Consider the following 144179-nt stretch of genomic DNA (forward strand, 5'->3'; position numbering starts at 1 on the left):
GCACAGGATAACAATACTATGCAACAATAAAACATTTGATAGCAAAAAGATTAATAATACACTGACATCGCCAATTTGTGAAAGAAGTGTGTATTATTTTTTAGTTGTACTATTACTACTACAGCTACTGCTGCTGTTGGCACTCTTGTTGCTGGAAACACCACTACAGTTATTGTTGAATTAATAACTGCTCCCAAACAAATGTTGACAAGACAATATAGGCTAAAGAACATTTATAAATGTGTGAGGGCTTCTGAAGCCCTGCTTATGCATTCACAGTGTATGGGCAAACGTATTGAATTATACAAAAAACTTGAAAAGGTATCTCGTTCAGACTTGATAGGAGGAATGTCACAGTGTTAGTGAAAGAGTACTGAAAAGCATTTTTAAATCAAACAAAACATTACAGAATTTCTTTAAAAATGAAGACATACAAGGGCCTTGGAGGCCCTGTATATGCATCCTAGGATTAAACACATCTAAACAGAATCCCTGATGGAAGGGATAAACTTTTCAAAATTCATCCCTTGATGGACTTGCTGAATAAGAATTTCATGGAATTTCGAGTTTTCCTGGTAGCCCAAGCACTAATGAAGAAAAATTCATTTGCAGCAAACCAGTGACATTCAGATTGAAACAGTGGGCCATGTGCCCAAAGTGGTTCCTATTGTAGTATATTAGTCTATGAAGGACAATGGAAGGATCAAAGTTGTGTTTGTTTCGGGACTTGGTGGATGTGTTGTACTGAATAAAAGTTATGTTCTGCAATTACCTATACTTCACTAAATCTGTCCTGACAATTTTTTACGTTTCCATTTGATAAAAGTGCTCTCAGAAATGAGAGTAAAATTGGGTTCACACATGCAAAGAAAGAGTCGCCACAGCTCTAGTGGCATATTGCTGTTGCAATGCACTTGCATGAGTGAACCCACAGTTTTTTAAGTGGTACAACTTAAGAGAGACACCTTTTGTCTCCCTGAACGCAGTATTTCAAAACATTCTGTCACCTTTATCATGGAGCAATTGCTGCTGTGCTTCATTAAATTTGTGTGTTTTTATTTTATTACCGAAAAAAGTGAAAACAGTGGTCAGCAGGTACACTTTCGTAGCTTCAGGAGCTATTAGAACAGCAACCTAAGTTTGAATTTCAGCAGCAGAGAGTGTGTGTGTGTGTGTGTGTGTGTGTGTGTGTGTGTGTGTGTGTGTGTGTGGGTAAAATCAATACATATCGCACAATCTTCATAGGTTTTTAGATGAATAAATTAATAAACTTAATATATGTAGGCCTAACGAAAAAGGGAGTTCGCCATTTGTGAACCAAGCATTGTACTGTACAAATTATGGATTGTATGCAAAAAATAGTGCCCGTTTGTGACGTATCAGCTGTCAAACTAAAAATTAATTATTTAAAGAGCCTATATCAACGAATACAGTAAAATTCTAAAATCTTGGAAAAGTGACGTGATGTTGGTTAGTTTGTCACTATAGATAGCATTTTTGTCTCCTTGTGTTATTTCTTTTATAAATGTGTTTGTGGCCACTGATTTGTCAACTGTGAGAAATCTATTTTTGGATCCAACATTTGGGTTTCCTCATTCTTGTATTTAGCCCTTGCCACATCTATAATGCCAAATCTGAGATATATAACCTGCACTATAACATTCATTCCCACCCATACGGTTTCCATTGACACTACATTGAAGATTGTGCAACTATGTAGAATTTGTGGCGTTCTGTGTTAACAGTAGCGCACGATTCCATTAGAGAGAGTCACAAGCTATCGCGCAATGTTAGTTGTGTGTGTGAACCCGGCTTAAAGGAAACTGGAACCACTCAAACTTATAACTGGCCCATAGAAAGTGAGGACAGCATGAAAAAGAAAGTGGAACATGTGACTATAGGTTTGACAAAACACAGAGATAATGACAGAAATGTGGAAAAATAGCAATTATCACACCATGAGACAACACATGTAGTAAGCCAAGTAAGGAGATGGCATAAGCTGAGGATCGGGGAGTACATGCTCCACAAAGAGTGATAGCAGAACACACTGAGGTGACAAAGTTCATAAGATACATTGTAATATCATGTTAAATCACCTTTTACCAGGCGTAGTGCAGCAACTTGAGAGCTTGGACTCAACAAGTCGTGGGGCGTCCCCTGCAGAAATATTGAGCCATGCTGCCTCTATAACCATATGTAATTGCCAAAGTGTTGCTGATGCATGATTTTGTTCATGAATGGACCTCTTCATTATGTTCCCTAAATGTTCAGTCATCAGTGATATCGGACGATTTAGGTGGGCACATCATTCGCTCAAATTGTCCAGAATGTTCTTCAGACCAATTCGAAAAAAAATTGTGGGATGGTGAAATGGTGCATTATCATCCATAAAAATTCTGTCGTCATTTAGCAAAGTCCAAGAATGAGTGCAAATGGTCTCCAAGTCGCCAGATATAAGCATTTCCAGTCAATGATCAGTTCAGTTGGACAAGAGGACCCAATCCATTCCATGTAAACACAGCCCACATCATTGCAGAGCCACCACCAGCTTACACAGTGTCTTGTTGACAACCTAAAACCATGGCTTTGTGGGGTCTCAAACCCTACCATCAGCTCTTACCAACTGAAATTGGCACTGATCTAATCAGCTCACTTTTTTCCAGTCATCTAGGGTCCAACTGACATTGTCACAATGCCAGGAGAGGCACTGCAGGCAATGTCATACTTTAAGAAAAGGCACTTGTATCAGTCATCTGCTGCCATAGCCTACTAATGTCAAATTTCACCACACTGTGGTAACAGATACATTCATTATATATCCCACAATGAGTTCTGAGTTATTTCATGTGGTTTTGCTTGTCTGTTAGCAGTGACAACTCTAGACGCCACTGTTCTCTGTCATTAAGTGAAGGCCGTCAGCCACTTTGTTTTCTGGGGTGAAAGGTAATGCCTGAAATTTGGTATTCTGACACCTTGACACTTTGGCTCTCCCAATAACAATTGAATTACCTGACAATTTCTGAAATGGAATGTCCGATGCATCAAGCTCCAGCTATCATGCCACGTTCAAAGTCGGTTAATTCCCACTGTGGGTTCATAATCATGTCAGAAACCTTTACATGAATCACCTGATACAAATAACATCTCTCTTTTCCATGACTTTTGTCACCTCAGTGTACAACAAACGTATGGGAGGCGTCGACAAATTGGGATAGATTGTGGAGAAGTATGGTGCGAGAATTTGTGTTAAGAAAGGGCAATTTCTATTGTTTACGGATGCAATAGATGTAGTGTTGTTCAACGTTCACGTCATATACTGCCTCACGAATGAAAATATTCCACTGCTCGAATTCAGAAGGATGGTGGCAAGGGCTGATCTCGGTCAGTCATCAGATGCTTCTGATCCATAAAGAGCGGGACACCAATCATACCCTACGGCATCCATTTCATATGTTCCTGCAGTTTAATTCCATACTTCTGGAACCAGATGCATGACATGGGGAAACAAAGAAAACATAAATTATACAAGAAAAATGCAAGGAAGCAGTGCTGTGTGTGCAGTGTGGGATTCAATATTGAATGCTTTGTTGTCTGGTACAAAAAATAAAAGAAATGTAAAAAGAGTGGCATGTGCCATGATCCCCATTTGGGACTGGACTAAAATAAAATGCTTATTTTAAGGTTATGTCATTTTTTACATTTTGCATTCATTTTCCCAGTCTCTATGTTGATCAGGCAACCCAGAAATAAATTTAGAGTGATGAAAAAATAGCTGTTAATGGATTAATACAATTACAATGTTTTCACAGGCACAGTTAATGTGGGGGACTTGATGATAGTCAACCTGTACAAAGCATGAGGACGCAACTGACCTTCTCCACCTTGTTCCAACACCCAAGTATCACCACTGCATACTTCAACAGCCACCATATAATCTTGGGTTATCAAAAAGGTGATAAAAATAGACAAAAACTTGTTAACTGGCTAGAAACAGAAAACCTAAAACTTATTTAGAATGTAAAAGACAAGGAAAACCCCATTTTTGGTTGATGGAACTAACATGGCTACACACCTGCCCTATGCTTTATCGCACAGTCTTCAAACATTCCCAATGAGGTGTGCCACAGCGTCCTGATCAGATTTCCCCATCAGCATCATCCAGTAATTCTCCAGACAGGTCTGTTCATAATCATCATCCACTCCTATCCAAAAGCAAGATGGACCTTTAAAATAGCCAACTGGTCTGAATTTCCCAATCAAACATAAGCCAGTATAAGATGGATAAAACCCACCTTCATCAACTACAACAGACTAAGTGGTGTATTGAAAAGTACTGTAGAACAATGCAAACCAAGAGCTTATCACAAAGAATACATTCCTGGTTGTAATGAAAACAGAGAAAGGCTTCTCAAAGAAATCAAAGACAGTGGTGTCCTGCTCCCGCCTCCTATCTTCACAATCACATTATGAGAACAGACAAAACTGGCGGAAAGAAATGGTAGCTTTTTGGATCATACTCCAGCAGGAAGGCTTGGTCCTTAATCAGAAAACTGGATATAGCAAACACCACCAACTGACAAAAACTTTTATATATATATAACTGACTCTTGTTCCACCTTTTCTACCTAGGCCAACCACAACTTGCGCGCGCTACACAGTTCCGTTCCGGAGGGGAACCACTACACCATTTTCATATAGGATGACTAAGAACCCTAAGTCAGGATCAGCAGTTTACATAACAGCAACCAAACACATTAAGTAAAACAGAACATTTGCACATATTAGTGTTTCTACAAAAAATTATTCACCCAAATTCCAAATGTATACAGTAAGTTTTGTCTCCCTTCAATTGAGACAAAGAATTTAAATGACAGATATACTACATTGCATAGAATCAAATCACGACATCAAAAGTTTTTTACAAAGACAGTAGTATACAATTTTGTGTTATCTGTTCAATCAAACAACATTTACAGAATCTCAACAATGTAACATTAAATAAAACAAAACCAAAATAAATCAGTAGAGTATTAGAGATATGGTGTTACATACTGACTACCAGTACTTTGTAATATTCCACCATCATCCATAAAATCACCGTCAATGCTGAACATGTGGACAAGAATACAAGAAAACACCCAGAATTACCAATTCATTCAGCAATTTCATCGTTGGAACCCCAGTGACTGAGGTCTGGAAAACCATCATGGTATACAGCAATCAGCTTGCAGGACACGACCTTCAACATGCAGGAAGCTTGGAACAATCAATGGCAGGAGCAATCTTCCATGAAGCCCCATCTTTTAACTGAAACTCCTTGTGAGTGACCAGAGGTTTTCATATAATCCAGTAACATTGGTGCATATAATGAATTGCATAATAATTGACCAGGGATGGTGTGGAGCATTGCTACATCAATGTGATTGGAGGTATCCCTTATACGTGACTGTGGTGAAGAGCAGCAAACCACATATCACATAAAGTTTAAATGTTCTCTCGTAGCACTCAAAAGGACTATGGAAGACCGTCACAAGCAGGAGCTACTGACTGGATTTCCACCCTCCAGTAAACCTGTGAACTCATTACAACCTTGAGAGTGTGCATATCTGTATAGAAATGTGTGTCTTTGTTGTAAATAGTTGTCCATATTTTCGTCATCATACAATAAATAGATAAAATTACTAAATTTAACTCACAAATGTTATACATACTGCATTAAAGAACAACTTGATCTTAACCCTCACTATATGAAGAGTACAGGGGGAGGAGGGAGCCTTTATGGACACCTTTTGAAAATAACGCAATGTAGTCACTTACATTATATTTTCAAATTCTGAAAAGATATTGGTTTTAATTAATTCCTTTACCAGATTCCATAAATGCTTTTAAATTTTTCAGTTAAACTGAAACCAAAAAATTATATCTAAGTAGTGGATGTCACTTTCCACAGTGAATTGTCATTCCATCTTTTCAGGTTCCAGAACCTTACACATTAAAATCTCTTAAAAAAGTATGTTGTGAGTAAAAGTCTATAAAAATTAATGAATTTTCCTTTCTAAATTTGTTTATGGTGGTCATAAAATATCCCCAGCCTGGTAGTACACATTCTTGAAAAATCATTAACACTTTAAATGTATGTTGTTAATATAAGTCAGCAACAACTGAGAGGCTGCGCCCTGTTGTCTAGTGTAGCACTGACGCCTTTGTTGTACTGCTGAGCTCCGAATGCCTCCACCTCAAAATTCACAGTTATTTATCTTTCTCTGGGGTACATTTGTTGCTCTATTGCCTGGTTCCATCGCATACCTCACAACATAGTTCTAGTCCTGGTGTGGTGACACTGTCTCACCCATTCCAGCTATTACTGCTGCACGAGTCAGATTTCGCATAACATAGCTAGCCCATCTCACAATCCTTTTTTTTACACGTTGCTGTAACCTACGTGTTGCCACACTCTGCGTACCGGTCAGCAGTATCTAACGCAATTCTCCACTGCAGCTTCTAAGAAATTTCACCTAAGGCTAGGTGACAATGCTACATTGCCTCCCCCCCCCCCCCTTCCTTAAAAAGATATTGGGGAAAAATTTTATGTTAATGGCCAACCAGATATGAACAACAGCAACAACAGCAGCAGAAAAGAGTTCATCAACAAGAAGAAGAAAAGGATGGAGAAAATGAAAAGTGAGGTGAACATCCAACAAGAAAGTTAAGTACTGGATTTTTTTGTGTAGTGTTTTGTCACATAATTAATAACAGTGACAGTCAGTCAATCTGGAACAGTAGGGAGTCATACAGAAATGGAAGACTTAAGTATTGTAGTGAAACAAGAGCAGGAAAATTTTTGTGACGAACTTGTAAAACAGGAAAAACTAATAGATGTATTAAAACAATATGACAATAATAACATAAGTACAATGCTGCCATAGTTAAGAAAAAATAGTAATGACCAGTTTGCAAAAATAAATGAGCAACTTAAAAATCACAAACAAGAAAAGAAAAATCAGTTCACAGAAATTGGTCATTCAGTAGTAGCATTATTTGACGGTATGGGTAAAAATAGCTCAATTAAATGATATTAATCAAAAAATTGATGGTTAGATGGTTGAGTAGAGTCTGTGGGGTCCAAAACGAAAGAAATTCAACATCACATTTCATAATGAAATTAAAATTTACAAAGATGAGATCACTGAAGCTAGGGAAAAAAATGCTTTTAAAAAAGTGCATGAGGAAATAAGAACCATTGACAAAAATGTAAATAGTCGAATTTGACTTTGGAAACTAATGTTTACACCTAACTGGCACTTGTTGAAAGCAGTTCTGTTGAACAGGTGAAAACAGTAGACAGGAGATTCACAGAAAATGTAGAATTAAGTAACAACAAAACCAGCACCCTAGAAAGTAGTGTTTCTGAATTGTGTAAAACAGTTGAAGAATTAAACAATTGAAAATCCAGGATGGAATGTAACAATATACTCACCATATAGCGGAGATGCTGAGTCGTGATAGACACAACAAAAAGACTTACACAAGTATAGCTTCCGGCCATTAAGGCCTTTGTTAGCAGTAGACAAACACACACACACACACACACACACACACACACACACACACACACGTGACAAAGACCTTAATGGCCAAAAGCTATAATTGTGTGAATCTTTCTGTTGTTCCTATCGCAACTCAGAATCTCCGCTATATGGTGAGTAGCAACTTTCCCTCTCTGGTGTTATTACAGTTGAAGAATTGTCTACTGATGCAATTAGTGGAAATCTTGTTAACAATGTTAGTACTATGTTTTGCAACATTCCAACGAAAAGCTTTTCAGGTGAAGGTAGTATAACTGATAGCATGAAAATCAAGTTTGTTAAGAAGTTTCTGGAAGGTGAAGCATTAAGCTGGGCAAATAAGTATACTAATTATGACATAACCTTTGTAGATTTTTGGGAAAGGGTTTTTAGATAAATTTTGAAGCTAGAATAAAAAGTGAATTTCTCACAGGACCAAATTACAGGGAAGGGCGTATTAGTATGAAACGGTTTTGCAAAAATCAGCTTAAAAAGTTAACAGTGTTTGAGCAAACCTTTTGATGAACTAAACCCGATTGATGCTTTAAAAAGGAGGTTACTGGCTAAGGTACAGTGGGACCAAAGCTGTATGCCATATGACACAGTAGACCAGTTTTTGAAATATGTAGATAAATTACAAGAGTTTTGGAAACAACAAGGAAATACAACTACAACACACACACTCATTTTTAAAGAGGTAATAATCAAAACTGGCACAGTAATAATCACAACAGTAGAGAACATCGTAATCATAGTGGTGACAATTATCATCAGAAAGAATATAATAGAGCAAATGGTAACAATTTTCATTTTGGAGAGCAACACGGAAATAGTTGTACAGAAATTGAAACAGAGATGATAATAGGAACACAAGGAAGCAGGATGGGGTATTAATTCAGGAAACAAAAAACTAGCTTGGGCCCCACTGTCAGTCTGCAAGTTATGGGCTCATGAAACAAATAACAAATGGACCAGAAATGACACAAATACCATCACATAAGAGTAGGGAATGATGATGTTGACAATTTGTGACACAATATTGATGGTGTTCATGGTATTTTTGAATATGATAAATTCAAGGTAAGTGATGATGAGATCATGGGAAGGCAAGTGCCTTGATGACACCAGCAGCCAAATTTCAGGAGTGTCTGAATCTTTAAGTAAAAAATTAAAACGTAATGAGGAGTATGTAGAATTACCTGTAATTTGAGTACAGATTAAAGGTACAACTGGGAAACACAGTGAAGAAGTTAACAGTCAGGCTTTAATAACTTTCACAATTGAGGGAGTGACTTTTACACATGTATGTTTAATAATTCATGATCTCTGTGAAGCTCATATCCTTGGCATGACATGGATAGTTAGTTTGAATGCAGGTTTAGATTGAGGTGGGCAGATATTGATTATCAATGCACCTGATGGAGATGGTATTTGTACTGATTTTATAAAGTCAACTACACTGAAGCACCACAGAATCTGGTATAGGCAGGCATATTGAAATATAGATATACGTAAACAGGCAGAATACATCGCTGCGGTTGACAATGCCTATATAAGACAATAAGTGTGTGGCACAATTGTTAAATCAGTTACTGCTGTTACAATGGCAGGTTATTAAGATTTAAGTGAGTCTGAATGTGGTGTTATAGCCGGAAAGTGAGTGATGGGACACAGCATCTCTGAGGTAGCGATGAAGTAGGGATTTTCCCATACGACCATTTCTCAAGTGTACCGTGAATATCAGGAATCTGGTAAAACATCAACTCTCCAACATCGCTACGGCCAGAAAAGATTCTGTAAGAATAGGACCAATGACAACTGAAGAGAATTGTTCAGCATGCAGAAGTGCAAATCTACTGCAAATTGCTGCAGATTTCAATGCTGGGCCATCAACAAGTGTCAGCGTGCAAACCATTCGAGGAAACATCAGCAATATGGGTTTTTGGAGCTGAAGGCCCACTCGTTCACCCTTGATGACTGTGTGACACAAAGCTTTACACCTTGCCTGAGCCTCTCAACACCGATATTGGACTGTTGATGACTGGAAACATGTTGCATGATCGAACAAGTCTCATTTCAAATTGTATTGAGTGGATGTACGTGTACAGGTATGGAGACAATCTCATGAATGTATGGAGACCCAGTATGTCAGCAGGGAACCTTTCAAGCTGGTTGAGGATCTGTAGTAGTGTGGGGTGTGGGCAGTTGGAGTGATATGGGACCTCTGATATATCTTGATACGGATCTGACAGGTGACACGGACGTAAGCATCCTGTCTGACCACCTGAATCCATTCATGTCCATTGTGCATTCCGACGGACTTGAGCAATTCCATCAGGACAATGCAACACCCCAGATGTCCAGAATTGCTACAGAGTGGCTCCAGGAACACTCTTCTGAGTTTAAACACTTACACTGGCCACCAGACTCCCCAGACAAAAACATTATTGAGCATATCTGGGATGCCTTGCAACATGCTGTTCAGAAGAGATCTCCACCCCCTCGTACTCTTATGGATTTATGGACAACCCTGCAGGATTCATGGTGCCAGCTCTCTCCAGCACTACTTCGTACATTAGTCAAGTCCATGCCACGTCGTGTTGTGGCACTTCTGCATGCTTGTGGGAGACCTACATGGTATTAGGCAGGTATACCAGTTTCTTTGGCTCTTTAGTGTATGTCTTATGAAGACGATAAAATAAATAGTGTACAATGTTTAAAAGATAGTGTCTTTGTAGTCAAAGATATGCCAGGATTAGGTACAGATGAAGCCAAATTTAAAGACCTTGTAGACACTAAGATTTCAAAAGCAGAAAGATTTAACTGATAATCAAAAATGGGCACTGGAATCTTTCTTATGGGAGTATAGTGATGTGCTGAGTAATATTCCAGGTAGAGTGAGAGGATATCAGTGTACTTGCAGCTGAAACCATATCAACAATTCTTTATAAAGCCTTATTGTGTACAGCTAAGAAAGCTGAAGCTGAGAAAGAGTTGCACAAGATGGAAGTGTGTGATATCATTGAAAGAAGCGTTAGCCCACATAACAAGCCATTAATCATTGTTTCCAAAAGAGATGGAGGAGTGAGATTGGTTCTCGATTCTAGGCATTTGAACAGGGATTTGTACAGAGAAACAGATCTCCCTGGAAAGACTGATGAACTTTTACACAAATTTAAGAATACTGAGTTTATGTCTAGTTTGGATTTAACTTTTAGATTTCATCAGGTACCTTTAGCCTCTGAATCCCATAAATATGCTGCCTTTCTTTACAGAAGCAGATGTTACCAATACTGTGTAGTACATTTTGGTTTGAACTCATCTGTAGCTGAGTTTATAAGAGCATTGGATTATGTACTTGGCCTGGTAGAAAAACTTACTGTTTATGTGGATGACATTTTGGTAACTAGGCTAAGTTGGGAAGAGCATTTGGAGTTGCTGAAGCATGTATGTGAAAAATTTAGATGAGGAGGTATGACTGTGAAACTCAAAAAACGTAAATTTGCTGTCCCAGAACTAAAATTCTGATGTCATGTAATTACTGGGGAAGGAATCTTGGCAGATCCTAATAAAATCAAAGCAGTCTCAAATTTTCCAGCACCACGTATTAAATACAACTGAAGTCTTTTTGTGGTTTACATGGATTTTGTCAAAAATTTGTGAGTGGACAAAGTTTGAATGCATCCTGTTTAAGCAATTTACTTAAAAAGAACACCAACTGGTTTTGGACCCAAGAATGTCAGCAAGCATTCGAAAACATCATGAAAGAAGTAAATAATCAAAATTTGCTACATTTTATTTACACATAGATAGTAGTGTTTGGAGGCAGAACTATTTCAGGAAAAAGAAGTTAATGAGGAAATCATACATGACACAATTACCTTTGCAAATAGAATGCTGTTAAAACACGAGAGAATCTTGCATAGTTATAGAGAAGGAATTATTGGCTGTTTACTGAGCATTTACTAAATTTGAAACCTATTTGCTGGGACATAAAGTAATTGTATATTCAGACCAAAAAGCACTACCCTACAAGAATGTAGACTAAATCACAATAGACTTACCAGATGGGGAATGTATTTGCAACAATTTCATTGTGAAATTAAGTATATTAAAGGTGCAGATAAAATGCCATTGGGTGGAGGTAATCGAAATTTTGATCAAAAGAGTTTAAAATCAGATACATGAAGGGTATACATGATGAGGGAATTATTAGGGCAATGTGTAACAAAATTATAAGGAACCAAAACCATGATTCAAACTGGAGGTTAGTAAAGAGCTGTTTAGGCAAAATAAATTATGGAAAAATTGGACAGGTATTATAAAGTATATAACGGAGCACTTTTCAGGAGAACAGATGTGGATTCTGATGATTGGAAGTTACATAGGCCATAGAAAGAAACTGGAAAGTTGATTAAGTATATACATGAGCGTTATGGACACTATGGCATTCAAAAATGTAGACAAAAGCTACAATCAACTGTTTATTTCTATAATGTGGCTAAAAAGGTTAGGAAAGAACTACCTACTTGTGACAGGTGTCAGAGAATTAAGGTAAGTAGCAGAACTTGTCAAGGTGAGATGCAAAATATAACACCTGAGAAACATATGGATATAGTTGCTGTGGATTTTTATGGAAGTTTACTAAAAAGTAAAAAAAGATTATCGTTATATTTTTGTAATGATTGATGTTTTTTTCCAAACATATAAAATTATATCCAGCCAGAAAAGCTACAAATAAGGAGACAATTGCGAAAATTGAAAAAGATTAAGTTAAAAATGAAGGAAAACATAAATTAATTCTGTCAGACAATGGATGACAGTTTGTAATTAAGTGTTGGGGGTCATTCATAGAAAAATCTGGTATTAGACACATTTTAATTTCAGTTTAGAATCCTTCATCCAATCCAGCAGAGAGATATATGCTGGAATGAATCATCTATATTGCACATACTGTACCCACAAACATCCTAAATCGTATGAATACATCAGTGATTTTGAAGGTGTAATAAACAGCTTGCAACAAAGTTCCACAGGGTTTTCACCTTTTGAAGTTACGTTTAACAATAACCAGCAAATCTTATCTCATGTACTATGTCTGCTCAAAAACGCAAGGCAGTTGTGAGAGAAACCATGAAAAAGCAGGGAGAGATAGGAATAAAAAGACATGACAATAAGGTCAGAATCACATAGATCAACATTGCACACTATGTTTTTGTTAAATCACATAAGAAATCTAAAATGTTAACATCTAAGTTAAAAAAGTTTTTTGATATCTATATTGGCCCATTTAAGGTCACTGAGAACCCGCATCCCAATGCCTAACAATTCAATTATCCTAAATCTAGAAAGCTTCTTGGGTTAAGAAATGTTACCTCACTGAAACCGCATGAAGAAAAAAGTGAAGATAACTAACGAAAAGGATTCTTTCTGGAATGTTGTACAAAAAAAGTATATTCTGCCATATGTAAAGAACTATGTAGTTACAGTACTTCATAATTTTTTTTCCAAACAGTTTAAATGTGGTAACTTCTTATTTTGCATATGCTTTGACTTTTCTACTGGTTGTAAATAAGTTATGATTTGTATTTTATTATGTTCTTTCATGAGAAGTAATTATTTTTTTACAATGTTCTTTGTCACTGTTTAGAGTAATCTTTAAGTACAGGAGTCAATCAATTCCAGAGCATTTATTCAGATTTTAATATAACTTTCTTTGTAACATGTAATGAATTAGTACTTGGGTCATTTCCATGTTATTTTTAGACATGATATTTGTGTAAAAAAAACTCTGGAAGCCGAAAAATAACCATTAGAGCATCTACTTTTGCTGTCTAGAATTATTGGTCGCCCAATGAAACTTTGACATTTCTTCTGTGCTACTTTCGGGAATATGTGTAGAAGGCAGCACACCATTTCTCACAAAATAACTTCAATTCCTTGTACTGTGTATAATTTACTTGTGATTACTATGATAGATGTTTTATATTAATATTATTTTGTATATATTTCAAATTTTCATTATTTCCCCATTTAAACAGGTACTTTATGTAAATGTGAAAAAAGCATTTCAAATGAAACAGTGACAAACAGTTAATGAACAGCACTTCAAAGCAAATTTCAGTGTTGATGACATTTTTGGCATACTTTATGGCCAATATTTGTTTACATAAGTAACTAAATAATTCAGTTTTCCCAAGAAAATGTGTAAGAATGAGCTGTCTGTCTCATCCTGCAGCATAATTTGAAAGAGTTGATAAACAATTTTTCATATGTTATTGTATAATCTATTATGTGATAAGAAAACTATTGTTGTTGTTGTGGTCTTCAGTCCTGAGACTAGTTTGATGCAGCTCTCCATGCTACCCTATCCTGTGCAAGTTTCTTCATCTCCCAGTACCTACTGCAACCTACATCCTTCTGAATCTGCTTAGTGTATTCATCTCTTGGTCTCACTCTACGATTTTTACCCTCCATACTGCCCTCCAATGCTAAATTTGTGATCCCTTGATGCCTCAGAACATGTCCTACCAACCGGTCCCTTCTTCTCGTCAAGTTGTGCCACAAACTCCTCTTGTCCCCAATTCTGTTCAATTCCTCCTCATTAGTTATGTGATCTACCCATCTAATCTTCAGCATTCTTCTGTAGCACCACATTTTGAAAGCTTCTACTCTCTTCCTGTCCAAACTATTTATCGTCCATGTTTCACTTCCATACAAATACTTTCAGAAACGACTTCCTGACACTTAAATCTATACTCGATATTAACAAATTTCTCTTCTTCAGAAACGCTTTCCTTGCCATTGCCAGTCTACATTTTAGATCCTCTCTACTTCGACCATCATCAGTTATTTTGCTCCCCAAATAGCAAAACTCCTTTACTACTTTAAGTGTCTCATTTCCTAATCTAATTCCCTCAGCATCACCCGACTTAATTCAACTACATTCCATTATCCTCGTTTTGCTTTTGTTGATGTTCATGAATGAACTAATGAATGCAAAATGTTTGTAACAATCAGAAACTAAAGGACAAAATAAGTGATAAAATTGATTACTCGCACATGGAATAGGTAAGGGGTCTGCTGACTTTGGTAGGCACACCACATGGCAAGTGGTGCCTTTACTAGCTGGGGGTATCCATTCTTAATTTCTGATGAACTCTATTCTCTTTCCTATATGAGTTCTGTTCCCACTGTGCTCTTTAACTGTTGTTTATTCTTTTCTGTCTGGGATCTATCCTACTTTCTGTCACCACAACTTCTGTGGATGAAGTAAGATGACAGTTCTGCTCTTGTCATACCTGCCATCCCTCCCAGGGGACACTGGCTTATCGTAGGCACCTTCAGTGCCGGGCGGAAGGGTTTGCGTGCTCTGACAAAGTTGAGAGCTGTGCCGGCAATAGCGTAGCTACTGGCAGGGTCACTCAAGCTGGACTGGTCAGTCAGACAAAGTGTGTCCCACAATGTACGGTGGGGGGGGGGGGGGGGGGGCTAAAAACACCCAGGTCCTCCAAGTTGGGAGTTGGGCGTTAGGCTAACAACCCCACCTCAGAAAAAAGTGCTGTTGCGGATACTATACACATGCCTCGGAACAGAAAGGATTGCCTGTTGACGGATAGCCACCTGGAATGTGAGGACACTCAAGAGGCCTGGCAAGCTACAAGAAATTGGGAAAGAACTTGATAAGTATACAATACAGCAATACAAGAAACTAGATGGAAAGGGCAAGGAATGATAGTGTCGGGGGAACATTTAATTATGTATAGCAGTGGAAATACAGGCCTTTATGGCACTGGTTTCCTTCTACATAGGTCTATGAAGGCTAATGTAATTGGTTTTCCAGCAGTGAGTGACAGAATGTGTTCTCTAAGAATAAGGGCAAAAATTTTTTGCGTTACAATAGTGAATGTCTACACCCTTATGGAAGAGGCAGATGAAGATGCAAAGGATATATTTTATGCCAAATTGGAAGAAGAAATTGGTAAAATTCAAAGGCACGATGTGAAAATAATACTTCGAGTCCTAAATGCAAAAATAGGGAAAGAAGAGGTGTATAGAAGTATAATAGGAAAGGAAGGGCTACACAATGACAGTAATGATAATGGGCTCAGAATGATAGACTTCACCAGTGGGAAGAACATGATAATAAAAAGCACCTATCACCCAAGGAAAGATACTAAGAAATGTACATGGGTATCACCAGATGGAAACACAAGCAACCAAATAGATCACATACCGTACTCATAGGCAAAAGGCATGCATCAGATATTATGGAAGTTAGCAACTGCAGAGGGGCAGATGGAGACACAGACCACTACTTAGTACGAATTAGATTTAGGCAGAAGATAAATTTGGTAAGAAACCAAAGGAATAAGATAAGAATGAGACACAATATACAAAGACTCCAAATGAAGGAAACACAGGAACAATATAGGAAGAAACTAGAAGAGATATTGGAAGCAGGGAGAAACACAGGGAATGAAGATAATGTGGAAACTAAATGGGAGTTGTTGCAAACTGCCATTAGCGTAGCTGCAGAAGAGATACTGGGGAGAGAACAACGCAAAAGAGTGGTTAAGTAGTTCGATGAGGAATGAAACGAGAGAAATGAAGCGAGACGGAGAATGTTGCAAAGGAACACGAGGTTAGCAGCAGAAGAAACGGAGAAAAGAGGAAAAGAGCGGATAAGCTTTGTAGGGTAAAGAAAAGGCAGCATGAAATGAGAAGGATAGAGCAGCTGGATGAAATGGGAGACAACAAAGTGATCAGAAGGGTGTATGAAAGAACAAGAGATTTGAAGAAAGGTTTCCAACTGCGAGCGGTTTTCTATAAGGATAAGGATGAAAACCTAATTGGAGATAAAAGCAAATTCCTAGAAAGGTGGCAAAAGTACTTTACCAAACTGCTTGACGGGAAAGAAGGGGATAAAGAAGAAGGAACCGTGATTGAGAATGAAAGGGAACGGGACTCAGAATTGGAATTGGAGTTAGATGTAGAGGATCTGGAAGAGGAAGTAGTACCAGAGCTAGAGGAAGTGAAGAATGCTGTCAAGAGCCTAAAAAATAATAAAGCAGCAGGAGAAGACAGTATAGAGGCCAAATTATTAAAATATGGGGGAAAGAAAATGGAGGAGGCAGTCCATGAATTGATAAAGGAAATATGGGTAAAGGAGGAAATGCCAAGGACTGGATCAAGGGAATTATCTGCCCATTACATAAAAAAGGTGACAAGTCAGAATGTAGCAATTATCGTGGATTCACTCTCTTTGATGTAGCATACAAGATATTTAGTAAAATTTTAGCCTCCAGGTTTGAAGGGATGATAGAAGGGATATTGGGGGACTATCAGGCTGGATTTTGGAGGGACAGATCCACGATGGATCAGATATTTTTATTAAGACAAGTGCTAGAGAAGTTTTATGAGTATGACAAGCAACTACATGAATTGTACATAAATTTTAAGCAAGCGAACAACAGCCTACACAGGAAGAAAATTATACAGACCATGAAATAATTTGTAGTCCCACTAAAACTGATCAATGTAACAGAAATGACAATGAAAGCAACAGTGTATAAAGTAAGAATAGAGCAAGAACTAGCTCGTGAATTCCAGGTACGGAGGGGGCTACGACAGGGAGATGTGATCTCTACAATGCTATTTAATTTAGTTTTAGAAAAGGTGATGCAGCAAATGCCAATAAACCCAGGAGGAACAATACTTAATCGGCAAGTTCAAATGGTAATGTGTGCGGATGACGTAGCATTAATGGCAATGAATGTAAGGGCACTAAAGGGGAGCTACGATGTGTTAGATGAAGCAGCAGGAGAAGTAGGTTTAGAAGTAAACATAAACAAAACAAAGTACATGGTTAAGGGGGGAGTCCAATATAAATGGACAAAAGAATTCAATAGTAATGAATGGGAAAGAATGTGAAAGAGTGAAAACATTTAAATACTTACGTTCTGTAATAACTTTTGAATGATATATACTAACCACAAAAGATAAATATGTATCCCAGTCCCTATGGTGGGAGTTGATGTAATAACTGAGTGTCCTCCCAACTGTTTGGTGAACACACTCCATCCTTCCATTTGAGCATGAAGTGGACTAGTTCATAATTTCTTCATTCTCAATGACTGACACAAGACCATCAGATCTGATATGCAGTTTTTCCCCTGATCTGGTACTGTCATTGATACACCAAACCTCCAGACCCATCTACTCACCAATGCTTGCACGACTGTGTGTGCCTGCTGGTTCGGCATCGGCACCATCTCAATACAATGGGAGAAATGTTCTATTATAGTCAGCACAAAATGATTTCCTGCTGGAGTTCAGTGAAACAGTACTAACACATCCAAAAAGATTCCATAGCTTTTGGCAATATAGAACAACACTTGTTTTTGGCTCAAATCTGTGTGTTGTGTACGCTGCATTCAGTTCTTCATGTGCTAATTGAAATAACTTTTTCTTATTTTCCACCATTTTTTTTCCGCCACCATCCGATTCATTGGTCTACACCCTCCATGGGCAGACAAAACTTGATCATGCATCCCTTTAAGCATTTCTTCCCTTAGCTTTACTGGTACTATCACTCACGGCCCCAATCCTATCCCCTTACATGAAAACCTGTCACAAATGATGAACTGCTGCTTCATAGTGTATTGCTTACCCTCTTAGTCTTGACCTAGGACTTTTGCTACCTTCTTGACAAATGATGACCTGCTGCTGCATAGTGTATTGCTTACTCTCTCAGTCTTGACCTAGGACTTTTGCTACCTTCTTGTCTGATGTGTCCGCCTTCCTGTTTCTTCCCTGACTTGTGGATTACTTTACAATCAGATGCAATGAGTTTTAATGCCCAACTCATCAATCTACTGTATGGATCCTTCAGACCCAGTAACCACTTCAAAGCAGCATGATCAGTCACTACTTTAAACTTTCTCTTGTAAAGGTAACACTGGAAGTACGTTAATCCAGACAACAGGCTGAGGATCTCCCTCTGCAGTAGAATAATTTCTCTCAGCTCTATTCAGTTATCTCAACACAAAAGCGATAGGGTGTTCATCTCCATTGACATCCTGGCTCAAAATGCACCTTGAGGGCATGGTTCGATGCATCAGATGACAGTATAAATTCCTTCATTCATCCTCGAACACCAACACTTTACTCGAGGTCAACACATGACTTGAGGTCAACACTTCCCCTAGCTCAGCAAATGTTTTCTGACACTCCACAGACCACATAAATTTGATATTGGTACACTTTCTCACCAACTTAATTAAGCAGAGAGAGAGAGAAGAGAGAGAGAGAGAGAGAGAGAGAGAGAGAGAGAGAGAGAGAAAGAGAGAGAGAGAGAGAGAGAGAACCTGTAGGCAAGCACTTGCTGTCAGAACCAACAATAGAAATAAATTAGATGTTTTGTAACAACATTAACTCCCAATTATTGCTCAGTTCTAGCTAGGTTTTGTCAGGGAGAAGAAAGTTTAAGAAAGAAGCAAAAGGTGGCCAGGCAGTGTCTGTGTGTTCTTTCAAGGTATGTCCACAGACAGACTCAAAAGAAATGAGATTTGGAGGAAAAGAGTCAATAAATAACAAACCACAGGCTGCACAAAATGTTGCCACAATGTTCTATGGAATGATTAAGGAGAAAAATCGAGCTTCAGACTCAGATATTATTAAAGTTCTCCATAGGCAAAATATTCTATTGAAGACAGGTTTTGCTGTACAATTTGTGCATAACAATTAATTCCTGAGCAAAACCAAGGAAAAGATTGCTTTCATACGTGGCTTGAAAAAAGACAGAAAGGAAGCAACCTTGAGGCATCTCAGCTGGAAATTGGTTCAAATGAAATTCTTTGTTTTCATGACTCCTTTCCAGTCAAATAGTGGATAAGCTACTGGAAAAAAAGAAGATATTCATTCACCTACTTTACACCATATAATGTGCTGGATCATCACATTGTCAAAATACTAAATAAAGATTGGGAAGCAAAGGATCTCAAGTCCAGTACGTTAAAAGCCCTAATATCTAAGATGCTTTCAGAATAACTGCTCAGTGAATGATGACTTATGAAAGGTTTAAAAAGAAGGTTTCATTGTCAGTATGCAACTCTTATCATGTAAGTCCTGTAGAGGTTGGGGTTCTTAAGTCTACAAAATTCAGCTAAGAGGTGAGGAAAGAAGCCAGTTGGAAAAGAAAATCATTAGCAAAGAAAAGAAAAAGTATGTCTTAAGACTTGAGGCATTTTAATGCACCACAATGAGCAGAAGTGTTTTACAAGGACTTTTTGAATGAGATCAATAGATTTCCAGTTTATTACAGCAAGTATTTTGTGTTGTATTTTAAGTGATTTTTGCTACTTTCCACTTCTGTTTACCAAACATTTTTAAGAAAAATGTATGATACTAAATCGTTATACTGTAGCACTTTATTGTACTTCTATGCAAAATGAACAATGGAGTAGCTTTTTTGTAATTTATTTTAAATATAACAGAAAAAAAAACAAAACAAAAAACAGTTTGACTGTGGCTATTAACAAAACCTTTTACTTCCATTATTGTATTTACCAAATTTTCAAAAAAACTTGGAAGTTTTGTCCCTCTACTCTGAAATTGATAAACTTTTTTAAAAGTCAAACACAGTTGAAATCATGCCTACAAAAGCTGTGTAAAGGTTAAATTATCTCACTTGTGTAATTAACACTTTCCTATGATATTTAAAAAATGTATTTGCTCAAAAATTTACTTTTTTGTGTTTACCAAGTTTTACAGAAGCAATTGTTTCCGTGATGTTTGGAATGGCCTAAGCATCTGTGATTACGTTGCAATTCAAACGGTGATAGGTGCAGCAAAATCTATACCATTCTTTCTTAAACCATCCATAGATTTTTTAGGTACGATTACGATTCCTGGCCCCCCACCCCACAAACAAGCAACTACTATCTTCCATTATCCCACCAGATAGATGATTATTGATAAATTCTATAAATTCTTCTAAAATTGGGTGCAGGTATCTCAGTATTCTGTACAGCTTCCAGTACACTGGTACACCATTTCCTATAGGAATCCAGTGTTGCATCATTGGTACTGTAGGCAATGGTCCCTGTCAAAACAAAAAATCCTGATACTCCAGCAACAGTTCTTCCACATGCGTTCTGTCTGTTCCTCTCCATTGCTTAACCTTCTCATGCAATGCTGTCTTAGTGGCATCTTGTGCCGGTTCATAGTTCACACCTTCCACGCAGAAAGTGCTTTCTCTATTCCCAACTTAAAAACTAAAATGAATCAATTATTCTTCATGTTGCCCCCTTGTGTGTTCAGTTCCCTTCTGCTGCTTTTATGCTTGGGGTATCCAAGCCACTGCAATCTGAATGATGGCTAGGTCCGAGCTCAGTCTTGTGCTTTGTCATCTACGTGCCAAAGCAAGGACTGCACTCAGCAGAACAAGTGCTGCTACGGAGATTGGTATGATAATGTCAGTGTTGCCTCTTTCCAATACTAATTTTCCCGATATGAATTTACATACTTGAGCAAGTTTTCCAGGGAGACTCATTGCTCCTGCTGGTACAGAAGGATGTTTATAGACTGCAGTAATTCCGGCTCTAGAATTTGATTTAAGTGGTTAGATTTGCAGCAGGTAGCATTACCATGGGGTCCTCTGAACAACACAAATGCAGCTGTGAAATACTCAGGTGTGTTAGCCCCAAAATCATGGCAGGCAGGCACACACTAGGCCCCATTATCTTGCACACTGTTCCATTTAATAACAAACTATTCCCATTTAATTCTAGCCTCTCTGCTGACATAAGCTTTCCCTACTTGAAACAAATAGCCACTACTATGATCTCGTCAGAGGTAGAGTACAACCAATGTGCCTTGGACTGGTGAAACTACAATTCCAGTTCAGTCACTTCTTTATTGCATTCTCTTACATCCTTTCATCCCATTAGTAATTTCATTACACAGGAATCCTGCCACTCTCTTATTACCATGTTCGGACAGACAGTAATCTGCCCTCAGTGGCATTTTTTGTAACTTTGCTTCCTCCATTTCTAAATATCTTCCTTTGTATTTTGCAATTAATAAAAGTCACTGTGTTTTTACTCTTACAAATTTCTTCAGTACCCCCACTTGACAGGATACACACGAACTATGTAGCACTCGTAACATGCTTGTTTCCCTGTTACTCATATGGAAATGAAATGTAAACTTTTACTCTGTCAGTTCTCACCTTGAAATAAAAGGGTAAGTTTTTGTGCTCAGGTTCTAAACCAAATCTCAACTCCAGTGGTAGTTCCTAATGTACTTTCCTTAGACCTCCTAAACACTGCTCTGATGACAACCAAGTTTACCCCTAGGTGACCTCTTACATCCTACTGCATGGCCTCTTGTAGTTCTGTTACTTTCCCTTGTGCTTCACAAACACTATCTTCTACAGACTGCAACCATTTTGTCATTATTACTTCCCTACCTAAGACTTCTACAGTAAAACATCGTTAACACGATCCGAAGGGACCAAAAATTCAGGAGTTCGTGTTAAAAAAATTCGTGTTAAGTGAAAAAAACATATTTTAATAAGTATACATGTACAGCAGTACACTAAAGTGTAATACACTACACTATCAATCACGTTATTGTAGACTTATAACACTATAAAGTGATTGTAAAATTACAAGTACTCACAAATTATGTATGTTACTTTCTTGGAAAGAATTCGGTCATGGTTCACTGACATTCATGGGAACAATAATATTTTGTAATTTCACAACCAATTGCAATGATAGCATCCGTAAACCCAGCAGTGACGTCGGATGTTGAAGCGAACCGTTCTAAACAGTCCAAGTCTGTAAACATCTCCTGACAGGTAGGTGGAATGGTATCTGTATTTTCTTCATCACCACTTCCTTCTGATGGCTCTTCTTGCACATCATTCATAGCTTTTGGCACATCTGTTTCCACAGAAGCACATATGGCAACATCATTGTCTACATTAATGAATTCTTCGAAACTAATCCCAGGGTTCACAACGTCCTGCAGAACTGTCCATTCATCAGGTGAAGTGTCATCTTCTAACTCGTGGACATCTTCAGTGTTGCTGTCTCCAAGCTCTGTTAAAGCACTTCCCTATATGATGTGGCAATACTGAGTTCCAGGCTGCTGCGATGGCTTTTATTGTGTCAAGCAGATTCCAATTTGGGGTTGCACTATTGTTTTCAGCAGCACGAATTGCAGCTCTTACAAGTCGCTTACGATACGCTCTCTTTATGAGAGAGATTATGCCTTGGTCCAAAGGTTGAAGACGGCTTGTGGCATTGGATGGAAAAAACTGAACCTTTATGTTGGATAGGTTCAGATCATGAACATTATGAGCAGTACATCTGCCCAATGTAAGAAGAACATGTCTATTTTGAGCAACCATTCGACTGTTGAAATGAAGAAGCCACTTGCAAAATGATGTACCATCGATCAAAGCTTTCTTGTGGTGAGAGTAGATGCAAGGTAAAGTGTCCATATTTATGTTTTTAAACCAACATTGTTTCTTGGGTTTACCGACAACCCAGGGATGAAACTTCACTGCCGTCAGCATTACAGCACAGTACAACAGTCACACATTGTTTGCTTCGTGCTCCACCATGACACTTATCGCCTTTTATACCCAGGGTGTGATTTGGAAAAAGATTGTAGAAAAATCCAGTTTCATCCATGTTAAACACATCACACGAGGTATACTTTTCCCTCATTCGGTTGAATTCATGCAACCAGCTGTTCGCACTTTCTTCTTCAACTTAATTTGCTTCACCACAAATTTGTACAGATGAAATTGAATGTCTCTTTTGGAATCGATACAACCATCCAGCAGAACAATGGAAGTCTTCCATGCCCAAAGCTTTAGCAATATCATTTGCTTTTGACTGAATCACAGGGCCAGTTAAAGGTATGTTAGATGCATGCATATGATTGAACTATTCTAGCAGTAACATCTCGATGTCTTCAAACTTGGCAGTACGAAGTCGTTTAGATTAGTTACCAGAACCTCATGCCGCAGCATTAATAATTTTTTCTTGATTCTTAATAATCGTAAATAAAGTAGATTCAGGTATTTCAAACCGCTCTGCAATTGCTGTTTTCTTGGTACCACGGTCCACTTCATCTAGAATCTTAAGCTTTAACTGTACATTTAGAGCTGTCTGTTTCCTCTTTGCCATTTTCGCGTGCTATGGTACCGGTTTTAACTGTAGTTTTTATTCAGTATTCCAACTCGATATGGCTACAACTAACAGAACACCTGTCAAATCTGGCACTGAGTATGTTCCTAAATGCTGCTCACACATTATTAAATTTCTTACAATGATAAGCGTACACTGATTGTTGAGGTGATAATTGCAGCTACTGACCTACAATAAGTTAAAAACTAGTCAATAATAAGTATAATTAGCTTTGTAGCTATATTTCCTACATTCCTTTCGGAAAAAAATTACGCTTTAGAATACTCTAAGGTCGAAAGTTTGTGTTACAGTGAAATTTAATTATGCTAGGAACTGAAACAGAGTTCGTAATTCGCCTTAACCGAAATTTGTTTAACCGATAAAACATACCGTAAGAACTAATGTATTCCTGGTGGGACCAATAATTTTTTTCGCATTAACCTTGAGTTCGTCTTTTGTGAGTTCGCGCGAACGAGGTTATACTGTATTTTGTAGTTTGCTGATATTCTGATTAACCGACTCTTTTGCAGCTCTAGCGTAACTTTCTTTCCTCTCCCTTACATACATTGCTGCTCCACAGCTGCTTATACTAATTACACTAAATCTATATCTAACGTTCATTAACAACCTCTTTTTCTTCTGATACCTTTCTCCTCACTCTCTCTTTCTGGTCCTCATCTCCTACCTCTGGAGTAACTTCGACTCCCTTGAAAAGGTTTCAACCACCCTACATGCACTATTATCATTCTTGTCAGCACTTTAATCTTGACATTTACTGGGGATGTAGTCTCTGCCACTTCGTACTGCCCGATACTTTACAAAAAACTTCTTTTACTTTTCCTTCAGCGTATACGAAGCTGATAACATCACCCACTGACCACCCTTATACTGTAGCATTCTTGCTGTACAGCCCACTGCTTCTCCCTGTTCCTTGGATGCTTGTGTACTTGGCCTCTGTACTCTTGTTCCATTCCTTAATCACTCTGCCAAATTTCTTGACAGACTCTCCAGTCTTCCCTTTCTTCATTATGTAGAATGATGATAGCATTTTATGGGTATATAGTTCTTCATATGGTGATAATCCATTGTTCGTATGCTATTTTGAGTTGTAGGTAGACACAAAGTACTTCAGACATCTCAGTTGGTGTGATGTGAGTCAGTGTAGTATACAGAATCTGCCCTAGTGTCTAAGCACTTTTTCAGTTTTTCCACTGGCTTGTGAATGGAGATGAGTTGTCCTAAATTTCTTCACATTCAATAACTTACACAACTGATGTAAAGTTCGTTCCCTGGTCTGTCACTATTGTCCCAGGCGCACCAAACTTAAATATCCAATTATTCACAAGTGTTTGTGCAACTGTAGCTGCCTTCCAGTTTGGCATCTTGATCATTTCTACATATCTTGAAATATTATCTATTATTGTGAGTACATATTTACTCCCCGTAGGTGTTTTAGTGAATGAGCCTAAAAAATCAATCCCCAAAACTCAAATGGTGCTAATGCTTCAGGTAAACCTCTGTGATGGTACTGTTGCTCGACATGAATCCACTCTCTGTACGCACTGTATGCAGTTCCCCACATACTGGTTTTTATGTCTGTCAACCTAATCCTCCACCAATACTTTTCTGCTACTCTCCTGTTGGTAGATCTGCAACCTCCATGACCTGTTAATATGTGATCATGAGCTGTTTGCAGCACTCTGTTCCTTAACTTTGCTGGTACCACTACCCAAGGCCCCAACTAGATTCCTCTGCATACAAAACAGTGACTGTTTAAAATACTACTTCCACCCGTCATCTGCTTTTTGTGCAAATTGCTGTTCCTTAGGATCAATACCCCCAATATATAATACAGCTACTTTTCTACTTAAACCTTCAACATTTCCATGCTTTTTCCTAGGTTTAAGCTTAACTTCAAAACCAAATTCATTTAGTGTTACTGACCATCATATCAACCTATAGAAAGGACACTAACTCCAACAACAATTTCAATGCTGCATGACCCTTTATTACTCTAAACTTTTTTCTGTACAGATACATTTGAAATAGGTGATTTCATAATAATGCTTAACTTCTCTTTCTTTGTTGTGGAATAATTTTTTTCACAGAATTTAGTTACCTCGATGTGTAAACTACCAGACGTTCTATGCCTTCTACCTCTTGTGACAACACAGAGTTAAGTGCATGGTTTGATGCACTGCATGATAAAACAAATTCTCTATTAAAATCCAGAAATACCAGTATCAGACTCTATATTACAGCTTCTTTAAGCTCCTCAAAAGCATCCTGGCACTCTTCTGACCACACAAATTTAGTACCCTTTTTGAACAATTGTGTCAATAGCCCGGCAATATCTGCAAATCCTGTACTGATTCTGGTACAGGAAATTCACGTACAGCTCTAATTAATCTCGGGTCTGTCTTAACCCCAACTTTACTTATGATATGACCTAGGTACACTACCTCTTCCACTCACGAAATTACATTTTTCTATATTCAATGTTAACTTCGCTGATTTTAATGTTAGGAATACTTCCCCTAATCACTGCATATGTTGTTCCATATCACTCCCACATATGATTAGGTCATCAAGATACACTAAGCATTGCCGTGGTTTCTCCATCCAGAAATCTCTGAAACTTTGCAGGTGCATTTTTAATCTGAATGACATTCTTTTCAATTGTTAGTATTTCCAGGGTGCCAAAAATCCTGTTTTATGTCACACCTGTGGTGCAGCCTCTATCTGGTGACACACTTCAAATCCATTGTGAAAAATATTTGCACTGCCCTAAATAACCCAAGGTTTTTGTAATGTCTGGCAAAGGTGGGCATTTGTTATGGTTTTCACATTTAGGTGTCTGTAATCACAACAAAATCTGTTTTCAAGTTCTATACATAATTATTTTTTTTGGCATGACAACTATTCCTGTGCCCTCTTCTCAGCTTCTAACAAAATAATTTCATTGATTGCGTCTTCTCCTAATTCATACATACATCCATTAATTTTCCTTAGCCTATCTACAAACTGTTCCACAGTTTCTGTATTTTTCTTAGTTATTACTCCTAATTCTTCCCTATAGTGTCTGGGACTTATTTCATATATCTCTGAATTAACCCTTCTTTAAATTCTTTGGATGTTGTGGTTACCTTGAGAGCTTCTGTATACCCTACCCAAGTTCATGCTTCCCCTTTTAGTCTTAATTTTGCAACACTCAATAATTCCTTATCAGACCAACCTTCCACCCGAGCCAGATTTTCGTCTCCCACAACAGCCTGCACACACTTGGTTGCCTTACTAGAAAAAGGAGCAATTAAACTTGCAATTGAGAAATCTACGCCCAGTTCTGATGGTCACAATTCTACCAACCCATGCAGTTCTGAACTATCTGCTGTTAATTATGATATCTTTTCTACTAATGTGTGAAGTGCTTCCAGTTCTGACACTCCTTTCATCTCTGGTTCTGTTGAAGCTTTGTCCCTGACAACACTCTTTTGAGAACTAACACTCCCAAGACAAGAAAACAAAATACATTAACTGAGTTCTTGTGTCTAAGCATAAACCATCTACAGTCCTGGCGTTGCCTAGCCATATGCCCCCAATGATTACATGTTTAATATTTTACTGGAACTGATCATACACTGTGCTGAGTGACCCTTAAGGTTAAACTGTGCCCATCTAACAGGCACTAACTAATCTTCACTTATATTACCTCTAAAATTAGACAAATCCACTAGTTCTCTACTCGCAATAAAATCTACTTTACAAAATGCAGGATGGCCAAATTACTTCTCCGCGACCAAAATACAATTTTTCTTATAAATCATTATGCCGTAGGCTGTAGGTTTAAACCTTGCTCTAAGTTGATAATGTCTTGACACCAGTGTTGAATAACCCCAAGATTGTCACCCATGGAAAATAAAATGAGACATCAGGACAGCAGCAGATGTGTTCTATTAATTTGTTTATTCTGGCCCTTAGCCATAAAACATCAGAAGCAGCCTGGTGACGGCGTCCAGTTGCCTCTCACATGAAACAATATATGTCCAGCATGCTGACAGAGCGAAGAGTTGTGCTGAGAGTGGCAACAGCGACGTTTCTGGCTGCGACCGTGATGACAGTGCAGTGGCACAGCTGATAATAGCTGTGAACCTCATCCAGTGAGCAGGAAGCTCCCTCATGACTCAAACTCCCTTGCGACTCGGAGCAGGCTGCCCTGTCTTGTGGTCGAACAGTGGACCCCATATTGCATTACAGAATGTTGCTCCAGGTGTACAGGCTCACGGCGTATGCTGTGATACTGAGATGAGAATGATTTAGTACATGAAGCTGAGTACTTAATACACTCCAGCATTGGCTGTTGCTATATTGCGCCTAGTTGACTCCACTTCACAATGCCAGTCAGCCTTGTCTAGCATTGCAACACACAACACTCTCGCCCACATGCAGCTGGCTTTGTTACACTCACTTCTGCTCTGGCTTATTTCTTGACCAAATACGATTGATACACTACACCACTAAGTTACACCACATGTCATCAGTGTTCGATTATGGCATGATGCTGTAGCCCTCGCTTTCATGAGGACCCCTTCTACAGAGTGGCCAAATATGGTTGCCTTTAATTGAAAATTCACTGTTACAGAGCCTAGTGGCCATGTACGTTATTTCCCACCCCACACAAACTATGATGTGGTGGGTCTCATTGTGGCCCACCTCCTGAATATCTTGAGGACACTGACACATGCGGCTGTATCAAATAGAAATTTATACCTTCTTCCACATACTACGGCACATTTCACCTCTGCGTTTGTTTTTACTGGGAATGCCTTTTGGATGTCCTGGGGTTCCCTTATGAGTTCAACAGGTGTCTTACCACCCTGATCACCACTATTATTATATCCATGATACTGTTGTTGGGTCATACAGCCCCTATCCCTTCATGGCTGGCAGCATTACTTAGTTTAGCTTGTGTAAGGTAAATGAATTTTAGGACAATTAATACAATATTCAACACACCAGAAGCACTTGAGTGAACAAAAGATGTCTATAATTCAGGAGTGGATGACTGTTCAGATAACTGGAGGAATTTTGCTCCAGAAAGTTTGTTAATTGATATTTAAGCAGTTTTAAGTCATTTCTCACAATATGCAGTGTGTGGACCCATGTTCAATTATCACCAGCCTTTGGAGTACATTTACTACCTGTCTTTGGCATTATTTTGATCATCCGCGTTTGGCACAATGAAATGTGCTGAATCGCAATTTTGGCGAAGATTTCTTTTAATTATGTCAGATATTTTTTACTGAGTGACAATAGCCCACACACCTTGTGAAACAATGATGACAAATTATTTACCATTAAATTAGATCTTCACCAAAAGTTACACTGTACTGTTACACAAAATAGGAATACATCTATGGACATGTTCAAGGGTGCGAGACCACATGTGACATGTCTGCAACAAACTGCAATTAAACATGGTGTATGTGCTTTATGTTTCTTCAACATGACTTGGTCCTTCACTCATTCTTATCCAGCCAATTGAAAGCACAGGAAAAGCTACAATAACTACACTAAAGTGATGCAAAATTTGTTACTGTAGCCTTAAATCTACCAATTAATACAGCCAAGAAGGAAAAATACAGGCAAAAAATTTTTGTGCAGTGATAAGTGGAGTGTAATGAATTACATACTAAAAACCCTGAAAGGTGGTGTGAGCATGGGGGTGGGGAGTGTGTAAATATCGCTTTTTTGGGTTTTATTTTAACATCTCTAGACCATGGTTTCTAGCGAAAATTTTCCCAGTATAAAATTAAACTACATTAAATTTCCTACAAAATATGTCCTATTCATTTTTTCTATATGTTCAATAATTTGTCATGCAAGGGATGGAAAAACCACAGATTATTAATAATAGTGTTTTAATTATATAAAATTGATGCCTATTGTAAAATGAATTGCATTCAGAACAAATATTAAATGTGTGTACCACATCTAAGTGCAGTATAACAATATTACGGGAGAATTTGTGTTCTGCAGGTGTAACTGCAGAAAGGCGGGAGTGGTGATTAGAAGGATGAGTGGAAGGTAAGTCACCAGATTGTTGGTCATGCACTTCCCTCGATCATAGGTCTGCAAAATGGTCACAAGTATCAATTATAGGGTGTTTCACAAAGGTACACTGACCCTTCTACAGCATGGTTTATGAATCACTGGTGTTGCCGTGTGCAAACATATCCAATGGTGTTTATTTTCCCCAGGGTGCCTTAACACTAGATGGAATATAGATACTAATAATTCTAATCCAAGAAATACATATGAAGAGAGACTACTTAAATCGCTGTACACTGTTCCACTGATTCTTGGACATCCTGTATGCCAGCTCTAGCATTCTTTCACGAACTCCAGCATTTCCTGTCGGTTCTATCATGTTAGTAGACAATGTTACCTTCATTGAACTTGTGTTCATATAGTGGAGTTACTTTTAGTTTAATAAGTGAATACTTTACCTACTGAACTAGTTTACAAACACTCAGGGATGTAGCTTAACTAGTCTAGAACAGATCAAGCCACAACTTTTGAAAACTTTTAATCCATCACAGAACCTTGACACTCCTGACTCATGGGGCTTCTTATGGATAAATAATGCACATTGGGAACTTAGAATCTATGGAATTGCCTATAACATATTCAGGTATGGATGCATGGCACTAAACCACTCGGTACATGAACTCCCCTTGGAATATTAACTGGGGGGGGGGGAGGTAAAAAACCTTAGTCACAGTCCCCTATACAAAATCATAAAAAGCCATGCAGTTTTAATAATATGTCAAAATTGTAGAGCTTATTTTTTTTCTTTTGTTGGAGTCATCGATCTTCTGACTGATTTGATGCAGCCTGCCACAAATTCCTGATTTGAGCTAACCATCTCAGGGTAGCACTTGCACCTTAAGTCATCAGTTATTTGGACATACTCAAATCTCTGCCTCCCCCACAGTTCCGCATAGTACCATGGACGTTACTCCCTCCCGTCCCATCTTATTGTCAGTGTTTTCCACATGTTCCCCTTCTTTCGCAAATTCCATGGAGAACCTCATTCCTTATCAGTCCACTCGATTTTCAACATTCTTCCTGCAGCAGCATATTCGGTTTTCTCAATGCTGTGCTGAGCTCCAAACTTACATTTTTTGAAATTTGTTCCTCAAATTGAGGCCAATGTCTGATACCAGTAGACTTCTCTTGGCCAGAAATACCCTCTTTGCTTCTGCTGCATTTTATGTCGTACTTTCTCTGTCCATCGAGCATTATTTTGCTGCCAAAGTAGCAGAATTCCTTATTTACTTTATGATCACTAGTCCTGATATTAAGTTTCTCGCTATTATTCTCATTTCTGCTACACCTCATTACCTTCATATTTTTCCAGTACACACTCAATCCCCATTCTGACTCAGCCTGTCCATTCCATCCAACAGATCCTTTTCTTCCTCATGTTCACCGAGGATAGCAATGTCATTAGTGAATCCTATCACTGATTTCCTTTTACACAGAATTTTAATCCCATTTTGAATCTTACTTCTGTCACTATTTCTTTGATGTATAGATTGGACAGTAGGGGCAAAGGACTGCATCCTTTCTTATGCCCTTTTTAATGTGAGCATTTTGTTCTTGGTCTTCCAATCTTGTTGTTCCTCTTGGTTCTAGGTACATGTTACCATGTCTGTCCCTACAGCCTACTCAGAATTTTGAGCTTCTTGCACCAATTTGCATTGCTGAACGATTTTTTCTAGGTCGCCAAATGCTATAAACATGTCTCCATTTTTCTTTGACCTTGGTTCCATAATCAAGCATAACATGAGAACTGCTCTCTGATACCCTTACCTTCCCTAAAGCCAAACTGACTGTCATCTAACTGTTCCTCAGTTTTCTTTTTCATTCTATTGTATACTGTATTACTACAAACATAAGCTGCTCTTCTTTCCCTCATTTTGCCTGTAACTGAAATTTTCCACCCTCAATTATAAATTGTTAATTTCATGGTGACATGTACTCTATCTTGTGGGTTGAAAAACTTAATACATTAGCCGCAACTGAAGCGAGGGTCAACGTTTTAACATACACCAAATGGCTTCAGTCGGTACAGACAGCTGTTTTCAGTGAACACAATATAGCCACCTACAGTTAGCACGTGATGGTGTGTTCAATGCATGCTCGTAAGCACACGGAATTTCGAATAACAGAAATGTATTATGTATTTGATGTGGTTGAAATTTGATGATGTGTTCATCAAAGTTAATCTTTGCTACAATATATGTAGCAGTTACTGCATAAATCAAATTTATTAGTGAAGATATTTGGAATTCTTTTTACTACTACTACTCCACTGCAGATGCATATATTTATTTTACTTCATACATTTCATTTTATCTGTTGAAAACATTCTCAGTTTTAGGAATTGTCTGATTTCCACTTATATTTGGAAATGTCATTTGCTTCCACATTTTATTAGTTGCAAATACAATTTCAAAATTCTATAACAAGCATAAAGCATTTACAAACAGTGGCCACACAAACAAAGAATTGTTATCAAGTCTAGTTTAGACAGATAAAGGCAAAATTCACACGACACTAAGTGGATTACGAGTAACAAAATTTTATTCCTTTTGCTGAAAATATGTAAGTACATTAAATTTGAACACATCGAAACTTCACACAGTTCGTCCAATTTATTCCAGACATCGTTTACCCAAATCAAGTACAGTCACTTCCCACAAGGGAACCTCCCCATCGCACCCCCTCAGATTTAGTTATAAGTTGGCAAGTGGATAGGCCTTGAAAAACTGAACACAGATCAGTCAAGAAAACAGGAAGAAATTGTATGGAACTATGAAAAAAAAGTAAGTAAAATATACAAACTGAGTAGTCCATGTGCAAGATAAGCAACATCTAGGACAGTGAGAGCTCAGGAGCGTCGTGGTCCAGTGGATAGCGTGAGCAGCTGCGGAATGAGAGTTCCCTGGTTCAAGTCTTCCCTCGAGTGAAAAGTTTACTTTCTTTATTTTTGCAAAATTATGATCTGTCCGTTCATTCATTGACGTCTGTTCACTGTAATAAGTTTAGTGTCTGTGTTTTGCGACCGCACCGCAAAACTGTGCGATTAGTTTACGAAAGGCCGTGCCTCTCCAATGGAAACCGCAAACATTTGATCGCAAGGTCATAGGTCAACCGATTCCTCCACAGGGAAACACGTCTGATATATTCTATATGACACTGGTGACGGCATGTGCGTCACATGACAGGAATATGTTGTCGACCCACCTAACTTGTGCACTTGGCGAATGGGGAAAAAAGTTTCTTCTATAGTCTGTCGGTAAACTGAAGAGCGAGCGAGCGAATCCCCACTCTGCTAACCAAGCTACGTCACAAGGCGCTTCTACAGGCTGCTTCACAACGTAGTACCGGCCCTGCCGCAGCGCGCGCTTTAAATCTGTGGCAACGCCGTGAACACATACGTCTCGGCTGTGTTTATTTTTAGACAAATGTATTAAGACCATAAGGAATAAAAAAAAACAATAGCTTCTTCCGAAACACATTATAGATTAAATAACATTAACAGAAGAACGAAGTCAGGATTCCACTACAAACATAGAACCAAATCCCTGTTCATGTGAAGATGTTTCTCTATTGCTATTCGTAAAACGAACCCCATATAATACGAGTCTGTAGAATTTAAGGCTTGTTCTAATTTTGTGTTTCTACTAAAAGGTAGAAGTTTCCTTTGAAGCACTGCATTGAAACTTAACAGTTCTTGCAACACGAGGAGTGTTTAAAAAGTAAGCAGAAATTTAAAAATTTTGTATGTTTTGTTAGTCCAATTTGCACTACTTTTTTGTCACTGTCTTTGTAAACATGCCTCAAAAGTATGTTTACATGTTATGCTTTTGGTGAGCCTGTTATGAGTAAACCAAGGGCAGGCAAGTGTTATAAGCATTTCAAAGCAGGCCTTAAGGGACAGCGGGCTTTACAAGCATGGATACCATTAAAAATGCGTAGTTAAGAGACCTATGAACTATCCCGAAGAAACAGTTCCTAAAATGTTTCGGGAAAAAGCACTGGCATAAGTGTATAGTATGTAATGGGGAATATTTTGAAGAGGATAGTATTACTGTAGATTAACAAATAAAGTTCTTACCAAAAAATAAAATGTAATATGTGAACGCACCTCATATGTGAAGCTTTTTGCTTTGAAGTCCAGAATCGGTGTACATGTTTAGAAGGAAACTTCAACAGTGTTTAGAATAGCTATTGCGCACGTTTTCAGCAATATGTCTTAGAATCAGGCGAACAGTGACCGAGATAGAGATTTAGTGTTCCATAAGCATGAAAGATTTTACGTGATTTTGAAACTGTCTATAATGATGGGTTTCCTCCCAAAATTATTAGTTTCCCTTCGTGGCGATTCCAGTAAACCATGCGGCTTATTTTCGCGTTCCTTCCTTATGCGTCCTATTGGGTGAGGCTGACGTTTGCATAAATTGCAGCCCTTTGATTGGGACTGGTAATATTAGGCAACAGTTCTTTTTGGGTCGCCTCTTTAATACAAGCTGTAATAACATTAGAGACGTTTGAACGCTCGTTAATCCGCAAATACCTCCTCTTCCTCGTATTCTGCACATTTTCTTGCAATGCTAGACGATTATGCATCACTTCCAGGTATCGAAGTACCGGTATATCAGTAAGTACACAAAGTTAACTCACTGACACTGGCAACTAAGATCCCACGAACAGAAACGACGTATATCACTGCACGGTGATCTACACCGCTAGACAGGTAACTGACAACAGATTTTGGGTGCCCCTGTAGGCCGGTGGCAGAGTTCTTCCGGGAAAGGCCACTTCCCCCACCAAAAGCACTGCTCGCTCTTGAGTTTACAGACAGACTATACCTTGTCCAATTTAGGTTTTCTTGTGGATTTGATAATCACTCCAAAAAAAGTGATAAAAACATAAGAGTTCGTCACATAAACTGCAACAAATGAATGCAGGAATACTCTTCTCTTCCGTGCGCTGTAGTTGACTGACATGTTTCGATGTTTGTTTAGGTGTAGCGTCCCCAAACTACGGCGCAGTTACCTCGCGTCAGATGGACGGATAATAATCGTCTAAAAATAAAAAATTAAACTTTTCACTCTAAGGAAGACTTGAACCAAGGACCTCTCATTCCGCAGCTGCTCACGCTAACCACGGGACCACGGCGGTCCTTAGCTCACACTATCCTTGATGTTGCCTATCTTATGCATGGACTGCTCAGTTTGTAATTTTTCTTGTTTTTTCATAGTTCCACACAACTTCTTCCTGTTTTCTCAATTGATCTGTGTTCAGTTTTTCAAGGCCTATCCACTGTGCCAACTGATAACTAAATCTGAGGGGGGTGCGATGGGGAGGTTCCCTTGTCAGCATCACCCGAGTCTGAATCTTCAGTGTTACTGGGCAAGCCAGAATGCTGCTCAGATTCACTGTCTTAAAGAAGGTCCTCTTCAGTTCCATCAAGACTACTCTAAATTGCCTTTATTTTATTTAACAAGTTCTTCCAATACTGACTGCCAAGTAGTCTAATTCCAACAGCACACTTCCGACACATACATATTGCAAATATCCTTCTGGCATCTAATTTGCAATGTTTATTATAAAATCTCTCCAAAGGTTGCAACACATTCGTCATGCCACCCGGGATGATAAAGTTACAATTTCCTTCATTCTCAGATTCTGTTTCACTCTATCACCAATATGTACGCAAAAACTGCCCAACAAAACACTGATTTTGAGTGAAGAGCAGCTCCTGGCTGCTTATCCACAACTGTAGAAATCCAGTCTAGGACCAGATCCTCTGTCATACATCAATCATCGCAGCAATACCAGGTGGGAAGCTCTCTCCACTGGGGAAGGTTTTCTGATTAGAAACCACACACGGTTGCAGTCTTCATCCACCAGCTTTAATACTTACCACTACTGTGTACTGCTGCTTTTCAGCACTACATGTATGTATTTGTACATTACGTTCACCTATAGTATTTATCATAGTGCTGCTTGGCAGCATTTAGTCTGCATTCACTATCTGGCAAAGTAAATAAAATCAGACTAGATAATGCTGGAAAGATAATGAACTGTTCTCTTACGGTTGTGGCAGTTTTTCGGCAATTGTTGTTCTGCGACATACAGATAAGATTGTTTCATTGCATAAATTGCCAAACCCACCCATACAAAACAAATTCTCCTGGGAAAATGTTTCTTTTATGTGCTATTTTGTGGCATTACATTTGAATCATTTCTGTCTGAACTGCATATTCACATTTCCTAGTCTAGCAAGTCTCTTCCACGTCTGGATATTTGCACTTTTTCCCTTGAAATGCACACTGACCTTTCGAATTATTCAAATGTTTCTGTTCAGCTGCACAACACTAACAAATGTTTTTTTCAGCAACATCAGTCCAGCTTCCCATGTTCCTTAGCATAACTGATAACTTCAAGTTTAATTTTGTCAAGTATATAGTGTGCTCCTTTCCCACTATCACTCACAAACCAACAAATCAAATGTTCACTTGCCCTCAACTTACTTACACTATCCCTTTGATTATTCATGTCACCAGCCCTCACAATAAATCCGGTACTTCCAAGACACCTGTCAGGTATACATGACCTGCCATGTAGTGGTAGAGCAGATGAAGCTACAGTTTTAGCAGACTGTTCTAAGGTGCCAACTTAACAGTTACACTGCAGCTAGGTGAGCACTGTAAAAGGGGCTACTCAATGTGTTGTCCATCTGAACTTTCTTGTAAATTTAGTAGTGCAATCTATATTTGAAATATATTTTTTAGTATAATCTCACATCAAAATCTTAGATACAGCCTATATTCACACGAATACTGTATTACTCTTGTCGGCAGCTTAAATATGCGAGTTGTTAAGTTGATTAAGTGATAGTTTTCGCAATTATCTGCCCTTGTTATCACAAAAATATTGTCTATATTTTTCCGAGTCTTCATAGGATGTCTCCAGTCTCAGATTCTACACACCAACTTTAATAGCTGTTTGATTGCCACTTACCCCAATGACTTTAGAAATTTCGGTGGAATGTTTACCTATCCCTTCCATCTTACTTAATCCTAAATCCTCCAGAGCTCTTAAATTCTAACAAATACTGGCTCCTACAGACTAATTTTTTTTTTTTTTGCAATACAAAATCAGCCAAGTCCTTTTTCTTAAGAGGCCTCAAGTCCCCTTAAGAGGCCTCAAGTCCCTTCCCTCACAGAGGCCTCTAATGTACTCATTCCACTTATCTGCTCCGTTCTGTGTTTATCTGTGGAATTCCCATTGCACTCTTTATGTTACCAGCCTTGCCCGTAACCCTTCACGGGCAATTTTTGTATCAATTCAGCTATCCTTTAGAATTGTGATCAAATTACTATTATTTTTTGATAATTTCATTTTTGTGATTTATGACAAAAAACTATGGTGATATATACACATCACCGTGGCACCTATTAAAGGTATTAAAATTTTGGTGGTAAATAGATTTCCCACTTCCCTTTTGTGAGCTGTTGCATGTTGACATCACATGTAAAAAAATATTGACCTTTGTGTTTTTATTACATTTTCTTTTACTTTGTTTAAAAATAATTGTTACTGATATTAAAGTTTAATTACCACAATACGAGAACAATCCTCGACACTACCATGCAATCCAAGGTATACTGCAGAAGTGAAGCAAAGTGTTCTAACAACAGTAGTGACCCCACGACATGAAGCTGATTGTTGCAGCAGTTTTCATACACCTGACAGTGTACTACCATAAGATGTATAGATGGTAAGATGTACTCCCAAAAGCTTTGGGATACCACAACGATGGTGGCAAGTGTGCTTCCCAAGACAATTTTGTGGTAAATATACTTCCCAGAAACCATAAAAAAACCGTTTGGTGGAACATATACTTCCCACACTCTTGAAGGCTATGTTTCACAACAAACAGAAACTACAGCTGGTGCAACATACTGCCACTAGATACCAGGAGTGTAAAAAAGTGGTAACACACATTCCCTTAAATTCTGTAAAGAAACACATTTAATTTGAAGTATATGCCCCATGGAACATGAAAGGGTTAATTTCATCTTAGGGTGTTTTGACTTTTTTAAATGGCGATTCAGTCCTGACAACCATTTCTTTTTCGATTTCTTCACACCTTTCCTGCAGTAGTTTTGCCTCAGCTGCCCTGCAGTTGCTATTTATTTCATTCCTAAGAAGTGAATATTGCTGTACTCAGTTCTTTCCGTGAACATTTTTGCGCCACTACCTTTCATTGATGAAGTGTTTCACTTGTTATCGAAGGTTTCTTCATAATTCTTTGTACCAATGTTTGCCCAACATCTATCATTGTTCTATTTTACATTTGTTCCTTCTTCTTCAACTGAGATGCCTACACTGGCGTTCCTTACCATAGTATCCACATCCTTAGTGGATTTTAAACACGTCTCGTCATTCCTCAATACTTCAGTACCCTACTTTCTTCCGTACTGATTCTTTCAGATGATTCTCTTCAACCACAGTCTACTCTTCTTCATTACAGATCTGGGTCTGATTGCACCTGGATACGTTTTACAGTCCAATACCTGATTTCAGAACCTCTGACTATGATGTAAATCCAGCTGGAATTCTTTTCTCTCTCCCAGTCTTTTCCAAGAACAGTGGAACTTTGATTTTACATTCTCCAATTTCATGGTTTTCGCAATTCTACACGATAAATTTGTATTCCCTGTGTAAAACGCATAAGATCAATGCTGGAAATTCCCCGATTTTACATGTCTTCCCTGTAAGGTTTACCACAATTCTACAGTCTTACTCAACACCTCACCTGACTTCATCTCGTTTTCTTCCTATTGATATTTGACAAGACTTAACGAGTTTTAAGTGGCACGAAAGACAAATGGTTTGAACGATGGGTCGTAGTGGAGTTAAAGGAATATTTTTGGCTGTTGCAGAGAGGGGAGACATGAGAGGAAATGCTGACGTAATCCAGAAACTGGCTTTGCCAACACAGTTTTCAACTTCAATGCACAATTATAATACAACTACTGCTAGGTTGCTATTACAACTACTGCTAGAAGAGCCAATATGTACTGGAGGGACACAGCCTGCACCTTTTCTAGTGCCACTTATAATTCAAGTCTTGTACTTTCATATGTATTTCTGATGTACTATATTCAGCAACAATATCAACTGTCAACCTTTTAAATTCAAACACCTAGTGTCCAAGAAAATGCTCTGTTAGAATCAAGGAAACGTCAGCCATTTCAGCTAGTGAGCTCTTATTGGCTGCAACTTGTTATGCAATCAACAGTCAGCACAGGCACCACATTACACTAAAGCTCATTTTACACACGTGACTTACTGGTCAAAATCTACTACTCTACATGCTTGCATCTTTCATAATTGCAACTAAATCGGCGACCAAACATGACATGAGTGTGTGTCTAACTTAAATGATCTCTAAATTGTGCCGGAGTAGAGTTCTCAATTTTTGAGGATGCTGTACGATGGGTATGCACGGAGACAAGGGACTATGGCAGTGCCTGCTAACAGTAAGTTATAACCTATTCCGACTGAGTTTACCCCTATTACAGAAACGGATTTTATGTTTTTGCGGCTTCTTAATCTTTGTTGTGTTTTTGCTTTGTTTTTGTCACAAACAAATGTTACCCAAGGTCCTGGTATTTTTTCCTACTAGTGTGTGTTCTGCAAGTGAGAAGACATATCTGAAACCAAAAAGTATTTACATTTTACAAAGAATGAACCGACCCTGTTTAGACAGAATGTGAATAGACAAACCATTTACTGAAAATTAATTCAGCAGTGAGAAACTTTTTAAAAAACTGCACTCTACATACTGTCTGACAGGTTTGCAAGCACGTATTTTCTTGTATGCGTTCTGAAATGTTTGGATGACACTTTTCCCATTCTTTCAGTTCTTAAGAGTGTGAAGAGTTTGACAAGAACTTCCACTGTGAATTCTGCTTCAGTCATTAATAAGCTCCATTGTCACTGCTTTCACCTATATTTTTTGTTATATTGTGATTTTTCCTTAAAACGGATAATCCCGAATCTAACTTTAACCACTTTCAAAACACTAGCAGTTTTGGTGCTGATACGTAAATGAAAATGACCGTTCAAAACAGATGAGACGCTATACGGAAATAAAATGACAGTAATCAATTGAGACAAGGAAGTCACTCATATAAAAGGGGCTTTTATCACACATAAAATGAGCTTGGTTGCTGTATACACTAGAGCTCACTGTATGCTCTTCGCTTTCTTCTCTGTGAACACAAAAAGAAAGATCTCTCAAAAACATACATTCTGAAGTGTAATTTGGAGTCATAACATGTAATAAAATAGCTCTATCAAATGTACCAAGATACCAATTTCAATTTTTGGCGAGTTTTCACTTGCTGTTACACATCTGATTTTTTATAAACAGACGAAATTCATTATCACAAATTATTGTATGAACATTGTAATTGTACATTTAATTTCCTTCACTTATACAGGTTTTATGCCGAACCCAAGGGCAAAGCTGCCCTGAACCTCCAACCACTCCTCCACCCTCTTTGACAAGGCCACTGGCAGAACGTAACTTTAGCCAGAAACCTTTGGTTGCCACTGCTGATGATTATTCAAAATTAAGCATTGGCAGGGTTTGAACCTGGGACTGAGAGCATTTTGATCAGTAAAAAAGAACACTACATAGAGATCTCCTCTAGATTATCACGTGAACTATTGCTCCTCTTAACTTTCAAGCTGCTATCAAAACAAAATGTATGTCTAAAGCTGACTGATGTGCAATGATTATCCCAATATATTAGTAACGAATGGTTTACATTCAGAATCAAATTGACGTAAGAATAACTAAAATTTATTTACCATACACATACATGACATACATTTGATATTGCCTGAAAGTCTATAAACAATTGGTTTTGTCTGCAACTTCTTTCAGGTATTATATAGAATAACTACAAATTTCTAACAGGTCCATACATGAATAACTACGTTAAAATAGCTAGATGATCACAGAACACAAATACCCTTATTCAGTCAAGAGTTCAGCATGTACATTTTTAAACACCAACTTACAACATTCCTTTGTTTTTAATGTGTAAGATATATGTATGCACCAGTAAGTCATTATGATATCTGGCATACATTACTTTTCATAGCCTAAAATATATGTGAAGAAAGCAAAGGGATGAGAGAAACAATTTATGGATAACTTAATGGAACTCATTTCATCCACTGTGGATCTGAGATGTTTACAAAAATACACACATTACAGCTTAGTGTTTTAACGCAAATGTTTTCTATGAAGCCAGGAAACAAACACCATCACATATCTATACATCCACATACAAGCATTGTAATTGTGTTTTGACAATGAAGTTTTCAAGGAGAATTCATTGCTGCAACAAAAATGTATGTAAAAGATTGACTTTGATTGCAAGTGACACTAATTATGTATTTTTCTAAGCAATTCTTCATAGGGGAGCTGCAGATCATATGCGCACACATTTTCTGTGTTTTTTATATAGTTAGAGATACATATATATAGTTTCTACACCTATTTCAAATTCACTTCTAACCTATACATGGAAATGTCTAATGAAACTCTTGAAAAAATTTTTAAAATGCGATTAATCAACAGTTGTTGAAGGTGTTGGAGTTGTATTACCACCTTTCTTCACTGTACTTTCTCCTTCAGTTTTACCATCTGAAGACTTTTTCTCATCACCATCACCCTCTGCCATTGGCTCATCTTCTGTCTCTGCAGCAGTTTTTGTGGTAGATTCAACTACTTCTGAATCTGATGGGTTAGCTGTCGCATTACCCTTTTCACTATAGCGAAATCTGTCGTATCTGCCACCCTCTGCTCTAGAATCTTCATCTTCATCAGAAGACTTATTTCCAGGTTCTACTTCTCTAAGTAAGTCTCCTAAATCTTTATCAACATCAGCCCAAAGTTTGTCATCCATTCCAGCTTCCAAATCTTGATCCAAATCAACATCAACATTTTCTCCATCCATGCGACATTCAGCATTGTTTTCGAAAGAAAGATCTGCTGCTCTAGATTCATCATGCGAAGCATCACCTTCCTCATTTTCCTTCTTTCCAGACCCATCTCCATCCTTGGTAGAATCATCCTTATTCTCAGTAGCATCCTTGTCATCCTCATTCTGCATTTAAAAATTTCAATGAGCACACAAGCAAGTAAATTTCAACTATAGAATATTAATTATCAGTCACTAGTTTTCACGTGGAAACTAAAATTACAAGGAGCAACATACAATCTAATGTACTTTAAATAACTGATCAATTCAGATCCACCAACCTCATTTGATTCTCCCTTTTCCTCATCTTTGGAAGAATCTTTTTCTGCATTTTCTTTAGCCATTTCCTTGCGATGAATTCTCTCTGCTTCTTTTCTGAGAGCCCTATCATCGCGATAACGCACATAGCGCTGTAAGTGTGTGCGCGTGCGACAATGAATTGAAAGTTCTCTTTCTGGATTATCAAACCGTGGCAGATAAAGACGACACAGATCACAAAAATAAACCTCTACTTTCTTAACGTACTCTGCACCTGTAAAAGACAAAACCCAAAATACTTTACACTGAGTGTGCCACTTTCTTTAAATTACAACATACATGGTAATTTTAATAGTCATAAGTAGACTACCTATTTAAAGAAGCAGACAATACGCTGGTTCTATAAATAACTTAATACACTCTCTCCACTGAACTGTGCAGTTACAAATATGAATTATGCAAAAGTACGTACCACAGTGAGAAGGCACGAACAACCATCAACATCAATTGATGCAAGAAAGTTCTTTATTATTGCCGATCCAATCTGACATGACTTAGTGATGATTGGATGTTACCAGTGACACACAAGGAACAAGTGACAAATTCATTCTCCTCGCATAATCTTTCCTGACTTAAGTTATTCATAAACATTAAATTGCTTTTTGAGAGTATTCCGTTCCGTACAAACTATACAATATGACGAGAGGTAATTTTTTAGAGAATTATTCTACATAAAATTAGGGCATCCATTGTTTAATCACAGCTCCTTGAGGTGGTTAACTTAGATATGCTATACAAAAATGAGTCCTTCATACCTCACGTTTTCTTGAGACATGAAGCAAAAACTGACAAACTAATTATAGATATTGCCAAACCTTAGGATACAATGCAGCAGTTTCAAAATTGTGCCACAAGATCAGTCACAAAACGTTAATACCACTATTGCCATTTTGCCTGTACAGTTAATCCTTTATTGCGACTGAATCATACTTCATTCTTCATAATTTAAAATCAGATTCAGAGGGCTTACACTAAGGTCAACTTACATTTATTTGCACTGGGTATAGTAGTGGAAATTTCTATGCAGTATTGAAGTGTCACATAAAATGTCACATTAACATCTTACGCATTCTAAAAGAATTTTATGGTGAAATATTTAATAATTACTTTTAGAAACTAAAATACATACAATAACATTTATGAAAACAAACAGAATTACTGATGCTTACAACTGGCCTTACCTAAACAAATTTTTGTTTTCGATTTCTTCTCTTCACCATCTTTATTTTCCTTTGACTTCCCCTCACCTTCTGACTCTTCATCACCACTATCTGTCAAAGAAACAACACAATGAACTAACTTGGAAAGCACGAACACACACTGTACTAGCCCTTTCAGCCTAAGTAGTTTCATAAAGAGACCACCAAAGTATTTTCACGTTGTGCCTATTGAAATTGGAGTTTCTGACTGAACTAGTACAAAAATATTAATCTGTGCAACATCTTGCAACAAGAAAGGAACTGAGCTCCAGGCGGATGCAGTGGTTCTTGAAACAAATGGGAGTTGAGGGAAAGGTTATAGTGTTCCAATTCAGGTTTTTTCCTTCTAATGATAATGTGAAGGTAAGAGTTTTTCAGTTTACATCATCAGCAACTGTGACAGTTTCTACATTGTAGCTAATATCAAGTACTCCTTTTCCAGCAAAGCTCCAGGATAAGTTTTTTAATTCCTGAGTCTGCAAAACTAAAAAAGGACATATGTCTTTATGTTACCTTGTATGCATGTGCCCTCAACATTTCCTTGGCCATGTTTCCACATCAACTCACTAGGTGGCAGGGCTGTGCTTAGCAACACACTGTTTGGGTTGGTGGCACATTAGTTACAACAACAAAAGATGCCAATTGGGAGTAGAGAGTGAAATTGCAGGTGAGGCACTTTCAGGAAGTCTTGTTTTCGAATGGCCCAAAAGGTTTTGTGAGGGCAGAGATTCAGTGGAAGACAATCCCAGATCTGGTTGTCCATCTACAGCACATACTGCTGCAAACATGAAGAATGTAAGGCAGTTATTGCAAGGTCATCGTGTAACTGTGTGTACGATATCAGAACAAATTAATTTGAATCGTAAAGTTTGTCATAAGATTTTATGCGAAGATTTAGGGAATGGAAAATAATGCAAAACTTGTTCCTCAAACACTGACAACCAGAAAGAGGAAAGATGAATTTCTGCTGAACTATAGGATGGAGCCTGATGTGATTCCTCATTCATGTCAAAGATTATCGCTGGAGATGAAAATTTGTGCTACCAGTATGACCCTCTCATGAAGTGTCGAAGTAGCGAATGGCAGAGCCCTGGATCACCAGCTCAAAAAAAGTCAAATGTCAACCTTTAAGAACAAAGAATGTTGATCACATTCTTTAATAGTATAGTAATGGATTAGTTTACCATGAGTGTGTTCCTCCAGGCCAAATAGTGAACCGAACTCTCTTACACTGAAGTTTTAAAACATTTGCGACATTTGTGCCATTCTAAGGACTTGCTCTCACTGCATGATAATGCAAAATCCCATTCTGCTTTACCAAGAATCTGGCCAGACATGCTGTTACTGCCATCTTAGATCCATCTCTCACTGTGCAATTTTTTCTTGTTTCTGCGTGTGAAAAGGTACCAGAAACGGAAGCTTCCTCAAGATATTGCAGACATCCGACAGGCTGTGAATAATGAGCTTACAAGTAGTGCAGCTGAAAATTTCCCTACATGCTTTTAAGACTTTCAGAAACATTGACAATCGTGTACAGATAGCCGAGGAAACTACTTCAATAGAAGCTAGGATCATTTGGTAAGCGTCATTTTCTATTTTAAACAGCTGCAACCTTTCATTTACAGTAAGTTGGCGAAGATATCAGCAAAATCCTTCATGTGTGAGGTAACTACACAGCTTATTGGCGTGTATATTCCACCACCTCTTTGAGGATGAGCAAATCATAGTAAAAAAAAGGAAGTCTCAAAGGCAGTGTCTACTGCAGCAGCAAGTAAAATCCCGAACAAAGAAAATAGAAATGTTCTACGTGCAAAGTTGGACTATGTAAGGTGAAAGGAAGAGTGTGCTTTCCACTGTAGCGTTTTCATTTGATAGTACTGAACATTAAGTAATACGACTTTTTACGTATTTAAAATTAAGTATAATCTTAACATAATGGATTCTGCTTTTGCAATTTTATTCTCAGTTCTGCTTACTTCGCAATAATACTTCTGTTTAATACATAGTTGACAGAATTAAAAACGTTCATCTGCGATAAATAAAAAGGTGTCAGATTTTGTGTGCAACTCTACTAAAGTTGCTATCACTGCAGTGGTTTCATACCGGGACGAACAGTTTGTGGCTTAATGACACATTAAAATTAAGAAATAATGCTATATTCTGCAAGTAACACACAATTTCAACTCAGTTTTAAAAAATAATTCATTGCTCAAAGGCTTAAGTGATGACTATGAACATCTTTCTCATTAACTTCCAGTGAATTTGTCAGATAAGTTACGAGACTTTTACATATTCCTGCTACTTTCCCACCTCAAATTTACCATATTTACATTACCATATCATTAGTAACATTCTTCCCCGAATACGTGCAATGTCTTTAAGAACACTTCTGGAAACCTTGAGCACAAGATGTTAGTAACATTCAATGTGGATGTTGGGACTGCATGAATTAACACATACTTGTAAGCAGTAACTGAATTCTAAGATATATGTAGCCATCGGTGTAACTCCAGGCATAAATGCTTGCTCAACAAGATGCACAGTTAAGCATTTAGAAATAGTACTGGCTTACCATCAACTGTTCCCACAGAATCCAAGATCATGAATTTATCCATGTTTACTTCCTTCTCTTCCTCTTCACCTCCACTTGGCTCATTACTTCTTGAACGACGAGCCCTCATTCTTTCATCTAAGAGTGCCTTTCTCTGTTTGGAGAGGCAAGATGTTAAAAATACAATTTAGAACAAAATTAAATTTATGTAAGAAAAAAATATTTCCAAATACCTTGATATGATCCAGTGAACAAATGTGATTCTCATACATCATGGGAGATTTGAAACCCATTCGGCAAGTGCTGCAATATGGCATCAAAAACTTCCTCATAGCCTGTAGGATAAATAAATTTTCAGAACAAGCTTCCAACAAACCTACAACTACATCTAAAATGTGGGTCAGATAGACTTTTGCTCAAGGCAAAATATATTTATCTGCTAATAAACACACAACACCATCAGGAAGAGGAGAGCTATTAATTTTTTCTGGGATTGGGGTGGGAGAGTTTTTGTTTGCTCTTACAGAACATGACGAGTACGACAGTTTGTATCTATATCACGTTTGAGAACCACTTATACCAATCCACCCAGGATTGTGACGAACATTTTGTATTTACTCATGACAGCAGCCCAGGTGGTCACTGAGAAATTTGACTTGGTAGTGATTTGCAGTATGAATCATTTTGAAACAGTAAAATTTTAAGCCACTGGGGGTGGGGGAGTGGAAGGTGCAGGTGAGGGAGAGGGGGGAGTGGTGTCTAATAAATTCCATAGTTAATCTGAAAATAGTACTCACGCGGTGTGCTTCTGACACTTGGTGTTTTGTTTTAAGTTGTCTGTAATACAACTTACAAATTGGGCAAAAATTGTTTCTTGATGACAAAGTGCCTTTCAGTTCTTCATTTTCTTCAATAATGCGTTGTTTCTGGCGCTGTGACAAACGCATGCGGGCAAGAGTCTGTTTATGTTTCAAAGCCTGCTTACGCATTGCATTACCATGTTTTGATGAGTACAGATGCAATGCATACTCCTGCGACGAGAAGAAACATCTCAGTAACTTATGAACTTTTTGTTACGTACTTAAAAACAGAAGTTAACATATTGTCACAAATATCAAAACTAGTAATAAAAATGAATTTCATAGTTTAGTAAGCACTAAATCACAGTGCACTTACGTTTTATTTTATCAGACTGATTTTCACAAAGCCCATACTTTAGCTCAATTTATTCTAAACTGGTCAGATGTAATGTATTTGTGCCAACTGTCTAAAAAAACGACTTGCCAATCAAAAATTTACGGATGAGAACACCCTTGCAAACACAATGTCAGAAATTTTTAACTAGACAAAAGAAGCTTAATTAGTAATATTTTTGCTTGTTTAATTGCTACTGAACATAGGAACTATCTGGAATCTTACAAAATGTAAATTGCTATTACATTTTATACATACACCCACAGATATTCTTTTCTTGCATGCTAATGCAGACATATGGAAACAGAAACTGGAAATCTTAAATTGGTAGTACATACATAGCGAATGCATATGCACTATAACATCCAGAAGTGGCCTCAATAAGCTTGCAAGCAAAGAGTTACAGCAATATCTTTGTGGTTGTATACATGGAAGAACCCTGGAGATACTAAAAGGTATCAGATAGATTATATCATGGTAAGACAGATTTAGGAACCAGGTTTTAAATTGTAAGACATTTCCAGGGGCAGATGTGGAGTGACCACAATCTATTGGTTATGAACTGTAGATTAAAACTGAAGAAACCGCAAAAAGGTGAGAATTAAAGGAAATTGTACCTAGATAAACTGAAAGAACCAGAGGTTGTACAGAGTTTCAGGGAGAGCATAAGGGAACAATTGACAGGAATGGGGGAAAGAAACATAGAAGAAGAAGAATGGGTAGCTTTGAGGGATGAAATAGTGAAGGCAGCAGAGGATCAAACAGGTAAAAAGACAAGGGCTAGTAGAAACCCTTGGGTAACAGAAGAAATATTGAATTTAAGTGATGAAAGGAAAAAATATAAAAATGCAGTAAATGAAGCAGGCAAAAAGGAATACAAACGTCTCAAAAATGAGATCGACAGGAAGCGCAAAATGGCTAAGCAAGGATGGCTAGAGGACAAATGTAAAGATGTAGAGGCTTCTCACTAGGGGCAAGATAGATACTGCCTACAGGAAAATTAAAGAGACCTTTGGAGAAAAGAGAACCACTTGTATGAATATCAAGAGCTCAGATGGAAACCCAGTTCTAAGCAAAGAAGGGAAAGCAGAAAGATGGAAGGAGTATATAGAGGGTCTATACAAGGGCGATGTACTTGAGGACAATATTATGGAAATGGAAGAGGATGTAGATTAAGATGAAATGGGAGATACGATACTGTGTGAAGAGTTTGACAGAGCACTGAAAGACCTGAGTCGAAACAAAGCCCCGGGAGTACACAACATTCCATTGGAACTACTGGGGAGAGCCAGTCCTGACAAAACTCTACCATCTGGTGAGCACGATGTATGAGACAGGCGAAATACCCTCAGACTTCAAGAAGAATGTAATAATTCCAATCCCAAAGAAAGCAGGTGTTGACAGATGTGAAAATTACCAAACTATCAGTTTAATAAGTCACGGCTGCAAAATACTAACGCGAATTCTTCACAGACGAATGGAAAAACTAGTAGAAGCCGACCTCGGGGGAGATCAGTTTGGATTCCGCAGAAATGTTGGAACACGTGAGGCAGTACTGACCCTATGACTTATCTTAGAAGAAAGATTAAGGAAAGGCAAACCTATGTTTCTAGCATTTGTAGACAGATAAAGTTTTTGACAATGTTGATGGAAATACTCTCTTTCAAATTCTGAAGGTTGCAGGGGTAAAATACAGGGAGCGAAAGGCTATTTACAATTTGTACAGAAAGCAGATGGCAGTTATAAGAGTCGAGGGACATGAAAGGGAAGCAGTGGTTGGGAAGGGAGTGAGACAGGGTTGTAGCCTCTCCCCGACGTTATTCAATCTGTATATTGAGCAAGCAGTAAAGAAAAGAAAAGAAAAGAAAAGAAAAATTCAGAATAGGTATTAAAATCCATGGAGAAGAAATAAAAACGTTGAGGTTTGCTGATGACATTGTAATTCTGTCAGAGACAGCAAAGGACTTGGAAGAGCAGTTGAACGGAATGGACAGGGTCTTGAAAGGAGGATATAAGATGAACATCAACAAAAGCAAAACGAGGATAATGGAATGTAAGTCGGGTGATGCTGAGGGAATTAGATTAGGAAACGAGACACTTAAAGTAGTAAAGGAGTTTAGCTATTTGGGTAGCAAAATAACTGATGGTCGAAGTAGAGGGGATTTAAAATGTAGACTGGCAATGGCAAGGAAAGCGTTTCTGAAGAAGAAAAGTTTGTTAACATCGAGTACAGATTTAAATGTCAGGAAGTCATTTCTGAAAGTATCTGTATGGACTGTAGCCATGTATGGAAGTGAATCGTGGACGATAAATAGTTTCGACAAGAAGAGAATAGAAGCTTTCAAAATGTGGTGCTACAGAAGAATGCTGAAGATTAGATGGGTCAATCACGTAACTAATGAGGATGTATTGAATAGAATTGGGGAGAAGAGGAGCTTGTGGCACAACTGGACTAGAAGAAGGGATCGGTTGGTAGGACACGTTCTGAGACATCGAGGGATCACCAATTTAGTATTGGAGGGCAGCTTGGAGGGTAAAAATTGTAGAGGAAGACCAAGAGATGAATACACTAAGCAGATTCAGAAGGTTGAAGGCTGCAGTAGGTACTGGGAGATTAAGCTTGGACAGGATAGAGTAGCATGGAGAGCTGCATCAAACCAGTCTCAGGACTGAAGACCACAACAACATGGAAATCAATAATGCACATTTCTAAGCAAAACAAGGTCATGTAGAAAACAACTCATAAAAGAACTTACCTCTAAAATTTCCCATGCCCAAGTTTAAGAAACTAATTTCACATTTAAGAAAAAACTTTCTTTAATTATTCCTAAAATTTGCAAATTAGACAAGAGATTCTTAGTGACCATGAATTCAATGTCTTGTTGTTATATTTATCATACAATGAAATTAAATTTTATTTTCAAATGTATAAAAATAATAGAAAAACTTATTGGCTTAGACACTCTTCGCCAGTTGACACGAAATTATTAAAAATCTCTAAACTCTGTAGGGTAACAAACAGTGAAACTGTCAGTAACATTTTGTCACTTTCACACATTTCCATGTCAAAAGAGTTCATTTAAAATTAAATTTGTGTTATGTTTTACAGTTTATTACACAAAAAATTATTTAATCGGTGCACAAGTTCAAAGCGCTTTTGTTTCGCATGTTGGTATTCCAGTTGCTATGGGTTTATTTATTGACTGTCACTTTTTCTTTGTGGTTTACTGTTGCTATTTGAGTTCACATATTGTTATATTGTCATTTGGGATAGTGGACACTAGAAAATGGAGTGTCAAGTGGATAATTATGAACGTTTCTGACATTCTTTGGGTTCAACCAACAGTTGACAGCAGCAGAGCAACATTTGTACCGTGTATGGGAATAATGCCATTTGACAGAGCAGGGAAGAAAATGGTTTTCTCACTTGAAGGAGAATCGTTTTGATATTAAAGACTCTAAATGTTCATCAGACCCCGAAGGTCTTCCTGAATGTAAACATATGAACCCACAATAATCCTCATCAGAATACTTAAGAACTGGCAAATGTGATGAACTGTGATTATTCCACCGTCTTGTGACATTTGCATGCAATGGGGAAGGTTCAAAAACTGGGTGTAAGGGTATACCGTGTACGTTAAGCCAGAATTACAAAAGTCACTTCATTGGGAGGTCGTATGTGCAACTCTGCTTGTTCATAATAAACTGGCTAGTGAACAACACCGACCATTCCTATCCCATATTGTTACAGATAATGAGAAATGGTGTCCCTATGCTAACAGAAAAGAAGGGAATGGTTCAGTCTAAATATGGTGTACTGTGAATTGTTCCCTGGGGTGCAACCATCACTACTGACACTTACTTCAACAGATGATGATGATAACGATCATGAGTTGGCACTCGACATCACGGTCATCAGCACCCGGACGAAAAGTCAACATGAAATCTCATGGGTGGGGACGTAGGCAGTTCCCACATGCAGAGCAGTTTATACCATACTAAAGTCTGCCGCCCTTCCCCACCAGTTTAGAGATGAGGCCTGATAGTTCACAAAATTTTACCACTCTGTTAACACTGGTATCAGTATCTGCGAGGACCGTGTGCAGATCTCCAGCTAGACTGAGGGCTGCCCTATTATCAGTACACAGGACACACAGAGCCACAATATGCTGAACTGAAAGCAGCATGCCACAAACTTCACAGGAAGGTGGATCCTCCCCTGGAGGATGAAGCCATGTGTGAAAGGGCTATGCCCGATGCGCAGTCTCTTAAGCAAAACCTCCTTCCAGCGGCGACTGTCAACTGAGGTCTTGCAGGCAAAAATCAAGAACCCTGCCCAGTAAGACTGCATGAAGTGATGCTACTCTATGTACCTACCTTATTCATCTGATCTTCTGCTATCAGATTTTCATCTTGTCCACTCTATTGAAAAACTTTCAAGGAACTTACTTTCTGGATGAAAATGCTCTTTGAATATGGCTCTTGAGTTTTTCACCTCAAAACCATGCAATTTCTACATTCGCACAATTGAGAAATTACCCCAGGTTTGGCAGACAGGTAAATAGTGAAGGAGAGTTATCAATGACTACAGTCTTATACGTATCTGTTGTGTTTAATAAACTTACAGAAAAATGCTTTGAACTTATGCTCAAACCTAATATTTATTTTGAGGCTATTCCATCACCTGCTGTCATATCAAAGAAACTTTTAACTAGGCTTGCAGAATAAGCATGTAGTGTCCAGAATTCTGATGTGCTGCTTTACTGACAAGACTCACTCACACACACACCAATACATATATGTACTTGCTATCAACATGCTGCTAATGCTGTACTGTTAGCAAATAATGTTAAAAATTCCTACAAAGCCAAGAAGCACTGTGCTTTGATGCATTGCATCAATTTTCCACAAAACAAACATGCACAAAATGCGTAATTTCTTTGCGCTGCGAAGGATCAAATGTACACGCAAAGGTGAGCAAAAAATGCATTTCGTGGATGCACCTATCCAAATTTAAGACAAAGGCTTAAAGTGTATTTCATAACAAAAGTGCTTATTACCTTGAATGTTATGCACCTCGAATAACAGTGTGGGCAAGTCAACCGAATGAAAGGCCTTGACAGGAAGTTGGTCCGGCGATGGCCCTCTTCTTCACTCACTGCTCGATCATCAGAACCCTGCTTAATTGTAACCTGCATTTAAATAACACTGTAAACAGCCCAATATTAAGTAAATACTATAACTCACTAACAGTATGAGGATTCTAACGGGAATAGCCAACACTCTTCACAGTTTTTAGCTTTCATAATATACGTATCTCTCATAATACCTTAACAACAGTGAAACATGAACATATCTGGTAATAACGTGGTACGATTTGCTGTATACTTTCGGTAAATACATCAATAGGTAAACAATATTAAATTTACCTGCACGCTTAACTACTTAAATATGACATTAAATTCCAGCCGATATACTAATCCTTTTAGGAATGTACTTTAAAACTGGCAGTGTGTGTACAGGGCTTCCTTCAGTTTTATTTGTGCTACTAAGAATTTTATTACCTAAAATAACATTTCTATTCTTAACATTACTTCCAGAAGGACAGCAGCGACCTTATGGCAGTTAATGTGCTAAAAAGGACGACTGTTTTTGACACTTTTTGAGAGCTCATGGTATGAAACTTAGGACTGTAGTAAGTTATTTTAACAGTAATTTTCAAATATTTGATGACACACGCTGAATCTGTAATCTCAAATTCCAATGAAGAAGAGAGATTGGAGGTATTCAATGCAACAGTACAAGCTGTGTCGACTGAAGTATCCCATTTAGCTGAATAACAAACATTAAAAACAGGGAACCCACCATGAAGAGAGGGAGGAATGGTACGTGAGGAGACGGGAAAGGAGATGATACAAGATAGCAAATTGCAATGAAATACGCGTTTTCTGAAAAATATCTTGTCCAACTGATTACTGCAACATAGGTCTGCAAATGATTTCTAACTCAAATATTTTATTTCCGATCTCGACAATAATTTTAACATGACCGATTATATATATATATATAATATATATATATATAATAGAAGGAAACATTCCACGAAGGAAAAATTACCTAAAAACAAAGATGATGTGACTTCCCAAATGAAAGTGCTGGCAGGTCGACAGACACACAAACGAACACAAACATACACACAAAATTCAAGCTTTCGCAACAAACTGTTGCCTCATCAGGAAAGAGGGAAGGAGAGGGAAAGACGAAAGGATGTGGGTTTTAAGGGAGAGGGTAAGGAGTCATTCCAGTCCCGGGAGCGGAAAGACTTACCTTAGGGGGAAAAAAGGACGGGTGTTTGGTAAGTCTCATCATCTTTCTTTTTAGATATATTTTTCCCACGTGGAATGTTTCCCTCTAACAAAAGCGCTGGCAGGTCGATAGACACACAAACAAACACAAATATACAAACAAAATTCTAGCTTTTGCAACAAACGGCTGCTTCGTCAGGAAAGAGGGAAGGAGAGGGAAAGACGAAAGGATGTGTGTTTTAAGGGAGAGGGTAAGGAGTCATTCCAGTCCCGGGAGCAGAAAGACTTACCTTAGGGGGAAAAAAGGACGGGTATACACTCGAGCGCGTGCACGCACACACACACACACACACACACACACACACACACACACACACACACACACAAGCTTGTGTGTGTGTGTGTGTGTGTGTGTGTGTGTGTGTGTGTGCGCGCGCGCGCGCGCACCCCCCCCCTAAGGTACGTCTTTCCGCTCCCGGGTTTGGAATGACTCCTTACCCTTTGAAGAAGAATCTCAATATAGCATACTTGTCATGTTGTAGTGCTGTATATGGCGTAAAATTGCCATCAGCAGTCACACAACATTCCATGATTGATGTAAATCATACCATAAAGTTGTTAAAGTTGTGTGTATGTGCCAAGTTGGTTGTATGGAATCAGGTGGCTCAAAATGGAGACATGACAGAGTGGCAGAAAGTTTTTATGCTTGGTGCTGCACATGACCACAGTGTGGTCTGGGACACTTTGGAACAGCCAGTGAAATGTAGCACTCAAACGTAGCAATCAATATCCTTATCATTTGCTACCTACAGCACCTATTCGTCAAGGAGTGGTTTGATCTTGATATGGCATGCCTGAAGATATTTCTGGACACTGTTCCTTGACGAACTGGGGCCATTTTCAAGGCAAGATCTGGCGTAACATGGTATTAGTATGTCATCTCCCGAGAATGATGAATTTTTTGTTCCATGTGATTACATCCATCATGTGTAATGAATCACATTTTCCACTCAATTACGACCTAGAAATGTCGTTCTTTCAATGTTCATCGAGAAATGTCATTCTTTCAATGTTCATTTTGAAAGACAGTGGCAAAAGTTAACTATTCCATAGCATGGTTATAAACTGTTTGTACAATGTCAAAAGTAAAACCAGATACCAATAATGTCACCACAACAGATGCATATCATTTTCAATTAAGCTTTCTATATTCAAGACGTATTTCTTTCATTAGCACCTTATGGACCATTCTTAGACAAAGGAATTACAGTACATTCTATACATAATCTGTCACAACAGAATAGCATTCATTCAAACTTCCAATGATCTGAACAACCAAAGAGCACTTTAGTCTTGTTCAAATTTAATTTTTTTTAATTAACTCCTTGTAGTCTGAATCTCTCAACAGTCGAATGCAACAAATTTCCTTGATACAGAAATTTGTTAAGCTAGGAAGTAACACCAAACAAATTTTAGACAGAAGTGTGTTGACTACAACTGTCAATTGTCTCTTGGACCCATCTCTGACCACTAAGGACCAGTTAAATTATTGTGCTCCACCAACCCCCAGCTGCAGAGGAAGTACTTCAAATTGACCTCCCAGTTTTCCTTGAGGGCTATTGGCATGTTTAAGTGTCCCATTCTACCAACCCTCTCACTGTTGCATTAGAGTTACTTCTGTACCTCTGTGAATAATGAAGTATCACATGATTACCGATTCACAAGGACATACTAGGCCACGAATTACTGTCCGCCAGATATAGAACACACTAACTCTGGAATGAAGTATTTATGAAATATGACAACTGTTAGGACCACATAATTACCGATGCACAGGGGCAGATTGGGTTGCACATGACTGTCCATGAGATATAAAACCCACTAGCTTGGGAATGAAATGAAATCGTTTCACTACCAATTTGAAATAAAATTTTGATAATTTATCTACATTTGATACACAGCAATGTATGAGCTACAGTCAACCATATATGAAGTTCACACAATGCCTTATAACTTTGCAAACTCTGATATTCCATGCGAAGCTTTACTTAATTTGATGCAGCATAGTAACTATGATGAAGAAGAACAAGAAATTCAGTCCTTTATCAAGCGAAGATATTAGACTGTAAGATGTGCAACCCTCAAATTTGTTACTGCAAAGTTTTCTTAAAATTGGCAAAGTTTTCTTAAAATCGGATGGAAGTATTTCAAAGTGACCAGAATGCAGTATCTCAGCACCAGTACTGTGACAAAGTGGCACTCAGTACAGAATGTGGGGAGCCTGACTGTAGCAAGCCAACTGTATGTTTCATAATATTGGGTTCATTAACAGTATAAAATATTTTCATGTCTACGAGTACAGACTTGCTTCGGGCTTCTTACGTTTATATTTCAAACTACAACCAACATGTTCAAATTTACAGTTCATTTAAAGGTAAGCACATACATTAGAACAGTGAAAAATTACAACAAAAACAACGTAAATACTTATCTCAGTTCACATGGGTGTCAAGAGAACACTTATCAATAGTAAACATGTACAAAATGAGATCAATAAATTTTGTTGCAAATCATTTAGCCATCAGTATTCGATAGCTCAATGGGCAAGTGCCAGTCAAGTAAAAAGGGTGTGATCACCAGGGACTGACTGGTTTCACCTCACACAATGACTCATAATGTCACTTTTTAATATAACAACATTTAAAATTTATTTATTTGCCAGCATCATTGTTGACAATCCACATGAAGCTGCAGGTTTCAGAACAGTTGGCTCCCTAAAGCCAGTAAAAAGAAATAGCATATGAATTCCGAAAGTACCACACCTAAAAGCACTGTGGTGTTCACACTATCTGTTTAAGAATAGTTTTAGTACTATCAAATGCTGATGTACTCCTTTTGGGAGATATTTTAATAATATGTAAATTTCAGAAACTTCAAATAATACACAAAAAAGGAGAAAATTATAAAATGGCGCCATTTGAACTAAAACTTTCCAATTACTTTTAATAATTTTCAATTCAACTATTACCCCCTGTCGAACACTCACAGAAAACATACCTGACAATGAGCAGCGGATGTTATATGCACTTAATCCCTTCACTGTGATGTTGGGAAAGTGGACAGAAAACCTCTGTCCACAGCCAGGAACAGACTTTCTCACAGTGCTTTTCAGTTTCATTTTTTTAAATTTTTTACTTCTAACTAAATGAAACTTAGGGGTATCCAAACATAACTCTTAATACTTATTTTTACGGCTTTGAAGAAACAATCACTTAGAATTTCTTCAATGTATGATACTTTCGGAAATACATAAAATGATGCTGCAATCTGAACAATATATTGGGACCTTATTCTTCTTTTTGGAGCCAATCTCTGAGGTTTCTGCTTTCCTCCAGGTATGGGTGGAAGAAACTGGGAAACAGGGCCTGTCAGTTTCTTGGAAGATTCAACAGAAGAAACCCTATTTTGTTTTTTAACCCAATATTGACACTGTTCTTTTCGATGAGCTGTTTAGCCTGTCTAGATGACTGCTGAATCTGCGTGAGAAAGTAAATTCTGAAAATATCTATTTGTCTCAAAATAAATTTTACTCAAGTTCTGGAGTAACAAAATGTTCAAAATCATCTAATATTTCAGATTCATTGTTCACACAGCAAAATGTCTTTGAAACCAGAACTAGTTTCACTAAACTTGTGGCCTTTTGGACGAAATTCATTGTTCATCCAGTTTAACATTCTTCTGTCTGTTCAGAGATGGAGAAAGCATACCGCCATAAGTGGAAGATGATGCCATTCAGTGCACTGAAGCAAGTGAACAACAATGAATGACAGTAAAACAATGCAATTTTTACACTTAAGAGTGGTGTCTTAATAATGTCTGTAGAGTGCTGAAGATGCCATTATCAACACCTCACTGAGTTTGAATGAGGTCATCTAATAGGGCTAAAAGAAACTACATTTTCTTCTGCAATATTGCAAACAGACATGGTAGGAATGTAGCCACTGTACATGCCCTGCTGGCAGCAGTGGTCATTAGACTGTATGGTCACAAGAACACGGCTCCAGATGGCCACATGACACTACTGAGAGGGAAGACCATTGTGTTTTGAGTATGGCTGTGGCACATCATACTGCTCTCTGCAGCAGCAATTTGAGCAACAATTGGCACCACAGTAACAACAAACCGTTACATATCTGTTACTTCAAGTACAGCTCTAAGACAGGTGCCCTGTAGCATGCATTCCACTGAGCCCAGACACATTGGACCTACACTTTTGAATTATTGTCTGAGGTGCAATTTCGTATGACAGTAGTAGCACTATCATGGTTATCCCATGCACCAAGACTGCAAAATTGCATGTCAATGTTGTGATTCTGCCTGTTGTGCTGCCACTCATGAACAGCATTCCAGAGGGTGTTTTCCAACAGGATAACACTGGCCACATACCAATGTTGCAGTCCATCATGCTCAACAGTGTGTGGATATGCCTTGGCCTGCTCGTTCATTCCAGTCTCAGCCACGAACAGCAGTAACTACCCCTCTAATGATCAATGGAGTAGAACAGGCATGGAACTCCATCCCACAAAATGATATATGGCACTTGAAGAACATAATGCATGCATGTTTGCATTCAACATTCTGGCAGTTCAGGGTTGCCACAAGTTTCCCCAAGTGAAATTCCCTAGTGAGTTTTAGAATTTTTCCCTGACAAATTTTGACATCTCAAGGGTAAGTTAAGACGAAGTTGACAATCTGTCTTTGCAGCTACGGTACAAGAAACAATAGTGCAAATAAGGGAATATCTAACAAAAGCTTGCAAGCAGATGAAGTTTACTGATATGAGCAAAATATTAAGGAGTAACATCAACATTTTTTGTAATTAACTGTTTTTAGGTGGGAAAAGCAAGCCAAATGGTGTATGTTGTTTGTTTAGACCACAATTGTTATTTTACTTCAATTAAAAAAGACATATTTGGTGACAAAAACATGGATTTCCTTGGAGTCGCAAGACAGATTTAAAATACCTTAACTGATTTCAGAAATGACCTCACAAAAATGTTGACCTCTTAAAAGAAGGGTATACGGAGGGGAAGAATTGTGTAAACCAGCACTGTTGGTGACAGCAATAAAATGATGGTTCTACTATGTTCATTATTGCGAGTTATTACCCATTGTGTTATATCTATTATTTTACAGGTATTTTGTGATTTTCCTTTCGAGAAATCTGCAAGTACATAGCGTACAAACCATTAACGACTGACAAATTTCTTGTTATCGTCTGTACTTTCCAACATATAGACTACTTTGCAAGTGCCAAAATGCACTAGAACAAATAAAATGTTTATGAACTGCAGTGAGAGATTTACAAATCCTGAAATGCATCACCCATGGCCTCTGGCCTGCTGATGAGCACCACACACAGACAGACACAGCCTGCAGGGAGATCAGTGAGACTACCGTATTTACTCGAATCTAAGCCGCACTTTTTTTCCGGTTTTTGTAATCCAAAAAACCGCCTGCGGCTTAGAATCGAGTGCAAAGCAAGCGGAAGTTCTGAAAAATGTTGGTAGGTGCCGCCACAACTAACTTCTGCCGTCTAATATATGTAGCGCTACAAGGGGATGCTTTGTAGGCACAGAGATAAATACTGGCGCCAAAATCTCTGCGTCAGTAAATAAATTAAAAAAAAAAAGGTGGAAGACGAGCTTTTTTCTCCGCCCCGAGTTTCGACCACTGCATTTTCGTACATTATCCAACGAAGTAAATACAAATTCCGTATTGTTCATCTTCGAATATAGCAGAATTTCAATGTACTACGAAAATCCGACTGGCCAGACTGTTTGGGATGTTTGTCAATATGGCCAACTCTACGTGTTGAATTTTTTACTACCTGTGAGAAGAGGTGGTTGCTAATAGGAACCTGACGAAATGTGAATCACATGCAGTATTCTCTTCACCATAAGAATAATATGAATGTAAACATTATGCCACGTATTCTTTCGTGTTTGCTGCTATTTCATTTAAATCCTATCTGCCTAATAAACTACAAAACTAGAGTGAGACAACAGCAAACGCGGAAGAATATACGTATCGTGTCATGTTTACATTCGTATTTTTCTTATGCCTCATAGTGATACAGTCAGAAATTAAGCACGGCAACTGATTAGATTTTTAAATCTAAGATGACTAATTCCTGTGCAGAATTTGACGTACTAGAGAAGCGGCCGCAAAGATTTTCAAACGGAGAAAAATTTTCGCCTAACTCTCGTTCAGAACATATTCTATCATATGCAGTCTATTATTTGGTTCTTGTTGATCATTATCAAAGAAAGCAGTGTAAGTAACAACAAATAGCAGTCTCTTGCCATTGTTTCACTAGTGAGACGATTCCTCTCTTTTCTTTTTTTTTTTAATTGTAAGCGGCAGTAGCGCGCACAAAAGCAAGCCATGCCGCGCGCGGCGACAGGCCGTAAACACGCACTATCAGAATGAGACAAACAATGCATTACACAGTACAGTAATGCATTTTCAGCTCAGAGTGACGTTAACACCTATAACAAAGAAAACGGCACTTATCAGATCAAAGCAAAATAAGCAATCGATTCAAACCAGACGAAGCACGTGAAAAGGAAGGGTACCCGTATAAATACGGACGGAGCGCCTGACGTATAGCAATGGCTACCTGGTAAAACTTAACTGTTAAGCTTACGACTCGAACCAAACTCCTGTAGCTGTATCGTCATTCATTCGACCTAAATTGTGTCTCGTATTACAATGGACCAACTTTGTTTTGATTTGGAGGTGCGGCCTAAAACTTTTCTGTCCCCTTGAATTTCGAGTCTCAAATTTCAGGTGCGGCTTAGATTCGGGAAAATTTTTTTCCTCGATTTCGAGTCTCATTTTTCGGGTGCGGCTTAGATTCGAGTGCGTCTTAGATTCGAGTAAATACGGTAGATCTGACAGGTAGGGGCTGTACATTAGTGGGATCCGAATGGCTTCAGATCAGCAGGCACCATCCATTACAGATAACCACAGAAAAGGCCTGCAGTTTTGGCCCAGTGTGGAAATCCACTTGTGTGGCCAGCTATTCATGAGCCACCCAGATATATAAAGGCCTGACAGTGAAAGGGTTAAGTGACAAATGGCATTTCTTCTTAACAGTCTCAGAACCTGGTACTAGTTGCACATACATATACAATGGCTTTTAAAGTGGTGGTGGGGGGGGGGGGGGGCAAATTTTATTGCAAGTCTTCTATTTATTTATCGAGTTTAAAAATTTAAATTGCTGCTAATTTACTCGTTGAGAGCTGTAATCTTATATTATGTCTAAGTTTAACAAACTAGAAAGGAGGATCTTAAGGGCACTCAACACTGAGGTTATCAGTAAAGGTAATATGAAAAGTATTACAATTAGAAACTGCATTTATCTTGAGGCAGCACAACTGATGACATGCAAACACAAAGACTATATATTAAGCCAGAATTTGAGAATGGGGGCACTTAGCTACTTCCAACAAAGTTTGTGCAAATTTCAAACTTTGCAAAACTAACTCACCCGCATGCTTAAACTCAAATATTTAACACATTACCTAATTTTGAAAAGTAATGAGACATCTGAAGCTGTCTGATACATGGGAATTAGATTCTTTAGAAAACTGGGGGTTTAGGGTATCAGCATCACCCATCAGTATGTGCAAACCAATTATGTAATTAACAACTACATTGATAAATACAAAAAAATACCATGTGTATGCACACTCCTCCACATGTGAAGCAGGACGCTGCAGGGTAGAATTTTTTAAATGTAAGGAAATGAATTTTTTAAATATAAGGAAATGAATTCTTCCTTACCCAAGATTAAGCATGTTTCTTTGCTGCCACGGAATCTATTAATGCAAACTTTACAGCATATTTAATTTATTATAGTGTGATACACACATAATTGAAAGCATATTACATTCTAGCATTTATCTGTGTCATACTCACATGAACTCCTCCATTACTTTTAGTTTCTTTCTTCTCACTCTCAGTCTTATCTGTTTTTTCTCCACCTTCTGTTTCTTCCTCTTCTTCCTCAACTTCTTCTCCTTCTTCCGGTTCCTCATCTTTGGTTTCTTTCTTAACCTCTTTTTTAGCCTTTTTAGTCTTCTTTTCCTTTTTGTCAGGTGTCTCCCCTTCCTCTAACTCCTCTTCAGCATCATCCTCTTCGTCTTCCTCCTCGTCTCCACCTTCTCCTTCCCCTTCACCTTCTTGCTCTTCAGCCTTCTAAAATTTAGTTATTTCATGTAAGACAATGAATATAGATGTGCAATACAATGTCAAAAGGTAGTAACAAAACAGCAAAATATGGACCCATGCAGCATAAAAACATTGTCAACAGTGTTGCATAACTGAATACATTAATGAACAATTGAAGTAGATAAACATGTTGGAGAGAGGATGGTGCCCCTGTTACCATAAAAAATTAAAGTTTGAACTGTAGTATGACAAATCCAGCTATCAGACTCTTGGATCAGCAGATATGTGCATGCTCCATCTCTAACGTTATGTACTGAGGTTACAACATACTTAGTGCCAAGGGTATACCTTGAGTACATTTACTCTGAATACAATGCTGCCAGACTAACTGTTATGGGTAACAATTCTACCAGAACCATCAATTACTACTAACATTTTACTGATTATAAGAATGTTTTTCTTCCAAATTTGTAATTCAAAATACACAGTATCATCATAGTCACACTTAACTATTGCTGCTGAGCTTAACTTTGTATACTGGTTAATATATTATATAGGGGTTGTCTCACATTTATAGAGCTTTTGCTATTGAGGTCACATGCAGATATATTTTGAAGAAATGAAAGGACACATCTGGGCAAATGATACTCATATTCAAACAGACTCAAGATTTCCCAATATGTCAAAGTGCTCAATACAGTATTGAGGATGCTCAATCAATCATGTGACACTTGACTCTCATGGCGACAGTGCACACAGGATACAAGAGAAACTATGAACTAGACACAACAAACTACTGCTATGCTTAAAAAATAATTCTGTGAAATACGGGAGGAAACAGCACAACTCCATCATGTTACGAACTATTGTATTTGAACATGTTTGCAATTAAATTTCTCGTACACGTATGGACACTACGTACAAACATTAAAACTGCTATTCCAGTAAGGGTAACATTCATTCAAAGGCAGAAATGTTATCCTTCAAAAGACATTCCTTGGTTCTGAAGCCAGATCAATATTTTGATTATGAGAGTGTGTAATGATCTAGTAAGTGGGTTACAAAAGAGTAAGACAGTCACTGTTCTTCTATTAGAATATTAGATGTTACCAGCTTTTAATCAGCATTGATAACACAGTGACATTAAGGTGAGACAAAGAAAATAGGTCCATAATGAAACATCTAATGAATGAACTCAATCATATTAAACTGATTTGTTGTGAAAGAATTAATTTATGCACCACAACTGTAATACTGTTATGAGAAAAATTACAGAGGCAGGACACATCATGGAGATAGTGCCGACATCAGTAGATCACAGGCCAAGCAGAAATTCAATAATTGAACTGAACAATGATTGTGATCTTATATTTATGTATTACTTGCTGTTGTTACACATGACTTGCACCCTACATGATGTTACATCACACTGCCAACAATGGGAATCTATATTGTGTATACTGTCTTTAGGAACATCTGCCATGTTTAAACTGCAGTGTGACTGAATCCATTTCTAGTCAAAATTGAACAAAAACGCAACAATAATATTAATTTCTGCAGGGGACTGCAGAACTCTTGATAGGGGTCAATGCCATAATTACATGCTACAATGTTGACACTCACGATGACATATGACGAGAATGAAAGAGGTTGTCAGATGCTGGTTCAACATAGCCAATGAGAAACAGGTGGGCGGACAATCCGTTTGAAGACAGAGATATTGTAACATTCTCACATCAGTATAGAAGTGATCTAAGAATTCATGAGCAACTATGGAAATATCTATAACTGTAACCCAATAAACAAAATTATTGTAAGCCCAACATATGTGTTGTTAAACAATGGATGAGAAGTGCTTAATTTGACCTACGTGGTGTTGGTGAGAAAGGGATTGTTTTAATAAATGTGTCATCTTGCTGCTGTCTATACTGACGGCACATTGTAAAACTGTTTAACTGTGTTATCAGAAAGTTACTGCACTTCCCTCACCATTAATCTCTTCCATTCATAAATTTTTGGCACTTGAGTGGGCTGCACTGAGTGAAGCCACACACCACACACCCATTGTGAATGTCTAGGTGGGTGTTGGTATGTCTGATTAAATAGGACTGATCATGTTCAAATCTAGAAGAGGAATAACCTGCTGTAATGCATTGCTTGATTTTTGTGGAAATATTTGAAGTTCCGTAACAATTAAGATACCTACATCAGTTACGGAAGGAGTCAATTTAAACCTTCAGGCCTCTTCAGAGATTTGGAGAACTGGGGCTAGGGTGGTGCAGTTTATACCTTCAAGCTGTGAAAATTATTCCAGCCACAGATCATGGAGACAATGAATTTGACATATCAAATACACACTGTTTAGCTCTTTTTACATAATAGAGCATTTAACAGCAGCAAATAAGTACTCACTACTGCACTGAAAGCAATTCCACTCTATTAATACCAGCTCAGTGGAGTTATTTTATCCACTCACAAGAGATAACTGGACAGGAAGTGCTAGGAAGATATAGTCTTTAAATCAAAAAGTGAACAGCACTGACAGGAGAAGTTGCCTTTCCCAGAAGAATGCCACAGCTGCCATACAGGGTGACTAAGTATCAATTTCCCTCTAGCATTGCAGAACAGCGTGCAGAGATTTCTGTAGATTCTGTCTATATGCGTTAAGTATTATTAATAATGCATATCTATATTCCATGTAGTGTAACAGCACTTTGGGGAAAGTGAACACCCCTAGACAAGTCTGCACAATGTGACAACAGTGAATCCTAAACCATGCTGTGGCTGGGTACCTTTGTGAAACACACTATAGTTCATATTTGTGACATAGTGCACCTGAGAAAATGGGGAACCGCCAGTTCGTGCTTTGTTTTGCAGACTTATGAAGGAAAGAACAGCGTGACTAACAATCCAGTGACCTACCTTCCCTAAATGCTTCTAATCTTCACCCCTGCCTTTCAACCATTACACTTGCTGATTGCAATTTATCCCTCAAAATAGACCTACTTCACTCAGATGTGGTACATACTGTAGTGATTCGAGAATTTCTGTATAAATTCTATCTACCGTCTCTAATACATGATGTTCTGGATATAAGTATGGGATGGTAGAATCCTACCTACTGCGTGTCTCATGTTTGTGTGCAGTTGCAGGAAGAAAGACAAGGTGGACAAACAGCACCGACAAGTACCTGTCAGGCAATCCACAGATGCGTGTGTAAGGAAGAACCATGGAGTTTATATGCAGCTCTGTGCTTATGGGGTCACTGACTATTGTTATTAAAACAAAGATAGTTGAAAAAGAACTCTTGAGAATTCTTGAAGTAACCTTGCTATATGCAAGACTATTTTCTGAGCCATGTTAAGAAAAGTTATGTTATCTAAGCCAATTATCTTAACTGTAATTCAATTTGTTTCTGACGTTCGATTGTACGAGGTACTTACTGGAAGTTAAATATGTTGAAATTAAGAGTTTTATTGTGTATCAAAGTCAAACACATCATTAACTGATGAAAAGTAAAGTTTGTATGTCAACTTATTTCGTAATTAGAAAAGAGTCTAAAAATTCCTGTACCTAGTGTTATTCAACGGAGAAGAAGTCCAGAGGATTTCCAGCAGCCGGCTATCCAGTAACTAAGAGTGGCTGTGAATTCCAAATAAGTCACCTTGTAAAGTGGAAGGTGGTTTGGAGGAATAAACCGAAGTAACCCAGATTCACACTAAGTCGGAAACACTAGAATACATTTAAAATTTGTTCTTAACACAGTTCATTTTACAACGCACATCGATTTTATAGCATTGAAACACTTATTGCCCTCATTTTTCCATTCCCTGCAATGCTAAATGTAGTATTTCCAAAGGAAAAAATGAATAAGATCTTTTTGTAGGAAATCTAATGTAGTTTAATGTTATACTTGGAAGTGACCTTTAAACCCCAATCCACCACACTCTTGATTTTTCGTATTTAATGCGTTACACCACCACCACCACCACCACCACCACCACCACCTACAAAAATCTGCAGCTACATAAATTTTTCCCCCAATTTTCCTTCAATTGACTGGACTAGTCCTGACCAACAAAAAGTGTTTTGGACAGCAGGAAGACAATAAGCTCTTCAGCCCCTAGTGCCATATACCTCCAGGTTTTATTTTTTCTTCATTATGTACGCAACTGAACCTTTTCTGACCTGAGTTATCATGTACAACACACATCACACTTGCAAAACTCCCCTGTTCATCATCCTGCTGAGCCCATGGGTGTCAGCATTGACTGCAAACTTCAGATTCTGGGAAGTAACACTGAAGACAGGTCTTTTTTCTAACTGAACGTGTTTTCACATGCTTCAATAACTCATTAAAGATGTGAAGACATTCTTTAGTTAATAGCTAACTATAAACTAATGTATAACTTATAAGCATTAAAATTTTGGATTTTGTATATGATATCTCGGGACTCAATGCCAACTTTATGTCAGGGAAGTGGGGTTTGTTTTTATATACACTTTGTTACGATGTGTGACTGCCATGTTCAGAAAAATATGGTCAAAATGCCAGACAGAAGGCTGCAAAAGACTTACCTTTCTACAATGTTAGGAGTGTTAAGTGTTCCTTTGCTTCACTACCGTCAGGAAATACTTTTTACAAATTCCACAAAAAATTAAATTAGGACAAGTATTGTTTACTTTATAGGGATCCATGTGCTATTATCAAGAAAAATCACAAATACTTTAAACAATTTTGCTACCATAATTCTCGTTAAGTATCTTACAACTGTTTAAAGTTTTGATATGAAGTGGTTTTCTTGAAATCCGCAGCAAATGAGAGGAATATGTGTAATGTATATGACTTTTTTGTGATGAAGTGACAATCAGCAGCACAGTTGTGTGTATTATTGCCCTGCTTAAGTCCTGAGGTTTCGTTTATATCACCTATAAAAAAATTCACAATGCTTAAAATAAAATTTTTTTGGGTCATTCATTGTTAACTAACATTAACATAATAGCCCACTATTACTTTTCACATGTGCTCTAGGAGGAAAGGATAATTCCAGTTCCATAGAAGTTGGCTTATGCAGTACACACAATCAACAATGAATGGTAAATTCCTTACACATTCACTGCTGTTTGTTATTCTTTAACAACAAAATCTTTATGTTAACTTTTCCCATTTCCCAAAGATTACCATTGAAAGGGTATGTACTCTGTAACAACAGGTCAACTGGCAAAACATGACCCAACCTCTTGTGTTAATAGTGATGTGTGTGCCTGCCAAATGCAAAAGCTAAGCACAATCTCAACAACAGCGATATACATCTCACTTTTGCAGTATAAGTACACTGAACATCAACAGAAATTCTCTTTGCCATTAGTTCTGTCCATTCATTATCTTACAGACAAGAGAGAGACTGCTGACAGAAAAGGAAACAGATTGTAACTTTGTATAATACTGAAGGAAGCATACAACGCAGTTACAAATTAACGATTATCTACTCATGAGTGGAAGTAAAAAGTAGCCATTAAGAAACCATACAAATCTGGTCTGGAAATGTTAATGCAAGAAAATACAGACTCCTTGAAACTTCAAGATTTTGTCCAAAGACCATATTTTTCAGAACACGAAAGAAGAGGCAGATTGCAAATCTCTAATCCAAAATGTAGAAGTGCCGGAATAGTAGGTTAACTGTGTGGAAATGCAGTACATGACACCAAAGTATTTTTGTGAAAATTGAAGAATTTGAGTCCAATACACTGCTTTACATCAATGTGACATGTTATGAAATTAATTGTGTGATTTTCTCATCATCAAATCCATTAATATTTGTCTTTTACAGCATACTCAACACACAATTTTACAAACTAAATGCCTTAACCATCATGGTGGCTGCTGTGTCATAAGACAAACTTCCTAAATTATCTTGTGTGACAAAGGATTCAATCAACCTGTGTTTCCAACCCACACGATTCAATGGACACTAAAAACAGAAAATATGATACTGTGCTAGCAATGAACATTGCAACAGCACACAAGAAACACCAATTTGGCATGAAATATCTTACATGCTTGAATACTTAAATGATTAGCATTTCCGAGCAACCACACAAATTGTTAGGAGAAACACTACCTCAATTCTCTATATAAGGAAAGTTTATGCAATAGGTTTCAATTCAATTCAGAAATATGCATTTGAATGTTGGGCAATTGGGTTCTGCCTTATTTAAGAAGGTTAAACACCCACCAGCACATCAATTTGACAAGAGGCAGGATCAAGGCTTCTCCAGACTACTGCGTATTGTACCATTCTATTGAATTCAACAGAACAGGAAAAATTGAACTGTTATTTTAAGATTATATGCTAACCTTAGCCTTGAGGAAATTAGAATTTTAAATGCAATTCTGACACTACGTAACAATCAGTTACAAGTAGGCCCATTAGTGAGCTGCTATCTTCAAATTTGTAGCATTTTTGTACAACAAAATTACAAATTTATTAATTTTTCATAAAAAAACATCAATTTCATATTACTGTATTAAAACTGCTAATTTTACATTATTTTTCCCCATTGCTGTTTCACAATATTATCCTGTCCCAGGCTATTCATGTTCATTGGGATCCCACGATTGACACACAGTTCATGAGTTCAGGAGGGCCATTCTCAATGTCATGCAGACATTAACAGGCCAATGCGACTAGTGTCCTCAGGAACAGACATAACAACTGCTGCAATTGTAATGAATCCAATAAGGTACACAACAGTATCACTCCACTATTCCCAGTAAGGTTAGGGCTACGGTAACTTCAACAGGTGGTAGTTTCATGTACTAAATTTTGCATGCCGTATACCCCTGAAGCATCTACAAATTGATTCATTTTTATTTCCTACTACAAAGCGAACACACAAGAAAAAATTATGTTTTCTATCTTTCCTGGTGAAGCAAGTGTAATGGTCAGTAGTATTGTTTCACACTGCTTTTGTTTAAGTGAAAATGAATCACCTGCTCCTAAATCAACAAGCCATTTTTAACCCCTGTTGAGTAGGGTGTTTTGGCAGAAAATAACTGCAATGATACTGCAAGAAAATACTGCACAAGCATAGAGGTGATATGAAACTTGTTTCCATGACTTTCACCACTTACCATTTGCTGCTACTGCAGTAGCAAACATTAGCCTAAAGAGTAACAACAGGTGGCTTTTTCAAGTAATGGTAACAGTAACAAGTAACACTTGCAGAAAAATTTGCAAAGGAACTTCAAAAAACGTTTAGGACTTCTCTGTTTCATAACAACAAATATGAACCTTATCTTACCTTGGCTGCTTTGCCTTCTTCCCAGTTTGCTTCTTTCTCCTCATCACTTATATCTTCTGTAGCTTTTGCAGAATCTTTTTCTGCCTTTGCACTCTCTTTCTTTGCAGCTGCTTCTCTGAGCCTACTTTCACAGAGGATTTAAATAAGAAAACAAAATAAGAAGAAAACATAATACATACTAAGTTTATGTAACTATACTTTAGTACATCTGTAGATGATGTTCATTTCAGGTTCTAACCATTTCATAATCATAGTGAAGAGCCCCCTCCCCTTTCTCCGTCACATAAAATTTCATCTATGCTTCATATCAATGGAATGCTTAGTACAAAGTAAGAAGATATGCCATTTCTTGGGGCATTTATCTCTTCAAAAATCTGTATTTGAAAACCTAATTAATCATTTTCATTTCTGTAGAGTTTCATCATTAGTAACTGCCTGCTTATGCTTTACACAGCATAGTACACATAATTCTTACATGCAATTAGTTTAGAGGTTTTGCTATCTCTCATTTACCATAGTAACAGAGGTCAACTGGTTTTTCTACACACATACCATTAAAAATGGTATTACTTATACAAACTATTCATTCCAAACACATGACATCACATTTTTACATGTAAAATACAGATAATCACTGGCATCTAAGCCATTATCAGCGAAATGCTTATCATGTGTTTTGCTTTTTCTTCTTTCAAACTACTTTCCAGGAATATTCAGTGTCAAAAGAAAAAAATACTTTGACCAGTTGACAATCCTCCTGTTCTGTATGATACATCACATTTTTTCAATCATTTTCATATGCTTTTTTAAATAATATTTTAACAGCTATTACCTCCTTAACTTTTGCATCTTGAGCCTCCTCAAACTCTCTGCATGAGCTCTTGCTAGATATTGCTTGCGGACCGTGTAAGAATCAACTAATCTCCTCTTCCTGGCGAGTATGGAGTCAGCTCTTCTGGCGAGCATGAATCTTGATAGGCCTCTTGAGCCTCTGCTACTAATTCTTCCCCTGAAGGAGCCACGGGGGGAGGACACATGGCGAGGAGGTCCACTTGAGGGTGGAGGCATGTCTGAATCCAGATGATCTGCTTTTCTGTGGGGATAATCTTCCCTTGAGCGGTCTCTGAAAGCTCCTGCGGACCGCCTTTCCTCGCGATATCCGCGGCCCCTCTCCTCTCCGTAACCTCCCTTATCCTCAGTGTAACTATAGCGACTATTGTAGTCGGTCCCACCCCCATAGCTTCCTTCATGGCTGCGTCTGGCAGATGAGGCCTGTATGCAAAGTCAAAACAAGAAAACCATTACAGGCATGTGCGGGATCCATTTACGTGAACAATTCGGCCATTTGTCTGAAATAAGTAACATTCACTGCAATTATACATCATGTTTCAGAATACTGAAATTCAAAATCAAAAGTTGAACAACAACATCACATTTTTCTTCTGCATTGTTGGGAAATTTCATAGAAACTCAATTTACAACAGTAACCATAAACAGCTATCTGAACAGCAGACAAGTAGAACTTGCAAGTCTAGGAATTTAATGTCTTACTTCACAGGCCAGTGTATCAGCATTTTTTTCCAGGCATTATCTATTAAATGTTATATCATAGCTCTTGGCTGACACTTTATAATGTGAAATAATCTGTCATCAACTTTTCACTCTTCTCTACATCTATCATAAATGGGCAGAAACAGTGCAGAATCATTTTTGATTTTGACAATCTTTTTATTACAGTTTCTAGTTCCATCATGGTAAAATCTATTTCCCAACAGTTACACACCCAAGACCATGCAGTAACACTTTAAAGTCATTTAACAAGTCTAGTGAACTATATAGTAAAATTGTACAAGGCCCAAAAGATGATGCACTTCAGATTCTGCTGCAACATTCAACCAAATTATTATTTTCATATGCTCTTAACGTCAAATATAAATATGAATCTGCAAAGAATAGATAAATTCTGCAAGCAGCTCTTGAATCCAAGAGTTCGTACGAGGAAGCTCACGCAATCACAAGCATCAGTTTGTTCAGAGTTCACACTTTGGAAAAGTAACCACATACTCAGTTCTCACCAGTGAAAACTTTCAGTCGTAAACACAACATGCACAATTTTAAATTAGTATCCACCAGAGGCTGCAGGCCCATTGCATCTGTGTGCATACTTAACTATTCTAATTTTACTCTTTATGACAACTCAGGAATGTCTTAGATCACAATTTCAACGAGTAGCTGCATCATTAATTCAGAGCACAACCTCCAATATTATCCCTATTACAATTCTAGCAGCTGAGCAGCAGTATTCAGTCATCTCAAATTCAGAATTTGCAATAATATGACTCAATGAAAAATTCCTCAAATTTTGGTATTTTACACGAAATGAGTTTCCACCAAGTCTTATTTAGTAAATGAAATATTCTGCACAAACCTGTACCTGCAACAAGGAAAAAAGAGATAGCATTTCCAGATTTCTCTTATTTATATGACCAACAATACCCTCAACAGAAGATTCCCTTTCTAAGAAAAGGGCTACACACTAAAGAGATGAGACCATGAAATGAAAATTCTTTGTCTCAACTGGTGTACATGACATGCAGATATCAAACTAAAAATTAAATTGAAGAAAATTCTCAACTGCAAAATATCTTAAATTATTGAATTTTTAATTGTACAGGAAGATGTATACTAATGGCAATTCAGATTTTTTACAAAACTTAACATTTAGATGAAGTATCTGCTGCAATGTTCATACTGGAATCATAAGGAAACAACATGCATAAAATGGAACCGATTCATACTCAAAATAATCATTTCCTTATTTATTTAGAATCTCTAACAACTACACTAATTTTCTGTCATACCGAGTTGATTTTTCTGAGATAGTGACCAGCAGCTTTCAAGCATGTTAGGAGCATAACAAAAGATTGTCATTAAAACACTCCTTAACAAATGGATAACAAAACACCTCTGACCTTAGAAAATTAATTTTTGTATGAACTGCCTTTCTGGGAAGGGGACATTCTGCGTAATGCATTGTTTACCTCATAACTTACACTATTTACTCTCCATAAGCTAGAGTATGCATGCATAATCGATACATGTATTCCAGTAACGAAGCACGGAAGATGTTCTGAGGCCAACTTTCTGGAATAAGTCAAAGTTATAACTATAACTGACTGCGGGCCTCAAATTTCGTAATTTTTAGCACTTCATCTGAAATTATTCCAATAACAATCCTGGGTTGGTTGATTGTTCCATCTTTTTCACTGATGTAGTGATAATGTGATTAGAAACTTGGCATACAAATTATAGCAGGCACATATTTTTCAACCACTATCAGATATGCAGAACATTAAACATCACTTCACTGTCAGCAGGTCACTTTCTTGGCCAGTTTCTAAATCAAGTTATTCATTTTCAATTGTGATTTGAAGACACCTTCACTTGCCAAAGTACTTTAACAATGAGCAAGGAAAATTTACCCAGATACAATTTCACATCACACTGTCAAAAAGAGTGTCAGCATCTGATTGAAGGCAAGATGATTTCCTACAGTCATATTATTCATTTTGACCTGAGCTTGCCAATCCATCTCGCCATTCTGTGTACTGGAGTCTTCATGAGCTGTGCTGGGCATGAAGCAAATGTCCCGGAGTTAGCGAATCATTTACACATTTGCTGACAGTTGGCAATCCCACAAGAGTGTGACAGCGTAATAGGTTGAACAATGGTCAAACTGCTTAACCTCATACAGATTTGTTCATGAAACCTGAAGGACACTTAAGCACTTCAGAACAACATTGCTTTTGCTGTCTGACAGTTCCTTGGTGTAGACTCAGTAATATTTCAAAATGCAAGAACTGATGTGAGAATTATTTTGAGACTAAGAATGAATTTCCAACCATCTATATTGTTTCAAACTCATTTCTTTGTTACCCTGAGATAATGGATAGAAACACTGAGTAACTTGGCTGTGACAACTATGTAGCAACAGCGCAGTTTTTACAATTTTAGTTACATTCACATTCACTGTCGCACAGTGAGAAGGAAAACTATAAAATGATACTCATCCACTCTCAGCCACCACATTCACGTTGGCTTGCTGTTATCACTCAATGTCAAACACCTTCCGGAAAATGGAGATGGGGTATCAGGTGCTATTCCTGAGATTAAAACAGAAGTAAAATTAAAAGGAGCTAAAAGGAAGAAACAGGGAAATGTGATTGGTTGACCACAAACAAAAAATATGGATGAGCCAGTCACTGTTACCACATTAAGGACATATCCCTCAAATTTAATTAACAAATTAGACAAATCACGAAACCTAAAAACTCTAACCACATTTGTTTGAAGTCATTTAAAACTGAGGGCTGGCAAATCTGCCACTACCCTCTTGTCTGAAAATAAAACACCATCTAACAAAATGTGGCACACTGTGATCTCTATGTCACAAGCAACACACATTGGAGGGTACTCTCTCTGTAGCAAGAAACTTTGAATCATAAGGCTGTGGCCTAAGCAAAGACGAGTAAGGAGAACCTCGTCCCATCTGCACGACTGGAAGGAGGTACACATGGCCACATTGTGGGCTTTACTATATGGAGCTTAGTGTGTCACTTAAAACCACTCATCGTAACATCAATGTATGACTGTGCCTCAACAGTAAGATCCATGCAGGAGAACGACAAACTGAGCTGAGGGGGGCACAACATGCCTCTGCCTGCTACACCCACCCTTTGATCTCCACACCACCCGTGTGTCCTGCAACTCAGCAGAAGACATCTCCTTTCCCAGCCTTAGTAAGTGGAGGCAGACATCCTGGACTACTTTATTGGCTGGATACAACTGTTGCAGAGACTAAGGGGCACTCACAGTGCCTGAAGAGATGAGGAATTTAGCAGCATGGCACATCTCATCTCCTCCAGTTCCCTCAGGATCAGAGATAATTAGGCACTGAATACAGTGAACTCTGGAGGCAACCAAATCTTGGTGACACAATCCAGGAAAATGGAGCCACCAAAGGAGTAAGGTCCTGCTTAGAACTATTCAAAATATAACATCAAGGAAATACTTCTCACAATGTGGCTTTCCTTTTCTGGAACTTTAGAAAGCTCTCATTAAAGAATAGCACAAACGTACCAGCCAAATGGTTCAGCATGCATTGATTGTGTTCTGTAACATCAGTGAAATGTGAATGGAAGCTTTGCACGTAAGACTCATTCACAAAATCAAAATAAAAGAAAACATGCCTCCTGGGACATAAATCCTTCTTAAGGGTGCTTAAGGAATTCTGTGCAATCTAACTGAAAAATTATGTAGAGAGCATTTAGTAGCCACCAACAACCTTCAGGAGGTAAAATTCCAATACTGCCTATAACAAAAAAGTGTAGGAAAAAATTATGTTTTAGCTTTCCAAACTGTTGGTTCCTTTATCAGGGAGGAAAGAGAAATATGTTTGGGAAGGGAGGCAGGTCACTCAAGACACCAGGATGCAAGGGACTCGCCTTATGTGTAAACCAGGATGAAAGGGGGCAGGATGTCAGGAATATGGCACATGAAAGGTAATACCTTTTATTTTGGTAAGTAATGTATCAACTCGGACAGATGACAGGACAGAATGAGAAGTACAGTTCAATTTCTCAGATGAGAAACACGAAAAATCCAATTAAGAACCAAGAGGAAAGCAGAGATGTTGGTGATGGGCAGGTAAGAACTAAAGAGTTGGGGAAAGATGAAAGAAAATGGGGGGGGGGGGGGTGGAGAATTAACAACAACGGAAGTTTAGGGGGTAGGTATGTAAAATTGATCAGAATGTTGAAATTTTTTGCCATCACATAGTTCTGTAGCATGTTAGAAATGTTGTCTCCAATTTTCACTGTTTAATTTGTACTACAAAAGATTTAAAAGCTATCTTGTTTCAACAAATGGGCAGAGCCACCTCCTTTTCTCCGCAACTCTGTCCTTGCCTTGTTTGTGATATTTTATTATTTCCTGCCATCAGAGAAAACATCTGTAGAGTATAGGTGGCCGTGTGCCCCCACTTACGATGTAATCAATTACCATTTTAAAGAAATACACACACTGAACACAAAACCCAAATTAAAGCTTTAATAACTTCATTTAGGAGAGAGACCCAAAGACAACATTTCACTTATCTGCTACTGTTAAAATTTCCTTGTAAGATGCTTTTCTGGCATTCAGTGGTGGTAATGCTGGAAGAACCAGCGCCCTTATGAGACTAGGATCTGATGGAATTTGATTCACTGAAAACCTGTTAAGATTGATGATGTGTAATGCTAGTACTGAAATGTCAGTGAATGATATCTGCCAAAAGTGCACACCAACAATGTAGGAAGAGAGATTGCTACTTACTGTGAACTAACACATCTCTTTAAAGTAGCAATCTCGCTTCCTACATTACTGATATTCCTACCTGAAGTTTCCATTGTTTGGTTTCACCAAAAGGGAATGCACGAAAGATCACACTAGAAAAAAACAGCTACACAAAGACAATAAAGACCAGATGTATGGTTACAGCCAACATTAAGGTACTCATTTTTGGCATAAATCCTATCTTTTTCTGCATTTCCCACAACTTTCATTTCTCTGTGTAAGTCACATTTCCTGCTGAAGCACTGCGAATAAAAAGGTGAAATTTGCTACAGACTTTGTACGTACCATAATACAAAATCATGTGGTACAAAATTTTTCAAAGTGCATTGAAGTAAATTTTTGTGAAGAAAAAATTGCCACGTATCTCACACAAATTAAAAATTCTTGCGAGACTTCTGAGACATATTAAAAAGCTGGTATATAGATTTGTTTAGCTAATTACTAAGAATAACATACCACTTTTTAAAAGTGATAAGTAAACTAACCTTTGAGGAAACATTCCTGATGCATTCTGAAAGCACCCATCAACATTCTGATCAAATTATTTGACAAAAAATTGGAAAGATCTTGATTATGGCCAATAAATATAACATCAACATGTGCAAAATTTGATTCAATTCTCTCTCAAACAGCATGAGTTACATTAGCATATATATGATTCCAAGTAGTTTCTCATACATCCCTCTTCAAGTCCAGGGGGATGCTGGTATGCAGGAATATGAGTAGTAGTCAAAGCAAACTACGACTATGTGCACTACAGTACTTTCATACACCACTGGAGGAGCCAAAATAAGAGGACACAGCTTCTTGATGCAGTAGAGCACTGTGCAGCAATATGAAACAGTGGTTAGGTGGCACAGACACTTTCAGTATTGTCAAACAAGACAATGAACAAAGCAGCAGACCCTCTTTCTGTGAAGAAGATGGCATCTCAAGGGAAGTGGAAACCCTTGACCTTGAAAACCAGTGTATTGCAATTTAGACGATAATGGGAAAAGTGAAGGACCAGCTTTTAACACAAGTCACTGCTTGCTGGTTTCTGTGACTGCTTACACCTAATCAAATAGTCTGCAGAACAAAGGCAGCAGCAGAACTGTTGCAGCTTTGTCAAGCAAATCTAGGCAGCCTTCTCTAGCTGCCTCTTCACTATGGAAAAGTCAGTGTATCACTATGACCACAAGCCAAAAAAAAAAAAAACTAAACAAGTAGCTGGAATGAGGATTCAACAACAATGAAAAAGTGAAGACTATACCATTATAGGTAAAGGTGATTCTGAGCTTTTGACTGCCAAGGAGTAGGGTTAACTTCTGATGATCATTAATATATGTTCACAACATGTGTCTTTCCTCGGGCGCAATCACAGATGCACAGGAAACTGAAAAATAGTTGAGAGAAGTTTGTCATCGCTACGTAAAGCGTAATTTACTTTCAATGCATCATTTGTATTTTATTTTATAAAAAAGTTGTTTACACAACTTTAATCATGAAATATTATATGTAGATTAACATCCTCAGACTAGACACACTTAAGAACTACATGAACGCCAGCAGCCACTGGAAGGGAGGTTGTGTTTTCCAGTTCTGTATGCTTTGCTTTGTCAATGTCTTTCATTTCTATTTCTAGTAGTTTGCTGAGGAGCTGCATTTAGCTCATCATTTCTTTTGTTCAGATGTCAAGCTCCTCAGCAGTTGTGTTTTCTAAGTTACCACTGCATGAAAATTCGTCCACAGTCTTCATATACTACACTTTTCATAAATTGTGGCCCTTTCTTCATTGTTTTACTACTCTGAAACTTACACAGTCTTGTTCTTTGCAATTATATGATTGGAGACTTATGTAATACTTTACATTTCCAATTTTTATTCAAATAATCTTTAGCAGCAGCATTCCATATGACTCGTGTAATCTATAAATTTCAGCACGCTTCCTTTGAAGTCAACACAAATTATTGCACATTGATCGCTTCACAGTGCAACCTCAACTTACTACACACACTCAGGTCCCAGTGGCCTTTAGTCTGCTAAAAAGCACTAAGATTCCCACCAAAGTCGGGAAGCAACGTGCCTTACCTGTGGCCTCCATTCCCAGTAAATTAGCCACGTACAAATGTGCATGCATAGTTGTGCTGTTGGAAATTTGTGCGCATACGTGAAGTTGAACACAAAAAGCACTGTATGGATGCCTCTTTAAAGGGTAAATCATCACAGCAGCATTCTACCGAAATCTCGTGACCAGGTTACTAGGTGGTGTCAAGGCTCATACTGCACAGGACAGCTGCTGTGATGCTGCTGCTGCTGCTGCAATGTTCTATCAAATGCTGTATCATCTACTAATCTCCTGGTGTGGCACCCAGTGACTACTACTTCTTCCCTCTGATGATGAAACTTTAGTGTGTCAAGCATTTCCACAATGATGATTTTCAAAGCAGAAGGATTCCTGAACAGCCAAAATGCCAACTTCTTCAACCAGGGTCTTGATTACGTCATCCATCGGGTTGAAATGTGTTGCAGTGAAGACCTGATATGTAGACGAGGACTATCATCAAAGTTTCATGGTTACAGTTTGATTTTCTGATTTAGTGATCTGCCAGTTTGGTGGTCAGTGCTTGTGTCACTGTCCTGTCATCTGAGCCAAAGGTAGCACAATGTTTTGAATTCTCACCTCTGACTCATTTATCTGTCACTTCTCAACATATCAAGTGAGTCCTTCACATTCTAGGATCAGAGTAATCTCCCTCCCAACTTTACATAACGTATCACCTCTGTCCCTCTGATGAAGTAACAGTTCTAAAGGCTAGGAACAGATTCATCAATATTTAAAGTGTGTGTTGGCACTACTGGAATTTTGGCTTCTTAAAGGAAAAGATGTGTTTATCCAGTAGGTCCTACTTTCAAGACACCTACAACTAGTTGAATATACTCTCTTGTGTCAAAACATTATGACCACTGTCCATTGCAAGAAGGAAATATGTCTGGTGTGTTGTGGGCACTTGACATTGCAAGGGAAATAAATGGAGGGACAATATGATCCACAAATGGGAAAACCCCCCACACATAAGTGACTTATGACGGGCAGATCGTTACAGGCTGGAGTTTGTGATTGATAATCTTTGAATTGGTGAAGCTGGTTGACTGTTTGTGTGCTACTACTGTTTTGAGCATATATGGGAAATATTTCAAGGATGGTAAAACTACAAGTAGATGACAAGGTGTTGGTGTGTGAAAGTCAGTGGCTTGTCCATTCTGTAAATGAAGATAGGTTGCAATCTCACAGATTGCAAAATAGATCTGAGAACCAAATATAATGCTGGTGCAGGCAAAGTGTTTCAGAGCACACAGGTTGGTTGGTTGATTTGGGGGAGGAGACGAAACAGCGAGGTCATAGGGGCCCATCGTGGTAGGGAACGATGGAGAAGGAAGTCTGTCGTTTCCTTTCACAAGAACCATAAAGGCATTTATGAGAAGTGATTCTGGGAAATCACAGAATACCTAAATTAGGATGGGCAGTCGCGAGTGACCTGTCGTCCTCCCGAATGTGGGTCCAGTGTACTAACCACTGCACCAACTCAGTACAAGAAGCAGTTCAGTGCACTACGTTCGACATTGAGCACTGCAGCAGATTATTCCTATTTGTTCCCTGTTGTCTAACAGCATTGTCTGTTGTGATTGCAGTTGGTATGAAATGATAGAGATTTGTCCTGGATAAGTAGAAATGTGTTTAATTACATCTGAGACAACAGGTGAGTGATCGCACCTAGAAATGCCATCCTTCATGCGAATAGCTGCTCAAAATTCACACTGTAAACATAGAAGCAGGTCAATAGGATAGTATTATGCCCTGGGGCACATTCCCTGAGCTTCCATGGGACCTATGGTAACAAAAGCATCAAGACCACTTTGGACATCATTGACACACCAGTGGACCACATAATTCCTTCATGCTTGACATCCATCCCAGTGACAATGACATATTCCAGATGGATAACATTAAAAGTCACAAGGCAAGAATCATGGTACAGTGGTTTGAGAATTATAGTGAACAAGTCTTGCCCACTGAATGTACCCGATCTTAATCCAGTGTAATACATATGAGATAGTATCTGCCACCAGTTCCATGACCACAAACCACCAGCCCATAATTTATGAGTAGTGTGTGACCTGCATGTAGACATATGGTGCAATATACCCCCAGCACCCATGAAAGCCTTGTTGAGTTTATGCAGCACTGATGTGCAGATGATCTTAACGTTTTGGTCATCACTCTGAAGTACACAATTTGCACCAAATGTCATTGTTTTGTAACCGAACTCCTACAAAACATATCTGACAGAGCTTAAAATGTTTGTAGTCAACTGTTGTTCTGTCTCAGCATTAGTTACATAGGATTTGAAGTATCATAGAGGAACCTCAAAATTCAAAGTTAAAATCACACAATAATGTTACTATGAACAGTTTCTTGCTCAAGAAAGCGATCCAGTTCCTTATACAATGCAGCAGTACTTACTGTACGATGTGCCATTTGCTTTCAGTAATCGCTTTATGCCAACTATTTTTTTATCAATGTGCAAAACACATGTCCTCACCAAGAATTCAACAAAATCTGGTACTTATTTTATGACAGTTAAAAATTTCAAATAAAATATTGGAAATTACTTCTACTTTCAGGAACAATTCAGTTATTTCAGTTTCATACCACATTCTCCCTATTTTGACATTTCAAGACTGAAAACATTACAAGGATTCAATGATATCGCACGAAGTAGAGCTCTATAACCTGCACAAAAATAAAAAATTTGTTAGTTTGCTTATATAAAGAAAATACAACTACACAATGGAAAATCCGGGATAGAATGTAACAATATTATGAAAATTAAAGTTGCTATTCACCGTATAGTGGAAACGCTGAGTCGCAGATAGGCACAACAGAAAGACTGTGACAATAGAAGCTTTCAGTCATCATGGCCTTTGTCAAAACAGACGACACGGACGCACATGCATGCGCACACGACTGCAGCCTCTAGCAGCTGCCAGAGAGAGAGAGAGAGAGAGAGAGAGAGAGAGAGAGAGAGAGAGATTTTTGGCGAAGGCCTCATTGGCTGAAAGCTTATAGTGTGACAAGTCTTTTTGTTGTGCCTATCTGTAACTCAGCGTCTCTACTATATGGTGAGTAGCAACTTTCCTTTTCATAATATTGTAAAAATACAAGTACTATTAACAAGGTTTTATCTGTCAATGAAACTAACATTGGAGAAACAGAAGTGTTCTTGTCAGTTTACAATGGATTTGTGCTATGTTACCCCAGTAGTAATGGCACTAATGAGTTTGGATACTTTTGCCTTTGTGAAAGGTCAAAATCTTTTCTCATTCTTGTACTGTAAAAGAATACTTCATGCAATTTAGCAGATGCAATTTTGACACTGGATTTCACTGGATGCATTATTGTAATACAAAACATTTATAAGAGGTTGCAAAATATAACATCACACCATTCCCCTGTAAATCATAACAGACAGATTGATTCCGTAAGTAGCAATCAAGTGTCAGTCATTGCGCCAGTTTTCTCAAATCAAATGGAGTACAGTAGGTTTGAGAGTAACTTCCCATGACAGGATAGGAAATCTGTTTGCAGCTAATTCACAGAAATTCCCCAATGGAAAATCTGAGTCACACATACAGGGTTTTGCAACTTGCTCCTGCTTACACCCAGTGTCTACAGTTTGACAAACTCACTTAAGCATCTGAACAGCAAGTTAGTGGGCAAACATCTGAACATTCAAAATGTTTATGGCTTGACTAACTCAATCACTTCTACACACCAACAAGCAAAAGCAATGAGCTTGTGTATAAACTCTGTGCAAGACGGTACAAATACTTGCAGCTGTGAGACTGGTCTCTGCAGAGGCATCATTTTAAGCAATTTGAAGAAAATCAATCACAAATTAATATGAGTTCATTCTGATATGAAAATAAGCCTTGTCTCTGTAGCATTTGAGAGAGTATCAATACAAGGCAAAGAGGGATACTATATGTCATCTTTTTACAAAATATATAGCAACTGACTCTTCTGAGAAATGTGCTATTTAAAAAGATACTTTCATGGGTGCCAACTGGAAGAGAAAAAATTAACTGGAAGGAAATTATAAAACCATAGCTATTAGAGACTAGGAACATAAGCTAACAATTATAAAATATGCAAATAGATAGATGCTTGTATTTAGAAGGCTTTTCAATCACTATAAATTGCAACTTTTATGTGGAGTTGTTGCTTCTTCCATCACATCCATTCTGATCAAGAACTTACAAATGACAGGAAGTTCAAATATATTTCTTCATTAATACTTAACCAAGCCAACTGTTGCCCAGCAGATCAAATCCCCAGGGCACATATAAATTTTTAAGTCATTATCTGGCACATATGGTAAAGAACCTGATCTGGCTCAATGCCTTGTCACAATTAGTACCTGGGGCACGAAAATAGTGCCAATGTTGCAGAAGGCAGGGGGCCGCTTGTACTACATTTCTATATTGAGCCTGACTAATTAAGCATGCAAACAGCACAATATGGCAGCATCCGATGCATCATTCTACAAGCATTTCAATACAGACCTGTAACATGTAACCTCCGAGCTCTGCCACTCCATGGTGTCCTAGCACTCACTGAAGTGTGAAGGCAAGGAGAACTGACAGTTTCTGAGACCCCACCAAATAGCGAGGGCAAATAACCACATCGCCAGCTACGATGACATTATGTTCAGCTTATATACGACTGTTTCAGAAGCCTCACTCTCCCTGTCTCTTGTCATCTGTCTGTATCTATGATTCCGACAATGACAGTCTCACCATTTTCAGGATAACTTGGTTGGTATATCATAGTGCGCTGCCTGCTGACGAGAAAACACATCGCCTTTGATATCACAGTCAATCAGCTGTAATGGAACTTCACTGCAGCACGCAGCCACTGCTATTGGGTCACCTCCATGACTGAAGATGTAGACAAAACTGGATGTTACCCTCACAATGGGCTGTACTATGTGACTACTACCTACAACCTGTCGGGCGAGCCACTTGAGTACCGCCTCCCTGGCTATATACTGTGTTGCTAATTTGGGTCCTGGGCTTAGAACATGACTCCCAACATCCATGATATGCTGTTGGCACCCACTAAAATGTACATCTGTCTTAGAGAGCACAGGTGCAAGCCATGTGTCATTGGTGCTTCATGGTGAGCCTATACCTATGGACTCCTGTTCCAGCTACCTTCACGACATCGCCGTTGGGGCCTGACCTACATCAAGGCCACAAACTACGAAGCACAATGTCCACAGCCTTCCTGCACTCTAGACTGCAAATCAGCATGCCTACTGTCCCACTGGGGTAGACAACTGACACTGAAAGATCGTAAGTAACAAATATGTTTCCAGACAACACTGTTTCACTGACGCCTCAGTCTACAACAGCGACTTACATCAACTCCCAAGCTCAGCCTCCTGAACCAGTGGTATCATAACCACATCAGCTCAGTCTCCACTAAAAATCCTAACACGAGGAGAAACTTTATGGATATTTTATACACAATACATTGGCACTTTGGAAGGGGGGAGAGGATGATTACTGGGAGCAAATGTAAGGGTTCTACATAACCATTCAAACATTCCATTCACTTTTGAGAAATGTGCTCTTATAGCTTATCTTAAACTTGGCGAGTATGCTTAAACTGCTTACACTGAGTGAAATAACCACAGAAATCAATGTGGGACATACACACAATGCGACATTGCCATTGCAGATGAGTCACAATTTCAGTTGGCAAGACTGATGGTGGGTTTCAAGTGTGGCACAGACCTCACAAAGCCATGGACCCAAGTTGTCAACAAGGCACTGTGCAAGCTGGCAGTGGCACCACAAATGTGTGGGCTGTGCCTACTTGGAATGGACTGGGTCCTCTCGTCCGACTGAATTGATCATTGACTGTAAATGGTTATGTTCAGCTACTTTGAAGCCATTCATGGCCTTCTGTTCCCAAACAATGATGGAATTTTTATGGTTGACAATGGGCCGTGTCACCAGGCCAGAACCGTTCGTAATTAATTTGAAGAACATTCTGGACAATTCAAGCGAATTATCTGCTACTCAGAGAGCCAAATGTGAATCCCCTCTTAACATTTATTGGACACAAGGCTGTTGTTACATTATCATATCTCTTTGTCAAAGCTAATACATCAAATATTTATGTCAAAGAAATTTGATAGTGCAATAGGGAACTCTGTCAAATCTCACCTTTCATCAAAGAAATGTCATCAAATCTAGAACCTTAGATTTGATCATAAGCTGTTCGTCTTCTGGGTTGCTGCCATGTGAAATTTAACTGCTTGCAGCACTGGCACCACTACAACTGTGACGTCTGTAGCATTTGTAAAAAAGGCTGCAAAATTAAGTTGGTGTGTTCCTTCAGCTTTAATAACCTTGCTTCGAGTGGGGTTGGGCGGGTGAGGGGGGGGTGGGGTGGGGTGGGGGGTAGGCAAGGGGGAGCATGCCATTAATTGTGTGGTGATGGGAAGGTGGGATACACTGCAGGCAACTCCCAATCCACTAACACATCTATGACCAACCATCTATACGTTGGGGAAACATCCAGGCAGTTTTTCACCAAGCTGAAATACGAAATACTTCACAATACATTTTTTATTAGCTCTACACTATACTTTGTCAATTTTTGAATTCTTGATGCCGCTTCATCTGTTTTGTACTTTTTATTAATTTTGTGGGCGTTGAAATCACGAATTCTATTAATTGAATTATTCAAAAATAAATTTCTTATTGGCCATATAGTGTATAAACATTTATTTACCTTCAGATATACCTCCTCCGGTAGTTTATAGATAGCTTCATACGTTTCTAGAATTATTTTGGTTACTGCGCACTGTGATATTCAAGTGCTGTACTGTACACTAAAATAGCTCTTTCTGTAGCAAGAAATTGCAGTGTTATGGTGAGCCTGTCTTCAGCACATGTCGCAGTTCTCAAGTGAGTATTCTTTTTTATATGAGGAACCACTTTATTGAGCAAATACTGAAATGCACTCTCACTCATTCTTAAATAATTTATGTAAGACTTGACATCATCCACTTGCAGCTCTCTGAACAAATTTTCTGAATGCTTTTATTATCTCGACATGAAATACACAGTTTCACCAAAGTATGTTTTCTTTCTATTCTGCTGCAACTGAGGTACAAATAACTGCAGCACATAGTAAATTATTTTTGTCAGCCATGTTGAACTTTGATGAAAATATGAAAGATCTTTGTCAAAGAAATTTGAGGAATATTTGATCACATTTCATTGTAAAAGAAATATGATACGTGCAATAACTGCCTAACCAAGAGGTCTGCTCATGCACAAAATCCTGCACAATCAACACTTTTGCAATTACAGATGGCTATAGAGGCAACATGGCTCAATATTTCTGCACGGGACTTCACTGACTTGTTGAATCCATACCATGTCAAGTTGTTGCACTATGCCAGGCAAATGGAGGATCAACACTATATTAGGAGGTATTCCATGAATTGCCAGCTCAGTGTCTTTTAGAATCCTTAAAGCCATCCTGAATCTCAATGTACTTCCCCACTATAGCATTAACACAATGGCAAAAAGATAAAAGTACTCTAGATTCTTATTAAACAGAAAGAACATTGTGTCAATGCTTCAAAGTTAAAACTGTGCCAGAACATATGCCCAATATGGATAACATTTTCTGTACAACTAACTTCAAATTCTGATAAATTTTCAAACAAAATTCCCATTCTGTCTGATTTCTCACATATGGTTGGTTGGGGACTGTGGAACTCAACAGCAAGGTCATCTGTCCCTCAGTCAAGAGAGAATTCGTCGGGAATTGGTGCACTCAATGACCTTATTGAATTATGAAACTATGTAGGAGTGGTAAAATCAAGGCCTTTAAAGCAATGTTGATGCTAGAGCTGAGAAAAATTTTTAAGACAAGCGAAAATACACAAGTCAAGCTAATACTAAGTCAGTGCAGACTAAGGGTCTTCCACGGCTCATCTGTGGCGAGATAAAGCCCACCTGCTTCTCACCCCCTCCAACCTGATTAAGAATGGAGATGTAAGTAGCTTCTAGATAGGATTTTCATAACAGAAAAATGAGAAGGCTAAAATTGTGATGGATATCACTTGGACCAACAAAAATAAAATGAAGTAAGAGAAATAACTGCCAATAGGTGTGTGGGGCCAGGAGAATGTCTCCCTGGGCTCTGCAACAACAGTGGCCATCCATCCCACAGCTGTCCCACCCCAATCCACTGCAGCCAATTTTAAAGAAGAGAACAGCACCCACTAGGCATCAGAGCACTGCCCCTAAAACTGGAAATAGCATGTGGCATAAAAAGAGGCTAACCACATCTAAAGGTGATGGAGGAAAGTAGGCTTTACCAAGGTGGCTAACAAAGGAGGTAGGTTGAGGCCTAAGCAGTTATTTGGGAGCTTTAAGACTTGAGTATACAAAAATTTCAAAAGCGTTTTCTAAAATGATCTTTGCTTGTTATCTTCTTTTAGCTCTCCAAATCTTTCAACAAATGACTGCTTCTGCTAAGCAGCAACACAATTTTCACATCTCTGGTTTAAGGTGTTTCAAGGCAATATCTTTCTAAAGCCAATTCACGAAACCTGCAGAGTAATTAATTCAACCTTTCATGGACACACACATCGTATGACCCATACCTGTGACAATGCTACAGACAGAACCGACAAGGAACTTTGGGTAGAAATACAACACAAAATAACCAGAGTTGCCACAAGTTCCCCAAGTGAAATTCCCCGATTTCCAGACAAGTTTTAGCATTTTCCCCTGACAAATTTTGACATCTCAAAGATAAGTTAATATGCAAGCTGATAATCTGTCTTTGCAGTTATGGTACAAGAAACAATAGTGCAAATGAGGAAATATCTAAAAAGTTGCAAGCAGATGGTGTTTCCTGATCATCCTTTTCATAATATTGTTAAATTACAAATGGTATGTAAGGTTCATGAAGACCACTGATGTTATTTTATTTCAATAAAATAAAACATTTCATGCCAAAAATATGGATTTCCTTCGAGTCACAAGACACATTGATAATACCTTCACCAATTCCAGAAATAACCCCAGAAAAAGTAGGCCCCTTCAAAGAAGTGTATAAGGTGGGGAAGAATTGTATAAACCAACACTGTAGGTAACCGGAATAAAATGTTAGTTCTACTATGTTCATTATTGTCGGTTATTACCCACTGTGTTACACCTATTATTTTACTGATATTGTGTGATTTTTCTTTCGAGAATCATGTAAGTACATAGCATACAAACCGCCAGCAACTGAACTACCACCACACTTTGTAACATACGAACTACTATTGAAGTGCCAAAATGTACCAGAACATAAAATGCCCAGAACATATAAAATGCCTATAAAACTCCACTGTACAACATACTTGTGGTAAGACTGTTGCAATTCCTGATATCCATCGCCCCATGGTCTCTGGCCTGCTCAGGAGCACTGCGGATCTGAGTCCGTGAATAAACCATGAACATCCAAAGCATTTGCCACTCACAGACAGACCCAGCCAGTGGGCAGATCAGTGAGACTAGATCCAACCAGCAGGGCATGCACATTAGTGGGAACCAAATGGCTTCAGATAGACAGGCCTGATCCATTACAGATACTGGCAGAAATGGCCTGCAGTTTTGGCCTGTGACACAAATCCACTCGTGTAGCCAGTTATACACGAGTCACAGACAGTGTTGTTGAAATGAGACTGCAGTTATCAAGCAATGCAACAGGTAATTTGTTCAATACTCTGAGAATCAATAATAATGAGGATAGGTAGCAACGCACCGTAAAAATATGATTGCCAAGCTGCAGGCAGGCACATAGAAAAAGCTCTCAACTAAATTTTCAGCCATAGCTTTTGTCAGAAAATGAAAGCGCACACACATTCACTCACATACAACTCATGTAAACATGACCGCCGTCTCTGGCGGCAGAGTCTACTGACTGAGAATCATATCTAAACAAACCACTCCTGATGCCTTCCTGCCTCTCATGGTCAGCTGCTAGGCTAGTGGTATGAAGTGGTGGCAGCAGCGTGGGCTGCAACCTGAGGGGAGTAGTAGGAAGGGGAAGCAGTAGTAATGAGGGAGTAGGAAAGTGGTGTACGCATCCATCAACGATGCATAACACCTCAGTAAACAAACCGTTTCATCTGAGACAGACTTTTCCAGTCTCTCTCTCTCTCTCTCTCTCTCTCTCTCTCTCTCCCTCCCTCCCTCCCCCCCTCTCTCTCCTCCACCAAGTTTCCCCAACTTGTTTGAAATTCGCTGATTGCCAAACCTGTGGCAACGCTGACAACTATTCTCAAGTGGAGAAAGACTTTTGGTATGGTTGAAATATGTTAATAGATTCAGTTTTCTGGACGCACTAATGTGGACATTATAAATTGGTAGTAGGTTATGAACGTAAATAAACTACAATTTTGAGTGTCAGAAGGAAGAGAAGCTGTGAATAAAAACAAGCCCCTCGTAAGACTGTTATAAGCTTTCTGCTAACAAGGTCTTTGTCACACACACACACACACACACACACACACACACACACACACACACACACTGCAGTCTGGCAGCTGAAGCCACACTGTGTGTGTGTGTGTGTGTGTGTGTGTGTGTGTGTGTGTGTGTGTGTGTGTGTGTCAAAGGCCTTATTGCCCGAGAGCTTATTTTGTAACGGTCTTTTTGTTGTGCTTATCTGTGCTTCAGCATCTTTGCTATATGGCAAGTAGGAACCAGCCTCTTCATAATGTTGCTACATTCCATCCTATACATGTTCTGCATTTCTGTAAAGTGTAAATTAACACATGTTGTCTGTTGTTCTTGTAATCTTAATTGAATTCCAATGGATCAGAATTAGTTTTCTCGACAATATTGTTTATTTATTTTTGAGGAGGAGGAGGAGGAGGAGGAGGAGCAATGCACAGTGCAAAGTATTCAGTAACAGCTACTGCAGAACTGTTTAATGACGTTGGCAGTGTCAAATTCAAGCCTGACCTACACCGGTATCTGAAACAACTGTAGCTCAACACCTGCCACCCGAAACTGCCACATTAAAGCGTCCACATTACACCAATGCTTGAAGCTTAGTTAACGCACAAATTTACAAGTTTCTTTGTTCAAAGGTGCTGATTCCCACCACTGAATGCCCATGATCTGCAAGACACCAGAGCATCGAGCACACATACATTGTTGTGTTTGTGAGATTTTTTACTTTGCAAAAATGTTCTTATGCACATTATCTTTAGAAAGTGGGCTTCTACTAGATTTAAATACCAGTAACTGAGAACAGTACATATTTGATATTTATGTGCAGAAAATAAAGCTATTATAAAACTGTATCTGATAAAATAGTTTATCTGTATACAGCTCACTATGAAATAGCATTTCTTAAATAATTTTGTATTTCCACTTTTAAGCCAAAATTCACATCTATAGTCACAATTATCACGAATTGTAAATGTTTGAGGTCCTTAATAACATATAAACATGTCAATGTTTTCAATTTTGTTCTTACTTTGATGTCTTCATTTCACATATCGCCATTTCATTTACCTTGGTTTCATTATTTTGGAGGTCCTCAGGATTAAGTTAAAGTGAGCTTGAAAATACTGTCACATGAGCATGATCCATTGTTGTAGCATGTGCATTTTCTAAGAGAAACACACATTTGTACAGTAGCTACATCCTTCAATCTAATGTTTCCGAAACAATGCATGTAACATTTTCATTCAAACTAAATTCATGATCCTACAATAAAGCTGAAATATTGCTTTATAGGTCATCATAAATGGCTTTTCTTCTTGCTAAAAATTGCTCATATCATCATACAGTGTGGAAGCAAACTTTCTGGAACAAATGTTAATGTTTTCGAATCTTGGCATTTGAAGAAAACGTTTTAGCTTCAATTCGCTCAGTAGGTTATGACAATATAGTATAGGCCTCTTATGCTGCAAAAACGGATCTCACTTAAATCCACCAGGAATCAAAATATGATGATTAATTTCACTTTTCATTTGATGAATCTTTTTTTCTGAAGTATTGTGAATCTTATGTAAGGACTGACATTTTAGTGGAGAGTGATCAAGACAAACGTGAGCTGACCCTTTCTGCAGTTTCCACTGGTTTATCAACAGCAGATCCTGAAGCCTTTGAAGATAACAGAGCAGCAAGTTTCTTGTGAACATCATTTTGCCATATTGGACACTATTTTGTGAGCTTAATCTAGTTGCTCTTGCTTTACAAAGAGCATGCAAGCCATTTTAGTAAAACTGTTTTTGCATAAAGGTTGCTTTCACAAGAATTCATACTGTGTGAGGAGGAAAGCTTCCCAACAGAATCAAATCATTTAATCTGTAAGCAGAGCATAGACTCAACAAAATTTGCTAATTATGTCTGAATACACTGAATAGCTTTTTCTCCATCTATTACAAGATGATCTGATGGTACCCTGAATTGCCGAAACACTCCGCACTTAAGTGATAAGCCATGACCAACATCTGGGCTGCTCATAATTTTCTCTTTTTGTTGGTTTCAACCATCAAGAATTATCACCTTAGCTCCTATACTGAATTGCCACCAACAAAATATGAGTGTGTAATAGAATCAACAACAGGTGAGCAGCCATCTTTTTTCCAGTCATCTAATTTCTTGGTCATGATGACCATTGGTATATACTTTATAGTATTTTCAAGCTCATTTTTTGAGCCTTACACAGAGAGTCTCCGACACAAACAAAACCTTTCTTAACACTTAACAGACTAGCACCGTAGCTCCTACACTGCACAGATAATACTCCAATAAACTCAGCAATATAGGATCTATATTGGCCACTTCTCAATTTAGTAAATATATTCCAAAGTTGTCTTACATCAGTACAGAAATACCTCTCTGATACTTTACTACCACCAAAAACACAGATGCCATCACTTTTCATCATATTGGTAGAAAATGCAAACAGACAACACTGTGGTACAAGTTTTTTGGTGTTTACATTAACCTTTGTTTCCATATGCCCCACCTTACAATGTCATAAGCAGAGGTAACATGTATGTTTTCTGCTACACACTGTATTTATTTTCATTAAGTGCCTTACAATACATTCCTGAGAAAAAGAAACGGGCTATCTAGAGATCTAATTGCCCAGAAGCTGAAAGAAACTCAGTTTCCCAGAGAAGACCATTTGCTGTCTGGATTGGTGGACACTAGGAATTTATTTCTTTTGACAATGAAAGAAGCTGACCTTACACAATATCAATGTCAGAATAAAATTAGGAATGATTAACCCAGCCTATATTTTGGATTACAATAACAAAAAGGCTGGTGTAGGCCACAGCTAGCAGCCGTGGGCTACCACGATTGAGAGGAAGCAAATAAAGTTGTGGAAAAAAACATTTTCTTAACATTTTCATGGTGATGATTGTAAATTCATACATTTTATATAGAAGTCAAAGTCTACTAGCAAAACTTTTGTCAATTCTGCCACTGAACTGGCAGTGGCTTTGATGAATGAAGGAAACCTTGTTGAATCAATTCCCACTCTAAATAGTGGACTTGTAAACAGACTCACAAGCAGAGGTGGTGGGATCAACTTCTTGAAACCATGTATATGGTATATGGTTATGAACCATGTATATGGTTAAGAACCTAGGTATCACATACTGCAATTGTTCACTCTGGTGAGCCCTGAAGTACGTGACAAAAAAAAGGGAAAATCTGAAGTATGCATGATGCTACATAGCATTAAGAGAGTTGTATTAGATACACATAAAGGGCTTCCCATTCAGATGGTTGTGGATTCGGATCTCGTCAGCTACAGTTTTTTTTTTTTTTTTTTACTGTTAAATCTATATCTGATTGACTGATTACAACTTGTTTGGTTAATTCATTTAAATGTAATTTTATTTCCATTGCTTTGTCACATACTAATCATAGTAACTTCATTTGATCATTTTTCTTCCTATCACTCCTCGAGTTTAAATCTTTGTTCACATGTTTTTATTAATTTTAAGTACTAATTTTCATTTATTTTCTTTGGTTGCAACATCCTATTTTTTCATTCAGGTTATTGCATTCATTATATCTATTCCCCCATATTGCTCGATTTTTATTTTACTTATAAACTCTTCTTTCAGTCAAATTTCCACCTTTGTCCACAGTGCAACAGGACTTTACACTATATTTTAAATGAATGACAATTACTATGCAAAAAACCTTGCATATCTTTTAATAAAAAATACATTTTTCACACCATTGCTCAGTCAATATATATAGATTACTATTTTGTTTTTTAAATGATACCAGAATTTTCAAGTAACTGAATATTGTTATACATAAATTCACAATCACTAACATTCCAAGTGGAAAAGAATGATATAAAGGAAAAAATGAGAGACCAAAAACTTCTTACATTGATTAAAATTATGGAACAAAGGAATATAAATAAAAATTACATTTAAAACAATTACTTCAATAAAAATGATCCAAGTCATTTCAATAAAGATATAAAAATAATAAAAATTTAATGCTCATGTCGACATACGAACTCTGAACTTCCTGCATGTAAAGCCTTTAACCTATCCATTACACCATGTTCTACATAAAACATATTTTTAACGCTATTAATCATCATGCAAAATGCCAAAATTTTTTCGTCAATTATTCGCAAGGAAGAATCCACCAGGATGAATGGCTGCATGGTGTGATCACTGGGATCTTAACCTACATCACCATTTACTAGGCTTCGAAAAGTCAATCTCACCACCAAGGACCTTCTTGTTACAGAAAAACATTTACCTAAATTGATTCTAGCTGGAGAAATGTCGAATTTTCCTCTGAAAGGCAAAAATGTGGGCATGTAGCTGGGAGATACCAGGTACTATTGTGAATAATGTGAAGCAGGACTTCATTTTCCAAAACACTTCAAAATTTTTCCTACAGCAAATTTAACTTGAGTAACTTAACAAAAACTACATTTTCAAATAGTTTGTAACAATATTCTGAGAAGGAATGTTGCTACTCACCATATAGCGGAGATGCCGAGTCGCAGATAGGCACAACAAAAAGATTTTCACACTTAAAGCTTTCCGCCAATAGAATTTGTCACCACACACACAAACTGCAGTCTCAGGCAACTGAAACCACACTGGATTTTCTATTGTTTGATTTTAAAATAGTTTTATTTTCAGCACAAATAACTAATTCTCCATCTCTATTTAGGAAATTAATGTCCTAGAAAAAAGATCCCGGTTTCAAATGCAATAAACAGGTGAAATGGAATGATCTTATGGCATTGATGGCTAGCTGTCCCCCACCTAACAGGTAAGTTCTGTGCAGTAGAACTTGCTACACAAATTCTGGAAAACTGTGAGAAGTCTTACTATGAACACACATGTTCTTTCCAATGAACCAAAAATGAACGGGAGGCGGTTATGTTTAGCAACATGGCCTCAAATTAAGCACAAATTTGATAATTTTGATGGCATGTTTACATGCTAATAACTTTTACAGCAATTACAAATGTCTGACTAAGTTCAGTGGAAGTAACTTCTGAGGAACTTCCAAAAAGCATTTGGTATACTTAAATTCCTGCAGTCACAAATGTTTGAGAATTATTGCGACTGATTTCCCCCCAATCGGTGTGTAGCACAAAAATGGTAAATGCTTCATTGCAGAAATTGACACTTTAGTATAAAATGTTACACCTCCAACCCAAGTAACCCAGAAACATTAAAAATAGCTTCAATTTTTGGTCGCCTTAGATGTGGCCAAAACTGACAAATAGCTCATCAAGATTTCGCAACCCTAGGCATTTTGTAGCTTAAGCTTACATTTTAAATTTTGCGCAGATCTGTTACATTTTATGACAAACATTCATGAAAAAATTTCAGTGTATTTCAAAACCAGGTGGTGCTGACTCCTAAACTTCATATGTCATGGAATGATCTTTAAATGCCTTCATTTCAATTTCCCAAAAAACTGGTACCACTGACTTTCTGTGCCATATTTACCAGTCACAATTAAATTCATTTAACTAAAACGACAAGAAATAATAAATATGGCACCAATAAGCTTCTTGAACTAACATACAGTTTTCTCCTCACCCCATCACCGAAAACAATTTTTTCCACACTCCCACCTACAATATCTCACACCTCTGTTCAATCCACTTGTGTGTGTGTGTGTGTGTGTGTGTGTGTGTGTGGGCGGGGGGGCATGTTATTTCATAAATGTAATGCAGGAAATCTCATTCCCTCCATATGAGGCTTCCTCTACTACTGTGTGTGCAACTAACTGAATTTTACTTACAGAAAATTAACACTTGCATATCTGTAAGTACACACTTCAGTAACAATCTGCCTTCCAGTACTATCAGCATCCAGTGTCAAAAGAGTTTTAGAATCTTGCTACCCTCATGATTTCAGTTATTTCCTGCTAGTAAATACAACAGAACATTAATGTACTTTTCAAGTTATTTCAATTAGTATACTTCACAACACACAAATACACAAACAGTTACGACAGAAGAAAATAGATACCATATGTATGTTTCAGTAACCTCAAACTTTCAAATGTGGATGATTAGAAATTTTTAAGCAGTGTTGTGCTGAAATTTTCCCCAATTAACTGTTCTGTATCCAACAGAGAGGGATCTTCTTGATAAATCTCTTAACAAACAATGATGTTACTTTGTTCGCAGAGCTACCATCAAATTCATTAATTCAGTAAAATTGAACTCAAGTGTTTCAAAAGTAACAAAATATACCACGATAACAAGTGTGATATCATGTTAGTCTCTGTACAACTGAATGCCTTAAAATTCTGTACAGTTTTGATTAACTGATTGTAACACAAACCTGTGGATAGCCATCACTCCTCATTCGTTTTCTTTCAGGCGATCTATGATGATCTCTACCTGAGTAACCACCAGGGCCTTCCTGCAAAGAGAAGCATACAACCACCAACATTTGTAAGTAAATGATTGCAGAAACATAATATTAAAAAAGCAGTGTTCCTTCATAATTTGTTGGAGATGCTCAAATTACCTTTGTTATTAATCTGACGAAAGAAACTTTTTATTTCAAATTGTGCCATTTGCATATAATGCAGGCTTCTTGCTAAATTTTAACTTTTATAGTAACTGGACTGGAAAAATCTTGTGACTACCACAATAAGAAAAGCAGTATGTTAATATAATTTAGTGAACTGAGTCACATGTAGTAATTTCTTATTCACGCTCCACCTTGCTGAACCCCATTATTCACAGTATAATTTAGCTACTGCTGATGACAATAGTTTACTTAGTTCCTATGGAAACATTCTCTTTAAAAAAATCATTGTAGCTCAACACCTGAAAACCACATGCACATCAAAAATCAACCTTTTCTTAAAAAAATCTTATAGTTGACAGCTTATTGTAAAGCCCTTATTCTCCTCTTTCTAGAAAGTTTTACTTGATCTGAAGACTTCACGTTTATGATTCTTTCCAAAACGAAGCATTATAGTTTTGTAGCTCAAAATTTTTTTGCTTCCATGAATCAATATTTTTCATAAAATAACCTGTTACTTTGGTTATTATTACAATGAGAAATTTTCATTTTCTAGAAAATTCTTGGCAAACTTTGGTAATCCCCATGCATATGAAAGTATCACTCATAAAATCTCTATCTTTTGGTTAATATCTATAACTTAACAGTCTTTTTTTTATCTTTACTACCCCCACTCTTCCTTCATTCATCGCTGCTAAACCACAAGCACAAGCTACTGTCTGAACATGGCACCATACTCTTGAGCTTAGGAATTTAATTTGTCACAATACCCTCTTAAAACACTAGTGCTGGAAACTAATATACTACTAATAACAAAAGCATCTGTTTATACCGCCAATCATGATATACATACTAGATCCACATCCTTCACAAAAATAAACAGGTTTTTATTTCACGTCACCTGTAAAATCACAAAATGATATTTGTATTCGAAGGAAGCACCCAGAAAAATCATTCCAAAATGAAAGAAACAGCTTCCAAGAGTTTGGTCAAAGACATGTTTCAATTTGCTGACTTTCATACACTGGTGTGTAAAACTTAAGACAAAAGCAACTTTCACATGGTGTATCAGTGCCAACTAAAATAGCATGATCTGAAACTTGGACCATACATAGAAATAATTGCTACAGTATAGTACAAAATGTAAAATTTACACAATGAGACAAACAGAAATGGCACTTTTATTCAAGGACAATAATTACATTCATGTGAGTCGAGATGAATCCCTAGGCATTACAAAAAATGAGAGATGGTTCTTAACCCTGTCACTGTCAGAAGTTCTTTTGCATTCCATGCTGAGGCAGCTTTTGTTATGGATGTAGGATATAGGCCATAAACACCTATGTCATAAATTAAAATGGTCAATTACCAAATGAATTTGAAGGCAATAATACTCTAGAGCCTAATCAACTGGAGTAGAAGGATAGCTAAAAACCAAGCTCTTATCCTCTGAGGAGGTTGAAAATAAAATTTGCTTTGCCGTATTACACAAGTAAAACACCATCTATAGCTCGTGCTGTAGCTGCTGAACATAATTCAGATTGCAAACATACCTTAAAATGTATAGTTATAAAATCAGCACTAGGTCAGAAAATGGCACACTGCCAATCGTTGGTTGCAATACGCACAGAGTAGTGAGGGGTCTTCACTTAAATGACGGTGACTGAAATGACAGTACCCAATACGTAGCCATTACAGCATCTCTTCACAACTACAGGCGCAGGAGGAAGTTGTCCAAGCTGTTGGGAGGTGTTTAATTTCCCGGAGTTTCTTCCCATGTAGAGAAGACCAGTGTTTGTGCCAGAGTAACATTGTTCCTATGTGCAGCAACAGATGTCATCTGAAGGAATCTAATAGCTAAATGACAAAATAGTCCGACTGCAGTCTTTGCACCAGCATCATTCCCAAACACTTCTTTGTGAACAGAGATCCACATCAACATCATGTTGGCTCCATCATCAGCAAGCAAGTGGAAGCATTCTTGGATTTGTTTAACTAAGGGGCAGTATGTATATATAACACACAAGCTCTGGAGGGCACGAAATGAATCTGGACATAATACACAATCAAGAAGCCAGTGTTTTTACATGTACCAGGTGGTCTGATAGAAGGCAGAAACCTCTGCAGTAAAAATGGAGCACTGTTCTAGAAGCCAGTATCTAAAATGTTTTGTTGCCAGTGACAGCAGCATCTGCATAGATACTCTTACTGGTCTTGTGTAGAAAACTCCAATGGCCAAGTGTATGCCTCGATGGCAGTGTAAAACGAAAGTTGTGCAGAATAGGAAATGGGACATCTTTAGTCCATTTAGATCAGACAACGGATTGGTTGTTGTTGTTGTGGTCTTCAGTCCTGAGACTGGTTTGATGCAGCTCTCCATGCTACTCTATCCTGTGCAAGTTTCTTAGTCTCCCAGTATCTACTGCAACCTACATCCTTCTGAATCTGCTTAGTGTATTCATCTCTTGGTCTCCCTCTACGATTTTTACCCTCCACACTGCCCTCCAATGCTATTTTTGTGATTGGTATAAACAGAGAATTTTCTGGTTTGCCCCTATGAAGTATTGTAGGATATTCAGAGATCAGGTACAGTGAGCTGCTAGATAAGATTATGTGGGAAGACCAACAGTGTTTCCTATCGAGTGTGAGCCTCAAGAATTTCATGGTTTCGACAAACTGAAGATCAACAAGACAGAGATAGAAGGTTGGTTGAAGAAACTCCTGATGCCACCAGACATTCAGAATGACCATTGTATCTGTGGGAAAGTTGAAGCTGTTGTCAATGCTCCACGAGTACAGTCGTGACATTGTTGAAGTCGTCACTTAGGTCAACGCGTCCGTTGAACGCAGCAGTAGATTGTAAAGACACAAACGAAGAGAGCCTGAGAGGCCCTGTGGGAGACGATCCATTATAGGGTTAACTGCTACGGCAAATACGGCTACACTCATCACAGAGTCCTCAGGCACCCTGTTCTGAATGAGTGTTCAAAAAAGCCGAAACCTCACTTACTGTGGAAACAAAATGGGGCAGGCAGCCTTGGAAGCCCCACACGCACACTATGGAAGATACCTGTCCTCCAGTAGGTATCTTAAGCCTCCTCCAAATCAAAAAGCATAGCTACAGTCTAGCATTTAAACAGAAAATTTTTCATAATATGGGTTAACATGGTGACGAGATGAACTGCAGAATGTTGCTTAAAAATCCACCTGTGTATTTGTTGGCGAACTCCAACACAAGTCACCACAGCAGCTGACCACTGATCTTGCATACCATCACCTTGAAGACACTGCTGGTAAAGGAAATTGGACGGCAGCTGGACGGAAGAGCTTTGTCCTTACCTCGTATGGGTATGGGGATCACAGTGGCTTCACACCAACATCTGGGAAACACGCCATCTGTTCTGATGCGATTATATGTATGAAGGAGAAAGTGCTTGGCATCAAGAAAGAGGTGCCGCAACAACTAAATGTGAATATAGTCTGGTCCTGAGCAGAGGACCGTGACAAGGTGAGAGCACGTTCGAGCTCCTCATAGTAAAAGTGGCACTGTAGCATTCACGATTCTGAGAGGGGAAGTTATCTCTCAAAGCCTCTCTTCTCTTTTTGAGATATGAAGGCTGGATAATAACGGGCACAGCTTGAGATCTCTGAAGTATCAACCCAAGGTGCCAGAAATATCGACAGGATAGACAATGACACTGTTCGCCAGGAATTGGGAGATGTATCCTGTTTCCATCAATTTGACATAGGTTACCCCAAATAATGGAAGCGGGAGAAATTGGTTAAAAGAATTAGTAAAAGAAATCCAACTTTCTTTTTGCTATCTCCAATAATGCAACGACACTTTGCACACGACTGTTTATAACAAATACAGTTTTGGGATGGTGTTAGAGAGCACGTTTCTGCACATGAAGCACATTGCACAATTCCTCAGTTCACCATGGGACTGGGACATGTCACAGTAGGAGAAAGTTTTGGGTAATGGAACATTCTGCAGTGGTAAAGATAACATTCGTCAGGTATTCTAGCTGATCACACTGTTATGGAAATTTCGTCAAAGGCTGCCAGTGAAGACTGGAGCCTCCAGTCAGCTATAGAAAGCTGCCAGTTGATCTTGCACACAGACGGGATGTGAGTTAGCAGGCGAATTATACACAGGAAAGCAGGCGAATTATACACTGGAAATGGTCACTCAATGTGTCTGAGAAGACAGACCACTCTTTATGATGGCAGCTGTGCATTACAGAATGAGAAATCCAGGTGCGAGAAAGTGTGCATGGAATCGCAAGGAAATGGGCATCCACAAGTGTTGAGAGAAATGAGTGTAAACTGGTTCAGAATATCGGGGGAGGACCTCTCATGCAGGTTCTCAAAAAGCCCCAAATGGGATAGTGGGAATAGCAAAATGGGTTGAGGGAGTTTCGCAGTAAGTTGCAGTAGTCTGCACTGGTGAGACCAGATGATGCACGTATGAAGATATTACAAAGATAAAAGCTGTAAATTAGGAGACAAAGCCGGATGTCAACAGCTTGTAGCTGGGTGTTCAATGAAATGGTTAGGCTGTGAATGTCGTCCCAAATTAGCATCACAATTCCATGAGCTGGAGTTCTTCCCTCAGAACAGGAATAGAAATGTTCCGGAGTGAAATGTAGGTCAAAGCAGCCTTCAGGGCATGATTTCTAACTGGGCAATGTAATAACAAAGCAGCTGTTAAGTCTGTACTGTGTGATCTCATGCCATGATCGTGCCACTGGAGAACAGCCATATTAGATGACAGGACATATTTCTCCTATAAGGGGCAGTTACTTCAGCAGCTGCCGAGTGCCAGATTTCGGGTACACCACTACAGGGTTCTGAGGTTAGAGGATCGTCTTCCATTATTTCTTCAGGGATATCATTAACATCCCTGGGTCAGTTAGCTAGCACCAGGTAGGAAAATTGTTGGTGATTTGCACTAATAAAAGGGAAGTCAGCCGGACAGAAATGTCATAAGGTGTCATTGTCTGTTCAACTTCTTAGTACCTCTACATCTGTATGATTTGCTATATAAGTGCACAAAAAGTCATCTCTGGAAAATTCCTTCTTACATTTATGTTCTGGTAGCATCACAAGTGACTTCACCACTGTGGATAAATGGATTTGTGTGTGCTGAAAAACTTACTGTAGCTGGCAGAGGTGAGAACGTCACCTTAGCACTGGGCAATTTCACCACTGTGGCACTGAACTGGAACTCACAGGTATGCGTGGCCATATTTTTTGTGGGTACTGATGCAGCAACAGTACTGAAGTATGCAAGGCTTTCGACCAGCTAACATTTTGTGAGCAACATTGAGGGGTACCTTTCCCTTCACCAAGATCTCCTGGGCTCGCTCATCTAGGTCCACTGGGTATTAGCTGGGCTCGCTCATCTAGGTCCACTGGGTATTAGCAGAATGAAGCAGCACGGCTCTGTGCAGTTGATGCAGAGGGGAGAAGGAAGTGGACAATCACTTCAATGAACACCCTTGCCACAAATTACACATTTGGCTGTATTGTTACAGAACATGCAAGTATGGTTACAACACTGACACCGGAAGCAACATATTGGGTTCCGTATGGAGGGTCTGACGGTGACTTCATACCATGCCTTTATATTCAATAGGAGCTGCTACATTCAATTAAACATTAGAGAAGGGTGTGGATAGGCACAAATTCTGCATCACCACTCTTCATAACCCAACAGACTGCGGTTACACACCGATCAAAGTGATAATGTTGTATATATCTCTCTCTCTCTCTCTCTCTCTGTCGTAGCATCAAGCAGCTGAGTGTATGACGCCACGATAAGCCTCTACCTGAACAGGCCATCTGTGGCAGAGTGGAGCTTTAAGCAGCTTTTGGGATTGCAAGGCACTGCGTCTGCAGAAGCAACGTTCCATTGCATAGGTGAGTGCAGGACTTTTGTGGGCCTGCAATTATACCCGTACCTTTCTGAATGACACAAACCGGTACACTGTAGGGAGGTTCTGACCACCTCCTGTACATGACACACGAAATAGCAGAGTGCATCTGGAAGATTCTTCATTATCTTTGTCCTCATTCCATTTCTGTTTATTACATGGAAGTTGCGTTGGTGGAGCTGATGTAGCAATCTCATTTTAATCCCCATGAATGCCAGTGTCTCTGATGGTGTACTCCTTTTCTTTTGCTGGACCCCACAGAGCACAGTGCACACAACTTAGCTGATTGTTCACACCTCCCGAACTCCAGACAGAGCAACTAATAAGCAATCAGGAAGGTAACAGCTCATGCAATGAGTCCAACACAGCCCAGCCTTTACCAGAAGGTATGCACATCATTTCCATCAGATTTCATTTATCTTCAGAATCCACTACTTCGTTTTTATGTGCGTACAATGTCTCCAACTGCTGATCACACACCTCAATTTCTTCCATTGATTGATTGCACTTACAGTTGACGTGCGTACCAAACAATGTCTCTTTCCTGCGAACTTGTAGCAAGCTGTCCCGTTTTAATCATTTAGTAGATGTCTATATGGGCTGCAGCTTCTCAGAACAATTGTTCACTGAAATAATTTAGAAAATAAGATGCTGGATTTCTAACTTTGACAACATCTTATTGTTATGTCTTCTTCACTGTACTGTGAAATGGATGCTTCTTCAAAACCTTCACCCGAGGAGAATGGACCAGAAGAACTTTTACAGCAGTTTATAACATTTCTCTTTGTAGTTGGCAGCTAATTAGAATCTTGGGTGTTGCTTAAATAACATATAAATGAAAGGTTTAGCAAAACAGCTATCACATAAGCTCTCACAGATGGCTAAATTGCACAAATAATTTAAATTTATTTACGATTAATAATAACTCGAAGACACAGTTATATTATCACAGTAATGACAAATCATCATCACAGGATCATAAAATCAACTGACCATCAGACATGACACAGATGTTGAAACAAATGTTGATATCAGCACTTAGTCAACAGAATTGTCTTAAAAATCAGACAGTAGGATCAATATCCACAATTGTGGATGCTCTAATGTTCCAGTTTACAACTCCGTTAATTTTCAAATAAACTAACAATTTATATTTAAATAAGATGATATATTTAAAGTAGATTTACACCACGAAAACAATCTAACCGAACCGATTTTATAACACACAGTCCAACACATGCTTCCTGGACACCATCTTAACTAATTACAAGTTTGTCAACTGCTGGTGCCATTCGCTAACTATGGAACTGAACAGCACTGCACCAATCAGAAACCTCCAACCAAGATTGTACAGTGCTTGTTAGAGCTTCCCAGTGCTAATCGCAAGGAAATACAGCAGGCAAGAGCAGAAATGCCCAATTGTGCATGCAGGGCCTGAAAGAGTTATGAAATTTTCAGAGGAGAGAAAGAAAATCTCACTGATAGGGATTTCTCTGAAATAGGTTCACTAACAGATTATAACTGCATTGAAGCAGTTCCTCTGCTTTTTCAGTTTCACTTTTACACATACTTTCCTCATTTTCAGTACCTAGTATTTCTAACATATCCCTTGAGACAAAATTTCAAAAGAAAGAAATAGTATTACACCACATAAAAACAAAATTAGCTGAAGGAAAGCAAATTTTCATTTACAGTTTGTACAACACTCTTTCCGTATTAGGTCTCCACTCTGATCATAACCATCCACCATTCATTAAAATTTCTACACTACTACTAATTATGCAGTGCATAATTTTTTTACGTGCTTAAATTACGAACAATTTGTCACTAACCTAACAGCAGAACTAAATCATTAACCTGACAGTGACAGCGAACAGTGTTTACAGCTGGAATTCTAGAGGCAATATCTAATAAATCTGCAAGTATTCCAGTACTGACCATTCTGCTGTAACGACGATAAGAGTCATCACCCCTTCCACGGCTCGAGTACCTGTCACTTCCATCTCCAACACCACCTAAGAACAAAAGCAAGGATGTTCTAAGCAGGATAAATTTAAATTATTCTTTTCCAAAGAAGTAATACAACAAATATACCAAAGAAACAACTTTTTAAAATTACAGATTCATAGAAGTAACAGAATTCTAAAGCTGAGCAATTTTTGTAGCATACAAGTGAGTTAAAAAACTATGTGATGACTAGATTTTCTTATTTATATACTAATAAAAACTTTCATTAAAAGACTCACCATAAGCATTACAATTTCTTTTTAAATTATGTTTTGCATTAACCCTCTACTGCACTAGTTTTTTAAAGATGCCAATGTCAATAGAAAAATTTGGGTGTAGGTTCTGACAAAATACTATTTAGCAGTTTAAACACAGAAATTTTTGTTTACTTTCAATTTTCTCAGCATTTTAGGTTTGTTGACCTACACCACAATACATACAATTACCAAGAGGGCAATATTTTTATTTACACATACACCTAAACAACTTTATGAAATATATAAATACATGTCCCATATTTTTGCAGTGGCTTGTCTGCATAAAATCTCTTCTGTGGGTCAACGTGCATCAAGTTATGATGTGTGCTGCAGAGACATGGACCAAGACTAGTGTTCCAACTCGCCCCCAAAAGACGAGATATGCTGCATCCTGTTTAAGACTATATAGCCCTTCGTGTCCCTGGGGTGTATGGCACCCCTTGTGAATGTGGAAGCATGTGCATAGGTCAAACAATTCACACAATTGCGGTGTGTTACACTGAGCAGGAGTGCCTTATTAAACAAAGGGAATCTGAGCCTTATGAGTCTGACATAGCTGAGTATTGCCTAGAAAACAGACACAAAGTACAGTTTGAAAACACGAGTCTTGGCACATTTATCAACTTTTAAGGGAATTATGTTACAAAGGAGGCAGTTGAGACTAGAATGTATGGCAACATTTTTTAAGAGAGTCTAGCAGTACACTCTTCATAGGGCATTGGGGTGGACTTTGGATATATCTAACGGAAGCAAAGACAATGCTTGACACTTGTAGGGAGGTGGGAGCAGCCGTTCCAAACATAGCGCCAGCCACTTGCACCACCTGATGTCACTCGGTCCAGCAGTGGGCCAGAGCTGCTTCGAGCCGCCCAAATCTCCTCCCATGCTTGTGTCATTTTGGCCCTCTGAGTGGTGCCAGGAGCTGTAAACTTGTCTATCTACATGGAAAACCATACCAGCCCCACCAGTTAATTGTTTTACTCTTGACAACAATGGTGGAGATAGCCATCAAAAGCCTGATGATTTTATTCGAACTGACAACTTTGGAAATCAAAAAGATTTTATTCAGATATAAATATGCTTTTAAGTAATAAAATGAGACACATGTGAAGGAAATATTATTTTATCTGCAATTTTTCATATTATTTTTAGTCACACACTAACAGTTTGATACCTCATGCAATCACTTAGCATGGAATTTCTAAAAACAGCTATTTGCAGTGAAATATAAATGCACCTCGCATTACACACACTTTGCTCTGACTATTCCAACGCACGATGGAATCTTTAAGCTCCCATTCATATCTTTAGTAGGCAAATGTTCTACACCATCCAGTTGCAGGTCTTTCAAGCCGGATAGCAGCTCATCCCCTTTGCAGTCTCCGAGCTCTCAACAGAACTATGCCTTTCTTGCATCACTTTTCCCACTCTTAACAGCAAACCTTTGCCTATGGCCTCCTTGAGCTCAGCACTAAGACAAGTGTGCTTCTCCAAGAATTTCATTTGATAGTACATCTTTTATGTAAAGAACCAGACTCACTGCCATCAGACGAAGAATATGAAGAACTATTCTATAGTATCTCTTTGAAAGAATTTGGAACCTATGCAAGTCTATCACAGAATACACAGGATCCACATATTCCATGAAATGATATCTGGGGGCAAGCAACCTTGACTAATTTCAACTTCTTGTCATGTTTTTCTACTGCAGTCCTCAGATTTACTCCCACAAAATTATTGAGCACTGACAAATCTGTTACATCACTTCACAGCAGAATATTGTATATTTATCATGATTCACTGCTACATATGTTGCACATCATCCAGATCTCTTCATTCTCTTGTCAGAGTCACACACATTCCTTTAGGCAGTACATATGTCACAGAGCCTTTTTTTCTTATTTCCATTTGCAAAGCTAAACTACAGAACTGTATGCAAAAATAGATAATTTTTGTACTCTGATATCTCTACAAAATCTTGGCACAAAATTTCCACTGGCTCGTATGTCAATAAAATTTTTATTGTGACAATACCTTAAGTATGCAGTCAAAGCTGAATAACACCCTCTGAATGGTACACTGTTCCTCAAGGATTTTTTTTTTTTTTTAATCAAAGTCTTTTCCCCTCTTCTACAATAATGTCCAACATTTCACTTACAAGAAATGTATGAAATTACGCTTTCAGAAGGCATTTATGAGAAGGTATATGGAGTGTAACAGTCTATTTAGGAATGTGTAGTTCTTTCCAGTACTTCTTACTTGTGCAAGTAAGTTTAAACTTTTTATTCAGGTTTGGAGCATTTCATTTTTCTGCAACTACAATGACTTCATTTAACACTGCTGGCATTTCATTCTTTTTCCTCTACTTTTTCTTCTTCGTCAACAATCTTAGAAATAACTATACTGGAAGTTCCAAGAAGAATGTTAGAGTCCAGGCCTCTCCTCCACTGAGCTACCCATAACACTTCTTTGACTGTCATCCAATTCTGTAAGTTATTTTTTTTCCCACAGTATTCCTAACTGGTGCATAACGTCTTCACCACAAAAGCACGAAACTGGAATTGGACACTGTATCTACAATATAATAGTAATAAACAACATTGTTCTGATCCTACTGAAAATAGAAACAGTTACTGTGATGTTCACAGCAACAAGATCAGTGTAGCTGCACGGCAACAGACTGAAAATACTCCAGCCTGGATTGCCATTGATTAATTAACAAACAAGAACAATCTATGCTTATGTTAAGCACCAATCTACATCTACAAATATAAATGTTCCCCACTGCATTTTTCTATCTGTACGTGAAGGCTAATCCCAGGAACTACAACGGGGATTTTTATATGGTTTTCACTATTAGATAGACCAATACATGAGGGGAAGGTTTGCGTATAAAATTACTGCCACACCAGACAAGCAGTATGGCCATAGATACTTGGATGCTACCCACGCAAAGCTGGGGTAGGTCAGAAGTACTTTATGAACATAATTTTTTTAAATGTGACCTGATAGGCTCGTGCATGTATTTACACACAACTCCAGCAAACATAACACACACAGCTCGGATCCATGCAGTCAAACTGCCAGGGTGTATACGCGAAAAGGAAAAATCCTGGATTTCTCAGATAAAAAGAGAGATTTTCCCATGTGAAAAGACACTGTTTCCCCAGGAGCTGTAAAACATATCAATCTTTTGAATGGTAAAGGTTTTATAGATCGACATAGAACCTGCCGGTACATGAGGAAATGCAAATCCAGCAAAAGAACAGTATATTCTGAAACAATATGTACACTGCATATTTTCATATTAAGAAAGTGTAAATACAAATTCCACCACACACACAGCAAGGTGGCTTCCGAAACACTGAAATCGAGACTGTAATGCACTTTTGTCAGCCAATCATAGCTTACATCACATGGTCTTGTCAGCTAATGATGCCAGATATTCAGAGAATATCAGCATTTGCAAGATTTTTCCTGCGATCTGTTGGAAACTAAGTAGCTGCGACGTCACGTCCATCAAAAGCAGTTTGTTGTCACAAAAGTATTGCATAGCCTTCATCCTAAAGCCTTTGACATTTTGCTTTCAGCAGACACTTGTTTGTGCACTGTATTTTGTTGTAAATGGCTCATTTTCTTTGCGACAAATGTTTTATTTTGGTGTTATTCTCTCATTTACGTTTTATTGGTGCAGTATTATTCTGCAGCAGTGGGCTAAAGTAAAATTCTTTGTTAGACTATCAGATCATCAATCAAAAAAATTTAACTGAAACTAAAACAATGAAAAATTTCTGTAGTTCTAAAAACTTCAGTTTTTTCCCTAGATGAAAAATTCCCAGATTTCCCCATTGCCCCGGAGCGTATACACCCTGTGTGTGTGTTGCCAAATGGCAATATTATGCATATACGAGCAGTTTGTAACATGTAGGAAAACTAAGAGCACTGACTGATCTTTATGTGCATAGCTACTTAATGACAGCAAGACAGTACAGCTCCACTGTTCTGCTCACAGAAATATAAATAGACAATCCATTTGTGCCTGTGCAAAGACTAGTTCTAAAATAGTTGACGCCATTTAAAAAATCCACTATATCTACAAATAATTTCTACAATGAAACAAATATAATTATTTCTAAAATCAAACCAATATAATAATTTCTACAATGAAACAAAAACAGTATACAAAAAGAACAGAAGTATGCCTTAACAGGAGTTACTTTGCACAGCAAGGAAGTTGGTTGTAGGGAACAATTATTCAGGGATTCCTACTTAGTTCATGAATAACTACCTTTTCTCAAACACTTTTTGCTAAACATAGATAGCTCTACTTCAACATAGTATAAATGACACCCTGTGCTGACAAATTATTGTGAAGTACGCAAAAAAGTATGTTTTTGTATTGTTTTATAAGAATGTAAACTGTGTTTTATATGAAGTTTGCGACACTTATTGCAAGTGTCTACAGCCACCGAAAGATAAATGATCGATAAAATTTTTACACAACGGATGAAGAACAACTCTCCTATTTTTTGTTGGGAAAGTGTAGCTTGCAAGAAGTCAAACTTCAGACCTAAGAAGTGGGTCACATTATTAGTATTTCAGTCAAAAGCATGAGAAGTGTAACAGTTATACAATATGCCATTGCAACTGTTTGTACACAATAGGCTACACACAATATCTTCTTGTGAATTGTCTAATCTGCACTCTACTACATGGAAATTAGGATTCTTGGGCTATTAACTATTTTTCTGGGATTATGAAACCAATCAACTTAAGAACACATTTTCAAACACCTAATGTCAATAGCCTTCAATAAAGAATTTCTGAACTTCAATATCTTACCTGAGCCATATCTACTGCGAGAATCAAAACTGGGCGAAGAATGTTCCTTGTACCAATTGAATCTTCCTCGTGATGGACCCGAAAAGCCACCTCTACCTGTACCACGTCCAGTAGAACCCCATGAACTCTCACCACCTCCACGGCCACCACGTGATCCACCACGGCCACCAAAACCACGTCCTCTTGTCATTCCAGATGGTGCACTACCGACAGTCCAAAAGTGCATTATTGCTGCAGCTACAGCAAACAGATAGTGGAGAAACTCAAAAAGTTATAATAAACTGAATTCATGAACCAGTACGACAAGTGAGAGCAATCGTTTCATTACAAATAGAAAAACACCAAACTGTAGTAACAAAGAAGTATCATTAACACTCAAATATGAACCAAAACAGGGTAAATGAACAGGTATATGTGGAAGAAAGCAACAAAATGTGGAGACTGACAATAAGAGAATTGTGAAATCACAGAAGGTGATTGGACTGCTCTCCACGTGGTAGTTCATGGAAGGAGAAAGGGGGAGAGAATGCAACTTACCAACACTAGTTGGTAAGCTGGTGTCCACTTTAAGCATTGTTACATATGAATTATAATAGCAGCTTTTTTTCTGTATGTTACATAAACTGAACAAAGCTTTCAAACTGTGCCACTCACCTCTGCCTATAGCTGCTGTAGCTCATCTTGGAATGGCTAGTGCAATCAAAACCGTCAATTAGCTGAAACAAAAACAGGATTTCAAATGACATAACAAGGAAATGTAACACTGTGGCAATCAAAGAGCACACACTTTAAAAAACGAATGAGGAAAAGTGCCAAATGGCAAAGTTGTAGATCTATGCATGGCGATGGAAAAGATAGATGCCATCTACAGAAAAATTCAAAATCTTTTGGAGAAGAAGCAGCTGTATGATCATGAAGAGCTCAGATGGCAAGTTAATACCAAGCTCAGAAAGGAACGCAAAGGGGGAAAGAATATATAGGAATAGTATACAAAGGAAACTTAACTTTTAAGGCTGTTATATATCATATTTACTCGAATCTAAGCCACACCTGAAAAATGAGACTCGAAATAAAGGAAAAAAAAAAAAAAAAATTCCCCGAATCTAAGCCGCACCTGAAATTTGAGACTCTAAATTCTAGGGGAGAGAAAAGTTTTATGCCGCACCTCCAAATCGAAACGAAGTTGATCCATTGTAATATGAGACACAATTTAGGTCAAATGAATCTCGCTCTAGTTTCTTAGTTTATTAGGCAGACAGAATTTAAATGAGATAGCAGCAAACATGAAAGAATACATGGCAAAATTTTTATATTGGTATCATTCTTTGGGTGAAGAGAATAGTGCATGCAATTCACAATTCCTAAAAGTTCCTATTAGCAACCGTCTCTTCTCACAGGTAGGAAAAAATTCAGAACGTAGAGTTGGCCATATTGACAAACATCCCTAACAGTCTTGCCAGTCGGATTTTCATAGTACATTGAAACGCTGCAACATTCGAAGATGAACAATACAGAATTTGTATTTACTTTGATGGATAATGTATGAAAATGCTGTGGTCGAAATTCGGGGCGGAGGATAAAAAGCTCGTCTTTCACTTTTTTTTTTTTAATTTATTTACTGACGCAGAGGTTTTGGCGCCAGTATTTATCTTTGTGCCTGCAAAGCATGCCTGTGTAGCGCTACATATATTTGATGGCAGAAGGTAGTTGTGGCGGCACCTGCCAACATTTTTCAGAAATTACACTTACTTTGCACTCTATTCTAAGCCGCAGGCGTTTTTTTGGATTAAAAAAACCGGGAAAAAAGTATGGCTTAGATTCGAGTAAATACGGTAAACGTAAGAGGAAATGAAGATGAGATGGGAAAGATGTGACAACCTCAAAGAGCACAGTAATACCTTTCAAGACACACTTCACAAAAAACTATTTCAAAGGGCACACTCAAAAAAAATTTCTGCATACCCCACAAATAAACTAATAGAGAACATCCAAAAACCTGAACTTCTTATGACAATTGTAGCTTTAAATGTTTTTTGTAACAAGTTTTGGGCTTACCGAAAGCTGCAATTCGACACTTCTGCATTGACCTGCACCCTTATTTCAGGTGTATGCAATATATTTACCCTATTGCCACCCATTACACCATATATAACAAACAGTATGTGAAATATTAGACTCCAGATATGAGACTAACAGGGAAACTGTGAGAAGCAGGTGGTTCTGGGCAGAGAGAAACCCAGTATCCGACACCATTCAGAACAAATATTTATCATAAATCAAGTAAATAGAATTCTCAACATTCAACAAAAATGAAAAACACTGGTGTAACAAATTATGCTTACCTATATCCGAATGCCTTCGTACAAAGAACCCACACATCACGAATTTCACTTGCCCTATAGAAGCTACTGTGAACCTACCATGAACACACAAACAATTCCAAAACTTGATACCTAAATGTCACTTGATCTATACAGCAGCTAAAACAAAGCCCACAAAACACACACACTCAAACTATCAAATACATTATCCATACCTTCACTAAGCCTATCTGTATAAAGCAAATTCCACAGCCCTACTAACCAAAACTCCTAACTAATATAAAAAATTTAACCTAACTAATAACGGTAAACCAATATCCAACATACCTACCAACCACAACCCAACACAATTATCAAACATTAAGAAAAACCCCAAAATTCATGAAACTTACATCAATTTCGATATACACAAGCAACTATTAACCCACATACCATACATTATACAACAAACAAAACAATGTATTACTTATCAACCAAATTAATCACAAATTTGAGTCTCCCTCCACACACGTACACTAAAAAATAAAATCTTCAGCAATCAGTCCAAATAACCAAGGATTTTTATCATAACACCATATTTTTGCCCAATTTTTTGTCACACCCATAACTGAAAAAAAGAAAAAATCCAACAATATGAAACACACAGCATTAATAATACCAAACAAGCACTAACCCTTCACACACTGCACAAAATCATACTAATTCACCACGAGCCAGCACAAATTCTTCACAGAAAGCTCACACACTCAAACAACAATGACAATTCACTAAGATACCTAACAAATAAGTTCAAAACAAAGACCCAACTCACAAAAGCACCACAGAACACCACACCATTCTATATACAAACAGATTAAAAAATACGCCACCATGATCGCGTACAACACAGTTGTGTCGCTAGTCAAAACAGGTGGAATCCCAACTTCTAATTGACTACATCCCTTGAAAACTGGTGCACTGAATTTTATATTGGAAATCTACACCATCCAAAATACTGAATTAGTTAACCAACTCTCACAGATTAACTATGTCAATGTGCTGTCATACTATACCCAGGCGGGTGAAACATGTCACTTGACAGCTCACGTGTGGTTTGCTACACTGTGATTGCGAGGTTGCAATAGCTGCCACCGCACATGCCCACAACTCCGAAGTACATTTTGTAAATGTAAGCTACAATCACCGTTTATATGTGTGCAACAAAGTACGTTTTTCTAACAATGGAGAGGATGACGACGGAGACAAAGTGTTTGATAGCATATTAAACCGGGAAATAACACCTGAAGTTAATGACAATATCTATGAAAAGTCGTCCAAATTGTTACAGTAATAGCTGCATGTAAAACGTCGTCTAATAATGCAAATCTAAGCACACAAATAACATGCTATCCACACTCATAGAAAGAAATAAAGAACATACATAGCCCACCCGATTGCAGAGAGAAAAAAGAATCTTTTATACATTTACACTAACCAGTTTATGATGTCAATGGTGTCAATTCCATACAGTTCTCCTTCACTGTCATCAGAATAGGCGCCAAAACTGTTGTTTCATCATCAGCATTAAGAGAAATCATTAACTGTTCGTTTTGATTTATAATGCCATCTATAGTCTGTGCTTCTCATATCAGTTTAGCAACATGGTCTACTTTTTTACTCCACGAGGTAGCATGTACCATAGCAAGACCTTCACGTAGCAGTCTTTCCACTTCTGTTATAGTAAAAGTCTTGTTATTATTTCTAATGTACGCCTTGACTTCACTCCAAACCAATTCAACTGGATTAAAATGACAAGTGATAAGGCAGTAGCCTAATTACCAAGTGACCCTGTTCACTTGCAATTTCACCTACAACGTACTAAGGCGTCACAGGCTTATTTTGCTTCACGAGCGAGTATAACAGAAGTTTTATCATGCTCATGTCCGCAGCAATGTCCCTCACCTGCAACCACTACACCATAGTTTCTTTACAGTCACTAGCAGAGGAAGCTTGATCTAAAATCACACAATGGTGCGGCGCATTGTCCATCACAAAAACTGTGAACGCTAAACTGGAGCAGCAAATTTTTAAACCACTGTAGAAACTGTGGGTAGTCCATATCCTCATAATAGTCACCATTTTTTTCAATCAAAAAACTAAGTCCTTCAGACACAATGCCATTTAAAGATCCTGCATGGGCCACAATTAATCTTGATCCTCTTCCTGTTGGCGGATGACTGTTGCTATTCGGAGTATCATATGTCCTGCATTTCTCAACTGATTCTCCAGCGTTGACCCAGGTTTCGTCTAACCATATGACTGAGTGTATGTCCTTTCCTACAATTTTGTGTATGAAAATGGTATGAGCTGCAATGACATGAGCTTTTTCTAGTAACAATTTTCTTCTATCTAACTTTTTAAAATGGAAGCCCATACTTTTTAATATCATCTTCAGTGATGTTTTCCCCCTGAGAAAAGTTCACTTTCTTTTAAAGAAAGTAGCAACTTCGCTATTGTGGGGTATTCTTTCCTTTTATAGTATCCGTATATGTGCCGACCAATTGCATCAGATTGGAAAGAATCAATATCTGTTATAGGACGAGGCTGCTGCTTTTTCTTGCCCGGAGTACTTAAGAACACTGTTTTTTCCACACTGTTTATTTCACTGTCTTGAAAGTCTTGAAGTAGCACCCTTTTCCTTATAACTGTTCTTTCACTGAGCCTAGAGTTTTCGAGGTACGCTCTAAAACTTTATCGGCAGCAATCAACGCATGTCCATGAACAGAAACCTTTTTTTTTTCTTGCTCGTAAAACTCTTGCGTCCTCCGTAGTAATTCCAAAGCATAACTATTTAATGGCACTCCACTACGCAACGGATTGTCACTTGGTGAACAACATTGTTTTGGTGACATTATGTAACAAACAAAAACTGTAGTCAAGGCGGTAACACAAAACAGCAGGCACTGGCGCACTAACATACAATGTTTACACAGAAGCCGGCAACGTGGCAGCATTTATGCCGGAACTGGCTTTGTTCGGTGTTGTTATTGGTTCAGGTAGATGTGGCGCCTCCAATTCCTCACTTGTTTATTAGTTATACTACCAACTCTGCGGCACTTGGGGAGTGTCCTTGAAGTGACATGTTTCAGTGGCCCGGGTTTAAACATTTTATTTATAAATTTTTGTACCTTTGTCGCAAAATTTAGGCTACCTGTAATTAAGGTGCTCATAAAGATGAAATATTTAATACTGGTAGCTAAGAATTTATGGAGTTACTTGTAATATTCTCAAATATGAAAGGGTGCTATTGCAGTAAAGTGAATATTTCTAAAAGGATAGTACTTGCAAGAAAAGTCCCAGTACACTTGTAGAATTTCTGGAGCTGTGTAGCTGATTAACATTAGCATACACACTGCTCTTAAATCTGCATGATTAGCATGTCTGACCTCAGCCCACTCATCAAACTTGCTGCTGTCAACTGCAACTCAAAGCTTCAATTCTACCTGAGCTTCTACAAGATCAGCTTCAATTTTCAAGATCACTTGCCCCTTCCCTATACTTGCAGAACAATAAAGCACTACTTCAATGTCAATGACTAGCTGGTCCATTCCATTGTTACGTAATTAGCATTTGTACAACAAAGAGGAATTAATATGAAAGTGAAACATATGACAGGGTGTATACGTGGAGAAGGAACAAAATACCCGGATTTCCCAGTTAAAAATATACTTTCTCCCAGGTGAAAACACTTTCTGTGTTAAGTGACAGTATACTCTTTTCATGGAATTACCCAGCTTGCAGCTGGCTGTTTCACACCATCCAACAAGATGAACTGTTTAGGCAACATTCACATTGCCTCCCATCCTCACTACTATGCAATCATTTCCACACTTCACCACTGTGCCAACTTTTGATAGTGTTTCCAAAAACAAAAAGGGGTAAATGTTAAACAATTGCATTTTTCACAGCTTGTACAAATGCACACCTTTAATCTGGGCCTCGTTTATTGTGTAGATTTTCTGAATTTTGTTTTCAGATGGAGGACTGGTTTAACACATTCTAATTGGGCCAAAGTGATTGTTGCAGTCCCCCAGAAGTTTTACACTTTTTCAAGTTTGTTTGGCTACTTGTAAGATGCAGAAGAGCATATTACTGTGTTTCACAAATACTATCAGCCATTTCAAAACCATCATTGTCAATATCAGAACCAGATTCTTGAAACACAACTAGGATTTGTCAGTCAAGCTGTGCCCCATCTTATGACAAACTATGAAAGAACACTGTAACAAAAAATACACAGGAACTGATGACACAATTTGTCAAGCCATCAATGGAAGCAGGCACAGCCATCTAGCAGCTGTCCGAAGTACTGGAAAAGTGAACAACTGACTACAAGCCATCATGGCTTGGAAATAATGAATCATGAATTAATTAGGAGAGCTTCACTCAGATTCTGACCATTGCAGTAATCAGAATACAACCATAACTTCTATGGACAGCGACCAGAATGTGTTAATGCATCTATTCGCCGTAGTTCATTCGGCACAAGCCTCTTCACAATAACCGCAACCTAGTCATTTGAACCAGCTTACTATACTTTAAGAGTCCATCTACAGTTCTTATGCCCCCCACCCCAGTTCTATTACCCACCAGATAAACTCCTGTTGGATCACAATGTGCTAACATTCCTCCTCTCCCCAATTCGGTTCCATACCACCACATTAGTTATTCGGTCAACCCATTTACCATTACATACCACCATAGCGCCACATTTCAAAAGCGGCTCTTCTCTTGTCTGAATTGTTTATTGTTCACTTCTTAACAAGGCTATACTGCAGGTGAATACCTTCAGAAAGGACCAACATTCAAACATCTAAAATTTATGTTAACTAATTTTACTATTAAAATGTGGTTTTCTCACTACTGGCCTGTCTACATTTTATATCCTCTTGGCTTTGTCAGTTATTTTGCTGTCCAAATACCATATGTCATACTATTTAAGTAGCAAGCCAATATGTTCCCTCAGCTGTTCACAATGGCTTACCAATCTTTCCCTATGCATTATAGCCTATTTCTGCATTACCCCTGTTCAAACTTTATTATAAATCCTAAGCTAATAAGTCCTGTTATTCCTCCCACTGCAATTCACTAAGACCCACTGATCTAATTTCAATTTATCTATTCCCTTCTTTGAATTCTCTAACCTGTCTACCTGACAATAAATCTAACATTACACACACTGATCCACAGAATGACAGTTCTTTCTTTCCCTCTAACATCCTACTAAATAACTGGGCCAACTGAAGCGTCTGATTCCACCCGTCTGCTTTGATCCGTGACATAAGGCTGTTGTGGTTTGTGAAGTCATGACGGCACAGAGTTTAGTTTGTAAGAGTGGCGTGTTTGTAAGTGTCGTTTTGATGTTATCGGTGATGCTCTCTGGTGGTGTGTGTATGAGTTTAATGTTAGATGATGTTTTTGGTTTAGTTTGCTTTTGTGGCATGTTTATCGGTGGTGTATTGTTACGGTTGGTGGTCCTCTCTGGTGGTGTTTTTATGGTTAGCGCGTTACGTGGCGTATGGGGTTCATTTGCATGGTAGCATTGCACTTGTGTGGTATCGGCGGTGACTGTGCTTTCAGCGGAATATTTTTCAGTGAGTTAACAATTTTGGTTTTGTTATGTCAATGTTTCTGTAGTTTTTTTTATTCATTGTGTGTGAATGTTGGTAAGTCATTTTGTTTATGTCTTTGGTAGGTATGGATATGACTGAGAAGGTCAACAGTTTTCGGTTGTCTGCGATAATGGGGGACAGTGCGCTGTCTCTAGCAAAATTTCTTCAGCTTTTCGGCCTGTTGGCTGAAGTTGTGAAGTGTTCAGTGTGTCGTGAAGAACTGAGGCTTACTGAAGTTCTAGCGTATCAGCTCAGGGACGGCTATATGTGGAGATGTCTTAAGGGTAACAGGTCAGGGAAGTGTTCGATTCCAATTTTGATTTTCTAGGTTTTTTTTTTGTGGTACAATTAAGAGCGGTGGTGGTGCAAGTTTTGAGACTTACAGTGTGGTATCGGTAGATGCTGTTGACCTATATAGGTCAAGGGAAGTGTTCGATTCTAGTGGATATTGTTTTTAGTTGGTTTTGGGAAGGTTGTGGTCTTTTATTTTATCATTTTTGTCATTTGGTTCAGTGGCATGTCTTTACTTTTAGTTTGTCCCTACCCAAAAACCCCCAATTTCACTGCTTGTCCCATTAGTTTCATTATATTTTTGGAGAAATGTGTGTTTGATGGTTTTTCGATCTATTTTTGTGTTTGTTGTCATGTTTACGTAATGATATCACAGTTGTGATATGGGAGTAGTTGTGAATGGTAGTTTCCGCCATATTGGTGATGTCATTGGTCAAAGCAGACGGGTGGGTAATTTCCAAGAACGATTGCCTACTGAAGTCGTTAGGTCCAAACGATACATATCAAACGTGATATTGTAGATCGATCATGCGTTATGAGTATGTTTACGGTGGTCATTACAGCAACAACACAAGATGAGCATTACACAAGTACTTATAATTACAAAGGAGACCACTTACCTTACTCGTCATTGGTGTTGTGATGTGTACGCTATGGGAACAATTACCATTTTCCCATAACCTGAGTAAACTCTGCCAGTATCACACAGGAATATGGGTATACAGTGTGTTGTGTTAACTTTTCCCTGCAAATGCAAGTTGTGGAAATTGAGGTACTGAAACAAGTACAGTTCATCTCTTTGTCCTGGACGCCCTTCTCTGTTAACGGAAGACTTCATAGATTTCCATAGCCGCTTGATGTTCTGCATGTGCAGACTGGGGTCATCCGAAGACACAAACTCTACAGAGTGGTTGAGGAATTTGTGGTTGAATCCTTCTGCTTTGAGTGTCTTGTAGGACTGAAACCTGTCTGTCGTGACTTTACTACTCGGCAGTATGAAGTGTTTTATCAGACACACTAATGTGATCTTGTCTCTGGATAATACTCTGACAACAAAACACTTCCGGGACTCTCTTTCTATTCCATCGAATACCCAAATATGATCGATTTCACTCTTTGAAGGTCGTCTTCTCTGGTTCTTCTTGCTATGTGAGAATCATCCACTTAAACAACTTTACTCGGTCCACCAATCGGTACACTGTCGTTCGGCACTACCACTCTCTGTAAAACTGTAAACTCTGTAAAACCAGAAATAGTCCCACCTGGTATTAACAGATAAGTAAATTTCCAATGCTGTCACTTGCAAGGTGTAGTGTCGAATCCAGCAAGATAAAAGAATTACGCTGGTCTGGATGGATAATTTGGAAGAGTCAAACCAAGTATTCTTCCCGATACTTGTTCGTTTTCGACACTGTCCACAATGAAACTGTAACGGTATTTCAGCATCAAAACTTTTCTTACGAAGTTGTACACACTTCGCACCACCAGTCTACACAGTCCCTGCTTTCCTCAGCCAGTAATACTTCATATTTGCAACAAAAAGTCAATTTTCTACACTGGATGAGCATGGAATTGCATTTTTTCATGTGAGAGAATCCGCCTAAGAAACGTCAACACCATCAGACATCCCACTCACTACCGACAGAAACTGACTGGGTTTCCCTACCAACTCACAAAGCAATTCATGGAGGTATGTAATAACAACCAAGGGAAAGACTGAAAACAAATAAAACTGACAATCACAAATAATTGATCATAACGCCCACCACCAAAGTCACATTTGATTTGTATCGTTTGGAACCCGTGACTTCGATAAGCAATCATTCTTGGAAATTACCGACAGGTGGAATCTGACGTTTCCGTTAACCCAAGTAATCCCATCCAGAGATCCAAATGGGGATCTCCAGAAAACGTTATTCCACAGTATGCAATCATTACTGCATACAGAACTGCAAGTTCTTGGAAAAAGTAAGTCAAGGCCCCTGTCAACGACCAAACTCATTTGTTACATTTAACTGTAGCTATCCATATGGCCGTCAAATTTAACCCAAATTCTGAAGCAGCTATCTCACTGTGCATACCATAGAGTGAAGTATTTTGACACTAGTGCACAATATATTAAGTGCAAAGCAGAACATACTAAACTAAGTTTTCAAAAAGTTATGAATAATAATCAGGCAAGCAACTTTCTACTCCTCGACAGTTACAAACATAAAACTAGATTGTAAAATCGGCTATCAATTTCTCCCACAGTGTCACCATACAGCCAATAATTTGACAAACAAGGTTTGTAAACTGAGTATAAGGGCCTTTTGCAAATCAGCCTAAGACTAGATTGTGATACTGCAGCTAGGCTCTGGAATATTAGCTGATGGGACAGACTAATCCGTACCATAGCCCCATGATGTAATATTAAGTTGGAGAGCTATCATTTACACTGAATGCAAAGAAAAAGTTGTAACAAAGCTCCATTATGGATCTCACTTGCATGTTTCATATTTTACGTATGGTGTATGGCCTATATACATAATATGGTACTAAATAGGCATTTATGAATGTACATTAATACAGCTTTTTTGAAATTAATTTCGAGTACTATCTACCTTTTAAGAAAACAGTGTTACATACAGAGCAACTGTTTCTTACAAGACAGTCACAGCGAATTAGATGACGGTTCCCTACAGCACACATCTTGCCAATGACAAGTATTAAAAGCATAAAATACAAGGCGAAACAGATCTCTAGAGCTGGTATGCTTGCAAGATATCTAACAATGTATTTTTGCATTATCCTATGTGCATAATAGTTTTTAAAACAAGTAAAACTTAGCTAGATAATTATTTGCAGAGCTTCAATAAACTTCAGATTACACAAACCGCACAAATTCAGCGAAAACCAGGTAACAAGTACGCGTCACCTTTCATTTATTAAGAAGAAAGTTTCAGGACACATTTGCCCTGTTTTTCCACGTAGAACTTTACCATCGACTGACATTCTACATGGAAAAGTGCGGTAAGAAATCAATGACTACTCATCAAATGTTATACAAATGTATATAAAAAAAAAAAAAAAAAAAAAACTAACTACTGAGTTTTTTACGAACTTCGTTTCTGAGATTTATACGAGAAACATCAACACTTGGAAACATTCAAATTACAAAAGTAGTAAATCATTCATGACGGCTGGCACAATTTTTACTACAGCACTTTCATTTTAGCATTAAGGGCGTACTTAAACATACGAAGAAAATAAGTAGGCAAACCCGTAAAGCATGGATAATGATACGACTGGTGAGAAATCTGTATAAAGGAAGAAATCAAAATGGTTGCCATTACCGCTGTCCGTTTTAAATTATTGTAACTCTCGTACCAATACAAACTGGAAAATAAACCGCAATCTACCATAAAACGTGTTTTATCATCAATTGCAATATAAATACCCACCGCTAAATTCAAAATGTTCAGCTGCAATACGTACGTTTACATAATTGAACTCTTAAAGGTTCACTTGCTTTAACAAACATTAAAATAATTTTCTATTTCCCTTCTGCTTTTACTTATCCTGCTTTTCTAATAATAAACAATTTAACCAGTCACCTTACAAGAACGTCTACTACCCGGCGCCGGGCCAGGAATCAGATTCAAAATGGCGTCAGGACCAATTTCCTATTATACATAAAATGCTATAATGAAATATCCTCCATGATTCCTTGGAAATTATAACGACTCACAAGTAAAAATCATAATTAGACAGCTAATAACAAAAGGGAAGGGCTAATATACAAAAAACTGTGGCACTTCAAACAAATCACAAAATGGCGTTTACAGGTATAAAAGCAACATCATTATCTCAACTACTCACATTTAAACCTATCTAAGTTCGGCGAAACGCGTCCAACCTTGTCTTAAACGTCCTTGACTGCAATGAAGTTTCGAAATTGTTGTAAATTAATATTTAACAAGCATTCGGCTTCACTACGATCACAACATGGACACCTCGACGCCAATAATCAAAGACGCTGTTCGTCATTACAAAATGATCAGTGATAACAGTGCAACACAGGGAACACCAACGATATTTCACTATACATCAAATTAGCTATTGGTACGAAGAAAGATAATACTAAGCAATGTCGACATGAATCTTATGAATTTTAATGAAACAAGGAAATTTAGATCGACTGTGAAATTTCCAGTGCCTACACACGCACTTTCAAAATTTTTCTTCGGCAAATCGATAAGTGCTAACGATTCCGATTTCAACTAAAGGCCCGTCCACACGTTACGATCTATCGGCGCAAATGTCTGCGCACATCACATCTGCGCAGACAGATCGTTGCGTGTGGACAGAAGATTTGCACCAATCTGAGGTGTGTGCAAACCTGGAAGTTAGAGTCGGAGGTTTGAGCGAAACCTCTCAAATCTGTGGGTTCAAACCACATCTGCGCAGACAAGTTGGAGCGTGTGGACAAGAGATCGCCGCAAATCTGGCGCGAAACAGCTTTGCTCAGTCTAGTGTTTGTGTGCACAGGGCATTAAATTGGCTGATACTCATTAGTGTTCTCGAGAGTTTGTAAGTGAATTCATTGAAATATGTAGAAACCACCCATGTTTGTGGAAGATTAAAAGTAAAGAATATAGTGACCGAGACAAAAAGACTGCAGCATACAATGCTCTAATTGAGTTATCCAAAGTTCAGAAATCTAGATCTGATGTAGGAGTAGATCAAGTATACCAGCCAACGTTATGGTATTTTTATCTGCTTGGCTTTCTTAGTGATCAAGAAACGCCAAGACCAAGCAGGAGTACAATTGAAGATGAAATTGGAGTGTCAATGTTACCGCCAGCCGTTCATGAGGAGAAATTGCCCTTCTCATACAAGTATTTTTTCTCATAATATGAAGGGTTACAAGCTTTAAGAGATAATTATAAGTTTCGACATCCATCCGCAAATAATTTCGCCAGTCGTTAGGTTCGTCCTGCAACTCTCTCAGTAAATTTACGTGAGAAAACTGCTTTCGCTTTAGCAGCCACTGTCTACACCATTTTGTCCGCTTTCTCTGTTTCCTGCGGTTGGTCTGAATGTTTTTTGCAACACAAGTTGCGAACACAGACCACAACAGAACTTCCTCCATTTCTATATTTCAAAATAACTAAATTAAATGTTGACGGGGAGCGTAGTCGCTTGCCACTGATATTTCTTTTCTACACCGACAGATGGCGGGCGAGTAGTAGATTGGGGTTTGTGTCGTGTGAACACACCACATTTGCAGCGATCTTTTTTCATGTACAGACATGTGCACCGATGTCTGCGCAGACAGATCGTTGCGTGTGGTCCAGGCTTAAAGGCCTCCACATCACGTAACGTGACATCACAACCGTCTGCACTGCATTTCAGATGGCGGCTTCTTACATTTGACTACTGTAGCAAACTTATACAGTAATCCTTTAAGCCATATTGTGTCGTATGCAGCTGAGAGATCTATAAATACTGCACCGGTCTTTTTCTTGTTCTGAAAATCACGTTCAATATGCGTGGTTAGCGCCAGGACTTGATCGCAGCAGCTCCTCTTCGACTTGAAACCAGCTTGCTCCACGGGTATTGCTGCAGCACTCTCTTTAGGAGCATTTTCTCGAGAAGTCTGTATATCACACATAGCAGAGAGATAGATCTGTAGCTCTTTACCCGGGGAAGTAATGCTACGACAGTTCGCACTTCCTCCTTTGCTCTGGTCTCTGGTCTACAGCTTTGCAGATTCCTGTGAGCTTGTATGGGCTAACAGTTCACACGTCAGCAAAGTAGATGTTCGCCTAAATGACACATTGCAAACAATAACTGAAACACTGAGACATACACCAACACCATGGGTCTCTGTGCTGGCAAACACTGAACCTCCCTTATTCCACAGACAACAAGCAGTCCAAAGAGAATTGCAAAAAATTGCTGCTGACACCACACTCCCAATACACGCTGATTTGAATGGCCTGACACGATTAATGTCAAGAAATCCCTTCTGGACTCACTCCTCAAGCAATCAGGACACCATAGCAGAATGGAAACATGTATGACAACAGGCAAATGTTAACTATAGACATCTCATTAAGAACTCGGCTCATCATGTTCCTGGCCTCAATGTCCCTCGAAGAGCCTGTATGGTACTAAACACAATGTACTGGCTTGGAAGAAAATCCTAAGAAATTTTGCTCTTATGTCACAGCGGTGTGTGGAACAAAACAAACTGTCCAGACACTCTGTGACCAAAATGGTATTGAAACAAAGAATGACAGACAAAAGGCCGAAATACTAAATGTCTTCTCACAAAGATGTTTCACAGAGGAAGACTGCACTGTAGTTCCTTCTCGAGATTGTCGCACAGATAACAAAATGGCAGATATATAAACAGATGACAGAGGGATAGAAAAACAATTAAAATCGCTCAAAAGAGGAAAGGGATACCCGTTCGATTTTACTCAGAGTATGCGAAGGAACTTGCCCCCCTTCTTGCAGCGGTGTACCGTAGGTATCCAGAAGAGCATAGCATTCCAAGAGATTGGAAAAGGGCACAGGTCATCACCGTTTTCAAGAAGGGACGTCGAACAGATGTGCAGAATTATAGACCTATATCTCTAACGTCGATCAGTTATAGAATTTTGGTACACATATTATGTTCGAGTATAATGACTTTTCTGGAGACTAGAAATCTATTCTGTAGGAATCAGCAAGGGTTTCGAAAAAGTCGATCGTGTGAAACCCAGCTCGCGCTATTCGTCCACGAGACTCAGAGGGCCATGGACACGGGTTCCCAGGAAGATGCTGTGTTTCTTGACTTCTGCAAGGCGTTCGATACAGTTCTCCATAGTCGTTTAATGAACAAAGTAAGAGCATATGGACTATCAGACCAATTGTGTGATTGGATTGAGGAGTTCCTAGATAACAGAAACCAGCATGACATACTCAATGGAGAGAAGTGTTCCGAAGTAAGAGTGATTTAAGGTGTGCCGCATGGGAGTGTTGTAGGACCGTTGCTATTCACAATATACATAAATGACCTTGTGGATAACATTGGAAGTTCACTGAGGCTTTTTGCGGATAATGCTGTGGTATATCGAGAGGTTGTAACAATGGAAAATTGTACTTCAATGCAGGAGGATCTGCAACGAATTGACGCATGGTGCAGGGAATAGCAATTGAATCTCAAGGTAGACAAGTGTAATGTGCTGTGAATACACAGAAAGAAAGATCCTTTATCATTTAGCTACAGTATAGTAGGCCAGTAACTGGAAGCAATTAATTCCATAAATTATCTGGGAGTAGGCATTGGGAGTGATTTAAAATGGAATGACCATATAAAATTAATCGTCGATAAAGCAGATGCCAGACTGAGATTCATTGGCAGAATCCTAAGGAAATGCAGTAGAAAAAAAAGGAAGTAGGTTACAGTACACTTATTCGCCCACTGCTTGAATACTGCTTACCAGTGTGGGATCTGTACAAGAGATAGAGAAGATCCAACAGAGAGCAGCGTTCTTCGTTACGGGATCATTTAGTGATTGCGAAAGAGATAAAGAGATGATAGATAAACTCCAGTGGAAGACTGTGCGAGAGAGACGCTCAGTAGCTCGGTACAGGCTTTTGTTGAAGTTGTGAGAACATACTTTCACCGAGGAGTCCAGCAGTATATTGCTCCCTCTTACGTATATCTCGCGAAGAGACCATTAGGATAAAATCAGAGAGATTAGAGCCCACACAGAGACATACCGACAATCTTTCTTTCCACGAACAATACGAGAGTGGAAGAGAAGGGAGAACCGATAGAAGTACTCAAGGAACCCTCCGCCACACACCGTCAGGTGGCTTACGGAGTATGGATGTAGATGTAGAACTGGTTTTGGACGGTGAAACGAGCTGATGGCGAAGTGGGGATACGTGGACGATCCTCACTGTGACTGCAGCGAAATACAGGCGATGCAGCACATAATTGAGTGTGAAATTCATGGTTTTCAGGATGGTTCACTAGAGAATCTGCCTAGACTCACACAATGTCCCATTTCTTGGCTTTGTAATTTAAGTGTTTCTGTTTAATTGTTAATGTTTTGACAGATTACAACATGTATGTACTATAGGCTTGTAAGTACTGTAATATTTATAACTAAATTTATAATAAATAATGTTTTGTTACATATGGATATTGATTAAGTTTCCCATACTGGTTGTGTATAGTACTGGAAGGTATTTTATTTATTTATTTACACATGAGGCTCCATAGAACCAAATTGAGGAGCTTATCTCCAAGCTCATGGTACGTGTCAGTACATGAAATTACAATTTAAAAATAATAACAGAAAAAATAAAATGTTTATGGACCCAAGAAAGTCAGTCCATAACTTTAAGTAAACACAGTCCACAATACAAAAAGAATCAGCTTATTTTTCAAGGAACTCCTCGACAGAATAGAAGGTGTGACCCATTAGGAAACTCTTCAGTTTCCATTTGAAAGCGCGTGAATTACTGCTAAGATTCTTGAATTCGAGTATTAGTTTATTGAAAATGGATACAGTAGTATACTGCACACCTTTCTGCACAAGAGTTAAGGAAGTCTGGTCCAAATGCAGTTTTGATTTCTGCTGAGTATTAACTGAGTGAAAGCTGCTTATTCTTGGGAATAAGATAACAATGTTAACAAGAAATGACAGTAAGGGATGTATATATTGAGAGGCTAATGTCAAACTACCGACACTCGTAAACAGGGGTCAACAAGAGGTTTGTGGACTTACACCACTTAGTGCCCAAACCACCCATTCCTGAGTCAAAAATATCGTTTTAGAATGAAAAGAGCTACCCCAGAATATGAAATCATATGACATAAGCGAATGAAAATAAGCGAATAGTAAAAAATGGCAGCATTAAGTCTTTGAACAAGATCCTGAATGTGGGCTTTCCATGACAGTTTACTATCTGTACACTTATAAATTTGAACTCTTCAGTTTCACTAATCATAAGCACATTCTGTGAAATTAAAAGTCAGATTTTGTTGAGTTGTGTGTTAGTAACTGTAAAAACTGTGTCTAATTATGAATTAGATATAGTATATTTTCTACAAGCCATGAGCTTAGGTCATGAACTGCACTATTTGAAACCAAGCCAGTGTTTGACACAACATCCTTTACCACCAAGCTAGTGTCGTCAGCAAACAGAAATATTTTAGAGTTACCTGTAATGCTAGAGGGCATATCATTTATATAAATAAGGAACAGGAGTGGACCCAATACTGATCCTTGGGGCTGCCCCCACTTGTCCATACCCCACTCAGACCCCACATAACATCCATTTTCAACATTGTGAATAATGACCTGTTGCTAAAGTAAGAGGTGAACTAATTGTGAGCTACTCCCCATATTCCGTAATGGCCCAACTTCTGGAGCAATATTTTGAGATCAACACAATCAAACGCCTTAGTTAAATCAACAAATATGTCTAGCGCTCGAAACCTTTTTTTTAACCCACTCAGTATCTCGAAGAGGAAAGAGAATATAGCATTTTCAGTTGTTAACCGACTTCTAAACCCGAACTGTACATTTGATAGCAAATCGTATGATATATAATGATCAATTATCCTTAATTAAAAAGCCTTTTCAATAACTTCAGCGAACACTGATGGAATAGGAATAGGTCTAAAACTGTCTCCCTTTTTATAAAGCGGATTTACTACTGAGTACTTTAATCGTCCAGGAAACTGACCTTTCCTAAAGGAAAAATTACAAATATGGCTAAATACAGGGCACACATGTGCAGCACAGTACTTTAATATTCTGCTAGGCACTCCACCATAACCATGGGAGTCCTTAGTCTTCAGTGATTCAATTACTGATTAGATTAGATTAGATTAGATTAGATGAATACTAGTTCCATTGATCATGAATACGATATTTCGTAATTATGTGGAACGAGTCAAATTTTCCAATACATGACATAATTATGTTAATTTAACAACATACTTAAGTTAATATAACAACTTTTTCATTTTTTGTGTTTTTTATTTTTTTTAATATATATATATTTTTAATTTATATCTAAAAATTCCTCTATGGAGTAGAAGGAGTTGTCATTCAGAAATTCTTTTAATTTCTTCTTAAATACTTGTTGGTTATCTGTCAGACTTTTGATACTATTTGGTAAGTGACCAAAGGCTTTAGTGCCAGTATAATTCACCCCTTTCTGTGCCAAACTTAGATTTAATCTTGAATAGTGAAGATCATCCTTTCTCCTAGTATTGTAGTTATGCACACTGCTATTACTTTTGAATTGGGTTTGGTTCATCATCATCATCATCATCATCATTTAAGACTGATTATGCCTTTCAGCGTTCAGTCTGGAGCATAGCCCCCCTTATACAGTTCCTCCATGATCCCCTATTCAGTGCTAACATTGATGCCTCTTCTGATGTTAAACCTATTACTTCAAAATCAATCTTAACCGAATCCAGGTACCTTCTCCTCGGTCTGCCCCGACTCCTCCTACCCTCTACTGCTGAATCCATGTGTCTCTTGGGTAACCTTGCTTCTCCCATGCGTGTAACATGACCCCGCCATCTAAGCCTGTTCGCCCTGACTGCTACATCTATAGAGTTCATTCCCAGTTTTTCTTTGATTTCCTCATTGTGGACACCCTCCTGCCATTGTTCCCATCTACTAGTACCTGCAATCATCCTAGCTACTTTCATATCCGTAACCTCAACCTTGTTGATAAGGTAACCTGAATCCACCCAGCTTTCGCTCCCATACAACAAAGTTGGTCGAAAGATTGAACGGTGCACAGATAACTTAGTCTTGGTACTGACTTCCTTCTTGCAGAAGAGAGTAGATCGTAGCTGAGCGCTCACTACATTAGCTTTGCTACACCTCGCTTCCAGTTCTTTCACTATGTTGCCATCCTGTGAGAATATGCATCCTAAGTACTTGAAACCGTCCACCTGTTCTAACTTTGTTCCTCCTATTTGGCACTCAATCCGTTTATATTTCTTTCCCACTGACATTACTTTTGTTTTGGAGATGCTAATCTTCATACCATAGTCCTTACATTTCTGATCTAGCTCTGAAATATTACTTTGCAAACTTTCAATCGAATCTGCCATCACAACTAAGTCATCCGCATATGCAAGACTGCTTATTTTGTGTTCACATATCTTAATCTCACCCAGCCAGTCTATTGTTTTCAACATATGATCCATGAATAATATGAACAACAGTGGAGACAGGTTGCAGCCTTGTCTTACCCCTGAAACTACTCTGAACCATGAACTCAATTTACCGTCAACTCTAACTGCTGCCTGACTATCCATGTAAAGACATTTAATTGCTTGCAAAAGTTTGCCTCGTATTCCATAATCTTGTAGAACAGACAATAACTTCCTCCTAGGAACCCGGTCATATGCCTTTTCTAGATCTATAAAGCATAGATACAATTCCCTGTTCCACTCATAACACTTCTCCATTATTTGCCGTAAGCTAAAGATCTGGTCCTGACAACCTCTAAGAGGCCTAAACCCACACTGATTTTCATCCAATTGGTCCTCAACTAATACTCGCACTTTCCTTTCAACAATACCTGAGAAGATTTTACCCACAACGCTGATTAAAGAGATACCTCTGTAGTTGTTACAATCTTTTCTGTTTCCATGTTTAAAGATTGGTGTGATTACTGCTTTTGTCCAGTCTGATGGAACCTGTCCCGACTCCCAGGCCATTTCAATTATCCTGTGTAGCAATTTAAGACCTGACATTCCACTGTATTTGATGAGTTCCGACTTAATTTCATCCACCCCAGCCGCTTTATTGCACTGCAATCTATTCACCATTTTTTCCACTTCCTCAAATGTGATCCTATTTCCATCATCATTCCTATCCCATTCTACCTCGAAATCTAAAACATTACTGATCGCATTTTCACCTACATTGAGAAACTCTTCAAAATATTCCCTCCATCTTCCCAAGGCATCCACAGGATTCACCAACAGTTTTCCTGACCTGTCCAAAATACTTGTCATTTCCTTCTTACCTCCCTTTCGAAGACTGCTAATTACACTCCAGAATGGTTTTCCAGCAGCTTGACCCATAGTCTCCAACCTGTTTCCAAAGTCTTCCCACGATTTCTTCTTGGATGCTGCAATTATCTGTTTGGCTTTGTTTCTTTCTTCAACATAACTTTCTCTGTCTACCTGGGTTCTGGTATGTAGCCATTTTTGATACGCCTTCTTTTTCCTTTTACAGGCTGCCTTGACTGTATCATTCCACCAAGCTGTTTGCTTCTTCCTACTTTTACACACTACTGTTCCAAGACATTCTTTAGCCACTTCTAGTACTGTGTCCCTGTACCTTGTCCATTCCTTTTCCAATGACTGTAATTGGCTACATTCAACTAACTGGTACCTTTCTGAGATCGCTGTTATGTACTTGTGCCTGATTTCCTTATCCTGAACTTTCTCCACTCTTATCCTACTACATATGGACCTGACCTCCTGCACTTTCGGCCTCACAATCCCAATTTCACTGCAGATTAAATAATGATCAGTGTCATCAAAGAATCCCCCTGAATACACGTGTGTCCCTCACAGCCTTCCTGAATTCCTGATCTGTTACTATATAGTCAATGACAGATCTGGTTCCCCTGCCTTCCCAAGTATACCGGTGAATGTTCTTATGTTTAAAAAAGGAGTTTGTGATTACTAAGCCCATACTGGCACAGAAATCCAAGAGTTGTTTCCCGTTCCTGTTGGCCTCCATATCCTCTCCAAATTTACCCATAACCTTTTCATACCCTTCTGTTCGATTTCCAATCCTGGCATTAAAATCACCCATGAGCAGAACACTGTCCTTGTCCTTTACTCTAACAACTACATCACTGAGTGCCTCATAAAAACTATCCATCTTATCTTGATCTGTCCCTTCACAATGCGAATATACTGACACAATCCTAATTTTCTTACTAGACACTGTCAAATCTATCCACATCAGTCGTTCGTTTACATACCTTATTGCAACTACGCTGGGTTCCATTTCTTTCCTGATGTAAAGCCCTACACCCCAATGTGCTATTCCTGCTTTGACTCCTGACAGGTAGACCTTGTATTCTCCCACTTCCTCTTCTTTCTCACCCCTTACCCGAATGTCACTAACAGCTAAAACGTCCAGCCCCATCTTACTTGCAGCCTCTGCCAGCTCTACCTTCTTCCCAGAGTAGCCCCCATTGATATTAATAGCTCCCCATCTCATTACCATTTGTTTGCCAAGTCGTATCTTAGGAGTCCCTGATTTGTCAGTTAGAGGTGGGACTCCGTCACCTCCAAAGGTCCGAGGCATTTTGCTCTGATTGTTGCCAGCATCATATTTAAAGTACCAGGGAAGCAGGTTGCTAGCCTTACTTGCTCCGAGTCCCATTGGGTTTTACCCCTAACGGCTGAGGGACTAACCGGTGGATTTGGTAGTCTTTGCCGAATGAGCACTAAGGTGACCACGACTCAGAATATGTCCAAGATGCCCAGCCTTATTCCAAAGTAACTGGTATCCCGACTGTCAGGACCACTTACTTGGCCACTCATACGTTGCCCGTGGTTCATGAACTAGGACATGACTACAGGAACCCACACCATGAACCACTGTTAATAACAAATTTCATAAGAGAGTATATATACTGAGAAGCTACTGTGAATATCCCTAGATCCTTAAATAAATGTCTGCAGGATGATCTTGGGTGGACTCCAGCTATTATTCTGATTACACGCTTTTGTGCAATAAATACTTTATTCCTCAGTGATGAGTTACCCCAAAATATGATGCCATATGAAAGCAACGAGTGAAAATAGGCGTAGTAAGCTAATTTACTAAGATGTTTATCACCAAAATTTGCAATGCCCCTTATTGCATAAGTAGCTGAACTCAAACGTTTCAGCAGATCATCAATCTGTTTCTTCCAATTTAATCTCTCATCAATGGACACACCTAAAAATTTGGAATATTCTACCTTAGCTATATGCTTCTGATTAAGTTCTATATTTATTAATGGCGTCATACCATTCACTGTATGGAACTGTATGTACTGTGTCTTATCAAAATTCAGTGAGAGTCCGTTTACAAGGAACCACTTAGTAATTTTCTGAAAGACAGTATTGACAATTTCATTAGTTAATTCTTGTTTGTCAGGTGTGATTACTATACTTGTATCATCAGCAAAGAGAACTAACTTTGCCTCTTCATGAATATAGAATGGCAAGTCATTAATATATATTAAGAACAACAAAGGACCCAAGACTGACACTTGTGGAACCCCATTCTTGATAGTTCCCCAGTTTGAGGAATGTGCTGATCTTTGCATATTATGAGAACTACTTATTTCAACTTTCTGCACTCTTCCAGTTAGGTACGAATTAAACCATTTGTGCACTGTCCCACTCATGCCACAATACTTGAGCTTGTCTAGCAGAATTTCATGATTTACACAATCAAAAGCCTTTGAGAGATCACAAAAAATCCCAATGGGTGGTGTTCGGTTATTCAGATCATTCAAAATTTGATTGGTGAAAGCATATATGGCATTTTCTCCCCCTTGTCTGTATCAGAGACGAGTATTTCAGACAGCAATCTTGGAAAGGCTTTTGCCAAGAGAGTTATATGATTCCCTGTAGAAACTACATTTTTATTTAATTCACCAGCAATGCTCAGAAAATGATTGTTAAATACTGTACATATATCTGACTTATCAGTAATTGGAATATTTTTACTGCAGACTGACTTTATATTGAAAGGGTACAATACCGCCCGACATTGAAAATAGGTACAACATTCTTCGTTATTCTTGTCACTACAATATATTTTTTGTAAAAATAACTCAATTTCAATTAATATAGCGAAGCCGGATACCAGTTTTGGAAAGAATGACAATTTATTTATTTAATTGATCACATGTGCACTCCCACAAAATAAATCCCTACATCCAGTTTGGTGAGATCTGTGAAATGAATGAATGTATGGTCGTCTGCTAACCGCAGATAGTGAATGTGAATATATGATCATCTTTGAGACGATCCTTTGGTCACCTTTGGTGGAACCAAAGAGATGAACCTTACCGGAGCTTTGAGAACCTGAAATGTGGCTGACCAATACGGTAGCATGGTCTTCCCCCACCTCGACAGAGGTGCGAGATGACCTGAAGAACGGCCATGTTTCAACACTCTGCCGCTGGATCTATTGTTGGTAAGACCTGTCTTAGGCGTGCTCCGTAAGGACAAAAGAGTGGAGACGTGGTATGGATGTGAAATACTTAAGAGTAGTTTAGAATAATAATTTCTCTATTTGAGGAACTTTTGTGGGGAGAATTAAATGTCAGGCAGGTAATATTAATGGGATTGTAGTAATCTTCGGAAGTGACCAATGGTCACAATGAAACCACATGTAGCAATAAGTTGAAATACTTCTGAGTGCTTAAGTTAAGCTGAATTACTAGCGTGTGTACTATAAGTTGGAAATACACTCCTGGAAATGGAAAAAAGAACACATTGACACCGGTGTGTCAGACCCACCATACTTGCTCTGGACACTGCGAGAGGGCTGTACAAGCAATGATCACACGCACGGCACAGCGGACACACCAGGAACCGCGGTGTTGGCCGTCGAATGGCGCTAGCTGCGCAGCATTTGTGCACCGCCGCCGTCAGTGTCAGCCAGTTTGCCGTGGCATACGGAGCTCCATCGCAGTCTTTAACACTGGTAGCATGCCGCGACAGTGTGGACGTGAACCATATGTGCAGTTGACGGACTTTGAGCGAGGGCGTATAGTGGGCATGCGGGAGGCCAGGTGGACGTACCGCCGAATTGCTCAACACGTGGGGCGTGAGGTCTCCACAGTACATTGATGTTGTCGCCAGTGGTCGGCGGAAGCTGCACGTGCCCGTCGACCTGGGACCGGACCGCAGCGACGCACGGATGCACGCCAAGACCGTATGATCCTACGCAGTGCCGTAGGGGACCGCACCGCCACTTCCCAGCAAATTAGGGACACTGTTGCTCCTGGGGTATCGGCGAGGACCATTCGCAACCGTCTCCATGCAGCTGGGCTACGGTCCCGCACACCGTTAGGCCGTCTTCCGCTCACGCCCCAACATCGTGCAGTCCGCCTCCAGTGGTGTCGCGACAGGCGTGAATGGAGGGACGAATGGAGACGTGTCGTCTTCAGCGATGAGAGTCGCTTCTGCCTTGGTGCCAATTATGGTCGTATGCGTGTTTGGCGCCGTGCAGGTGAGCGCCACAATCAGGACTGCATACGACCGAGGCACACAGGGCCAACACCCGGCATCAAGGTGTGGGGAGCGATCTCCTACACTGGCCGTACACCACTGGTGATCGTCGAGGGGACACTTAATAGTGCACGGTACATCCAAACCGTCATCGAACCCATCGTTCTACCATTCCTAGACTGGCAAGGGAACTTGCTGTTCCAACAGGACAATGCACGTCCGCATGTATCCCGTGCCACCCAACGTGCTGTAGAAAGTGTAAGTCAACTACCCTGGCCAGCAAGATCTCCGGATCTGTCCCCCATTGAGCATGTTTGGGACTGGATGAAGCGTCGTCTCACGCGGTCTGCACGTCCAGCACGAACGCTGGTCCAACTGAGGCGCCAGGTGGAAATGGCATGGCAAGCCGTTCCACAGGACTACATCCAGCATCTCTACGATCGTCTCCATGGGAGAATAGCAGCCTGCATTGCTGCGAAAGGTGGATATACACTGTACTAGTGCCGACATTGTGCATGCTCTGTTGCCTGTGTCTATGTGCCTGTGGTTCTGTCAGTGTGATCATGTGATGTATCTGACCCCAGGAATGTGTCAATAAAGTTTCCCCTTCCTGGGACAATGAATTCACGGTGTTCTTATTTCAATTTCCAGGAGTGTATTTAAGAAATGGCGTGTGCAGGACTTGAAATTAGAGACGAGTACATCCACGTGGTGAGTACTGTGTGAGTCTCAATCTGTGTATGAGACAAAGGATAAAGAGAAGTACTCGTCCATGGTATCAGTTGAGGACTTGCGTGTGCGATGAATATGTTCTTAATATTACATTGCGTGTTATGTTTCCGTGTGACGCTTGATTCAAACTATAATACTCTGAGAGAGAAGCAAGGTGAGTCAGCCGTCTATCCAGCAACGCCACTTGGCTTGCATTGCATAGGAAGATGTGCATATATCGTCCAGAATTCGTAGTAGGAAAGAAAAGTTACGAAGTGGGGCAGTGTCGTGTGAAACTGGGATGAATACTAATTGAAGTGGGAAAGCTGAAAGTGATGTGATTATAATGTTGTGACTATTCCATATGTTGTATTCCATGTTGCAGTGTGGTGTATGTCATGTAATTTAAGTATGTGTGGTTTGCATGAGAGAGTAGCAAGGTAGTTTCAGAGGTAGTGGGCTATGCATGTTCCTTTTGTATTGCTCGGTCTGGAGGAAAGTTTCATGATGATGGTTGTGAGAGTCGAAGTGTGAGATATAGCAAAAGATCCACCATCCTATCCAGAAATTGCACTGTAGCATTAAATAATTACGAGACCATAAGATAGAGAATCACCAATGTGCCCTCTGGGCGGAATTTCTAATGTGTTATTGTTGTAGGTTATGGAATTTGTGTGTTTATGTTATAGAATTTATCGGAAGAAATAAGATAGTGAAAAGAAAAAGATTGGTGGCCTTTTCCTTCGAATTGTATGTTGTCATGATATCCAGAATTTATAATGTGTGCGCCATTCATATTCAGTGCGATGGCCACGTGTTGATCAAAGACGTTAAATAAGAAAAAAAATGTGGTATTGCCAGTGCGTAGTGAACAGTCAGTGTTCTGTAAATTACTGATAGTCAGATGTGCGTTTCCGTTGCGTAATATTCATATAGGAGTGTAATTTGTAACTTAATTGTGAGTACGAGAATTCATGTTACTCGATAAATAAGAATGAATACACTCGCTTGGCAGACCACTCATCTTGCAGGCCTGACTGCTTGATGCCACAGTATGAGCAAGGCATGAGGGTGCCTCTCAATATCATCCAACTGACTGCTGACCAGACACTTCCTTCACAACTGACCATATGGGTTTAATTTTATCCTGTGAATTAGCTATTCTATTTGCGTACCACATACTCTCTGCCTTCCTAATAACATTTTTAAGCACCTTATAATACTGTTTGTAGTGGGTTACTACAGCTTGATTGTGGCTACTTCTAACATTTAGATATAATTCCTGCTTTGTTCCACATGATATCCCTATCCCACTAGTCAGCTGCCTGGGCTGCCTATTACTGGTAGTACCTCGATTAGAATTTTCTATTGGAAAGCAACTCTCAAAGAGCATGAGAAATGTGTTAAGGAAAGCATTATATTTATCATCTATGTTATCGGCACTATAAACATCCTTCCACTCTTGTTCCTTGCTTCTGGCATATCGAATGCAAAATAAATAAATAAATTCAGATGGCCGCATCCACACTGACCATCATTTCACGTCACGTCATGGCACATCATGGCAACATCAAGGTTTCTAGGAAAGAAAGTTTGGCGACAGACGTCATCCGTCCTTTGTTGATCACTTGACCCACAAATTCATTTCCTCCCGATACACGGCCATGTGCACATCTCCATATTAGGTTTTTCCATGATTTTCGCGGTTAATGAGTTGTTCCTGTTTCGTTACTTTTGTTATAAACTGTTTCATTGAGTTATTTCTTATGTTAAAATTTATAATTCTTTAATGTTGTTTTTGTTGCTGTAGTCTTCAGTCCGAAGACTGGTTTGATGCACCTATCCACACTAGTCTATCATGTGCAACCCTCTTCATAACTGAATAACTACTGCAACTTACACCCTTCTGAATCTCCTTACTGTATTCATCTCTTGGTACCCCTCTATGAGTTTTACCCTCCCACTTCACTTCAGTACTAAATTGGTGATCCCTTGATGTCTCAGAATGTGTCCTATCAGCTGATCGTTTCTTTTTGTCAAGTTGTGTCTCAAATTTCTTGTTTCCCCAATTCTACTCAGTTCCTCCTCGTTATTTACATGATCTACCCATCTAACCTTTAACTTTCTTCTGAAGCAACACATTTCGAAAGCTTCTAATCTCTTCTTTTCTAAACTGTTTATCGTCCGAGACACACTTCAGTGCATGGCTTTACTCCAGACAAATACTTTCAGAAAAGACTTCCTAATGCTTAAATCTTTATTTGATGTTAACAAATTTCTTTCCTTCATAAACACTTTTTTTGCCATTTCCAGTCTACATTTTATATCCTGTCTACTTCGGCAGTCATCAGCTATTTTGCTGCCAAAGTAGCAAAACTCATCTACCACTTTAAGTGTCTTGTTTCTTAATCTAATTCCCTCAACATCACCTGATTTAATTCGACTACATTCTTGTTTTACTTTTGTTAATGTTCATCTTATCCATTTTTCAAAACACTGTCCATTCCATTCGATTTCTCTTTCAAGTCCTTTGCTGTCCCTGCCAGAATTAGAATGTCACTGGCAAACCTTGAAGATTTTAATCCTTCTCCCTGAATTTTAATTTGTAATATATTTTTTCTTTGGTTTCTTTTCCTACTCATTCAATATAAAGATTGAATAACATTCAATATACAGATTGAAAAATATACAGATTAAATAACTGTCTTACTCCTTTCTCAACCATTGCTTCCCTTTCATGTCCCTTGACTCATATTACTGCCATCTGGAATTACTGCCGTCTGGTTTCTGTACAAGTTGTAAATAGCGTTTCGCTTCCTGTATTTTACCCATGCTACCTTCAAAACTTCAAAGAGAGTATCCCAGTCAACAATGTCAAAAGCTGTCTCTAATTCTTCAAGTGCTACAAATATAGGTTTGGCTTTCCTAAACCTCCCTTTTAAGATAAGTCGAAGGGTCAGTATTGCCTCATGTGTTCCTACATTTCTCTGGAATACAAACTGTTCTCCTCCAATGTCAGCTTCTAGCAGTTTTTTCATTCTTCTGTAAAGAATTCGTGTTGGTGTTTTGTAGCCATGACTTATTAAACAAATAATTACGTAATTTTCACACCCATCAGCAACTGTTTTCTTTGGAATTGGAATTATTATATTCTTTTTGAAGTCTGAGGATATTTCGCCTGTCTCATACACCTTTCGCACCAGATGGGAGAGTTTTATCATGGCTGGTTCTCCCAAAGTTATCAGCTGCACTGATGGAGTATTGTCTACTCCCAGGGCCTTGTTTCGACTTAGGTCTTTCAGACTCTGTCAAATTATTCTTGCAGTATCGTATTTCCTATCTTACCTTCATCTACGTCCACTTCTCTTTCTATAATACTGTCGTCAAGTTTATCTCCCTTGTAGAGACCCCTATATACTTCTTGTGCCTTTCACCTTTCCCTTCTTTGCTTAGAACAGGTTTCCCATCTGAGCTCTTCATATTCACACAGTTGCACCCCTTTCCCACAAAGGCCTGTTTAATTTTTCTGTAAGTGGTATCTATCTTTTTCCTAATGAAATATGTTTCTAAATCCCATATTTGTCCTCTAGTCATTCCTGCTTACCCATTTCACAATTCATGTAAATCTGACTTGTTAAACGTTTGTATTGTGTTTCGCCAGCTGCATTTGATGTACCAGGGTGGTTTGAAAAGTTCTTAGAACGGAATAGAAAAAAAGTACTTAAATCACTGAACCTTTTTTGACTTTTCAATGTAGTTTCCTTGTAGATTAATGCATTTGGTCCAACGTTGTTCCAGTGCCTTGATTGCACCTCGAAAATGAGTTTCCTCCAGGTCTGAAAACTGTTGTCAACTCCATCTATCAATTCTCTGTTTGAAGTGAATCTTTGCCCACACAAAAAATTAAATTTTGGGAATAGATGGAAGTCTGATGGAGCCATATTAGGTAAATAAGGCGGGTGTGGCAACTATTCATATCTTAGTTCATGTAATTTTGCCATGGCGACGGCACATGTGAGCAGGTGCCCTTGTATTGTTGCTCCACCCACCTTGCAAATAATTTTTTTCATTTTTAATTTTTCAGTTAAAATGTGATGTACCCTTTCAGATGACATCTGTAAAGCATGAGCAATTTCACGCACTTTCAATTGGCGATCCTCCATGACAATTTTGTGCACTTTTGCAATGATTTCTGGAGAAGTGACACATCTTGGCCGACCACTGCAGGGATCATCATCTAATCTCTCGCAACCTAATTTAAATTAATTCATCCAACAGTTCAATATGAAGTAACAGAGTCCCCCAGCGTATTCTGAAAATCGGCATGAATGTCCTTTGCTTTCATACGTTTCTATACGAAGTACTTAATCATTGCTCAAATCTCGATTTTTTTTCCATCTTCGCAAACCACTATACAGAAACAACAAAAGAGCCACGTCACTGCCACAACTCTGTTCCATGAGCACAGATGTGGCACGTGTTTACAGGTAACAGTCCAATGTATATCACATGAACAATACGTTGCACTAGCCCTGATCTCACGTGGTGATTCCGAGAACTTTTCAAATCACTCTTGCATTTTTGTGTTTTTTCCTTTCATCAATTAAATTCCATATCTCGTGTTATCCAAGGATGTGTTGCAATGTGACGGACAGTGTTAATACGCCTTGATGTGATAGTGCTGTGATTTGATGGTATTGTAAAAGACAGTGTGAATTTTCCTTAATCTGCACAGCTCCAAAACTTAGAGAAAATTATCACTGCTTATGTAAATATTGTTTTGAAAGGTTTCAAAAAAATTCATTACCATGGACAACAAAAATGAACAAATTTCTGAAAGGAATGACAAATTACCTCTTTGCTACATTGACTTAAGGCCAATTCACACGGGCCATCACGTTATGTCTTGTCACATCATAAGAGTTCGCAATGTATTTCAAATAGCAGCATCCACTCTGGCCGTCACATATGGCGCCGTCAAGTTTTCTTTGGAAGTCAGTTTTGATGGCCGACATCATCCTTCCATTATTGATCACGTGATCCCCCCAAGCCACCTTCCTCCTGATTCACAGCCATTCACACATCTCCATATTTCGTTTCAACATGGTTCTTATGGTTGATATCAGTTGTTTGTTCTTCGTTATTTGTTACAAATTGTTTTGTTTCATAATTTTTTCTGTTGCAACTTATAATCAATAATGAAAGATTAACTGAAGCAGTGAGACGGCAGTCTGAACTTTAAAACATGAGTGTACTGAATTACTTGCCCTCTACTACAATTATAAAGTGGTTTTTTATGGATACTGGCACTGCATTTAACATTTTACAGTGAAATGGACTGTAAGACAGCTGCAACTTGAGGTGAAAACAGTACTGCAGTTAGAATCGGATTGATTAGTAAGAGGAATTTATTTTTATATTATCAGGCATGTGTAATGTTTCATAAAGAAATGGACTGAAACCTTCAGACACTGTAACAGTGGCACAAAATTTTTTTGTGAAGTATAAATTAAGTAATGTATTAGAATTGTTTGTGTATGTATGTATTTGTGGCTGGTTTGGTTGTTGTTAAGTAGCTCTCTGGACTGTGTGTGAAACAGTTTTGCAAGCATCAATGGTCAATATTTATGTGTCTTCTTTAGCTAACCCAATACAAATAAGACACTTGCACTACCAAAAACAAAATACAAGAAAAATTATAAATCGTGAAGGGAAAGGTATTGAGGGAGATTTGACTACTGCACAAAAATTTCTGCTGGACTGGCAACTAAACTTACCCTTAAACAAACCAATTTTTCATGAGACGATGCGTTAGCTCATAATGGTCTCGTTCTTCTAGCATTTTTATGTGCAGCTTGATGTAACAAATGAAAAAAACTTGCTCTTTGAGTTCTCAAAATACTTATAAAATGTAGATTCCTCTTCCTCGAGCTCCTTGTACAGTGTGGGAAATCCTCCTTCTGTACTAAGTAATGACAATTTTCGCTTCTATGCTCGTTTATGTGTTGTTTTGCACTTTTGTCTTCCTTCTCTAATATACAGCTCTCCCTGCAAGCTGCAAATCATTTGAGTCCAATAAATGTCATTTTCGTACAAATGTGGACTCCAGTATCCATATATCTAAGCTACCACACTGTGTATGTGCATTTCACATACGAAATCAGTTGAAAATCGTCTTGTGAAGATCGCAATTCCCGTAAAAAAACAGTTGAAGACAGCAATGCAAGTTGAGATCACATGACTTAAATTAACTTGATGTGATGTGACGTGACAGACACTGTGAATATGTACATCTAGATGTGGTGGTGTTGTGATGTAACGGTGTCATGATAGCCAGTGTGAATGGCCTTTGTGCAACTTATCTTACAGCCACAGATAAATTCTCTACGTATTTAAAGTCCACAGGCAACGATCTGTTCGCAAGATTATCCACATTCTTCACATTTATGTAGGCAGATTGCATAATGTGAATAGATCATTTGCACTGTGCCGATTGGCACATCTTTGCCTTTTGACAGGTTTGTGTCAGTTGATGGGTTGTGTGTCGTGCATTGCTGGGTAGACTGCTATAGCAGCCAGAACGGTTGTTACATGGGAGACCATCGAGAGGTAACCAGTAAGTGTGGGCTATATGTGGGGCATAACAGGACCTCTCTGTAACAAGTGGGACTACAGCAGTCAGTGTCTGTGACTCATGTGGAAATCTGTAGTGATTGCTGGTGTGTGGACTTTGGTCACTATCTTTAGCGAGGAACTAGACCCATGTAGCATGGACATGATGGTATGATTCTTTTCATGGAACTTAGTAGATGGGAGCAGCTTTCTCTTCTGTAGTACAGATGGGCTGAGTCAATGGCTGTTATGTGGTGCACCTTCTGAGTAATTCCATGTGGAAGGGCATTTGCTGCTCTGAACTAACATTGTTCACTGCTTGTTATCAAGGTGTTTTGCCACTGACTCATGGGAGATATAGTTGGTCCTTGCATTATGGCCCCCTAAGCAACTTAGAACTAATGTAACACAAGATACGTTATTGGTGATTGTCTACCTGTCAGATTAGTGCGCATGCTGTAGTGCGAGTATACAGTCTGCAGTACAGTGTTGTGGGGTCTGGGTTTTAGTGCATTTTTGGTATCAAACTATTTTTACCTAACTGTGGAGTGTTAATTACATCATCAGACCTCACGATTTTTCTGCATCTTCCTATGCAGCAGGAGCTCTATTGTGTAGTACCTGTGTTTCAGATGAACCTTACATATGGTAATTAGTGTTACCTCTTTAGGCAGAAAACAAAAAGTCCCCAAACAAGTGATGGCAACTGGATGAATGAAAATGTACAATGCCGATGACAGAAGATGCAACTACGAGAGCCATTTCGCCAATGATTGTGAGCTATGTAAAGTTTATTTTGTATCTTGATGATCCTTATGACCTATATTAATGTGATCAAAATATCCACGGGTGTACTGCCGGTCTACAGTGTCCAACGGGCACAATATTTCGGCGATCATACATGTCGCCATCATCAGGTGAACTGACGGACTGAGCTCCTGTGAACGTGCCAGCACGGAGATCCGTACGCTATGGCTGCTCAGGGGGAATTGGGTTCGGTCGCGGCGGCGGCCGATTTAAATATCCTCCGCCCGCGGCGCTCTCACTCCGCCGTCCGCCGCCCCGCGCCACGGTCGCGCGGTGGAACAGATTGCGACGGCGTCTGAGACGGCGTCGGTGTGATGGCTCTGTCCGCCGTGGTCGTCACAACTTTACGTTTGCTCGATTTACTCTTGATTAACCCAATCTCTGGTTCCCAAGCCATGCTACGATTATAGCCACAGTCACGGTTTATGAGGTCGTCATTGGTGCGAATTTCGATGGCCTCTCTAACAACGCTGTCCCAGTATCTCGACGTCTGTACCAGAATCTTCGTGCGTTCATATTCCATAGCGTGATTTTCCGACAAACAATGTTCAGCGACCGCCGACTTGCTCGGATACATCAGTCGAGTGTGCCTCTGGTGTTCACGGCATCGATCCTCGACGGTACGCATCGTCTGACCAATATACGACTTGCAACACTGACACGGAATCTGGTACACGCCGGCATCCCTCAAACCGAGATCATCTTTGGCGCTCCCGACCAGTGCACGAGTTTTATTCGGAGGACAAAACACAGTTCCGACCCGGTGTTTCTTCAAAATGCGGGCGATTTTCCCCGAGAGTTCGCCTGTATATGGAATAAACGCAGTGCCTACGTCCTCCCTCGTGATTTCATCCGCCTCCACAGGTTGTGCTGTAGTGGTTGGGCGGAGAGCACGTTGAATCTGCCACTCTGAGTACCCATTTTTTCGAAATACAGTTCTCATATGTTCCAATTCTTGGGGTGGACTCTCTGCGTCAGAGAGAGTGCGCGCCCTATGTACTAGAGTTTTAAGTACCCCATTCCTCTGTGAAGGGTAGTGGCAGCTGTATGCGTGCATATACAGATCAGTGTGCATTGTCTTCCGATACACCCCATGACCTAGGGAGCCGTCAGCCCTTCTCTTGACCAAGACGTCAAGGAAAGGTAATTTATCCTCGATTTCAGACTCCATAGTGAATTTGATGTTGGGGTGTATGGAGTTTAGATGCGTAAGGAAGTCAAGGAGTTTATCCATACCATGTTGCCAGATGACGAACATGTCGTCCACGTAATGGAAAAAGCAAATAGGTCGCCATTCAGATGACGACAGGGCTTGCTCCTCGAAGTTCTCCATGTACAAATTCGCTACCACTGGTGAGAGTGGGCTACCCATGGCAACTCCCTCCGTTTGTTCGTAGTATTCTTCATTAAAAAGAAAATACGTGGAAGTCAAGACATGCCTAAAATGTTCAGTGGTCTTCTCGTCAAACTACTACAAACTGACTAGTCAGAAGTTTGACGAGAAGACCACTGGACTTTTTAGGCAGGTCTTGACTTCCACGCATTTTCCTTTTAATGGAGAATACTACGAACAAACGGAGGGATCATATCATTGGAACAGTATTCCCATAAGGATGTAACAATGGTTTTACAGACAGTGTAATATAATAAAAAATATATAATTAAAAACTATTAAAGGAAAAGAATGAAAGAAATTGATCAGTAATTGACCTTTCGCTTTCAATGAAGGGAGAATATTAGTACAATTGCATTTTTATGAAATGTTCTGCATGCACAAAATTGTGCTATTGTTCATTCACTTTACCTTGCGTCGTTTCTTTTTCTGAATCCGTCCCTATACACATATTAATTATATTTATCGTCTTTGGAAAGCCTCTCCTTCTGTTAATTCTACGAAAATATGACCTTGGACTTCTTTTCTTTCATTTCAATTGTAGATGCAGGCTGCCGACTCCAGGAAAGACCAGTGACTCCCAAGATGATGCAAAATATGAAGGAAATTTTCTTGACTTGTTTATATTTCACTTTAATAAAAATGCATAACACTGTTATTAAGACTTCTCTTATTTGGAAACACATATGATACAAAAGACTCATAGCCCACTATACTCTGAGCAGTACCGCTTAACAAAACTTCTACATACTGGAGAGCCCTGAGTGAGACTGTCTAAAACAAATTAATATACAAATAATTGAATGAAAGTTCCTTCATTTGTCTGCACCCCACCGCGTATTCACAATTAATGTCTTTGCCAATGCTTATGATCGATCGGTGTTTCAATTTAAAAAAAAATTAACGTTACTGTACCCTGGGGGTCATCATGTACCTACACAACAACTCGTCACAAAGCCTGTGGCAAGTATTTTAGAAGCTGCAGCCAGCATCGAGTTAGACCACTCCTGACATGAAGAACAGAACTCTTTTGTAGCACCTCCTCTGGGGAACAGACACTACATTTTTTTTGTTTTTCTTTTTTTTAATTATTTGTCAATTGCACTATGCCAATGTCTCCATCTTCGCTGCAGTTGCCATTCAGGTCTTCTTTCTTGGTGGGAGACAGCCCTCTTTCGTCTTCCAAGCAATTATTGCAAAATCTAAACAATTTTTCACTCTCAGGTAACTGGCCTCGTTAGTGGAAGACCACTTAATGGAAAAAATATAAAAGTCGTCATCTAACATTTGCAATTTGTCAAGAAAACAAAACAAAATAACAAAATATAGATTAAGAAGAGGCAAAATCACAAAATTAGCTATTACAGCATGAATGTACACGGCGAGCGTAGGTTAACTTCCGATGTTAGCAGACGAGGATACTGTTAAAACGTTCTTCCTGGGTAACATTGACAAGACGTGACGTTACGCGACGGTCCGTAAATGGCCAGTGTGAATGCCGTCTTTTGTAATGCATTGGGCAGTATTTCTGACGCAACATGATAATCAGTGTGAGTTGCAGTTCAGCCGTCGATTGCGTTAAAAAACTCTGGGGTCAGCAGGGCAGAACTCTGTTACAGCAACATCACTGGCTAGCAGTACCTTCTAAACAATAGCTGTGAGCGCATTCACTCTCCACTGTGTCACAATCTAACATTACAGTCGTCACACTTCGCTTCGGTTTTGTTGCCTACTGCGCCAGTAGTGCGCCAGGCTGCTAGTAAGTTGAACTTTAGAGTTCGGCGCTATCGTGAAAACGAAAGCGAATAGTAGTTGTTTATTTTGGTTTGTACAATGGTTTTTGCAAATGAGAATGTAGTGTAACGCAATAAATTACAGCAAATACAAGAAGAAGATACCACATCCGTCTTTTTTCAGGTTTCCTGAGGAGGACCCTAGAGGTATATATCACAATGGTACTAAACTGTATCGTCAGGATTTCTAGCAAACTATATGTTTATTGGTGATCAATGTTCCATTTTAGGAGTAGAAAATGGATAGTGAATAGCAGACCAGAACATCTTATGAAAAAGGACCTTGCTTACCTTTATAGCAATGTTAATTTTTGTCACACGTCGAACAAAATCATTTCATGAATGCAGACAATAATAATCTCGCTTAGAATGCAATTAACCACATTGTTTGATATTCCAAATAAGACACTTCAACTAACAGTGGATAGGTAACTGCCACAAACGTTCGACAATCCGTCTTAAGCTGGAAACACTCCTGTGGCACAGAGTCACTCTGTTGAATTCTCCATGTATCAGTCCCAGATTCATCTGATTGCCCAACACACACCTGCCTTGACGATGAAGTAGTAAAATAAAGTGCAGTTATATGTGCCTAGAAAAAGCGTGTGGAGTATCAGAATGTGCAGATTGCAAGACTTCGTGCAAAACTGTTACAGGCCAAGGAAAGTTCCTATCATTTTAAGTAGAGCCAGCAATAAAA

The 144179-nt window shown here is 38.6% G+C and overlaps 3 protein-coding genes across 7 annotated transcripts; all 3 read right to left on the reverse strand.

Moving 5' to 3' along the window:
* Positions 1–20798: 20798 nt before the first annotated feature.
* LOC126119832 (tigger transposable element-derived protein 6-like) lies at positions 20799–23157 on the reverse strand. Its single transcript, XM_049915073.1, has 3 exons — positions 22810–23157; positions 22304–22694; positions 20799–20845 (listed from the first exon to the last, which is right to left on the reverse strand). The coding sequence occupies exons 1-3, from the start codon at positions 23155–23157 to the stop codon at positions 20799–20801; spliced, it is 786 nt and encodes a 261-aa protein (XP_049771030.1).
* A 17554-nt stretch (positions 23158–40711) lies between these two features.
* Positions 40712–119907, reverse strand: LOC126088498 (neurofilament heavy polypeptide-like). 5 transcript variants are annotated; one of them, XM_049906674.1, is made up of 15 exons: positions 119740–119907; positions 108270–108331; positions 107616–107818; positions 102448–102524; positions 94379–94459; positions 69865–70304; positions 69033–69153; positions 61476–61754; positions 52245–52361; positions 46788–47021; positions 46224–46325; positions 46012–46144; positions 43422–43511; positions 42204–42454; positions 40712–42048 (listed from the first exon to the last, which is right to left on the reverse strand). In XM_049906674.1, the coding sequence occupies exons 2-15, from the start codon at positions 108293–108295 to the stop codon at positions 41509–41511; spliced, it is 2694 nt and encodes an 897-aa protein (XP_049762631.1). In that variant the 5' UTR covers positions 108296–108331; positions 119740–119907; the 3' UTR covers positions 40712–41508. The 5 variants fall into 5 exon arrangements, with proteins under 5 accessions (XP_049762631.1, XP_049762623.1, XP_049762597.1 ...); XM_049906666.1 differs by having other exon boundaries at positions 52245–52364; XM_049906640.1 differs by having other exon boundaries at positions 52245–52376.
* Positions 119908–128450: 8543 nt separating this feature from the next.
* Positions 128451–129311, reverse strand: LOC126119999 (craniofacial development protein 2-like). The gene has a single exon (XM_049915074.1). The coding sequence runs from the start codon at positions 129309–129311 to the stop codon at positions 128451–128453; it is 861 nt and encodes a 286-aa protein (XP_049771031.1).
* Between the last annotated feature and the right edge of the window lie 14868 nt (positions 129312–144179).

The sequence above is a fragment of the Schistocerca cancellata genome, chromosome 1 (genome assembly GCF_023864275.1).
Source record: "Schistocerca cancellata isolate TAMUIC-IGC-003103 chromosome 1, iqSchCanc2.1, whole genome shotgun sequence".
Taxonomy (NCBI): domain Eukaryota; kingdom Metazoa; phylum Arthropoda; class Insecta; order Orthoptera; family Acrididae; genus Schistocerca; species Schistocerca cancellata.

Bases quoted from the DNA above. Each gene is read 5' to 3' on its own strand.
- LOC126119832 (XM_049915073.1), bottom strand. From the start codon at position 23,157: ATGCTGACGGCAGTGAAGTTTCATCCCTGGGTTGTCGGTAAACCCAAG. The intron at 22,695-22,809 runs GTAAGAGCTGCA...CACATCATATAG, and splicing joins GAGCGTATCGTAAGCGACTT to GGAAGTGCTTTAACAGAGCT. The intron at 20,846-22,303 runs GTCAGTGAACCA...GATTCATTTTAG, and splicing joins ATATTATTGTTCCCATGAAT to TTTTTAAGTTGGGAATAGAG.
- LOC126088498 (XM_049906640.1), bottom strand. From the start codon at position 108,295: ATGAGCTACAGCAGCTATAGGCAGAG. The intron at 107,819-108,269 runs GTGAGTGGCACA...GACTGTCGGTAG, and splicing joins TACAGCAGCTATAGGCAGAG to TGCACCATCTGGAATGACAA. The intron at 42,455-43,421 runs GTAAGGCCAGTT...TGTCTTTTACAG, and splicing joins GAAAACAAAAATTTGTTTAG to GTGCAGAGTACGTTAAGAAA.
- LOC126119999 (XM_049915074.1), bottom strand. From the start codon at position 129,311: ATGGGACTCGGAGCAAGTAAGGCTAGCAACCTGCTTCCCTGGTACTTT.